The 141,791-nt window shown below is 47.5% G+C and overlaps 4 protein-coding genes across 5 annotated transcripts in view; 1 reads left to right on the top strand and 3 right to left on the bottom strand.

Annotated features, from left to right (window-relative positions):
* Positions 1-26,081, bottom strand: part of C1QTNF12 (C1q and TNF related 12) — a 28,228-nt gene extending 2,147 nt beyond the window's left edge. The window contains exons 1-11 of one of the 2 annotated variants that reach the window (XM_035557798.1): positions 25,768-26,081; positions 25,095-25,207; positions 24,115-24,430; positions 23,161-23,420; positions 11,155-11,274; positions 9,909-10,020; positions 9,471-9,652; positions 5,541-5,649; positions 4,934-5,024; positions 866-944; positions 1-264 (exon numbers count right to left, since the gene is read on the bottom strand). The exon at positions 1-264 is cut by the window's left edge and continues 2,147 nt beyond it. In XM_035557798.1, coding sequence (XP_035413691.1) covers positions 166-264; positions 866-944; positions 4,934-5,024; positions 5,541-5,649; positions 9,471-9,652; positions 9,909-10,020; positions 11,155-11,274; positions 23,161-23,331 — 963 coding nt within the window. In that variant the 5' untranslated portion in view covers positions 23,332-23,420; positions 24,115-24,430; positions 25,095-25,207; positions 25,768-26,081 and the 3' untranslated portion in view covers positions 1-165. Of the gene's footprint in view, positions 265-865; positions 945-4,933; positions 5,025-5,540; positions 5,650-9,470; positions 9,653-9,908; positions 10,021-11,154; positions 11,275-23,160; positions 23,421-23,736; positions 24,540-25,094; positions 25,208-25,767 lie in introns of those variants that run through there. The other variant, XM_050714956.1, reaches the window with a different exon arrangement.
* Positions 26,082-27,505: 1,424 nt separating this feature from the next.
* UBE2J2 (ubiquitin conjugating enzyme E2 J2) lies at positions 27,506-36,307 on the bottom strand. Its single transcript, XM_035557794.2, has 7 exons — positions 36,083-36,307; positions 34,423-34,553; positions 34,158-34,198; positions 33,188-33,290; positions 32,939-33,077; positions 32,385-32,465; positions 27,506-30,853 (listed from the first exon to the last, which is right to left on the bottom strand). Exons 2-7 carry the CDS (start codon positions 34,551-34,553, stop codon positions 30,569-30,571), a joined length of 780 nt encoding a protein of 259 aa, XP_035413687.1. The 5' UTR covers positions 36,083-36,307; the 3' UTR covers positions 27,506-30,568.
* A 12,564-nt stretch (positions 36,308-48,871) lies between these two features.
* SCNN1D (sodium channel epithelial 1 subunit delta) lies at positions 48,872-65,115 on the top strand. The gene is made up of 13 exons (XM_035557577.1): positions 48,872-49,040; positions 55,513-55,847; positions 56,664-56,916; positions 58,352-58,545; positions 59,688-59,791; positions 60,209-60,372; positions 60,883-60,981; positions 61,565-61,682; positions 61,845-61,923; positions 62,250-62,307; positions 63,080-63,135; positions 63,445-63,520; positions 63,773-65,115. Exons 2-13 carry the CDS (start codon positions 55,528-55,530, stop codon positions 64,184-64,186), a joined length of 1,935 nt encoding a protein of 644 aa, XP_035413470.1. The 5' UTR covers positions 48,872-49,040; positions 55,513-55,527; the 3' UTR covers positions 64,187-65,115.
* A 4,162-nt stretch (positions 65,116-69,277) lies between these two features.
* On the bottom strand, positions 69,278-128,970 carry ACAP3 (ArfGAP with coiled-coil, ankyrin repeat and PH domains 3). The gene is made up of 24 exons (XM_035557698.2): positions 128,643-128,970; positions 111,737-111,794; positions 108,152-108,271; positions 107,587-107,640; positions 98,129-98,187; positions 96,244-96,427; positions 94,989-95,033; positions 94,454-94,549; positions 94,026-94,100; positions 93,545-93,556; positions 85,174-85,286; positions 82,446-82,497; positions 81,907-82,007; positions 81,387-81,498; positions 80,834-81,042; positions 79,842-79,911; positions 79,637-79,731; positions 78,848-79,062; positions 78,033-78,137; positions 74,653-74,745; positions 74,267-74,487; positions 73,994-74,103; positions 73,646-73,756; positions 69,278-73,547 (listed from the first exon to the last, which is right to left on the bottom strand). Exons 1-24 carry the CDS (start codon positions 128,822-128,824, stop codon positions 73,400-73,402), a joined length of 2,640 nt encoding a protein of 879 aa, XP_035413591.1. The 5' UTR covers positions 128,825-128,970; the 3' UTR covers positions 69,278-73,399.
* Positions 128,971-141,791: the final 12,821 nt, after the last annotated feature.

Here is a 141,791-nt window from a genome sequence, read left to right as displayed (position 1 = left end):
AAAGCAAGCTGAAGTATCTGCAAAAGGAAAGGCTCTTTGCTCGTTTAAAGTTGCCAACAGTTACATGAAGCAGTTTTCAAGAGTCTAAGTAACGGTTTCTTCAGTCAAATATATACTGCAAGGCTCTCGCTTGTATCCTTCCCTGACCCAGCGCTGCAGACGATATTATGCGCCCATTAGCATGCCCATGAAATCCGATCCATTCTGAATGGTGATGGGAGCTCCAGCACTGTTGTCCACAAATATGGAGGTGTACTGGCCAGCCTGCAGAGAGAACGAGAGGGAAAATCTGACATTTCATCCCAGTGTAAAAGGAGAAAAGCATTTCAGTGCCATGAACTAAGCCTAGAAGTTTCCTGCTGTTTTCTGTGGCTCCTGGGAACAGGATCTGGCCCGACATCTTCACTGCAGCACTAAGGCTTTGACTTGGAAGAAACCTGCTGCAGTGAAACTGTTTTAAGCTCGTTACTTAACTAGACCCTTACTGCACCAGTGTCTTCTTCAGTGATCACAGTCACATGGCCATCTGCACTTCAGATTTGCTTTTATGAAATGGGAAATATGACTGCCACCTTGACAATACAGGAGGAGATTTAAGAAAGAAAAACATTTGTTTTCATTGTCATTTCTTAGAGAGAAGGCTACCTCCATGACTTAAGATCAGAATGTGCAACATGTGTTCTTTGCTCCTGTTCCTGTCACAGATTCTCTAAACGACATACCTGGGGTGACTGTAACTTCATTAACCTTAAAAAGAAGGTTAATAGCTTTCCCACCTCCTGGTGAGAATTCAGCCTTGCCAGTGAATAACTCCACATCCTGCCCAGCAAACTGTAACTGTGCCTCCCAGTCTGCAAAGACCTACCTGCAGCTGCAGTAAGCCATGAACGTAGACCGTGAAGATTTTGCTGTTACTTTCCAAACCAGCAATGACTTCCAAAGACCTAAACAGTAGCAAAAGAAAAATAAACAGGTTAAGCACCTGAGGCAGTCACAACACAGCTGTATGTGGAACAGCAATGGTCTCACAGCCTCCCTAGAAAGAGGACCTGGTGTGCCAGTGTCCATCTGTACTAAACAGGTGGCCTTGGATCTAGCTGAAATCAGCCTTGGAAGAAGAACAGCAGAACTCTGCCCTCACTGCAGTAACTTATGGAAGACCCACAGAGTACACAGGGTTGTGGATGCAAAATTCAGCTGCAGGCAGAAAGAGGGAGCCACCTCCTCTCACTAAGGCCTTTCTCAACACCCTGTGGTCTCTAACTCTCACCCTGGAACAGAAGCTGAACATGTCCTTTAGATCCATCTACGTGCCAGTTATCCCACAGTCTGTTGACCACCACAACAGTTTATACTCTTGTTATTCTGCAAAGAGCTAGCTATATATTACAGTTCATTTTCAAGGTGTGAAAGGCCTATTTCACCATAACAATACATGCAGTCAGTCTGTGCAAGAAAAAAAAACATACTCTGCAGCTGAAAGCTATTTTTGGGAGGCCATATAGATCAGGGATCACATACAAGCTAAAAAAAAATCGTGTGATTCAATTTAAGTTTGTGGGAGAGCTCCAGATCACCCCCCATCACTGTTCTTTTCTAATATCATAATGTTATTCCCATCTTATTCCTTGCAGCAGTAACACGTAGGACAGCCACTCTGTGGCATCATCAGTTTCTGGAGAACCATTACTCAAAGCAATATGAAAGCACAAAGCTCCATGCCTGGCTGGCTTTTCCAAAATCTGCCTAGCCAGTGCTAGCAGATCCAGTTGTTTTTCCAAGCAAACCAACCCCCCTCCCTCCCTTTTTTCCATGAAGGGGCGGTGACGAAACCTAGCAAGTGCAAACGTGCTGTTTCCAGCCCCCTTGCAAGGAAATAATGTGCACAAAAGGTAGGGGCAATTTGGCCCTGAGAGAGCAAGCCACTTGGCACCACCTTGATTGAAGAGCTCAGTCTGTGTGTCATATCCTGCCAAAAGCCTAACTTGGGTGGGAACTTCCCACCATTAATCTCTTCTACTCCAACTGTCTCCGTGCCTCTCAGTTTCCATCTCTCTCAGCCGAAAGCCCTCAGGGCTCTTTCAGCTCCCTAAAATGAATGACTGTGTACGTAGACATCCCCAGGAAATTCCACAAGTACGGGTAGCAGCTCAGCCTGTGCCAGCAGAGTGTCTGTCCAGACAGGTTCCCATCCCTCCACCCATCCTCCTTCCATCCCACAGACCAGTCACACTCTCACCCACTATAGGAGGGAGAGATGTCTCCCATAGAGCCGGTGCTGGTCCCACTTTATTCCCACTGCTGTCCAGCTCACTCAGCTCAGGACAGCCTTGCAGGACAACCGACAGTAAATTGCAAGCTTGGACAATTGATGAAAACTGAGTCAGACTTCAGAGAGCTTCATCTAAACCATTAACAGCTGGGTCAGTTCTGACTAAGAAAAAAAGTTTTTATTGTTGTTGCTGTTTGGAGAATGTAGCTATAAATTCTTCACGTGGCAAGTTAATCCCAAAAACATCCCAATAAACATGCCTAGGCTGTATGTGACAAAGAGGTTGTTCACATATCCCAGATAGTACCCGAAGACCTTGCTAGGAGCTTTCAGCTAAACGACCTGCAATGTGAAAGTCCTGGTAGCTTCCACGATCCACACAGAAGCTTCCTGTTAGGTAATTCTCGTGCCTGCATTTACCAGAACAAGTAAACAAGACTAAAGTCATGTTGCAATCAGAGGCTGACATCCATTCTTAAGTAATGTTACTGGTTGACTGAATGGACAACAGAGAGGAGAAAGAGACACTGTCCTTGCAAACAGAAGTGAGCCTTAGAGAGGAAAAAAAAACCACACTTTGTTCTTTCTCAGATGCCTTAATTAAATCAGCTGGGAATTTGTGGAATCATTAAAACTCACCACTGGCACCTTCGTTTATTTTTCAAAATGATTTATCTGTCTTTCCCTCTTGAAAGGGCACAGAGTGACAATGATTTCCTAAGTGCTTCAGGCTCTAAAACAGCAGTGCTTTAAAGCAAACAAGTCCCAAGCCAAGATGCAACGGCCTCATAGGTTCTATAAATCAGATTTATATTTGTAAGTAGTTAGATATGGGTTTAAGAATTATTCTAAAAATAATTTTTGGATGAGCACATAAGGAGAGCCTTTTCCATTAGCACGCTCTCCACAGATGGCTAAAGAATGACAATCAAATTTTACCTGTATTCAGGTCATTACTTTCAGTTACCTCACTTCGCTTGTTCTACCTCTAAAACCGTGGAGAAATCAGAAGCCCTGTGACACTTGAGAATGGAATTTAGATTTTCTATATGATTTTGTAAGTGAAGATTTGTGAGAGCTACTGGCAAAAAGGGCAGTAACATTCTGCCCTATTGTTCCTACCTGTTCCACCCCTGAGAATAAAAGCCTGGAGTCTCCCAAAATCACTCGGTGTCATCAGACATTCCAGATGTCAAGATCAGGCCCATGTCCATTCTTAACAAGATCTAAAGGACTCCTCACAAGTGCAAGACTGCAACCAGTCTGTCACTGCCTCAGCTAAGTGCTGCAATCATAAAAGACTGTTATAAAACAGTCTACAAGGCTGAATAGGTGCCAGGTGCTCTAGTCAACAAGCTCCTTGACTTCCCATCAGGTCAATGGGCACGCAGCTCCTTGTTACCCTAGTTACTAATGGCTACTCTGACGCCAATCAAGTCTTTTCCACAGGCCAAAGAAACCTAAGAGAGCTGGTATTTATTGTATGAGGCTTCATGTCAAATTCATCCTCCAGTAAAGCCTCTAAACTGAAATGCCTGTGGAGAGGTCAGTCCTATTTACAGCGCTTTGAGTCATGGAACGGGGAAGGTGAGGGCTGAAGTAGCCAGTCCAGCAGCAAACTTAAGGTTTTGTGGGTTTTAAGCTGCACCTGTGGAGTCATTTTATGGATGTATTTCAGTGGTGCTTTTGCAAGGGTGTTGCTACAGCTGCACTGGAAGAGCTGCAGGCAGGGCAGACCTTCTGCAAGCCCTGTAGAGGCGATTTTCCTCCAGTGACAAAGATCCAGCCACAGATCCAGGCAGTGACCACTCTACCCAAGCAGCACTGCCCTCTGCTGGGTGCATTTCAGCCCAGCCCAGGGGTTCACCAGCCGCCTTCCTCCAAGCAAAGCACGCCAAGCTCAACATCCTCAGCAAGCTGGCCCCCTGAGCACCTATGTGCTACAGCTGAAAGGATGACAAAGCCAGCAAACAGCAGCCAACAGCATGCTTATGGCATGGCCCTTTGCATGAGGAGCAGCACTCAATGTTGCCACCGCCTAACAAAAGCCTTTGTTTAGCAGTGGTTTACCAAATGAATCCCAACAGAGGAAGATTCAGCTTGGATGTCTGAGCAAGCTCCACAAGGCAGCTAGGGGCTGCAGGAAGGTATGACAGACCTTTAGGGAAGCTCTGCTCTTTCTGCCTCAGGAACCATCCACCTCTATTTTCCACCTACTCCTTTTTCTCATCACCCCAACACTTCTGTGGCAACACTAGCGAGATGGTGTGCATTCCATTCAGGAGGCAGGTGAAATTGTAAAACTGAGCTAACAACCTCCGGCACAAAAGTGTTTCTCTCACTCCTTGTGTTTATGATGATAGCTGAGCACTCAGCACCTTTAGCTACATCCAGTTTCAGCCCGCTTCACTCACAATTCTCTCAACATATGTAATATTTATTCTGCTATTTAGAGTACCTGACACCATCCACTGAAACGTTAAAAAACAGGAAAAAAAAACACAGAAAGCCTAAGGGCTACATGGAATCCATCTCTTCAGAGAAGTTCTACAAGCATTTTTGATATAAAATTCACTGTTGGTGAACCTGATTTCCACAACTGGTTGAAACATCAGCCCATCTGAGAAAAATAATTGCCCGGATAGCACTGCAGTAACTCACGTGTATCGGTGGCAGAGAGATTCAATGCAGATCAACACTCGGACATTATCTCTGGCTCGGAGCTGGACTTTACTCTTTAATTCACTATGATCTGGCGAAGGCAGAGAAACAAATATAACCACTTTTGGAATACAGCAGAAAATCACTTCCCAGCATTTGGCTCGAAAGAGATTCCAGTAATATTGTGGCTTCTTAGGAAAGCACCCTTCTAGGTGCTTCATCACCAAATGATTAAACAGCCAAACAAATGCATTGGTGACAAGCTAGAGTCCAAAATGTCTTGATTCAGTTCTGTATCATCACACTTATTTTTTCCAATGTCTTTTATGGAAGCCACACACTCTGCACATAAATATACTTGGTGCCTAAGCTCACCATCCCTAAGGAGTGGTGACTTGTTTGGTTTGCATGGAGCAGCCTGCTGTGAAATCACCCAGTCCTAAGGCCAGGGTTTTGGGTCATGGTGTACCAAAGGGAGAGCTCGCTGCAAAGGGCTGCCATTGCACATGCTTCAAATCAGACAAGACCCACCAGAGATCGAGTTCTCCAGGACTCCCTCCTGCATTTCTCAAGCGGTACAGGGAAGGCTTCTGTGAACAGCACTCACCGATGTGGACGTTGGCTGAGAACTGGTAGATCCCAGACACAGGTGCTGTGAAACGTCCCGTTGACAGATTTAATCCTGTCCCCCGGAGAAAAGCTCCTTTGGCCAGAGGCTGTAAAATAAGAGCAGACATTGAGCAAGTCCCCAAGTACAGGTACAGAGGAAATAATCATGGCTCTCCAGCCACTTCAGGTAGAAGTCAGACAGCTCTGACACTATTAAAGAAAAACTGTTCATATTCTTACAGATTCCATATTTAGTTTCATTCTCTTCCAGCCTTGGATTCTACCGATTAGGCAAAAAACCTAGGGAAACAGCATGCAGATTCTCCTTATGGCAAGGGAGCAGTCTTAAGTCAAACTCACAGCAGATTATCTGACTTAGACTAAAATAAACTCTGCAAGAAATGTTTATTGTTAGTTTTGGCCTGTCTAATATGAATTTGGCTAGAGCTGGGGAGAAGCAAGAGTGGCTTCAATGGGCCAAGAAAGCACATTAGTCAGACTCTGCTTCCACCGCAAGGGCATTCTGTGCAGTGTAAATCCATTCCATGGATGCTGTTCTGAGAGATTTGTCCTGCGTTGGTCCTGAGGGACAGAAGAGCAGTTCAAACCTGCCTTTGTGAGACACACACACTGCTATTTCCCTAATACATGCATGAATGCCTAACAGGGCAATCTCAACAGAACTCAATAAGCCAAACTTTGAGTACTTTCCAATGCTAGATAGAGAGAAAGACAGTGCTGGAATTCATAGCGATGTTGCTACAGGTGTTGTTATACTTAAAAAAATAAAAAAAAAAGAAAAAGAAAAGAAAAAACTGCTTAGCTGCTTTCTCTCTGAAAGCAAGTAAAAGACTGCAAACATTTGGGTCAGGTGGTGCCTGTGTAGAGAGTTACTGCATGGTAGAAGGAAATGACTAACCTGCAAAATCCCAAGCAAGGCTCACAGAGTAATTCTCAGTCCCTATTTAGCAAGATCCAGAGCTAGACTTAAATTCCACAGAACCTAACTGGAAATGTTTTACAAACGTATCTACATTTATCAATGTGCACTGATGTGTGCTTGTGAACAGATACACACACACACAAAAAGGAACCAAGTTTCTTCTATGTGTGGAGGCACAGAGGATCTAACAGCTAACCTCGCAGCAAAGACTGTGGAATGAGATTGATTCCACTCTTATGCCATCACTGTGCAATCACTTTCAGTAATGCTATTTTTAATTTACATCACTGGAAGTGCAGATCCAAGCCCTGTATGTTCAAAACTGTTCTGCATTGTTAATTCATTCCTTTCTTGTTACAGCTATTAGCAGAATCAGCAACCTAATTCCAAAACCACTGGATGGGCATGGAAGGCAATTTTAGGCACCAGTAAATTATCACTGATAAAGCATTCCTGTTTCTTCATGCCTTCTGTGGCTTTGTTATTCTTTTGCTCATAGAAATAGACAATGCAAAGGGTTGGTTCTGAGAAGGGAGAGGTTTCTCTGGGCAAAAATATTCCATTAAACCTCATGCCAATTAGAGTTCCCTGTTGCATTTACTGTCTCACAGCAGCATCCTCACCTAGCTGCTTCCAGCACTGCAGGGATTTACATCTGAGAAACTACTTGTACACCAGGTATTTCAATAAGCAGACCAAAAGCAAACAAGTTAGTGTCCATTTTCTACAAACCAAGATCACCTCCTCTTCCTCAGTCCATCTCTTATCCCCATGCCTCCCCCATACACTCCATGGCTTCCTTCCTGGTGGAAAGTAGGAACCATGCACAGAGAACTGAGATGTGAGCTGCCAGCTTAGCTCTTCAGTGACAAAGACTGTGGAAAGCAATGTATTGACTTATCTGTTATTAAATAATGGATAACCCAAGCCTGCACAGCAACAATAATGCATGGGGGATCTCCCAAAGCAGTAATGAAGTTCAGCCACTAAAGGCAGACATTTAACTTGATCTCAAGGCACTAGAGACACCAGGACTCCTCCTGGGATCTTCCAGAATGAACACATGGGCCACCTTAACCTTGAATGATCCAGCTCCAGTGATATTCCTGGGCCCCACATTAATCCCACTTCCATGGCCTGTCAGAGGCTATAGTTACTTCAGTTCTTGCCATTTTCTTTCTACGAAAAAGAGGTAATTTGTCAGAAACTCCAAAGCCTGAGATACAGGAAGCAGAGGTGTGGCGGAAGGAGTACTAAATTTAATTCCAAATACCAAGGACATTGTAAGACAAAGAAGAGAGGGGATGAACACTCTTGGAGGAAATTTAGCATGGGAAGATGAGAAAACCATTATATGCTCTCTGAATACTCAAGGTCAGAGTGACACAGACACCGCATTCAAATGACAAAGAATAGGAGTACCAGTCCCTTTCTTGGCCCACGGTCATTTCCACATATCTCAAAATACTTTGGATAAGTTCCAAAGCCAGGAATTGTATTCATTCCCTATCATCTCACTGGGAAGTATCAAGCCGCTGGCTTCTTCACACCATTAAACTGACAGGGTGGAGGGAGGGGAATTCTCTCTCCCCCTTAGACGGTCTAAAGACAATGTTTTCATCTTTGCAGGAGCAGCCACTGTCTCCCTCCCTGTTAAATTCCCCTATATCAGAACACAAGCTAAAACCAGACACTTCTTGTCCCAAAGCTGAAATGAAAGGCTGGCACCCAGAGGCCTGCCAGCCCTCCCACATCAGCTTCAGGGCCAGAAGCAATTAGAAACAAGCTAGGCATACGATAACAAAGCATGGGAAGCATCAGCCTACGCGCTGATTGCTGAGATGTCTTTATTCACATTTTCCCTCCTAATTAATGAGGCAGCAGATCTCTCTAGCCCTGCCTACACTTCAAGTACAATCTTGCCTCTGTGCCAGCACCCACAGTGCTGTCAAACCAGGCTTCCACAAGTGTATTTGGGAAAGATCCAGGAAAGCACCCTATCCAGAACATAACCACTGCCTCTAGTCCTGCAGCTGTGAAGTCCTAGCAGCAGAACTACTTCATAGAAAAGGATCTGCTGGACAGGATTCTGCAGAGATGGGACTTAGCATAGCTGGGATGAAAGCTCAGCACCTTACTGCATAGACGGTTTTTAGCTATTACTTTGACTAACATCTGTACTTCAGATTCAGGTCTTATTTGCAACTGGTTCAGAAATGGTTAGCAGAAGGTTTAATATCATCAAATTCAAGAGCTTGCTTATAGTGACTTACAGCATCCCATGACGGTGTGCTTGTAATTTTAATATGACTATAATAAAATTATATAGGTAACATTTTTTGTCTCCCATTAGACAATATCTAAAGAATTTTAGCATCGAGACCGACTCATCTAACAAAATGATGGCCCTTACTTGGGCTTACAAATCTATAACCAATGACTGCTGTCTGCTTCTGACATTTTTTTACATCCAAAGATTACTCTGGAATAAAACGGGGTTTGCACCGAAAAAAAGAACACATCCTTCAGATGAATGCCAAATGTGGACAGGTCTTTCTCTATCATTAACTGAAATAGAAACTGACTGTTTAGACCTGTAAGACAGCCCTCTCTTGCACAGACCTGTTAGAACTTCAGTAAGAACTGTCATGAGACTCAGCTGGGATGCAAGACAGAAAGAAAGTCTGCTTCTCTTCCTCTGGCAAGGAAGAAGACAACCCAAAGCTAACTGTCCATCCTACTGCAGCTGAGCTTTAGGACTGAAATCACTGTGTAAGGTCCAACTTATGTCAATTACATAAAAAGGTAGTGCGATATTCACAGCATCCAATCCTGAGATGAGTTTCCGGGATCAGCCTTCCCTTTCAGGAAACACCTTTCTCTACAGAGCCACCTAGCAGCTTCGCAGACTAGGGGATCTATAGCTGATCTACGCACAGTGGCTGTTGTGGAGTTGCACAGGTTCAGTCTCTAATCCCTTCTCACCGACTGGAAGTTCTGAAGTTCTACCAGGGTCTTCTTATCTACGACGACTTGTCCTTTTAGCTTGCAATGGAATGCCTCCTCCACACGTCTGTGGGGTGAAACTTCCTCCAAGGAGAGCAGGAGCGGAGGCAGCTGGCTAGGATGGGCTGAAATAGCAAGGGATGCCCGACGCTCAATGGCTTCTGAGGACAAAAAGAGGAAAAAAAGGCTTAGTTTAAGCACCTGTTCTATGAAGCCATCAGCTGTGTGATTAGATTTCTCCTCTATGCTCTACTCATGAACTTGAACTAAGGAGCATTGAGGAAACACTTTTCCAAACTTCTGATTGTCAGGTAGGGAAATGCTTTAGGGTAAACATTGCAAAGCCAGTTTCTTATTTGCCATGGTGCTTACCAAAAGGAATTGAACACAGAAGCTCAAAGCTCTCACATTCTTTACCTTTTAATATCTCCTTAAACTCCTGCAGAAGGACTTCCCGGGTGACTTCAGCACCAGGTGCTCCTGGAGGTCCCTGAGGGCCAGGAGGTCCTGGGGGCCCAACAAGGCCACGCTAAGGAAGTAACCAAAGAAAAACATGAGAATTAGAACCAGGCAATTGCACTGGCAGACCGAAAATTCTCCCAGCCACGAGCCAGTTCTACAAGGCTGTCAGCCACGTGAGCAACCCCCTCTGATATCAGTTCAACTCCAAGCCTGATGCAGTAAATCTTAAACTGACTCTCGAGCCAGCAGTGAATTCCAGCACTGGGAATTTACTCACGTATTTATGAGGGAGGATAAACTTTGCTCAGGTAAACACTAACTGGTTCTTCAAGCACATATAAACAGTGTGAAGCACAGCAGGCACAAGACTGAGTTTGGTAATAGGAGATAAAGAAGCAGCAAAGTAACTTAAGCTGCTTCTTACTCTGCCTTATTCTGCTAACTCAAACAGCCATCTGGCCACATTTTACATGAACATATATTGCTCAGACATAATGATCACATACATGAACATTTGGTGTGACAGCAGAGCTCTGAAAAAATTAAACTGTTAATTTAAAACACCTGGAAAGGTTAGCTACACACATTAGAGCTTTAAGCTGGTAGCAGGAACATGAAACGGTGTTATCAATGCTGTTTCAATGTGTATTGTTCTCTGGGAGCTCCTACTTTATCAACTAAACAGCAGCAAACCCACATGGAAGCAGCTTATAAGCTCACTGAGAAGTAAAAGGAAGTCATAAAAAACATTCTGTATTGTCTAAGCAGCAGATGAAAAGTGCACACAATCACTCAGCAGGTGATCAGTAATTCACTGATTTGCAATAAATGATTTTTCCATGCCTTGATTAATGTGTCCTTTAAGCTGCTTGCGCTTTATCTAGTTGTAGAAGAAAAATGTTAATTTTATTTCTACTGAGCAGAAAAAACAACAAGAAAGTATCAGCCCAAGAAACAGCTGGTTTAAACAAAAATGAGTGCTGACAATGGAATTCACAGACACTTATCTTACAAAGCATATACACTTATTGTCCCAAGCTTCTCCAAAATACTTTGGAAAATTTAACACAAACAACTGAAAACACAGCACTCCAGGGTGGGAAAGCAAAAGCTGGAGCATACAAAACACCTTGTGTAACAGAGTGGGAAGGGAAGCCATGGTGCACATTTGTTAGCTGATGTCAATCTAGAAATAACCTACTAATTTCTTGTCTTTCCCTTTGCATCTCCTTTTAGAGGTGTTGCCATCATCTGGGCGGTGAACAAAGGAGATCCAGGTCCGCCGTGGATCTGTGATTCGCGGGTCTGGAGATTCTAGGATCTAAAGAGAAACAAAAGCAAGCACTGATGACATTGCATCTCTTTGGCCACTACGTGAACTCAGAGAATAGAAAGTTTCCAGACCAGCCATCTGCTACCTGAACCAAATCCTTGATCCAAATATACTGCATTTGGGAAGAAATTGAAGGCTTAGGGTCCACTGTAAAATTCCATTTTATCCCACTTCTGTAGCAAGCAATTCAATCTGATATTACCCAAAACCATGACACTTTCTCATCATTTACAGGAGCATCACAAAAAAATAAATAAATAAAAATCCTTTCTCGTAACTTAATACGTGACCTCCTGCAGGGTGTCCCAGCTCCCTTTACTGAAGGGATCAGAAAGAGCCAAGAGCTGGGAGCCAGCGTGCCTCGGGGACCTTTCTCAAACTACCGAGGCTCAGCCCCCTGCCAGTCCTAATACATGCCACAGAAAACTTGCACATATGCCAGAGATTGTTCACCGCTGGCATCTGATATTTATCAGTTGGATCTATTGAGAGATAAAGGGAGATTAAAATATACAGGAAACCTTGAAGTGCTCCGTGGCTTTCAAATCAAAGGCTAGTGGGATGACAAATGTGCACACGGGAAAAACAAAACAAAAGCATTTCACAATAAAAATAAAGCCCATGTCTGACCACAAAATAGATGTGCATTTGCAAATTGCCCCTTCCTATGGTCTGCAACTGTATCACAATCATAGAAATCATTTAGAGAAGTTAGACATGACAGTGCCCAGTTCTGGATCCCTTCTGAACAAAGTTTGGACAATAAAGAGGCTCTGTTGTTAGGAATCTGAGTCCACTTCCTACTGGACTCCCTAGTACCCAGTACTCAGCTCTCATACAGGACCAGGAGTAAATAATCAAATGACCGTACCTGTTGTTTTTTCCTTGGGCTGGGAACGAACTCTAAATTAAAAAGGCACCAGAAATCATTGCTTACCAATACCTGCCAAGTTCTTGTCAAGACCAATTAACCATTGACTACGGGGTTCCAGGCTGTCGGCACATCAGCCTCTCAGATGTCCATCACAGTGAGGATAAAAGCACAAGCCTTCCCAAAGTTTCATGAATCGTGCTTAGGTTTTCATACCCATTATGAAAAAGACAGAAGAAAATTGTAACTTTCCAGCAGAAAAGCAATACAAGGTAGGGGTGGGTTGAATAACGATATCAAAAATGATTTCTAGACCATTACAAGTTTAAATAAATCAGGGTTGATCTATCACTGTTCAGGAGGAAGAAAACAAGATAGGTGTGGAAAAAGCATAGAAGCAAAGTCAGTCAAGAGCATACTTCCCAGATCTCAAAGTATTTGTTTGCCCTTGGGTATTAAGCTCCTGCTAATCTCACAGCTGCAGACACAGTTCTGCCACAGCTCAAACATTACTGGTCTACACTCAGTGGCCCTAATAGCAACAGCAACCTCTTTTCAAAACCAACAGGAATAGGACAGAGGATTGAAAATTTTGGCTAGAAATACCAGGGCAAGTCCATTTTGAAGAGAAGAGAGCACAGTCCGTGTGATCTGCTACGAAAAATCTATGCAGAATAAATATGAAATGAAACCTCAGAAGCCTGCTGGAGCTCCAGCTGGAGGTCATGAGGAATGTTGGTGCTCCTAAGCTGATGCAGAGCCTGGAAAGCTCTCTCTGGCACGCAGCCAGGCACATGAGCATTGTACAAGGCACTTGTCTGTAGATTTGGAGCTGATGTGATCACAACTATTTATTTCAAACAGCTTGGGTCACCAGATCATTTACAAAGCAGCAGAGTGTGAACAGCTCCACAGCAGTCACAGATGCATTGTGAGCTGAGCAAGGGTATTTTTTAAACATCTCAGAAACTCTAGGAACCCAACTCTGTCTTCTCTATTCAGATAATCTTGGGTGATTTACTGCTCAGACATGACCCACAGAGAGATCAATTCCTATTGAATTGCTCCGTGTGCGAAGTCCAGTTATCCACCCTACAAATAGATGGCTGCCAACAAGAATAGCTGGCATCTGTGCGCTAAGCCAAAGCAAGGGTATCCCAAATCATTTTGCCATATTGATCATGCATTCCACTGAAATTAATCAGTTATGGTTAAACACTCCCCAACGTGCTCAGATTTAGTGTGCGTCTCAAACAAGAGCACACCAAATTACTGACACAATCCAGTTCATTATTTCTACACACAAATTAGTCTTCAACAGCCTTTTAATGCTTATAACCACATTTATAATCAGGTGCTGATCATGTTTTGTCAAGGCATTCCATAAAGTTGTTTTAGCTAAATTATTTGTCATGTTTACTTACAGCACACAGGACTTTTCGCTGTTCCAGTAACTTTCCAAAAGTCCATTGGAACTTAATGGAAATGGAGCACCACAGAAAATTCCAGTTATTCTAAAGTTAGTCACACATCTCTAAAACATGATTATTTTGTCACAGTTTCCTCCTCATGCTTTGCAAAAATCTGCAGTTGAGCAAAGACAGGCTGAGAAGGTCCTTTGAGGCAAACCTCTCTATCTTTCCCAACATGCAAACCTCAAGTCCACAGACAAGTGTTCGCAAACCTTGAAATATCCTTAGAACAGCACAGGAGGTACAACTTACTTCTACAACAAAGATGATTTATATTTACCAGAGGTTCACAGAAATTTAAAGGTTTCTGATAGGAGTTGCCAATTTTTTCTACCTCACAGCATCTGAAAGCACACGCATGCGGCGTCATCATACAGGTGAATTCACACCTACGGGGGGCTGGGTTTATGAGCACTTAAGTTTAAAAAGCTCATAAATATATAAGCAGGTAAAAGCCTACCTGTGCTGTTTGCCCAAAGGAAGCAGATGCATTTTTCCCCCCAGCGACTGGGACTGACAGGTCTGTGGTAAAGCTGCTGTGCATTTCACAAAAGAGAAGGAAGTAACTTATTAATAGCAACACCCAACTCAGGCAGGATGGAGTATTCCCCCAGTGCTCTAACAGGAGCCAGCAAAACAACAGCTGGGTTGCAGAGAAAAGGAAAATAAAATCAGTTTGTTCTTCAAGAAGAGCTAGCTCGTGTGGCAGGAACTCAGAAGTACAATCTCCAGAACAAAGCAAGACCAGAGTCTTAGGAACCAGGATGAGGCGTTTGCTGCTGATGGATACAAGACTATTCAAATATCCCACCAGGCTACAAGACAGGCATAAACCCCCTGTCCAGAGCAAATGGGGAAACATGCCAGCTGGGAGCAGAAGCCAGCAGTCATGGGCAGAGTCTGACCATTAATTGTGAAGACAAACAGATGTCCTCAGCCCTTCTGGAGTTCCAGCTGTGAAGAAACAGCCCAGAGCAGACATCTTGTCAGGGAGAAAAAGAAAGCCAGATGACACATCCCAGAAAAATAAATGAGAAAGAAAGACTCCTGAAGTTAAAAAAAAAAAAAAAAGAAAAAGAAAAAACAAACAAAAAAACAACACCTCTCCAGTGGCCTGCTTAAATTACAAATCCCTCTAGAAGACAGCCATGGCACTCCCCAGTTTCTCCAGCGCAAGGATGATTGACAGTTAAAATGAATGTTCCATCCTTGTGGTATTATTATTTAATTACTATGGCATGCATGAGCAATCCCAGCAATAAGCATGCAAGCCTCTATTTTTCTTGGCAGCGGCAGCCTCCAGCAGCCAGAGAGACCTTGCAGCCAACTCAGGTATCAGTCAGGACTGAGAACAGCCTTGGAATCCCAGCAAAGGGGACTTGTCCCTCCTGGGGTGCTGTTTACAGAGCAAAGCTAACTTGCAGGAGTCAGGAGGAATTCTCATGTTAACTACCCTGGAATCAGGCTCAGTCCTTACCGCTTGAAACGGTGCCTCCAAGAACAACAGAAGCCCTGCCAGCAATTTTTAATGAACTTTCAATCAGGTCTCTTAACGTTGCTTTGGAATCCGAATACAACAGCACCCAGCACTTCGGAACCAGCGTTATGACACCAACATGAGCTTAGCCTCCTCTCTCCTCCCTCTCTCACAATAAAAGAGGAGTTGAGCTGTAATTTAGGCTGCCGTACACAAGCAGAACCTGTGGTTCTTTCTGGCTTTAACTCCCAGAACAGCGTGCACTGCCCAGAAACACACACAGCCTCTGGCTAAGATTCAGCCAGAATGGAAGAAACTACTAGTAGGGATCTACAGTCAAGTAGCAGAGTTCGGATCCTGAGAAATTTCTGAACTGTATCTGAACTTTCCTAAAATTCAAGGATACCGGGATCCAGTCTGCACCTCTGCTAAAAACCAAAGCAAAATGGACTAACGTAGTTTCAGAGTTTGGGTAAATAAAAGAAAACACTACGAGCAAGACTGAGCAAGTCTGTACATCCAAAAAGCATTTCAAAGTGTTGTCAAGAACACGTAACCCTTTTTCAGAGTGGAAAAAGATGGAAAGAAAGCAAGAAAAGTTGATACTTTTGTGAGAGGACAGCATCCTTTCCATCTGCAGTGAGAGATGCACCTCAAGGACATACACCTAACCACTCTGGTTCTGTCTTCATGTCTGACATTACTGCCCTGAAAGTTTGCTCAAAGAATTGTCAATGCAGTTGTTTATCTGTGATGGAATTATATTTAGAAATTCTTTGCTTAATAATTAAGCAGTTGCCAGACACAAAACGGACCTGACTCAGCATTTCAATTATCTTAATCCATAAATCTCTATGTTGTTATGCCTGATTTACACCAGCAAGAGTATTGCCAGCTTCATTATGAAATTAGCAGCAAGTGATTTACTTCAGTAGTGTATTTTATTTGGAACTGGTTAAAAAGTGACAGATCACTTTTTTAAGCATGAAAAAATCCCGTGTCAGCTGCTAATAACTCATGGTTATGCACACTCTTGATTATTAATGAGATGTAAAACCAAGGTCCTGACCACTTGTGGTTTTTACAGATCTCTCAAGAATTTTCCCTAGAGCTGAAGTGTTAGGTTTGGTATCGGAGCCAAATCCCTACTGGAATTCCTATCTAAATTCCCACTGTGTTTGGTCACTGAAAAATTATTCTTCATTTCTCTAAATGGCTATCACAAAAAGCTCCTCCCCTCCATTTAAACACGGACTGCCCTCAGTGCTCACACCCATAATGAATGTAATGAACCTAAGGGAACAGCTCATGGGAGCAAGAGCTGCTCTGGGAGAGATGATGACCGTGTTTGTTTCCCTGTTAGCCGGATGGCAGCGTTCATCCGTGCCACCTCTGAATGCACAAAAGTTCCTTCTTTCCTTAGGGACACCACAAAAAGGTAAGGACCCGAAGAGCGCTGATAGAAGAGGCATAGCACGATGCATCTAGCACATGAAAACACATTTGATGTAGGACTATCTATGCCAATAATGAACTTTAAAAATATCACAAACAGCTAAGAGAAACAAGACCAAATGCTGCGTTATTTCCATGTGTGATGCACAAATCCAGTGTTATTTTACCTGGGCCACAGAGGTGCTGGGAAGGATGATATTTGTTGTACCTTGAAAGGAAACATCTCTTCCTACAGACAGGTCACAGCCTAGTCCCTCCCATGCTCTCACAGGGCTTTAACACTCGTCAGGCCCACAAATGCTCTCCATTACACATGCAGTCACACACTTCAGGCTGTGACTGAATCTCTGTACAGAGCAGGAATGCAATCTGTGCAACGTCATTGAACCAGCTGCTGTTCTCAGCTGGAAGCAAAAGGCCCCAAAGAAATAATTCAGAGAGATTAATAAGCCTGGCAGACCTAGCCCGAGATATCTGACAGAGACAGAAGAATCATTTCAGCCTTCCGCAACTCCAGAAGTCATGTCTCTGATCCAAAAGACAAAAGCTCTGGTGTTCGCACTCAAGATCCAGCCTTCCTTCCATCAGTCTTAGAGGCAGTTTTCAGCTCCCGTCCTAGGCTGAACAGAGTCCTCTGCAAGGAACGGGACATTTCTTGTTTCCCACTGGAACATCTGCCTTGAGAAGAGCAGTTGCACATCACATGAGCTAACAGGCCCAGCTGGGGATGGAGAACCTCAGCACCTGCTTGGAATTACTTTCCTGAGAAAACTTTAAACATATTGAAAGTAAACTCATTAAATTTACCTCTAGAAAAAAAAAATAAAAAGCTTTTAAGATAGCAAGGAACTGGAACAGTTTAAGAGAACTGAACTCACCCTCAGCTTTCTTTTCCTCTCACATCATAAGCAACAGGCTTGGATTATTTACTTTCTAAGCAGCCTTAAACTAGAATGAGCCTCGAGATCATCAGTTTTCTGCCTGAAAACCATGGTCTTACCAGATTTCAAGACACCGGACTTCATTCCAAGGTACTACCTTACTGGGAGACAGCCAAGAAAAGACCAGATTGTAAAAGGAACCTGTACAGAGGGTTGAGAATTCTTCCCCTATGCTTTGGAGTGCCTCAGAGTGGTGCTTTCCAGAGGAAGTAATATTTCAAGGACCCTTTACCTACGTAGCGGGTAACGAAACTAAAAATATTACATCATTTCTTGCAGAAATTCCATTGAAATCCCATTGACCTCAAATCATCCCTGAAATTTCATTAGGACAGCTGAGTCAATAAGTTTTTTCCCCAAATTAAGATCATGCTGTTCTGACACTTAACTGAACCACCTCTACCAGCAGCTCACAGAACAGCTGAAGTTAGCAGGCACATCTACAGGCTGCCTTTTTGAGCTCCCAGGCTCCAAGCAGGTGAACCACAGCAGGTTATCTGGGACAAGGTGCAATCAGGTTTTGCACATCTCCAAGGTTGGAGACTCCACAGCCTCTCTGTGTGTTTTTTTTCCAGTGTTTGATCACCCTCATAATAAAATGCCTTCCCCCCCCCCCCCCCCATGTTTAAGTGGAATTTCCTTTTGCCTTTTTTCCATTGCCTTTTTTTTACCGAGCTCTGGCTCTATCTTTTTTATTCCCCCTACTTAGGTATATATGCATATTGATAAGATTCCTTTGAGCCTCCTCTTCCCCAGGCTGAATATCCCCAGCTCTCTGAGCCTCTCCTCATACAATGGATGCTCTAAACCTTTCACCATCTTCACGGCCCTTTGCTGCCATCACTTTAGCATGTCCAGGACCACAACTGGTACTCTAGATGTCTTCCCAGTGTTCAGGTTTCCCCTCGGAGGACATCCACCTTCCTTAATCTGCTGGCAATGCTCTTCCTAATGCAGCCCAGGAGGCTGTTGACTTTTTTTGCTGCTAATGCACGTTGCTGCTTCATGACCAACCTGTTGTCCACCAGGACCCCCAGGCACTTTTCTGAAAAGTTGCTTTCCAGCCAACTGGCCCCCAAGGCATACCGGTGTGTACTGCACTCCACAAGTGCAGAACTTTGCGCTTCCGTTCACTGAAATTCTTGAGAACCCTCCTGGCCCATCTCTCTGCGCTGTTGAGCTTCCTCTGGCTACTCTCACAACCATTTGGTCCATCAACCCCTCCTCCCAGCTTTGCACTTGCCAAGGGTGCAATCTTCCCTAGTATCCAGGTCATTAATGAAGGTGTCAAACAGCACTGGCCCCAGTATCAACCGCCAGGATACTTAAACCACTACTAACAGGCCTCGAGCCAGACTTCATGGCATTTGTCACAACCCTGTGAGCCATGCAGTTCAGCCAGTTTTCAGTCCACTTATCTAATCTGAACTCCATCAATTTGTCTATGAGAGTATTACAGGGCAGAGCACTGAAAACTGCATTGGCTGAAGGGTACAGTTGATTTCCCTGTATTCCACCCGATAAATGATATTCCAGATGGCCACTCCAGTTACCAGGGTTGCTCACGCATAGTCAGTATGTTACCTGGATGCCAAAAAAAGCAAATACTTACTAGCCTCCATCCCGCAATGCCTAGCCCAGCGCCATTAATATTAACAAGCCACAAGTGTGAAAATTGTCTAGACAGTTTTCAGTGCTACTGATAAAATCCCATGCCAGTTAGTTTAGATGGAAATTGGGCAGCTGGCTGTCCTCAGAGGACATTTAATGAGACAGAAGAGAACAATAGACCAAGCAAGAAAAAAACGACTTCGTCCTGAGCCTTACCTGAGCTAGCTCCATAGAGAGATTTAACTTCTGGAAACAAGAACCTAGCTACAGTCAGGTACAACTTGTCAATCCCTAAGAAGAGGAACCGTTGAGAATAAGGAAATGGATTTTTTCTCCATTTGAAAGCATCAGCACATGTACTGCCATTATTCAGCCTATCCACAAGGTAGCTGGGGCTTAAAAAAATTTTAACACGGTTTGGGCACACAACAGAGCACTGTGACCCTGCAAGCTATCACTTCAAAACCACACCAGATAGGAATCAAACAGCAACTCCTGATCAGGGTCAGCCTTATAACCCCACTGGACCATCTACTCCATCTACTACTGCTGAAGCACTGGTAATTTAATGCCTCATCTTCTTGCAACACAAGACCCACGCCTGGAAAAGGGAAGACAGGCCTGGTAGCTGCAGGTACCCCGCCACTCCCTGTCAAATTAAGAAGATACATTAGAAAAAAAAACTTCTGCATCCATCCCTCATGGTCTTAGTCCATCTGTGTCACAGGAAAACACTCATGTGCTTTGCAAGCACATCTCATTGACAGCGAAGATAAAACTGGAGAGTTTTTAAAAATACTTTTACTATTTCCCTTAGATGTATCAGGTTTATCAGAACTGAGATTTCTGTCTCCCTCTTTTAGGCAGAGGTTTCACCACAAGTCGTGTACTGTCACTGTTAAAGAGGAGCTTTCTCAGCTCTGATTTAAAAACAATACCCAAGATAAATCTGTTCCAAAATGTTCTGGTCAATTTGAAGGAAAACAAACCTACCTTTTTAACAGCATGAGTAAAAATCGCTGCTCTCATGTAATATTTCATTCCCTGCTCCTGCTTTGACAAATCTACCAGCTGGCCACAGAGTCTTCCAAGGTAAACACAGCCTTAATTTTTTACTGTACAAGGCCAAAAAAAATTCCATCTTTCCTGTTATGTAGTGCAGAGAAATGAAATAAGACACTGATGTTGTTCCACGTCCCTGCACAGGGCATCTTTTTACTAAGCAGAACTGCTCAGCAAGGCTCAGAGATCAGTCTGCCACAGACCTTTCAACTTCTCTTTAGCTTAGTAGGTTAGGCAAGGAAAGCTTTGCTGTTACTTTACTAATTTGCCACCCAATTAACAGGAAAGGAGACACTTCAGAAGAAAAAAAATTGCTACATTTGAAAACTGCAGAAAAATAAGGCAGTTCTCTATCCTGCTGTTGAATTTCACCGTCACTACAACTACCTGAAGAGCCCAATTGCCTCTTCAAAGTCTGTCAGTCACTGCTCACCATAAGGTAGGAATTTACTGGTGATTTACAAACCGCTAATTTCTGGCTAGTCATCTTTCACACCTGGAACTTTATTTATAAGGTCATTTAAGCTGTTTTCTGTCAACAGCCAGTTGTTCTGAACCCAAAATGAGGGGCTGGTCACTTTACCTTGACATTGACTAACACATGGGTTTAAGGCAGTACAGCGAAGGGAAGAGAAGAGGATCCTTTTTAAAAATTTTGAAAAGTAACCTGATAAATCCAAGGTTATTAACAGAGATTTAACTGAAGAATTAGTGATCCAATCGCATTACAGAATTAGACATTTTACCTAATGAATATTTATTCCTAGCTGCACCAAGACACCTCTACATGGTACAATTGTATCTCACTGCTGAATTCACACGGTAGAGCTGTAAGAAACTGTCTCAACCAGCAACGTGTGCAGTGGTTGGATAGAGCCTTCCAATAGAGAGGCAAAACCATGCTGATTTCTGAAGTTCTGTATTTTTAAAATTTAGCTTTTAAAGCTTTTGGTGATCCCAAGACCCGCTGTTTTCAATTTTGAGAGTCTAGTCCAGAGGCATACACACAAAGCTCACAGTTTGTTCAGCATGAATGACCCCAGAGACCAGCCTTAAAAATCCAGGTCCTGTTTGCCCTACAGCACTTAGTGAACGCAGACTGGGATGTCTGGCTGTGAACAGCAACTCTCATTTACCCCAGAAACAGCAGTGATTCTTTATTTGCATTTATAATGTATGTAAAAGAATCCCCTAGCTTGGGCAGGTGCTATATAGATTACAGCACGGACACCCACGACATTTAGAAGCATTGCTTAACTGGAGCCTGGGCTTCAACCTTAGAGAGATTCCAAGAAGAAAAGTTCGTGTTGCAAAATGTTGGAGCGCGTATCAAGCAGAGTTCACGAGCATTTACATCAACGATTTGGTTTGGTCCCATCCTTATTAAGCAGAATCTGCCTTCACTGAACTCTCCAGCTCCTCCAGCAGCCAAACCTTTGTCATGGATATTTTAAAGCAAAATATTTCAACACAGAAACTACAGCTTTCAAACACTGTCTGTTTTAATGAATGCCCACTAGCCTCTGAATGGGTGCCGCGTTTCTTCTAGCAGTAATGGATGTGTGACTGTATCAGAATAAACCAGGACCGGTTTCTGCTGGCTTTTGCAATCAGAAAATATTCTGATTGTGGTCCAATACATTTCACATCAAGAGAAATTAATTCCAAAACAGGCTGAAATGTAGTTGCTCCAGCTATCTATCTGGCACAAGGAGGACGAAGCAGTTCTAGAGAAAGTGAAAGAAAGTGATTGAATATAAGCACCTCAAGAATTTAGCATGTATACAACCTGTCCTGACGAAGCCCTGCAATAAACAAAAATAAGCTGCAGAAATGCTGCTTGCAGTCCCCTAATGATCATTTTAAGTGCAGCAGCCAGCTTTTTTATACGGAGGACTGTTTCCCAGACTTGCCCAACCTTAACCAATTACTCTCACAATAGCACTGAATAGGATATTTAGAATGTCAGCCCAATTGTTCTAACGTGCCCCCTCTGCCATGCCCCAATTTTTGACAGGTTGTTCCTCTATTGCTATAGTGACTGCCATCCCTAATGCATGTGATCAAAGTCATGTTTTAGAGGTCACCTCCATTTGAAACAAGGGACATTTTTGTGTGAGTGGGAGAGAGTGGGAAAGGGCCGTGTGATAGCGGACACTCCCTCCTTTCTCAGCGCTGTAGTCTCCCGTTTCATCCTGCTCCTACTCCCAGGACCTGCTTTTAATTTCCTGAACTCCTATGCAAATTTTGATCGTAAAAGATTCTGAGGTCTCTGACTAGAAATTGCATCTTTCAGCCTGGGGTGATTCCCTCAAACACATAGCTGCAAGGATCCTGCCCTTCAGAACTCACTCACTAAGCCTAGCAATTCGTCAGCTGCAGCCATTCATTTTTCATACACAGCCTTACACTTGTCATTTATGCACGATTAGCCCCATCCTGAATCCTTTCCTGAAACAGCCAAAATCGTCTTAAACAGATCATGTGAATAGACCAAATATTTTCTCGTCTGTAATTTTAAATCACCAATCTCTCTGGTGGAACGCATGGTGCAGAAGAAACTCAGATATGCCCAGGTGTTTGAATTGTTGGATTTGCCTAAGCCAGTTTTCATACAATGTTCCAGAGAGCAGATTTGTTTGCAAGAGATGTATTAATATTCCAGTACCGTTATTGTACTGAGATAGCCCTTTTTTTTTTTTTTTTTTTTTTTTTTTTTTTTAATGCTCATGCCTTCATACCAAATCAGCTACCAGGGGACTGGAACTTCAGTCATGCATATTCTAAAATTATCTTTATAAATTGTATTCCAGTCATTGCTTCAGTAAGCTAGGAAATAAATCATGCAAAGGCAAAAGAGAGAACTCTCTTTGAAAAATCAAAGATATTTTGGTGAGACTGCTTCAATCAATGAAAAAAGGAACCAGCATCACATTACTGCCAAAAAAGAGTTGCACCAAGCACTGACAACAGAAAAACACCTACCTTGGGATGCCCGTGCAGTTCTTCACTGTTTGACAGGGTAGCATTGAAGGGCTCTGTATACTGATTAGGTTCTTTCTTCATCTTTCTCTCTTTCTTTGCTGCCATAACTCTGAAGAGGCAAAACTGCTGACAAAGTAAAGTTGCCACAAATACCCAGGTGCACCCCTTCATTTTGAAGAGGGAGTGGCCAAGTCAAGGAGGGCACTCTCCAAGCTCAAAAACCTTCACCACCAATAATAGGAATAGACACAGACTTCTCTCTAAAAAATAAATAAATAAATAAAAAGGTTAGAACTATTGAAGATGATCCTCTGGTCTATGCAATGTCAAACGAGCTGCATGCATGGGTGTGCTGGTGGCTGGAGAGATCTCTATTCAAGCAGGACGCATTGAAATGGTACAGATAAACTTGTCTGAAAATCTGGATTCACTCGAAGAAAGAGGTAAATCCATTCAGCCTCTTGAAGCTTACGTAAATACAAGGGGCTCTGGAAAGTCCTGCCACCCACCTTGAAGTGTCATTCCCCCCACCCACCCACCCAATAAGTCTTCAGACTCGATTAAAATGCACTCAACTATGAAACCCAGAGAAGTCAAATTGCTCAGGGCAACAGTTGCTCAGGCCGGAGCTGACAACACAAACTCATTAGGGGGGAGTGTTAGGTTGTTCCTCTTCAACAGATTTCACTTTCTGTCATTTAAAGTGTTGTGCTCAGTTCAAAGCAGGCTCAAATACGGTCCATCCATCCTCCCTTGAAGGATACCTCCCTTTTCTCAGTGACAAGTCCTCATCCTTTCCTTTCAAGACGCTGCAAAACCGTAACCCAAGGTTGCTACAGCCACTGCTCTTCTGACGAGGCTGAAAGCATCACAGCTCAGCCTTCTAAGGAGAAAAGCAATTTTTCATATATCATAAAAGTTAAAACAGGGAGAAATAAAAAACTGTGGATGTACCTAGGTCCATTAGGAGCAGAAAAAGTTTTCCCAACACTAGTTTCTCTCCCTCTTTAGTTGGGTTTATCTTCACTTTTCTTTAATGAGACGATGAGCAGCAAGTCCCGATGTCGCAAACAGCTGTCAGGATGTAGAAACTTGTCTTTTCCATCCTCGTCTCCCCTCACACCAGGCAAGATTTCAGGTACCTCTTAGTGTAGATAACGCCTGATTTTTCTCGCTGCTCCTTTCCCCAGCTGAAAGCTGGCAAAACCCTCCTCAGCTTTTGCTTTACCTCAGCAAATAAGTACTTCTTTCCTGAACGAGTTTCCATCAACTTGAAGAAAGGGGAAAAAAAAAAAAGAAAAAAAAGGAGGAGGGATCACATTCTAATGAGCTGTCAAGCCTATTCTCTTCACATTCCTATTAGACTCACTGATAAGTGGAGCTGGCCTGTGTGCCAGGCAGATTTAAATCAATGCCCGTTCCCTCCTCCCTCCCCTCAGCCCTATTCTGTACCTCCCCTTCATTATCTCAGAGAAATCACCATTTTTCTGGGAAGTTTGTAAAACTGTACACGAGTGTGTGGTAGTGCTAAAAATATGTGGCTTGGAATATGCACTCAGCATCGCAACACACATCCATACATCAGACCTCTTGCTTTCTGCTCGGGTTAGCTGCTTCACACGTTTTCCCCCAGCTCTCATTAGAGGCTGGCTCAGTGGGGGCTTTCTGATTTATTTACTGGAGGGCGGGCTCATTATTAAAAAGAACAGAAAACCAAAGGATACAAATCTCCTACAAACATTGCGTAAGAGAGATGTTAAAGCATTTGGACAGTCTGCTAATCTTTGCCAGTTGCCTACCACCAGGAACAAATCTTCCAATTCTCTCTACAAAATGTATCTGAGCTTGTACCACAAAAAAGTCCAAGAACGATAAAAATTTGAAGTCCCTTACGCTGTTAAAGCGAGCCTGTTGCTTGCTGACTATCTCCTTACCATGTTTTCTGTAATCCAGGTAATGCCAGTACAGTATTTCATTGGACTTTAAAGGCAGGCAGGGTGGATCGAGAGCATCAACTCTGCTATCTCTGTTACCTGTTTCAGGGAAACTGAGGCACGAACAATCAGAGTACAAAATCAAGAACTCTTAAAAGTCAAGATTTTTTTAAAGCACCTTTTCAGGGAGAGAAATGGAGTTTGGGAAAGTGAGAGCAAAAAGGGAATTGCAGAGAAGCTAAATAGTTAACAGCATATCTCCCCTCCCCCAACCAGCTCACATTCCATTAAAACTACGTGGCAGACTTTATTTGTTAATAATATTTAACTTTCTTTGGCGCCTTCTCATACTTAAGCCTCTTTTTTCAGGTTAGTTGTAGACAAGCCATGAATTTGTAAAAGTGCACTTGATGACACATTAATAGGACAATCTGTCATATTGCAGCTAAACAGCCTGACAGATCCACACACCATGGCAAGAAATGACATTCAAGGCTGGAATGGGGTAATCGCTTTTTCGGTCTGCTGGTACAGGCTGCATCTGTCTGCCTGCAACATCCCCTTTCTCATCCCAAGAGCCAAATGCCAAGACTACATCCTCAGGTTTGGGGGAAGTGAATCCTAACATTATCAAGCACAAGGCAAAGTGGTCCACAGGGACAAATTAACTCACCAGTTCCTGCCTGTATAATTTTCTCCATTTAGGGCTGCAACAAGTGTCAGCACAGTTGTTACCTCTCCTCCAACCTTCACTACAGCTTTTGTATTATTTGTAGAAAATTGCACACCTTGCTGCTTGTTCTTTCATCTCGGCTGCAACAGTTCCAAAGCACCTGAGTCTTACCCATGCGTGAACACCTGGAACAGTATTCAAATCTGTTTGCAAAAAATAATAAATAAAATAGGCTGATGTTGCGCTTAATAGCGAACCAAAGATCTCAAACGGACTGAAAGTAGTTTCCTCTCTGACCCACTGCAACAATAGCTGGAATAGTTAAGAATGAAACAACACCAATTCTACATGAGGAAAGATTAGAAATAAGGAAAGTATTACAAGAAGCCACATGACGTCTGCATGCAACAACCCAAGTACAATTTGTAAACACCGTATGAACTGTGTGTAAAGCTGGAAAGGAAACTGAATAGTCAGGCAAGAAACTTGTGACTAGAGCTTTCAATCTCTACTTATGCAATTTGCCTTTTACTCAAAATAGTTCCACCTTCCCTAACTATGCTAAGAATAATATCCAAAAGGCAAAAGCTGGGATTTTCCCTGGACTGCCCATTGTAGATAAGAAACAATGCCTACGCCTTGGTGCAGAGATTTTTTTTTAAGGCAATGCAGTCGTAGGCACATTACCATTCATCGACACACACAACTGCTTGATAAGCAGATAAAGTCTAGAGTACTCCTATGATAGATCCCTTAGATATAAACTTGGCTTCCCAATGCTAACCTGTTATAAACTCAAGCTGTCGATTGGGGGTAATATACAGCAGCTGTTTGAACAAACCTAAATACAATGGCAGACAAAAGAGCAGTTTGGATTGAAAGACCAAGAGCTTATGGTCACTTCAGTTGCCTTCTGCAAAAATACTCGTGCTGAGCTGACTGGATGCTGTTTCAGTTCTTCATTTGGATCTTTCATGCCCACCCCACCAAGCACACTTGGTCTCAGCCATCCAGCTGCCTCTTACTCAAGACGAAGATGGAATTACTGCCCCATCTTGTGGCAAAGCCATGGAAATGACAAGTGGCTAGAAGACGAGTCAGCAGTACTCAACGTTTCTTGTGAGTTCTTCAGAGTGACCAACTGTGAAATAAAGTTGCTGGTGCAAGGCATTTTCCACACATAAAAGGATCCTAATAAACCCTAACAAATCGTGCTCACTTGTTGCCCAGAAAACATGCCCCACAAAAGTCTTTTTTGATAACATAAAACATGAGTGCTTTACTTTCAATAGCCTCCCTTCTGTGTGTGTCTGCCTGTGTGCAGGTGATCTTTCCACTGAAAACATGATTTTTCTACTTTAAAAAGAAAGAACTAGCTTCTGCGGGGCAACAATATAAAAAACAGTGGAACAACATTTCAAAGAGTAGCTCCTACACACCTCAGAGTAGCTTCTGAAAACAGGTACAGCATTTCAGTGACAGCTGTGTTGTATTATAGGCTAAATATCTATCTGCATAGGAACTGCACTACAAAACACAAGAGCAAAAAGACGTTGCTACTTGTAGGTCTTTTTGTACATGTTTTACTACAGATACAAGGGGTTCCAAAAACTAATGTGAGGAAAAGAATCTGGAGGTAGGGTAGAAGCAGTTTTACCACAGTCTCTACTTCCTATTCCGTATCTATCCAGTTAGATTCTTCAAATGATCCCTTTGCCAAAAACAGTCCCACAGAAACTTCACATTTTGTCATGAATGTTTATTATGAACAAACAACTTTACAATGCAGTCATTTCTACTCCTCAGTACATGCTTGAAGTGAGGTAATTTCTGTGACCTTGGAATCTTGAGGGGGGAAAAAAGTTAAGACTACACACAAATCCAGGATTTTTAGTCATGAGATCTTTAAAGGCTACCATTGAGATGTCTTACGATTCAAGTTGCAAAAAATCCCTATCGTCTGTGTAGAACAATCTTACAGAAATCTATGAAATTGCAGCATGAAAGTGAAGGGCCAGACATTTGTTCTGGTGTCATATACTGAGGGACAGCTTTTAGTTTCATTATATTAAGTAATGCACTGCTTCAGGGCATGATAACATTTTTGCATGGCAAAGAATGGTCTACTCCATCTACTGACTTTGGTAACAAAAAGATCAGATACCGCATACTATTATAAACGCTTTAAAAAAAAAACACAAAACATCATAAACTACACAAAAGGGAATAAATCTTCTGTTACCAAAGGCAAGGAGCAAGGACATGTATTGAAATCTTGTAAAGCCATAGGTGCAAGGGGTCAGTCAGCTACTGGGTGCCATTTGTTGAAAGCCAGGAACTGTCAAGTCTCTCTCTGAATCCAGGGTACTGAAGAGAAGCTGCATTTGGAAGGTAAGGTTTGGGTTTTATATAGTTGTTTTTAAATACAGCCAATTCTCATAAAAAATGCAGCATCTCCAGGGTTTGACCAAAGTTTTTGTTTCCAATTGTGGCACTTATTAAAGAGACCCACCTTCAGATGCTCAGGTGTAGTTTAAGGCCAACTTCTTGCCGCATAATAAGCTGTGTTGTAAGAAATCAACATCTCTCATTTTACTAGTTCTTTTACCTTGGCTAAGTACATTTCACAAAAGATGCAAAGACACCATGCCCGAGGTCTCCTTGCCTTTGTCTTCAGTTATGTGGACAAAAGACCTTCCATAAGATAAACATAGATAACCATTTATAAGCTTTTGTCTGTAGGCGACGTCAACGGTTAAAAAAAGGCATTGTGAGAACACAAACATGTTTGACTAATACTAAGATCTATGAGACAGAACAGCCTCAGCTAAAGGTCCGTATGCTTTGAGAAAAAAAAAATCACTCCAACAAGCCATCTTGAAAGTCCTATCACTACAGGAAAGACATGACATTCCCCCTTCCTTCACAGCACACCCCCAGACTGACAAAACATTATTGTTTCTACAGACACATACAATTGGTGCTTCTCTTTTAACAAGAGCTGATTAAGCACATACAAGAGGCAAATTAGTTATAAATAAGATTTGGTAAAACCACAAAATCAAAGATTTATAAATACATTTTAAAAATCAACCTTTTCCACATTCCATCCTCTCCTTCCCTTCCTTACCTCAGTAAGATCTGCTTTAAGATTTTTTTAGTATAAAGCTGTTCTGCTAGCTTTGATAATTCCTACCTATTGCAGAGAATTGGTCACATTTATCGATGCTCTAAGCTGCATGGCTCATGGGTTTACCATATGTTTTTGCTTACAGTTCAAGATACCAAGGAGAAGCAGAGAGAGAACAAGTCTGAAAGGGAAAATGAAAGTTTCAAAAATTCTTAAAATACATGAGGTAATATTTATTGGGCTCTTCACAATATCTAGAAGACTACATGGTTAGAGGCAGAGCTTTTTACCCTATCACCTTTGACAGTTCGTTGTACCATGAACAGTGAGTGCACTCTTCCCAGATGACTAGACATCGCTGCCAATTTTTAAAGGCACAGTATGTTTGCCTCTAATAAACCAAAGCACTTAGATAAAACTAAGCAGGAAAAAAAAAAGGCAAACTGAGTTGAAAAAGTAACTTCAGACTTTCAAACTACATTTGCAGCTTCAGTGTTTACGCACAACCCTGTATTCTCATGAACAAACATCAATATTGCAATCATCTGAAGGGGAACAGAGAGGAACTTGGATCTACAAGCCAAAAGCTTCTAGAAACTCAGATAAATTAGTAGGGTTTGGGCTTTGTGGGTTTTTTTGTTTGTTTTGCCTTTTTTTGGCCAATTTTCAAGTAAGCAAGCAGAACTAATGTGAAGGGTTTACTCCAGCTACTGACACTTCAGACTAATTCAGCTGGTGCTGAAGAAGCTCATTTGTTATTCAGACACATTTGACTTTGTAACTTCACAAGGGCTAGGTTTACTTCATTTACCCAGGAATTCCAGAGATTTTCTCAATACACAATCAGCTCTCCAATGGTCTGTGCATTTTTATTATTTTTTTCAACAGTGGCACCTTGTGATCAAAACAAAGTATTACAGTTTTAAAATCTCCCAGAATGGAAATCCCTAAGTGAACAAATACAAAACAGTACTGGATATCTGTATTCCCACTAAAGACTGATTCAAACACTTTTTCTGGCTATTCATTCCTAAAGTCTGACAACTGCACTTCTTGTAGCCCAAATAAAACCTTCAATTACATTGTGATAATTTAGACAACAAATTTAACACACATGGTGTTATTTTCCCACTCATCTAATCACTACTGACTAGATATGCAATGATGTCCGTTCTATTAAAAAAAAAAAAAAAGAAACCAGCCATCTTCTGGAGTCAATGTTCACATTAACCAAATCCTTACCAAGTCCATGTTTTCTCCACTTGACTCATTTTGCATCCTGTACAGACTCTTTGCTAACAAAACTAAAATGATATGCATCAAGTGTTAAATTTTAAAAATCGTTCAATGAAGTAAAAAGCCTTATTTGCTTAAGATTTTCAAATCTCAAATAACAGATGGAGAAGTGCTAGAAAAATCAAAGCACTAGAAATGTTAGTGTTTCATCAATAATGCTTTGACTTGACAACAGGATCTGTGAGCAGAACTTCTTTTAGTTTTCTGACTAAGTGAACGTACTCCATTTCCCAAACAGAACCCATGAGCCAACCAAGGTTTTACCTGCAACTTGGTAACACAAATGTTTATCCCAGTGTCAAAAGTCAGATGCCCAAAGAGTCCCACTCACTCTGCAACTACCTCTAATTTGGTCTTGGATTTCTTTTATTCTCCTCATTCTTGCGCTATGCTTCTCAGTACATACTTGACTGTGTAGGCAAAGGCTGCAAAACCAACTATAACAAACAAGTTCGCCAAAGCTCCACCTAAGAGTCCATGGTTACGATTAGCCTGCTGGAGGCCTGGATGATTGGCAGGTGCCAGCGGAACATGCCCGTTAAGAAGGGGTATTCCATTCTGACCATAGTGTGCTTCCCCGTCAGGGACAACATCTGGTAAAGGGAGGGATGGAGGTCTGTTGTTGAGCTCTTCTTGTGCTTTCTGTTTTTGTTTAATCTCCTGGAGGGGGAAAAAAAAAAAAAAAAGTCTGCAAGTTAAACTAGTGAAACTTTTGGGTGTTTTGAACAGATTTCAGAAGCCAAGTTCTTACATAACTTTAAGAAAAGGCTATGGCACATTTCCTTATATTGTAGATCTTTCAAGCTAAATTAACTGCATTACACTTGTACAGTCTCCTCAACTTCCTCCAAAATGACCTACTTCAGTAATTGACGCTAGCTATCATTTGTACAAGTTTATTTTTAGTCCACCTGTACATATGCTAGAAGCTTTTTTCAGAAAAGAGAAATTCTTGCATCAATAGTCTTGCATGTCCAGCTTATTTTGAACACAAGATACTCAAAAATTGAAGAAAAAAATCATAGAGGCTTAGTAAAATTAAGACTAGAAGTATTGTATGTTAACTATCTGCCTGTACTTGGAACAGCAGTTACCTATTAACATCACATTACAAAAAAACCAAAACGATCTTTCTGATGATTTAGGTTCTACCAAAACACAACCTCATGACTTCAGGTATCTCCAACAAAAACACATCTCTCCCCCACTTAAGAAAATGGGGGGAAAAGGGGTCTTTTACATCTTTTCCCTCCTTTTTACAACAGTATGTATTCTTTGTGCAGTAATCAAGACTTGCAGTTTGACAGAATTTGTACCCCACAATACAGTACGCCTGACATAACACATTTTAGACTCAGAATACCAAATGCCGGTGAGCATCAGCATTCTCGTAGTTTAATGCTGGACTCATGAAACAGCCTCTCACAGGACCTGTTCCCTTCATATGGTATCCAGAAAGTTAACTCTCAACGTCTCAACAGGAGGCTGAAAGAACTGAATTCCCTCACTAAGAAGTTACATGAAGGAATCATCTTAAGACAGGAGAGAACAAAGGAGCACCCTTCATTCTTAACAGGTAAGACCTTTTAAAACCAAGAACTATGAGTGGAAATAGTGAATCCAAAAGGTGTGAATGAAGTGCAGTACTTTTTCCTACACACTTCAGTTGTTACCTGTACCTGAAGATATAAACTGATCAATATACCCAGAGGGTTAGTGTTGTACAAGGAAGATACGCATCCTGGTAAGATGTCACTCATTCTCAGAAGTTAAGCAGGAAGAACGTAATGACCTCTGATCTTAAAGTTGTGTTAAAAAAAAATCTAGGACAATGATGGACCAAGTCCAGATATACAAAGGTTAGTCCTACCTCAATTCAACAGAGTACATAATTCTAAAATATTGGGAACACAACCGTATCTGCTGTGTCTGCAGCTCAGTCAAGGTTATGATACCAGTCCTAAATACATTTAATTCTCTACACAATGGATCTCTGTGCAATAGCAAAACGGTTCCATGTCAAGATTCAAGTTTTTAATTTTTACACGTTGTAAAAGTGCCTTTTAAAAGGTTTCCAAGGTTGACAAAAGTAGCCAGGGTCTTGGAAAAGTCCTACACAACTAGTTTACAGATCTACACAGAAGCTGAAAACTACAGAAAAACGAGTTACTGCAGGAATGAATTCCCTTACCTCCACCACTTCAGGGAAGAGCTCACAGAAGACTTTATCTTTTAAATTAAATGCTAAGCTTTGTGCAGCGAGTTGTCTTTTCTGTGGAGGAAACAAGAGTTATCAGCTGTACCATACAAGCAAAGTTAATACACTTTAATGCTGCATCTGGTTACTTCCCACAAGAATGGTGCAAACCGCTAGCCAACTAGTTTCTGACATTTACAACTTTATACCTGTCAGTATTATTCACTATAACAGACGTTTCTAAACTCAACCTGCATTCTCATGCCTTCACTTTACGGGATTAGTGTTCTGTACTGGTGTGCTTGTTTGGCAGATATTTCTAAGGGAAAATTTAAAGCATGCTTTTTAGCACAAAGGACTTCAATTTTTCTTCAAAACCCTCCCCGTCCTCACACTTTCTAAACCTGACTGCCCGCCACGTGTAGTAGACCACAATATATTTCTTTCATAGATATCAAGACATCAGCTATCGCTGTTGTGTTAACTTCAAGGTCACGTTCAACATTCCCTCAACTGGCAGAAGGTACATGACACAATCCGGAGCTTACTGTGAACTCTGAAGTCTCTATGCTGCCCAGTGTGGGGCCCTTCTCCACCATAAAACTAAGAAGGCCCGTCAAGATCGTTGAGACTGACCAAGCTGGATTCCATGTATCAGGGTGGAAATCAGTGATTGAAAGACATAACCTTCAAAAATATAAGACAGAATGTGTTTATTTTTGCCATTAAAATCATTACACGTTACACATATTGCTAAAATGGTGTTAATTGCTTAAGTGTTAGAAGAAAATCCTTACCTTGTATTACACTTAAACCTTCCGTTAGGTGTAATCATATAAATACTAGGAGGTTTAAAAGGAAATTCTCTGGGGAATATTAGTTTCCCATGATAATAGCCACCTGCATTACATAGAGAGATGAATTACTTATTTTGCATGAAGATGAAGTCCTAAGCTACTCAAACTGGGCCAAATACTGCCCTTTACCTTACTCCTTCACCCCCTCTCACTAGAGATCAAGTTTATTATCCTGTGCCTCTAGAACACGGGAATAATGATCCACACCTGCAGTAAATTTACTTTGGAGGCTATTCCCTGACATCCATATCACAATCAGTATTTTCTCTTTTCAGGTCCCTAATATGTTTAAGGAGTATCAGCCCAAGTGTATTTAGTACAATATAAATGCATCAGTTTCCCACAAACACAACTAACTGCAAATGAAGCCCCATGAAGAATCTGACTTTTAAAAGCGTTTTGCAAAAGGCTGCAGAAGACGCTGCGACTACAGCAAATTAATGTAGCTTTTTTGTTCCCCACTTTCTCTAGGAAAATTCATAGAGAATACAAGCCTCAGTTCAGTAAGAGCTGCTTATATGGCAGCAGATAAGTAAGTCATACTCAAAAAAATCCATTTTTGTGTTTTATTTCTTAGGATTTTTTAAAATTATTTTGACTGTCATGACATCTAACGCAACCTATCTGCTCCAAGACCTTAGCAATTACTTAACAGAAACTCATCTCCCTTCAATTTAACATAAACGTGGTTTTGCTATCATCCTCAACAACTGAAAAATGAACAGACAGTTGCACCCCCAACTCTTTTCAACAACCTATCATGCATGTCACAGACAGCTTTGAAACTGTATTTACAGTTTTAGAGCTATTAACTGTAGGTGTACTTTGCCCATTCGAAACAGCCATGCAATTACTCAAACATGCCGATCACAACGTAAACTACAGGCGTGTTTTCACTACGTGCTTTTACCTTCATAGGGAGTCATTTCAGGTCCCCGGACAACATAGTGCCTAAGACAAAAGGAAATCAAAGCAAGGTGAGAGCCATCGTACAATCAGCCATCCATTTCTCTAGAGAAATGAAGACCTGTATCATTTCAGCAAAACATTTTTCACGTGCCACCTCCCAAAACCAAGATTCCCATACAATCTGGAGGAGTAAGGGAGTCAGACTTGACGACCTGGAAAGTCTTGTTCTCTCCACAAGTGTGCGAACAGTTCATTCTAGTTCTTACCATTCAAGGATATTAGATGGGAGGGGTTCTGCACATATATAAGGCACTGGATCTTTCTTAATTCGAAGGTAGTCTTGTTTTAGTCTCTGTGTTGCTGTCGTTGGTGCTCTCTTATTACTGTTGTTGCTCATCTAGTTTTCAAAAAAAATATATAAACACAATCTTAACAGGCGTAGAGCTATTATGCTTCACTGAAGCTCCATATTTCCGGAAAATCTACAGAGTATTTTTAAATATAATTACCATAACTTTTAAGGAGCAGCTTAACCAACTAACGCACTCCCAGAAGACTCCATACATCATCCAAACTGGAAGATACGCCTTCCAGGAGACTGCTGCGTACGTGTATAAGCAGCAAACTGCTATCAAGAGAACAAGCTGTGCTACAGAATACACATGCACTGTTAATAACCATTTCTGCGCTTAGGCTGACCATGCGCTATTAAGATAATTTTTTTTAAAGGGCTCAGTCCTTCGGAGTAATTCATTGCCCAATTTAGTTTGAATATCTATTATGTAAATTTGCTCATGGTTTAAATTCGTTTTCTCTCTTTCTACCACATCCAGTTATTTAAAATAATAACAAACAAGAAAACTCCGTAATTGCATTAATGGCTTTGGGGTGAGGAATTTTAAGTTAAACCTGCTGCCTGCTGAGGATTCAGTTAAATTTACAGAAGGGAACTTCAGAGACAGATTATTCTCTTCCGGACAAAGACCTCATCCAAAATCAGACAAGTCGGTGTGAAGAATGGAAACTCCACGCTGCTTTCAAGACAAAGAAAGCATTACCCCTTACAGGGCATCTACAGAACACACAGCAATTAATAACTGCCATTTAGCTCACTTTCCCTCAGGAAAGTCTAACAAGTTACTTAGTTTTCCACGTGGAAATTCAGATGAAAATGAAAGAAAGATTTTACAAACAGCTTGTATAAAGAGATAAGACAATGCTCACGTGATAGCAGCATTTGACTCCAAAAGTATGTGAAATGCCTTTGGACCTTTCTATTCCTTCACTTCAAGCAGATAACCAAATACATTTCTTGAGAAGTGGTATTTAGGTCACCAGCAATAACTACACGTGGTCAAATATGCAGACCCTCCTCAAAATAACCCCGTTTAACCCATTTTTTGGTAAAATCACTGTACACCATTTAAGCACATGGCAGTTTTTCTTGAAAGAAGTTGCACATGCTTTTAAGTCACATATCTTTAAATCAAAATATTAATTCTTCTCTAAAGAAGTCATGTTTTAAAATAGGATTTCCTTCATGTTTTTTAATTCAAGGAAAAAAAATGTTCTGAAGCCTTGCAATAGAGCCCCTCACTACAGACTGCAAGAAAACACACTGAAACCTTCTAGCCTGACACAGAGTTATCGAGGTTTCGATACCCCTCGGGGACTTATCTAAAAGAATATTTATATTTAAAACGAGAAACTGAACAGGAACATTTACAGCAGCCAGAGATTTCCCCGAGGAAGAGGAGGAGGAGGAAGGGGACAAGCGGAGAACCCCCGGGCTGCCCTCAGCGTGCTTCCCACAGACCCCGCGGCCCAGCTCCGGGCCGGGCAGGGGGCGAGGGCCGGGGGCAGGGGGCGAGGGCCGGGGACAGTGACAGGACAGGGGGCGGCCGGGCCCCCTCAGGCCCTACTCACCTCTCCTCGCTACAGCAGCCCCCTCCAGCGCCCGGACGGCCCAGCGGCCAAGCGAGGGAGGCCGGGAGCGGCTGGGGGGCGGCGAGCAGGGCCGGGCAGGAGGGGCCGGGCAGGGCCGCGACCCCCGCGCCTCCCGCTGCGGCGCGACCGCGGCTCCCAGCCAAGATGGCGGCCCGGCGCAGTGCTGCCGGCCGCTTCCGGGAAGGAGCCGCCCTGCTTCCGGGGCGAAGGGGCGTCACGTCCGGGCGGCTGGCTGGCCTCAGCCCCCCCCCCAGCTCAGGGGGCGGCCCCGTCATGGCGGCTGTGGGGCTGCAGGCAGGGCGGTGCTGGGCTCTGCCTTGCCTTGTCGGTTCTCTCACGGCCCCTCCACAATCAAAAAAGCACCTATAAGCGGTCATGAAGGTTGACTGCAGGGAAAAGAAGTGTGGCAAAAGCACTGCAGTATATTTTGACATGGCCATTCAGCCCCCATAGCTTCACATGAAATTGTATTTGGGAGGAAACTCGGGGTTGCCTCGACGTTTATTCCCTGTTCTAGCTGTGTTGTGCCACACGTCTCCTGAATATTCTTTAAATTCTCAAAATGGATAAATGTGAACTCATTTCTTCCCTGTTAGTTCTGCATGTGTTATGCCACATGTCTCCCAAATCATAGAATCCTAGAATCATGAAGGTTGGAAAAGCCCTCCAAGACCATCTGGTCCAACCGTCCCCTTACCACCACTATCACTCCACTAAACTGTGTCCCTAAGTACCACATCCAACCTTTCCTTAAACACCCCCAGGGACAGTGACTCCACCACCTCCCTGAGCAACCCGTTCCAGTGCCTGACTACTCTTTAATATCTTTACTATTTGAATCTTCTTTAAATCCCTCAAATGTATAAGTGCCAACTCATTAGTGGCCAGTCAGTACACAGCCAATATTTCTGTTCCAAGATTCTACCAATGGCCCCATAAAAATAGAGCAAAACGTTTTATATCATACTTAAGCATGTTGCCTCAATAACGTTTAAGAAGAGCAAAAGAAATGATTCCCTTATAGTTAGGCCAAATGTGATAAAAACTGAATGGGTATTACCTCTTTGTTAATTTAGGATCACACATCCAGGTCATCTCCTGTGTAAACACAAAACTCTTGCTCCACTGTAGTGAATGCAGAGCTCTTCTGGGTCTTCAGCCCCTACTTAGCTCACTGTCCAGCACAACCACACACTGCCCTTCCCTTAGGGGATTCTGTCAGATTTGATGGTTAAAAAAATTAAACATTTTAACAGCAGCGATTTGAATCCAGCTCAAAACTGAGTTTCAGATATATGGAATTGGAATACTTGTAATTCCTATTGTATTTGTTCACGCACAAAAATCTCCATGCAAATAAAAATAACTCAAAAATAAGAAATAACCTATGAATCGTATCTCAATGTAGAGGGATTTTCTGCTCACTCCACTGCTTTTCTTTCAAGGCTTTTGAAATTTGATACTCAGATAATGTTTCTGAAAGAGAATTCATAGGCAAAACCCCATGATTGCAATAAAGGCCAGAATTTTTCCTTATGTTCCAGGAGATGCAGGCATCTTCCACATGGACAGTAACTGGAGTTTCCAGTTCTCTGTACTTGAGAATTTCTCATCTGTATCCAATAGAGGGCAGTGGTAGCCCACACTTTTTTTAAGCTCTTAGTTCTCTTTATTGCGCGAGTAGCATAGGCTGTTTTCTAGAGTTGCACTCTGCATATGGGTGTGTGGAGGTTAGTCAACAGCAAGAAGGAAAATACAAACAAATGGCTGTGATGTCAGTACTGATGGCTGAAAACCAAATTTGGAACCATCTATACATGTTAAACTTCACTTTGTTTCTACAGACTGTTTCTACTTGCAAAATATTATGTCCTCGTGAAATATCTCACTTGAGCATATCTGTCCTTGTTTAGTGGGAATACTTGGTTTTCATTTATTTTCTAAGCATTGAGACAGAGTTGTTGTGCCAAGCGACTGTCATATTAGACCCCAGAGACAGCTACAATCGTGCAGCAAACTGGAATGGTGTATGGACACACAGGGCCACACACAGAGATGTTGCAATTCTTATTATTTAAATGTCAAACATCAAGAACAAATATTTTTTCCACAAGTAGGAAGAGAGACCTTTGGAAGAAAAAAAAAAAAGCCAATCTGAAATCACGAAGGGAAAAACTAACCAAGGAAAAGTATTTTCTGTTTGCTGAGAGGAAACAAAATTTTAATTTCACAGTAGTTTCATTTGAACTGTATAGTATGTTCCGTGATTAGCTCATACTCCATCCACAATAAACAGATTTTTTTTAATACTCAAAGCATTCACATGTCCCACCTATGGCCTTGTCAAAACTTTCTGGGAGTCTTTTAGTTAAGTTTATCAGACTGTATCCTTTTCTTTGAACTTGATTTTGGTACCCTGAAACGCTTCATGAAAAAAACATCTTGCTTCAAATGAGGTAATATTTCATCTGCTTTGTTTTAATTTCTTACACTAGCTCGTTGTTATATCTAATCTGAGCTCACAGTTTACAAATGTGTGAAGGCTTTTGAAGAACAGAAGGAACTCTATTATAAACTATTAAAGATGAAAAACACTGTATAATTGCAAGGTATTATTAGAATACAGTATTAGCCTGAACACATTCAACCTAATAAATTCCCCATGGCAACTCATTCAGTATAATATGTACCTAGCTTTATACCTTCTGACCTGGAGATAATCACCTTCCCTCCTCCCCCCCCCCCCATCTGCCACACCATTTTCTCTTTTTTTAAGTTTTCACTAGAACTCCTACTAAGTCATTTAAGTCTAGAGATGTGAGAAACATGAACCTGAAGACAGTTAGAAAGGCCCCAGGATGCTGGGGGATTTGAAATGTGTTTATTTCTCTGTCATTCTCTCTAATGTTTCCCAGCCCAGAAGTATTTCATACATAAGTCTGTTGTCATTAACATTCCATTCATCTGCCTGGTATGTTATTCTCAACACTAATGATAGCATAGAATGAGACCTCTCTCTCAGAGTAGTTTCATTCTTTCTTCCCAGTTGTTTTCGAAAATGCAAATGAATCACATCCTAGAATTTCTGCAAAGCAGCTTTGGTGCACTGCTGTCATGTCTTGAAGGCATATTTTAAACCTGGGCTGGGAAAGTCAGGTTTAAAATACCGTTCCAAGATTTGGTTTTTAAATCAGTAAGCGCACCAAATAAGTATATACTGCTAAATTAACTTTGAAAGCGATGAAGTTGAGATTGTTGATAGAAAATACCATGTATTTGTATTTTTGTAGAAATACGCTATATTGTGAAGGTTGGAATCAAGCGAGATCGCATGGGCTCTTAAAGGACATGAAAATGTCTTCATATGTTTGTGATAGATTATCTCTTAATACCTACTGATGTCTTCAAGGGCCCAAGTCTAGATGGGTCAGAGGTGGGATGCGTCCAGCCAGGACTATTGGATTTGTAGTTCCTGGTGTTGTAGCAGCCAGGTATGGACTTTCAGAGACTGCTGCAACTTCAGAACAAATTGTTGTTCAAAATATGTTTTTAACTTGTTACCATCTGAATCTTCTGTCAGGGGTCTTTTCTTGTTAGTGTCAATTTGTAGATTAGATTAATGCTATTCCCACTTCCCCCATTGCCATGCATTGACATGGCAACTGATTGAAGTTTCTGAGAGAAAGAACAGACCTCTTGCATTAGTCTTTTAAAATATGGAGCTGTCTGATTTTCTCGCTGCAGAAAAGATTCCTTTTGTTGTAATCAGAAGAAAAGCATTGCAAATTTTCAGGTCAGATAGAAATAACAGGAGTCAGAATTCAGAGTACTGATCTTTGTTCTGTTCATGGGCGCCTTTGGGCATGCAGGCTCTCTAGGCTTCACTTTCTTGTCCTGTCTCACATGGGCAGAGCTATGTTTCCTCACAATAACGTGTGTGTGTGTGTGTGTGTGTGTATGATGGTGGATTTAGAACATTCCCCAGGAAAGTTACAAGGCTGAACAATTTTGAATTGCAGAATTTTGAGGAGCTGCTGTCTTCAGATGATTTCTGAGCAGTTCAATGAGTAATGAAAATAATTACCATACCACCACCACGCTCCCATATCACTTTATACCAATTTTCTGGAAATAGGTGTAAAAGAATCATCTCTAGTAGATGACATTAAACGTAGAATTCAAAGTGCACCCATAAAGCACTGATAAAGCACTTATTTAAAAGTACAAGTAAATGATGAATAAAGCAAACTCTTTTGTGTGAAAAAAGGAAACTTCTGACATTTCTCAATCTCATATAAACATGGAAATTCACAAAAAAAAAAAGAGACACCACACCTAGCTGAAATTGCCATCATCATCTTCTGCCATCAGCTTGGAGCAAATGCTAACAAAGCTCAGCCCAAACCACCATAGACACAATAATGAAGAATGACCATAGAGGATTCTAAAATGTCCTGTTCCTTTCCTTCTTCCAGATCTATTTCTTAAACCACTTTAAGTGCTCCTTTAATATCCACATATACAGTAGAAACTTTCTGCTTTACTAGCTAATCACGTTCCAGAAGAAGAAATACAGCTGTGGGAAGAAAGATTTCAATTCCAATGCTGTTTCATCACTGAGCTGTGTGACCTGAAGCAAATTGCTTCAGTTCTGGTTTTGATTCCTGTCGCCCTGCATCTTGCGTGGTCATTTGCACTAGAACATTAACCTTGTAGGACTGCAGAGATTAAGTCCTTTGCCTCATTTTCTCCTTCAAATGAAAGTACATTGTGCACTACTGCATGCTTGCAGACAAATGAGTACATCACGCAGTCAAATGAGTATTTGGAGGCTGACTTTGGTGGATGAAGAAATAATTTGAAAAAGAAAAGGCACCCAGAGGAACGTAGTGAGGGTTGATTAGTGTTCACATGTACTCAAATGCAATCTTGCCCGGTAAGTGTGACAACACTGTGGCTGCTGAGCCTCTCTCTGTTCAGATTGTCTACGAAGACAGAGAAGGCTTGGAACAACAGCCATGTCTCAATGCTGCTCTGAACTGAGGATGCTGATGAGACAAAAAGTCTAGTGTCCCAGAAAGATGTTTGCTATATCCATGGAGAAGCAGTTTCCCCAAGGCCTGTTACCAACAGATATATTGCAGTGGGGTCAGGAGAGGACCTAGCTGCATAACTCATATGTACTCAGTGGGCAGCTTTTTCCTTTAGATACCACAAGGGTTGACCATTGAACCCACTGCTGCTTCAGAAAACCAAGATAGGTCTCTCTGGTTGAGCAGGGAAAAAGCCAGGAGCCTTTACTTCTGTCCTGAACGCAAAGAACAACCACCCAGGCCCTTTACTGGTTTTGGCCTCTCTATAGCCCATGGAACTGAAAGATCAGTCAGTTATAATGTGCTTTTTTACCTTACACGTGCATGTAATGAGTTCCCTTACTTGTACGACAGTGACACCCCAGATCTATGCATTTCATTTGCTGTCTAAAGCCACTGCTGACACCATGTAAGCATTTTAGATCTACACAGGCAGAGTTTGCTAACCGTGGAGACCTTACTGCCTACCAGCACGAGATGCATTAAAGAAATCATTGCCCAGTGAATCACTGGAAGGGTGTGGTGGCCTCTCATACCTCCCAGGACAGGGGGCCTCAGGGAACAGAAGGTGCTGGGCAGACCCTGGCAGGTTGCTCCATAGCAAAGGGTAGGGCCAAGATTCAGAGCAAGCCAAAGTCACAGGGATCGGTGAAGAAGGCAGCTCAGGAGTGGTATGTCCAAGCAGGAGAGGTGTGGGATTGGGCAGAGAGGCAGGGAGCCTGGACAGACTGCAGAATAAGAGAAAAAATGGGGAAAAACACTCAAGAGCTTTAGAGAAAAGGGGATTGTGGCAACCTTGGTCTGAACGGGCTGCAAGAAAAAGGTCAGGCATGGAGCTGACCTTTTGCAAAGTCACAGGGAAGGAAAGAATAAATCTTTAGGGTGTTGTTAAGGAAGAAGCAGGACCTGAACAATCACCTCGAAGAGTTTATCCCATGAGTAACTGGGCCAGGAAGCCCCAGAGATATCTCCTCAGGGTGGGAGCACTACTTCTGAGCATGGCTATTGTCGGTTGGATCTCATTGCCAAGGATGAGGCAGAGTTGCAGGGGGCTCTGGAATTCTGGGGAACCCATTTTTCACTTATGCCAGGTGAAATCTATGCTCCAGACACTGTCATCTGAAGGGCCTCAGAATTTTGGGTTTGCACTGTTTAAGCACTAATAAATATTGCTGAACTGTACTTAATCTTGACTTTTTAAAAGTGTCTTTCTTCTTTCTTGGGTAATGCAAAAGTCAGTCTTTTTTTTTTTTTGGCTTTCACAAAATAAATTTGGAATTCTGAGCCCTGTTAAAGGCAGAGGATATTTGCTGTTCAATCTAAAGTGAGTCTTCATCACTCCATCAACTCCAACTGCAGTTGTAACTACCCGTGTACAGATGGGAACTATGATATTGAGAAACTAAATCACTATCCCAGGTCATATCTGTAACAAAGCACTAACCTATCATGTTTTGCACAATCTGAGCTTGCATTTAAACCAACAGATATCCTTCACCAAGGATCCATCAGGTCTTTCTTGTAAGAGTACAGGATGTTAATGCAAATGTCTTGGCCATACTCCGTTCAAGTAATTGCATTCTGCCTTCCTGAATTCCCCTCTAATTTCAAGTGCATATGAGATGCCTCACTTCCAGGTCTAAGCTATGACCAACGTAATTTGCATCAAAACATCTTGCTGCTGTCCCATCAAAATGTGGTTCCACTTCATTGATGGAAGAAATTATGTCTGTAGGGGTTTTTGGTTTGGCTTCCTCATTAACTGCTGCCAAGTTGACACTCTTAATCTTTGGTCCAAAGGCAATTTAGAGGTGTTTAGTGTTTATTTGTTTTTATTATTTTAGTTCTTTGTCCTCTGAGGGATCTTATTGCTTTAACTACCGTACTGGCATTTACTGAATGAAGTTGTCCTATTTATTTTAGCTACAGGTAATTCCTTGGTTAAAAATGGGTAACTTTCCTTCAGTGACTGTTTTGTCACTATAGTTAGTGCATTTTGCTTCATAGTATTACAGAAGTATAGTGTATTATCATCTGCTAGACTATCATTTTGTAGAATTGCCAGAATCTTTTGATTCCCTAGGAAACTGATCCCCATCATTTTCTTTTGACAGGGAACTGATAACTTGTCCATAAATAACTTCAACATGGATAATTATCTTGAGTTTCAGATAAGGGCTCTGATGGTTCCTGGGTATCACTAATTCATTATTGATCATGTGGCAATTGTTCTATTACTTTGAAGCTCCATTTTTCTTCTACAAAGAAAGGCTAAATTTATTTATCTGCCTTTAGTGGAAGCATGCATGCTTATTCATTTGGTGAGTGTCACCCATTTTGAGCTGTCTGGATTAAAGGTTCTGCATCAGCAAGTGCCAAATGTGAATCATAATCTTTGTTTTCCATAATAACTGCTGTTATGATAATGATCAACGTTGTTCATTTATAGGTCAGATGAATATTTCCAGGCATCATACATCTGTTGGGTTTTACTTCATTTTCTACAGACTAAATTTGAGAGGCAGCAGGCAATCAGATGGCCTTAGCTGACCCAAATAAAATAACAAGCAATTTAGCCTGAGCACCACTGTTGGAATCCCCGATAAACTTGCTGAACCCAGAGCTTTTTTTCCTTTTGATTTCCTCTCTCCTGCCTGGCTAAGGCCACGAGTGACCTCTTTCCTGATGACTGACATGGAATTATTTGTACTTAGAAAATAATTCTGGCATGTTTCTGAATCAGAATGTGGAAAGGTCAGTCCTCTTCCTTGTTTATTCCCCTGATAAGGGGTTCCATCACCAGGATTCTGTTCCCATTTACCTCCCTATCCTGCGCTTCCCAAATGGTAATTGGCACAGAGCTATCAGTGGCCATATGCGTGGCCTTTTAATGACATCACCTGTAGACACACAGACACACTACGACATACCAGTTTCTCCTTACTGTTCATCACTTTCACTCTGAGCCTTTCACTGCTTCCGCGTGCTCCTCTTTGGCATTTGACATTTGTATGATTACATTGCTCTTTGTATCCAAAGCACAGCATGCCTAGTATTAGAATTAGAATTATGTTATTAAGCTATTACCTTGCAAGATGGATGTATGCCTTCAAAAGCCATTATAATGGCTGTGGTTTCATTACTGCTGAACTTCCTTTAAAGTCAGGTAGCCTGTACAGATAACCATTCTTCAGAGATGGTTTGGAATTTCATAGCAAGTTTTTGTGTCTAAACATTTTTCCTTACTCATTTAAAATAGTAATTTACTCCTACAGGAAGAATTCTGGATGAGCTGCCAGTGTTTTTTTTTCCTCGTTAGACACATAACGAGCCTCATTGAATGTTTTGATTTGCTAAGTTTCTTCAGCAGATATGCCTCTGCCTTGACCTAGAGGAATTGCCTCCAGTGGAATTGGGCCTTTTAACGAGGAAGTGTCCCCTGCTTTGTACAGCTTGCTAAGCAGCACAGACCACCTGGTAAACGTGGTAAAGCCAATTCAGTGTAGATAAACAGCTCACTTATCGATGCAAGCTTTGGTAGATGCTGCAGCGTTGTAAGAAGACATCTCTGAAGAGGAGGGAAGCTCTTTGGAGCTGCTGATATTTGTATACTTAGGATTGTACTTGTATTTGTATACTTAGGATTGGTGCTTAGGATTTATGTCTGCCAGCATAGACTCAGGGCAACTTAAAAATAAGTATACGTAAGGCATTATCAGAAATAAGATAGCAAGGCAGCACAATTTCCTGTAGCACACAGGATAACAGAATGTCATCCCTTCTCACAGTCTACACTAAATATTCATGACAACGTGTTCTAGGGAGTCTTCCCTTGGGGAGTGCTCAGGGCATATTCTGAAGTCTGTGACAGATCAAAGTTAACCTGCCCTTGTTCATCATAACAGCAAAAAATACAATCTTACCCTCTTTGTAGTCCAATATTGTGTTTCATGTGTAACATATATATAGCGTATGATATTCTTGAACAAAGAACTGACCTAACTGCAGTAGCAAAGCAGGGCATAGGGAAGCAGGGAATATCTCGAACAGTGTTTCACAGGTAACTGCTGTTCTATCAAGTCGATGTTTAGACTATTGATGGAACAGAATATGAAGCTGATACTTGCTGCCAAAACCTGCTGGAAGACTCCAGTCAAAAGTGCCAGAGGTAATGAGAAGAATCAGGGTATTTTATCTTAAGACACTTTTCAAAATAAAGTAATAAAAAGGCATTACTTACATCGTTGGCCTCACTGTCAGTCCTTGTGTGATGAGTGAATGATTGTCTGTCAAAGGGGAGAGAGAATTTGAGGAAAAAATTATTACGTAAAGGAGATAAGCCCACATGATGTACATTCACTTCTGTTCTTGATCTGTAGATCTCTGTGCTACAAATGGGTCTAGAAGTGAAGATAATCTCTGGATCTCGATCTTTCTCACTGATGAAGTGAGAAGAAAGTGTATTAAGCAACGAGCACTGCACGGGGCTCATTCAATGAGGCTGGAAGCTAGAGGCCCAGAGATATGGGGTCTGATGCAGGGAGCACCCCTTGCACATTTTCAGAAGATATCTGCAGGACCACTAAATGCACAAAGATTTTGTTGGCCTTTTGTCTAATACAGAAGTAAAGATTCTCTTAAAACACTGGATGAGATCTAGGAATACATCTTTAAAAACATGTTTAAATACTTCAGCATGACTACTACCCATCCTGTTGCAATTAACAAGCAGTATCAAAGCAATAGTCATCCCTGTGCTTACATGGCAGCTTACATCACCAAAGCTTTATACAAACACCAATTAGCGCTCTAAACAATGCTGCCAAGTGTCATTACGTCTGTTTCAGAGGTGAGGCAACCGAAGAGGCAAAAAGATTTGCCCATGACTGCCCAGAGAAGAGAAAAGTTCAAGAGTTTAAGGCTTTCAAATCAGTATTTCTTTGTCATGCTGTGACAGACTCTGCCCTTGTCTGTGGGTGGAGTGACATCTTCATGGCCATTATTTTTTGCAGTCCTGGTAGTTAAAGAAATAAATAACTTCTTGTTGCATTTGTTTTATTATTATTATTATTTTCTAAAAACACGCTGGAGACTGGACAAAACACCCTTGGCAAGCAAGGAGCCTCCACGAGGACTTAATTTTTGAACAAATGGTTGTGAAGCATGTGGGGGCTTCTGCCTTTATGTGGGTTTTGTACAGAGCTGCTGGGGTAAACTCCATGCCAGTTTAGCTCATTTTGGTTACAAAAGACTCCTGGTCTGACTTTTGGGGGCTGTCTGTGGACTTCTCTGGAGGTTTTCTGTTAGCACTGACCAGACAGGTCAGACCAGGAGTATTTGGGCTGTTCAGGTGGACTGTTCGCTCTGCATTACTCACGGTTACGTACGGGCTGTGAGAGTCACGTGGCAGCATTTCTACTCCTTGATTGGCAGGTAAAGCTTTCCTGAGCATGAAAAAAATGAAAAACAAATGATTAATAGCAAATCTTCAGGCTTACCAGTTAAATACAGTGCTTTCCATATGAATAAGCACACCCTAAGCATGACAGCAAACAGAGCCAGGGCACACAGACATTCACAGCTCACCCCATCTTCTGCAAGTCTCAATGAATCAAAAATAAGTCATCTACATAACCTTTACATTAATCTAGCATTTTGTATTGCTTTTGACATCATTGTAAGGTTAGAAAATGATCTGGTTTTTAAAGCTGGGTCTTCTCTTCATCCATAATACCTCCTGGGGGCGTGCCTGAATTCAGAGGGTTGTTACTGAGCTTTTTAAAGTTTTCAGTGCCCGTAGCCTGCTTGTAAAAAGTTTGCACATTTGCCACTGGGGCACCAACTCTATGACATTGCAACAACTCTCAGGCACAGCCAGACCTGTTCTTTAGGAGGCTGAAGGAATCCCTTGGAGGCTGCTCCTGGAAAATACAGTATTTAACCCAAAAGCATCCATCTGCAGAGGCATGACAGCTGCCACAGCCACTTATGTAATAGCTAGTTTCAGTTACTGATTTGCTAATGACTGTTTTGCCCTTGCGCAGATTGTTCCAAGTTTCTTCATTCTCCTCCTTCCTAGCTGCCATACTGTGATGCCTCTTCTTCTTGTCGACATCTCTTCCAGCTCCCAGTAGAAAAGCCTGAATTTGCTGGATGGAATAACCCCCAGGGAACTGCTAACACATTGTATTGCAGCCTCTCTCCTCGGTACCAAGAGGAATAGGGACCGCTGGGGGAGATCTACATTCCCATTCCCAGAAGACAGGAGCCAGAGGTACCATCTGCCACTGTCTCCTGGAGCTTGGACAACTGCTCAGGGAGATTTGGCGTTCAGGTGTGATGGAGATATGGGGTCGGTGATTGCAAGGCGGCTGCATCTCTCATGTCCACAGAACAAGTTCTTACTGATGTCCTACAGCCTCTGCCGGTCCTAATTGCCTCAGCATTCCTGCAGATACTGTGTCTGAGCTGGAGGAGGATAAAAAGTCCACCGGCAAGCAGGATTTCACCAGCCTGTCAACCTTTGAAATGGCTGAGGGGTAGGCAGGTCCCAACAGGTGGAACAGCATCTCTGGAGGCCTGTGACTAAAGAACAAGGAGAGCAGAGAACAGGAAGGAAAAGAAAGAGCAGGTACTCTCCCAGAGGGATGACAGGAGCAGCTACAGACGTCTTACTCAGACAGGTGAGTGAGTGGAAATGAATGCTTGGTCATACTGGAAGCGAGCAGGATTTTGCTACTGAAGCTGCATTTTTGACTGTAAGCGCCTCTGGTGGAGGCTTAATGAAAAGCAGGGTTTACGTGGGGCCTTTTCATAACGAGGGGTGTAATTAGGGAACATTTAAATGGCTGGTGACTAGCAGAACACGCATGTGCTCGCTGCTCTGACTTCTGGGTTTTGTAGGGATGTTCCAGCTAGCTTTAGCCTTGCTAACTCAGGCACTGCTGGTGACAAAACCGGAGCACCGGGGAGCTCAGCACAGGTTAAGGAGCACTCACCTACTGCCTTGAGCAGGTTTGGCAGCCTCTGCAGCACTTGACGCTGCCTTGGCTGGATGCAAACCAGCACAGAAGGGAAGCTGAGGTACACCAATGCTATTCTGTTCCTGCAGGCAGAGCTCCCTGTGGTTTCGAGATATAGATCCCCTCAGCCACTGCTCAAAGCATCACACAGGTAAAACAATGAACGTTGGGGTTCTCTGAAGAGATTTTGGTGAACGGAGAGCTTCAAATGAAATGCCCGGAGGTGAGGAAGGCATCTGAAAAACAGGGTCAGTATGGGAACATTCGGGGCAGGATCAGGAGACATTAAGCAATATTCAAAAGCTCTCCAGGGCAGGGACTGCCATTGTTCTGCCTCTTGCGTAGGGCTGGACAAGCTGTCAGCACTCCCATATCTCTGAGCACTGCTCCTTTATCCAGGAGGGCAGCACAGAACAATTTTGTGTCCAGAAAGGAAGACAACATGCTTCTGACTAGGAAGAGCCAGGAGCAAATGCAGGAGGCAGAGCCTAGTGCATGCCAGCTCAAGCCCATACGTGGCGCAGCCAACCAAGAAAACAAGGAGGAAATGCTGGGAGTTTCCTTCTGCTAGAGTTGCCCACAGGAGTTTGTCCGCCTGTGAGTGGGAGGAGGAATAGACTGGCTCGTCCAGTGGCCATGAAGAAAGCCTTCTGAGGGAGTTTCCACAAAACAGGAGGAGGCAAGTCGCACTGATCCCAGAGTGGGGAAAGCCGGGTTGGTATGCTGTGTCTTCTGCAATGAGGGACAATGTGGGAAGATGGCTTGAGAGAGTACCTGGAGCAGTCCAGGATATCAAACACCACCCATGCAGGAACAAGTGACGTGAGTAAAGCCTGATTCTCTAAAAAAATCAAGTTGAACTTTAGACTTGCAAAGCCTGCTGGAGGCAGGAGGGTGCAGGATCTGCTCCGTCACCCTCCTGCTCCCGGAGGATGCGGGTGCCAGGGGCAGCTTCGCCCAGCTCAGGCCAAGGAGTGGGGCAGGGAAAGCGGTGGGAACCTCTGCAAGACACAGGCGAGTTCAGGAATAAGAACAGAAAGTAATGAAACACTTAAGCGTGAGAGAGCACAATAATATGAAACAAGAGCAGCAAGGGAGAAAGTTAATAACTGAAGGACAGTTTGTGCAGTTAGTGGACAGCAAATTACAGTGAAGTTTACAGCATGGTGTGGCAGCAAGGAAAGCTGCTAGGAGCCGGGGGGGTGGATGGATCATTTCAGTTTGCTGATTTGTTTTATGCCTCTCACCACAAGCAGCTTTCAGCCAACTGGGGAAGTCTCCATGACCACGCTGTTGGAGCGTCCTCTGGTTCCTATGGGAGGACAGCTCCAGATTGGCTTCTCTAAGCTTCAGGGTCACAGGAATGTACCTTGGGAGGTCAGGGGGTGTAATTTCCGTGGTTGGAAGCATTCATACCTGTGTGCTCAGACCTCACTGCAGCTCCTTGCTCTTATAAGTCCAGACGCTGTGGCACCTCTTGTTTTAGGCATTTAAAGTGAGGGTGGACAATGCTATTTGAGCTCTGGAGGGCCAGCCTGACACAGTAGGAAGGACTCAAGCTAGAGATCATCACTATACTTCTCTGTTTAATCTCTGGGACTTTTTTTTTTTAAACAACTCCGGCCTGTAACAGCAAGTCTAGTAAGGGGCAGTGCCCCCCCAAATGCTCTGCATGCTGGCTGCTAGCTGCACTGCTGATCTGCTTGTATCTAACATGGACAATAAGAGGGGTTTACTCTACAGAGAACAAAAATTCCACATGCACCAGCTATCAGGAAATATTCAAAACTGAAAAAGATACTGTCCAAGTGTAGATTTCCTCAAATGCCTAAGTCCATTCCACAAGGAACATCAATTCACTGAATATCTCCCCTGCCCATGTGAAATAGCTGCAGTCTCATCTCTCTGCCTGCAGGACATTCTTTGTACCTCTTGTGTTACTCCAAGCGGGTGCTGATACGGAGATATGCACGTATTCAAGGGCTCCTTCTGTGCGGTCTCATTTTCATTCCTCTTTCAGCAGTCTAAGAGATGGGTGCAGAAACAAGGGTTGGGAGCATGGAGTTGGGCAGTTGCTTTAACACCTTGAACAAAGCCCAACCTGGCAGGGGGGCACACAACACGTGTACTCCTTCCCTCTAACAGCATACAAGCACTGACAGATTTTCTGTCCCACTGAAAGTAACTACAGCATAGTATTTTTCTGCAGCAATAAAGGACTGTGTCACGAGTGTTATTTACAGAATCTATTTCTGGATTTTGGATAGAAACACCATCTTTGAACCAGCCCAAGAGTTTTCTTCCCTTCTCCCCACAGTTCAGGACATGGGATGACAAATGAGTGAGGGCAAACAGAAAGGGCCTCTTGCTCGAGGGACAGCCGTGTCTGCACATCCAGTTCTTCATTTCCTGCAGGAAAATCTCATGGCTGGCTCAGAAGGTACTGTTCCGATGTGCAGCCAGACAATCCCTACACCAAGGCCTGCAGCCATAATGAAGCAACAGAGTTTGCCTTGTGTGTTCATTGTGCAATAATTTCATTGTCAAGGATTTATTGTTGCCTTCTGCTATTACACAATATAAAATGAAGAGAGAAAGAAGGGTGGGGGACGAATAAATGAAGATGACAGAAGTAGGTTTTCAGTGTTCAGAGATTTTTAACGAGAATTTAACGGCTTCATCAATCAGTGACAAGTGGCTCTATTGTAGCTGTTGATTTAAGAGACAAATCGATTTTTTTAAATTTCAAGTTTGCTTTTTACACCCTAAAATACTGGCTTCAAAATTTAAAACATTTTCCAAATGGTTTTGTGAAATTTCTTTAGTACCAAAAAGGGTAAAAACATTAATAGCAGCTGTTGAATTCTTTTAGAACATTCTCTTAAAATTGAGATGAATGTTCTTAATGTTTTGGTTTTCTAAAATAGAACCCGGCACAAAACACTTGTTAAAAATGTAAAGCATTGGCTCAAAGGACCATAAAAGGATTTAAATTAATCAAAATCAGAAGAGTATTTTCTCAGTTTTTCCTGATCCTCATCTCCCTTTTTGAATTGAATTTCACAAGAAATTTCAATGATCTTTTATTTCGCAGCTAAAAGTATTTCACAATTTCCAATGTAACAGAAAACCCATTTACTAGGTGATTTTGAAAGGCAGGCAGAAGCTCTGCTGGTCAGATTTGGAGCTCTAAACATTATCTGTATCCAGAGAATTTGATATTTTATAACAAGCTCCTTGCAAAACCAATGCAGAGCCATCTTCCAGCTGGACAGATGTCAGTATTAATTATGCAAGTAAATCAAGGTGGGTTTTTTTTTTGTTTGTTTTAGCAGATTCAGAATACCAAATAATTTTGCATTACTTATGCTAAAGACTTGTAAAAGTCTTAACTAAGCAGTATTACAAAAGTGTTCTGGTTTAAATCAAGTATCATGGCTGATGCTCAGATTGAGTCCATTCAAGTCCCACCATCCAAAGAGATGAGTTTTTAACAAATATGGGAAAACCCACTACAGGTGAGCAATAGTTTTGGAGAAGCAGGAAGAAATCCAGTGCCACATGCGCCTTACACAGACCAAGTAGCCGATCATTTCGGATTACACCTAGGTATGTAATTCCTGAAGCACACATATAGAAACCCTAATGGCTTCAATTACTAGTGATCATGCAAGCCTCCGGAAACCATGGAAAGAAGGCAGAAAGCTAATTCCTTGATAGGGAAGCTCAGAGCAGGAAGAACCTTCCAGCTCCCATGACTACTCCACTAGATATTTATAGAAATTATGGCTAAAAAAACTGTTCTGGCCATTGAAGAAAAGGAACACCCCCATACCCCCCAGTCATACCAACCTTAACTCAAGTGTAACCTTAATGTTAACTTGTTTGTCCAGTTCATTCACTTCCTATTATTCCCTGGATCATGCTTTGAATAATTCCCATGATTTGTTTTTTAAGACCTGCCCCTTTTGATGTCATCAATTTGATCCATATAGGCTGGACAGCTCCAGCATATCTTCAGTTAGAAAAGGCAGCCAAAGCTTGGGACCGAGACTTGTCTGCTGTCCAGGAAAAAGCTGAAGGCCGAGCTTAGTGCCTACTCTAAAACAGAGTTCCTGCCAAGGTACAGTACAGATGTTTTTGAAATGTGGACTTCGTTGTTTTACTGTGTATTTCCATATAGATGTATGATTGATTTGTAGATGCAGATATATACAAGGTTAAATGTTTGACTACACGATGTGTGTAGGTGTTTAATGTGCTGAGCGTTACGTTGCTGTGATAACAGATGAACATACATCTGTCTGCCATTGCTTTCTCACTTCCACAGGCTCTATAACCTGCAGCCTCTCTCCAGGCACTTACCACAGACAAGACAGACAACCAACCGTTCACTGTTTTGTTAAGTCCTTGACTGCAATTGCTATGGTAAATGAATTAGTGGTAGGCTGGCCTGGGAAACCAGTGGAGAGGGGATGTTCTGTTGCCTGTACACGTGCGTTTTGAAAGACTCGCTCTGTTACTTTGCATTGCCATATACGTTTCCATTTTAGCTACTTTAAGAATGTTTTCAAATGGTATGAACTAGCTAGCCATAGCCTCAAGAGCCAACTCAGAATTTCTAGGAACTGGACTGCCTCTGTTAGCCACGGTTTGAAAACTTACAGATTTTTTTTAGATTCCAAATTATACATAGAAAAAGTGTTTGACAGATTGATCATTCACTTCTGGTAAATATTACCTTTATTTTTTTCTCATTAGAGCAAGGCTAGCTGTAGTAAGATTATTACAGTAACAAATTTCATTTTCCCATTTTCGTCTCAGTTTTCATTTCCATCTTAAACCACTGTAAATATTTGAGGGCTCATCCAATATATTTCTTAAAATACACTATAGACTTGTTTTCATTTATTTTTATCCAAATAAAATGAGAAAGAAAAGGTTGAATAAGATAAAGGTTGAATGCATAATTTAGCCTAAAAATTGAATCTAACAAAAAATGTGTAGCCATTAGTGGTTGCAAGACTACCATGGATTCATTTCTAATTTGCCACAGATAATCCTTTTGACCAAAGAAGTACCGAGATGGAAACCTTCAGCTCTAAGGCTGGCTGATAAAATTTGTAACCAGTGGCTCAAAACTATGGCTCTGCGTAGCCTACATGTCTACGAATAGCAGATCAACCATATCAGCACAATGCAAAAAAACAGTATTTCCTTGTAACAAAAGTGGAATTTCTCATCTCCCACTTCAGTTCTTTATAACGCATTCTTTTAATTGTTCATGGCTTTTATATATATATATATATATATATGTCACTTTGCTTGAGGTTTCTGTATTTGTTCAAAAGTGAATATTTTAAGAAAATTGAAAAATAATTTGTCATGATTAATTTTAACACATACAGCAGATGCATATGCCCTTGATTGAATTGTGTTATTATTGTTAAATGATATCTCAGAAAATACAAACATGGATCTGTCACGGTCTTTGGGGAAAATAACTGGTAATAAGCAGGGTTTCCTTGTCAGATAATACACTTGTGTGCTATTTGTCATAAAGCTGATCTGATGTACACCTTTCTGAAGTGCTATTCACTATTTCATGATTATTCCTAATCTTCTGACATGAAAAGTACACTGAAGAGACTGTCTTAACAGCTTATGTCTCCTTAAGATGGTATTTCATTTGAAGCATCCTAGTACGAGAACCTTTGACAAAAAAACATGTTTCGACAGAGACATGTAGTCTCCGCGGGCACTGAAGGCACTGAAGGTCAGGGCACCAGCGTTTATCAGCAGATCTGGGGTACCCTCACTGGCTCCTCAGGCTGAGACAACCCCAAACACTTCAGACCCTTCACTGAGACCTTGGGTCTTGAGTGTTTGTTTCATTACTGCAGAGCCCACTTTGAACAATGCTTTAGTTATTTGTGTGCTCGTTTCTTGACTTCAAACTGTTAGTGTACTTAACAGATTGTTATTTGGAGTTAAGGTTGGAGTGAAGTGTTGCAATCAGCAAAAACTTCTCTTAATAGCATAATAGGCAGGGTGATTCATAGAGTGCTGTCATGTTGGAAACTCACATATTACAGGACTTGATGTCATGTTCACTAAGTGGAAGTATGTCAACATAAATCCTATGTCCAAGCCGGTACTGAAACCTGGGAAGATTCCATCAGTCCATGCTGACTAAAGCACATGAGCATAAATAACATTCACTTTCATCAGCAGAAATTCTGAGATAATCTAGCGTAGCGTAACAGACTTTTTACTTACCATGAGGAAGCAGATGTGGATTTTGATTTCCAGTTATGCCACTCCTGGATGATGTGGAATTTCTGTTCTTCATTTTCACATCTGTAAATCAGAGATAAGGATAAGACCCCCTTTATAAAGAGATTTGTAGATTCTTGAAAGAAAGTATTTATGTAAGAGATAAGTGGCAAAATTTCTAATAGCGGTAATTAATGTTACTGTGGTCTTCAGAAACAACCCAAGAGCATTTAATTTTAAGTAGGAGCTGCAATGCTTTATCCACACCCCAATTTGGTTAATTCCCTCTGTGGTTTCAACTGAGGAGTTTCCCTCCACTTCCTTTCCTGAAGATCTGATTGTACTCATCTGAACTATGAAATACATACTATATTTCATCTCGGAAGTGGCTGTATTTCAGGAATGACAGACATTAATCCCATTCACTTCCACTCTACAGAATGTCAGACCATGCAATAGTTCAAAACCGATCCTAATTTCTCCCTTCCACACACCTGAAAGCTGGATTTATCCTTTGATTCCCTGACATAAGGATGAAGCCATACTGCTCATTCTGTGACTATTTCAAGCTTCCTAGCCCAGTATGTTTCACCAGAAATTTACTCATATTAATGAATTAGTTGCATGTCTATTAATAAATGGTGGTACAGTGTTCCAGAATTAAGTGTTGGTCCTCAGTATTCTTAGAAAGAAGCAAGCTACACACGCCTTTGGCTGAAGACTTCTCAGCAGCTTGGGTATTAGTCACATTCACTTTGCATATCCACACTAACAGAGATGTCATAGTGTGCGTGATAAAATCACTTGAAGGTACTTAAGCAGCAGCATGCAGAACATTTGATTTTTGCTACTCCCTGGTGTTCACACTCTGTGAAGAGGGATAGAGGCCAGCTCATAGCTATTTTCAGCTTTTGCTAATAACAAACTCATTCAACACCCTGTTTGAATGGGTCCACAGATCAACCGTGGTCTTTCTCACGAGCTAATAAGATTTTTTTCTTTCCTTCTTACTGAACAGAAACAGACTTAAAGGATGGAGCAGGAAGTGGCGAGAGAGGAGGAAGAGAGAAAAGAAGGCTTGATCGAGTTTTATGATTCCTTCAAGGATATGTTTGAGTTCTTCTGCAAGAACACCACAATCCACGGCACCATCCGCCTCGTGTGCTCGGACAGCAACAAGATGAAAACAGCTTTTTGGACTCTGCTTTTACTCGCCAGCTTCGGCATGTTGTACTGGCAATTTGCACTTATGTTCAGCCAGTACTGGGCCTACCCAGTTGTCCTGACCATGTCCATGCATTCAGAGCCCAAGATGTTTCCAGCAATCACTATCTGCAATCTGGACCCATACAGGTAACGTGTTTTTTCCACTTGGCTATAACCCTGTCTTTAGCTACAAGGGTCTAGAAGGTGACGGACTGAAGCCTGGAGGAGCTTTGCTGCCAATCCAAGCAGGGTGGGCAGTAGGAAGGCCCCATGAGCTGCAGAGGGATTTATTTCCAAACTGGTTTTCAGACCAGATCTTGTTTGGAATTGGGCAACAGTACATAGCAGTTTATCTGATGCACTGATTCAGGATCAGGAGAACTCTGCCTTGACACCTGGTTCGAGTGCTAACTGATTTCATGCTCTGATAAAAATAGTCCTTCCCCAAAATACATGGTTACTGCATGTATTTATTCAAGCTAAATCACAGATCACTGGAGCGATGCACACTAATGCTAACTGCCTTTTTTTTTTTGTTCAGACAAAGGACTTTAAGGAAACTTCCATGGAAGTCTTTTCAAGTAGGTTTGTCAAACAAGGCTCATACAGTAGTGGCAACTTATCAAGAGGTTTTAAATTACATAGTGAAGGAATTGTGTAATTTCCTCAGAAACAATTAAGTAATTGGCTGAAAGGAGGGCCTGTTTGTGCAGCTGATGTTGCACGACAGCAAACTCTGAGGTTTTCAGTGGAGGACCCAGCAACTGGAAATGCAGCTGCTGGAGTGCCTAATAAATTAGCTCAATGAAATTAGGCATGCTAAGCACAGCAGCACAATCGCTACCTTTTCTCAGCCAGAGACCAGGAGAATAGCCGTTTGTAGTTACTATGAGGTGCATAAAGTGCTTTTGTCTCAGAGAAACATGGATAGTCACACATAGCAAATATTTCCGGTCCTCACAGATTTGAACTGGTCAGTGAACACTTGGTTCAGCTGGATCGCATGGCAGAGGAATCTATTGCTTTTCTATATGGCATCAACACAACAGCCAGCATGTTCCGCATGAATGAGAAAAACATCCGCATGAGAGACTTGTCAAGCACAGGCAACCTCAGCAGATCCAGCTTCAAACTGAGCCAAAACTTCTCACTACTGAGAACATCTGAGCTCAACAATAAGACAGGAAAGAGGCAGTCCCATGTGGGCTTCAGGCTGGTAAGTGTGTCTTTTGAAGATATGAACCCGTTCCCAGACAGGGCAGATTTTGAGGGAACCCAAGGCCAGCAGGGCAGGGACATCTCTTATAGGGCCCCATCGCACCCTACCTGAGCAAGGAGAGCACAAAGATGATGGCCAGCTTCAAGCAAAATCCAGGTCATGGCTGAGATCCCAGTGATGAGGCAGGTTTGAGGTCAGGAGGCTTGTCCACAGGCCAGGGTCTGGGTCGACAGGGCCCATGGTGAGGCAGGGACGTAGCTGTGGCCTCGCTGGAGACCAGCAGTCCTACAACATCCCCCAAAGAAGATCTGAAGGCCCCAAGCTGAGCTTAAATGGGCTCCTGGCCCCAGGTGGAGGCCCCAGGTGAGGCTGCTCAGGGCCATTAAAGCCTATAGGGACACTCAGGGCCCTGACAGAGATCTCACCAGGTACATTCAACAAGTCAGTGAAAAAAATAGGTAGTTTTAGTGCTGTGTAATGACAGCTTGGAGGATATTTGAGGAGGAGCTCATCCCCATATCATCATCATTTTGTGCTGATTGCTATGGTTCTTGTCAAGGGAAGCAATAAAAACTTCAGTGGCCTTACACAACTCACCCACCTGTAAAGTCCCTCTGGCAGTAATGAATTTGGTAGAGAAAGGCAGCAATAGGCTGTGGGAATCATTGTACCCCTTTCTAAAATTATACAAAACATCTACACTTAGCAGGTGAACCCAGAAATAACAGAGAATGAAGAGCCCATCTAAAACAACAAGAATTTCCTCAGTGTCTAAATGCTGTGGTACTGGGGTACTAGAATTGTCACAGATAAGACAAGAGATGACAATAAATAATCAAGACAATGAATACCACAAATGGGTATTTGTTACTTTGGAGAATAACGTGAGTGCTTCAACTCCTTCATCTCATGAACAGAATTAGCATAGACCTAAGAGCAACAGCTCTGAGAGAGAAATTGATGTGGCTTGAAAGGCCAGCAATTTTTGTCTGATGATTATCGCCCTGCCCTCTCCTGAGGTCCTTCACCAAGCACACTTTCACCAGAACCTGTGGGTGTTCACCTGTCTAAGGTCTGAGTAAGAACAAAGAAAGCGTCTCAGGACTTGGTCCATGATTCATGGCTTGTAAAGTATTCCTACCACCCCTCTCCTTCTTTCTTCCAACGTACTTGAATTTGCTTCTCTGCTCTCATCTCCTGTCTCTTTTCCCCACTGATACCACCGAGATGAAGAAGCACACCTAATCTAGTCTCAGGGAAAGAAGGTGCTTATCACATAGCTAAAGTGCTCAGACACTTCATTTTCTGGAAAAATATAGGTTCCCCACCTCCTTGTATGTGCTATTTCCTTTGCCCCCTGATCTCTGTCACCCTCAAGCTGTCATGGCCTAGTTATGCATGCTAGTTAGGCTGCTCTCTTCTTTTTTCCCAGTGCAATGCCACAGGTGGGAACTGCTTTTACAAGGCCTACTCATCTGGGATGGATGCAATTCTTGAATGGTACAGGTTTCACTACATCAATATCATGTCCCAGCTGCCGGTTATAATCAACATCTCTGATCACGAGGAACAAATAGAAGATATGGTCTACTCCTGCCAGTATGATGGGGAGCCCTGCAGGCCCAGGTATGTTGCTTCCTGAGGTGCTGATTGGGATTTCAGCAAAACTCAGGGACTTGAAACTGGGCCTGTAGGGTGAGGCATCGCATCTCGTGGCAAACTGCCAGACTCAGCTCTTGGTGGAGACCTGACTCAAAGAGAGCCACCTCTCGTGATCAAAGCACAGAGCTAGGAACCTAGAAACTGGCGTTCCCCCATGAGTTACCTCTGTGATTTGCAGTGAGTGTATTAGGCTGTCAAAAAAGCCTAAGGGAAATTCAGCAGGAACTGAGACTTCACTGGTACAAGGATGTGCTGACTGTATTGGGTGATAAATAATGAATGATTGCCTGCATGGGTGGAAAGGAGCATAAAAGCGAGGCCTGTTTTTACTAGAAAAATGAAAAGTGAGGAGATAAGGCTCTCACTGCTCTTACCATGTGGCTTGGCCCTTGAGCACAAGGATTGCTCTTAACCTTTATGCCAGAAGGACTCAGGTAATGCCAACAGGGTCAGATGGTCTTTCTGCACCCTTTTGTGCCTTGAGGCAAAGTGGGCCTGCTGCCCAGCACAAAAGAAAAGTTATAGTTTCTAATTCCTTCATGCCTATGGTTGACTTGGCCCGGGAAGTTCATCAAGACCCTAAGTGGTGTAATTTTTAAGTATACAAGGAAAGAGAAGCTCCTTCTCTTAGCGATTGGATGCCCCATCCCTGGGAGTGTTTCAGGCGAGGTTGGATGGGGCTTTGAGCAACCTGGTCTGGTGGGAGGTGTCCCTGCCCATGGCAGGGGGGGTTGGAATTAGATGATCTTTAAAGTCCCTTCCCACCCAAACCGTTCTGTGATTCTATGATCAGAACACAGAATTGGTCTCATGCTTCAGCCTGCCTGGATTCTGGGACAGGCAGGAAACAACTGAATGTGGTTGGTAGACGGAAACACAAGTCAGAACTCTGAATTTGACTCCTGTATTTGCCACTCTGGCTGTAACCTGCAAGCAGTGAATCTCTGAGCAGATAATTTTTTCCTTGTTTCTGGTGAATTAGCAACTCTTTCCCATAGGCGCCCAGGTACCTACACCCCCCCCCCCCATACACAAAACACATGCTTTGTAGAAGTAAAGGTGTTACACTTGTAATTAAAACCTATCAAAATCTCTCTTGGTTTCAGTGACTATGTTCACTTTCACCACCCAGTCTTTGGAAGCTGCTATACTTTTAACAGCAAGGGAACGGACTCCTTTTGGACAGCAACAAAACCAGGAATTCCTTATGGTATGTTATTTGACAAAGGGTGGGAAGAAGAGGTAACGTGAATGTAACTTGGCTATGGATTAAATATCTGTCTTCTAAAAATATAGCCCTCTCTTCTAGTCTGGTAGCACAAATTATGTGCTGTATTTTCTTGCTTCACTAGCCACATGTATATCAGCTAGTATCATAACCGTATCAGCTAGTTACATAACCATAGCAAGCAGAATACTGTTCCAGGTTTCAGGCAGAATATTATTGCAGTTTTGGAGTAGGCTGGTGCAATATCTACCCGACCATTCACTAGGTCTCTAAGGAAAACCAGTGCCTCTTCTGTGAACTAAGAGCAATTTCATCAGTGCTGAGAATTCAAGACATGCTGACGTTCCTATTTCAACCCCAAATAAGTTGTTGTAAGCTTCCCTTTTCTGTGGCTTACAGGACTTTCCCTTATCCTGAGAGCAGAGCAGAAGGATCACATCCCACTCCTGTCTACAGTAGCAGGTGTGAAAGTGATGATACACAACCACAATCAGACACCATTCCTTGAGCACGAAGGCTTTGACATCAGACCGGGCATTGCAACCATCATAGGCATTCAGCAGGTTAGTCGCTTGCTCAAGAGCATTATTTCTTTTCCTTCCGATGGCAGAAAGTTGCGAGGAGCCGAACTCTGACTGACTCACACAATGGGCTTGTGAGGCTCTGGTGTTCACTTCTCGACTCTGCATGCAAGCCCATTTTCTCTCTTCACTGTGCTCAGGTTCCCATAGGTAAAACAAAATTATTTCAACTGTACAAGTGACCTTTTGGTCCTCGGTACATTGGGGTCTGATTTGTTTTTACACTGAGGCTCCTACACCTCAGTGTACCTCCACGCGGGACCACGTGTGTCTATAAGGATGAGAACAAACATCCAAAAGTGATTGGGCTATGTTGATGTGATGAGTTACTGCTTGTCAGCTGAGCCATACTGACTGACCAAATATATATGTATATATAACCATACTTTCTGTCCTTTATGTATATGGTGCTCCATACAGTTAAGTTTATATGGTAATGGCTAGGGCCAATTAAAGCTTCTAATCACTCAGGCCTCTTTTCTGTGTCCACAGGATGAGGTGAATCGCCTGGGTGGCAATTATGGGAAATGCACGACTGATGGCAGTGATGTGAATGTTAAACTCCTGTACAACAACTCCTACACCCTGCAGGTATTGTCAGAGTGGCTGGCTGAGGCCCCAGCTTATTCAGAGTGGATAAATAGCAAAAAATCCATACCTTACTCTCCAGAGACCTTTTAGAAATCAGTAGGATCGCTGCTGGAGATAACAGCGATTTATGCCATCCAAAAGTAGCTCACAAACATGGTGTTAGAACTGGGAATGTGTTTCACTGAGCAGGAGATACTGGGGCTCTCCCCTCTTTGTGGCACAAGGGAGAAGAGGCAGTGAGCCAGCCAAGGCTGTTCTGGCAGGACATTCTTCTACCATCAGGCTTTTGGTTTTGTAAGTAGTTGCTCCTGGATCTCGATGCTTGGGCTGTTTAAATGAGATGTTACTGGACATAATCACAAAGTGATCTGTCTCACTGAGTTCAATGATGTTCTCAGAAGGAAAGTCGTGGAGTGAAAAATGAAGACCTTTTGCCTCAGCTTGCTCTAGTAATGGCTGGCATCTTTTTGCAATCATGAAATCTGTACGTCTCCTTCTAGCAGCTGCACACTATGGTCTGAAGCTTTGGGCACTTGGGAATTTCTGTCTTATCCAAGCTTTTATGTCTTTTTTTTTTTTCCAGGCTTGTCTGCATTCCTGCTTTCAGCACATAATGGTTCGAAAATGTGGCTGTGGCTATTACTACTACCCACTGCCTCCTGGTGCTGAGTACTGTAACTACAACAAGCAACCTGCGTGGGGTAAGAGCAAAACATTTCTGTCCTGTCCTTGCCAGCAGGGCACGCCTCTTCTGGCACAGTCACTGGTTACACTGCTCCTTAGATTGCTGCCCTTCTACTTTGTAGATGCCTTCCATTTCCTGAGGAAGTGTCTGAGTGTGTTTCTCTCATTTTTTCCACCAGGTCACTGCTTTTACCAGCTTTACAACAGGCTCAGAAATCATCACCTGAATTGTTTTGACCAGTGCCCCAAGCCTTGCCGGTAGGTCACAAGAGCAGAGAACAATAAGTGCCAGCATTCAAAACAGAAAGAGATCATTTTAAAGCAAAATATCAAATACTTTGGTTTTGACCACATCAAAGAGGAGTTCCAGGATTTTCAAACTGTTTCTAGTTTTCTTCCCAATTCAAACAGTTCTCAGCCAACCTCTGGTTTTATTTTCTAAGCTGATTTACAAAGTTTTTTCCAAGGTTCTCAAGAGCAGCCCCTAGCAGTTCTGCTTTGGGCAAGCAGTTGGCTTGTTGAACTCCTTCACTTTTCAATGCCAAGAGTTGTAGTGATTATAAACTCCATTTTTATCTTAACAGGGAATCACTGTACAAGGTGTCTGCTGGGACAGCTAAATGGCCATCAGCAAAGTCTCAGGTAATCCATACAGACAATGGCTGAGTTTAGAGGTGAAACTGTATCTAGTATGTTTGTGGGAACATTAAGGATGAAAACAAAGACCTGGGCAGCAGCAATGGAAGAGGCAAATAAAGTAAAGTAGTCCAAAACCTGAGCACAGTGTAATGCCTCCATAGTTGAGATGCCAGGCTAAAATTCTGGAGAGGCAAATTCAGCTCCAGTTCTGATCCAAATTTCCTTGTGACCTGAAACAATTCACCTCACTGCCTGAGTTCCCACCTCCAAAATGGTGATAAGGACTTTCTGCTTCCAGTGGGTGTTGTAGTATAGTCACTCACACATTGCTGTTTGTGAGATCCTGCGGGCTGCAACGGAAACTCTGTGAGTCAATAGATGACCTCTTGCCATTTCTTATGCTCTAATGCTAAATGGGCTTTCAGGCTGTATGACCAGGTAATTAATTCATGGGAAATAGATTACAATCAGATGTAAGTGCAACAAATACATTGTAAAAAGGAAGTGATTTAGTGGGGTTGCCATTAAAGGCAAAATTTAAGAATCAAAATATTATATACACCTAAAATACCAGTGTGTATCCCCTTTCTGTCTGGCAAATATAAATATCTATTACTTGACAGCTACTACCATATGCCATTAACCAATTAACTACATCCTTTTTTGTTATTAGCAATACCCATTTTACTGCTTATGAAATCTACTTTTACAAAATATTAAACCTACCAAAATTCAGAAGACGGGATTGTCAATAACATACATATGTCTGTTGCAGGACTGGGTCCGCCAAGCTCTAAGGCATCAGAATGGATATAACTCTACTAGCAACAGGTTAGTTACTGAGAAAAGGTATTCTTGTTAAAACTATGGATTATCTTCATCCTTAGAAAACTCTGGAAAGGGAGGACAAGAGAGAAATGCACAGGTTCCTCCGATAAATTTCCCATCTTTCCTCTAAACACTGTAAGACAGTCACTTCTGTAACCTTTTTCTAACCTAGTTTTTCAAGCTCATATTAAACTCAGAAGTAAAGCTTGAGCAAGTGGGGAAACTTACAATTAGCCCACTAATTAACTTAGCCCACTAACTAACTTAGTTAGGTGTGGGCACCTTGCTAACTGCTCTTTTTCTCCAACGCAGGAAGGACATCGCCAAGGTGACAATCTTCTACAAGCATCTCTACTATCAGTCTGTGAACGAGTCTCCTTTACTCTCAGTAGGTTGAACTAGATCAGCTCAAAACATTTTTACCTCTCATTAATTATGGTGTGCTGTGTATGGTTGGAGGGAGGATTATTTACAGCCCCCAGGATGGGGTGGGATTTCTTCCTGAGGAATAAACTTGAAAATTTAATAGTTTACACAGTCACACAAAACAACTCCCCAGATGACAAATAGCTGACGGATCTGCTGGTAACATGCAATAATTTCATGTTTGGTAAATGCAGTCTTTTGATTCTTTCCACAGGATAATTTGCTTCTGTCCAGCATGGGAAGCCAATGGAGTCTCTGGTTTGGATCCTCAGTGTTGTCTGTAGTGGAAATGTTTGAGCTGCTCATAGATACACTGGTCTTGTCTCTCCTCTTCTGCTACCAGAGGGTCAGGTCAAGGAAGACGTTAGAAGTAGCTCGCACTCCTTCCATCCCTAACATGAGCTTGACCCTAGAAAACTACCGTGTTGTGCAAGAAGAAGCTGGAAAAGGGGCTGATTCTGCTCATACTCACCCTTCTGGAGTGACTATTGCCATGGACAGCAACAGTGACCTGCATCTTCACCCACTCTCCAGCAAGGTGGAAATGCCAGAGAGCCACCCAGATGTGGTGCTTAATGGATTTAGATATATGAAGGACAGCTCTTTGGAAACGGAGCTAAATCACTAAGGCTTGTGTGCCCAGAGGAGTGGGAGACGTGGAGCTCCCCCAGTGCTCGGGTGTCATCAGAAAGGCTGCAAACAGAAATGCTCTGGATCCACCATCTGTGAGCACCTAAACACCACACTGGGAGCTTAGGAATCCTCCAGCTGCTACGGGTTCGTTATTAAACCATCCCTGTGTCCTGGATACGGGCATCATGCGATGTTCTTTTGTTCTTAATACTATCTGGAGAGGGGAGAACTCTACTTCTGCTCTCTGGGCAGTCATCCTGTCCTCGTAAAAGCCTGTTCATAGCTTCTAACTTTTAAACCCTTATGAGGAAATCAGCCTGTGGCATTAGACAGGCCCATCTGCATTTCACAAATATACTCAAGAGAAAAGTCAGCCTGCCTTCTAATGGAGAGATTTCCAGTGGAGGCAAATGAATGTGCACTCCTATCAGCCAGCAGTGCCTTGAGGATGGCAGAGGATGCAGTAAAAAGAGCCTGCTCTGATCACAGCTTTGCATTCAAGACACCTCTATCCTTGTCCTACTGCTGTTGCATCTTGAGCACCATGCACAGAATGCTTTTAGACTGAGCCCAGATTATTTCAAGCGAGACTCACTGTCTTAGAGGAGAGGAATTAGAAGAAACGGGGTCGATGACTTTTCTGTCACAGAAGAAGCATCTGAATTATTTAGAAGATCAAAACAATGCTGCATTTTTACTGCAGCCAATTTATAAACAGAGCTGTTTTAATGTTAATATTTGACAGTAACTTATGTGTACATAAAATAACATATTTATTTTTGATGATGACATTTGCACAGAAGCGTTTTAGTCTGTTATAATCTTGTTGTGACTTTCTGCAGAAGACAATAATTGACAAGAAATCAACGAGCTTTGTTTTGTAACCTTTTTTTTTACATAATAAAGTGTTCTGAATACAAACCATGACTGGAGATTTAGTTTGATTTTGTTTTTGCTGCTCTGAAGTGTGACAGTCTTTCGTTGTGCCACAGCGCAGTGTCCTGTGACTGGGGCCAGCAGGCTTGGTGCTGGCTTTCTGGAGAAGCCAGGGCAAACATGAGGGGATTTACTCGTTCTCTTCAGCTTCTCTTCTGGCAGCCAAACCTCCCAGCTCCTGTTTGGGGCCGGTACAACAGCAGCCCCACTGTCCTGGAACAAAACACGCACTCGCTGAAGGGCACTACCAGGTAATAATAGCTCTCCGTGGCAGCTGATGCAAGGCCCAGCCCAAAGCCCCGGGGAAGGCAAAGGGTTCAGGTGTCCCAGCCGTGGCTCTGTGACCAAACCTCCCTTGATGCAGGAAAGGTTTCAGATTTACCCTGCAATTCCAGAGATAATTAGGCACCCGCATCCCATTAGTGACATCTGTGCTCGTACATTTGCTGCCCGATGTTCTAGGACAATTTCTGCCACAGTTTCTGAGCTCATTTTTACCTGGAGATGAACCCCCGTAGCCGCAGGGGACAAGATAAGGGAGAGATCCAGAGATCCCAGGCATTCACCTCCAGCGGTGCGGCCGCCTGGAGGCTCTCACAGAGATCTCCTGTGCCTCTGGCTGCCGGCGGACACGGCCTGCGGGAGTATGGCCCAGGGCTGCTTGGAGCCACATAGCTCCGAGGCACGGCACCTGTCATCGGCGCAGCGATGCAGAAAGCGTTTCTGCAGCCGTGTCCTTGCTGCAGGACGAGAGGACGGGACGGGTCCCTCCGTGGGTGAGGGACCCTTTCCCCTCACTGGTGTCCCACCCAGCTCCTGGGTGGGCACTGCGGGACGTGAGGGTGGTCTCGTTCAGCATATGGAAAGTGCAGGCCCAAAGGGCCTTGAGAACAACTCCCTTCAGGCTGCTAATGTGGGCTGTTACCACCATCCAGGCTGTAACCAGGGCCTGTTGATTTTCAGACACAGCAATGCTCAGGAAAGGCCCAGTTTTGTGCCTGCCACGCATCCAACTTGGCCAACCTGGGCCTTCTGATTCCTTCCGCTCCCCCACCACCTCCCTAAGCAAAGCGGATTCCTGTGTGCTCCCTTTCTGGGGAAGGAAAGCTCTTTTGCTTGAATTAAGAGGAGAAAATTGTCACTGTAAAGGCTCACTAAGACTCCTCTCTCCTAGCACACGGCAACACTCAAGATCTAACTCCAATTATATGAATCCTGCTGCTGGGTGAAGTATTAGCCCTGGATTTTTGAAGACACTTAAGCATTTAATCCACAGTCAGTAAAGAAGGAGAAAGGCAGTCTTCTGTAGCTCTGGACTTCTGTAATTGCATTTCAGTCTTCAGCGTATTTATCCTTGTGAGGCTTGTATCCTCATACAGCGTCCACTTTAGACATGAAATAGAAATGCAGTAAGAAAAAAGGATGGCAAAGGGAGAGAGCAAATGGCAGGCAGTGGGCCAAGCCTTTCCGAAACCCTTATAATTTTGCTGCAAGACCATGCAGCTCTCCTTCCATAAGTGCCTTAAATGACTGTAGTGCTCCTGGATTCAAGGTATCCTTCCTATTTAAGTCCTTCATCGAATTCATGAGCCTACCGTGATCCATTAATTTCTATTTATAGGGATCTGTTTCTCCCTCCACAGGAAAAAAAGAGGTTTTTACATCGCTTCTTTATTCCGTACCTGTTTTCCATGCTAAGTATGATAGAAATCATGAGGCCAGGCCACTCTTTCTTTTATTTTTATTTTTATTTTTCTGCCACAGGCACATGAGATGAGAGAAACCCAGGGAGAAGGATTGCAGTGATACAGGGGAACAAGCGGTCCATGTGCAGAACACGGAGATTTTTCATCTAGTGCAAGGTCTCCTTTTACAGGGCAGTCAGCAGCAGAGCTCGTAACACAGCGAGCAGCGACTGACTCAGGTACTCTGAAGAAACATGAATGAGGGGTGATGTGAGCCTGTCACCTTCCCCGTCTTCTTCCCAAGCACCCTGAAATCACATTATCACAAGACAGCGTCGCAGAAACCCAACAAAAAGCAGAGCAGTTACGCGGCATTCTCTTCACTGACATAAGATTCAAGCTGTGGGTTGCAGTGGAAAAAGAAAACAGGTTAAAAGAGTTGGTGTTCTAGGTCCAGTTAATACGGGCAACAAGGCAAGAAACCGTACATAAATAAATAAAGCCAGAGAAAGAGGAGGGAAAGAGTTCATCTAGATTTTTATTAACAGTGTTTCAAGAGACAATAGAAGAGAAGGGAGGAAAAAAAGGCAGACACCACAGCAACAGTTTTAAAATTGTACAAAGGTAATAACATACAGAATATCTGGTTCCATAGTTACAGTCAGTACAGGCTGTGTAGGGAAAGGGGCAATTATAAAACGTGTTACAAAGTTGTACTGAAAGCAGGCAAGTGAAGGAGGTTAATAGGTTATAGCGTATTTACAGCAAGTGCCAGCCCCTGGTGCAGCAGCCCAGCCATTCGGCGTGTATCGGAGCCATGTTAATCAACCACACGTAGCAGCTTTTACTTGGCTGAAGAACTTTCTCTCCGTGCTGTTTAGATAGGAAGGTACGGGAGCCTTGGCCAGCAAGAGGCTGGTTGGGCTGTCTCGTCCCGAAGGCTTCCAGCCCAGGCTGTGTCGCCCTGCCGTAAGAAAGGCTCACTCGCCCTCTATGATCCAGCAGCCCCAGGCGTCACACCAAGGGCTCCCAGGATGGGGAATCCACTCTAATATTCCCATGCTGATGGAGGGACGGGATGGGTGGAAGTGACTGAGACAGGTCTACAGCTCCACTGACAACCTGAAGGCAAGCGCCTGGCCGCTTCCAGAGTGTCAGCGAGTGGAGCAGGAGGACACACAAACTGAACGTGCTCCTCCACGGCCGTCACCGTGAGCCAGGATGTTTGTGGAGGGATGCTCCTGCTTCAGCCAGCCTCTCCAGCCATCTCGGCTCCTGCACTAGGAACACACAGGGTCCTCCTCGTGCCCTGGAAACCATCGTGGCTCCCACCTCTGCCCCTCTTTACCTCCCCGTAACTATTTGCCTGCCCTTTCCTCCCACTAACACGTGCTAGGTACGTACCCCAGTCCAATTTCCCTACAAGGCAGAGGAGCCAGCAGGCAGACTGCGATATGAATCACATTCCTATGGAAACAGCACTGTATATTTTGGAATCTCAAAAAAAAAAAAATAAAGTTCTTTCAAACTCCCACTCTCCCTTCTGCTCGGTCCCTCCTTGCCCACCCTTCTCCACACAACAGCACCAAATGCTCTCGCACGCAGGCACACTCACACCGACGTTTGTCATCAGCAAACCAAGTGTTTAATATCACATTGAATCCGTTCACTCTGTTTTGTCTTTGGTTGAAAGCAATAATGCTCGGGCAGTGAGAAGAGAGGAGTAGGGTCAGGGGCAGCCCAGCAGCAGCAGAGGACAGCTGCGTTAGGGCTGCCGGACCGTCAGTTATCAGTGCATTTCTTTGGGAGGTCCTGGTTTTCTCTTGCATAAATAATGGCCATTTGTGCTGGTCTGAGATGTTACTGATCTACTTTATGCTTATCACAGTCTCAGCTTGTCTTTAAACAAAAGGGTTTGACACCAGTTCTTCCAATTCTGTGTTTTTCCTCAAGATTGCTCAGAGTTTCTCAGTACAGAGAGCATCTCTGAGACCGCAACATTAAAAACACCCAAGGCATCCCTTGATGGCACGGGGGGGATCATTTCAACTTGCCAGCAACTTGAAGTTGTCCCATGGGGAATCAGAGACAGGTGCCTCCAAGACTCAAACCCAGACTACCTGTCCAGGCACTCGGTTACAGGGTTTGTGTCAACTTAAAAAAAACTAGTACAGGTATGTGAATATTCACCCAGGTCTCAAAAACTCAAAGGATGACAATCTGCAGGGCTGGGGCAATGGTGTGGGTCCATTTGCGTTTGGACAATGCCTGGCATGTTGCTTTCGAGACAAAGGCAAAGCCTCTCACGTTATCTGTGGTTGCAGCCAAGTTACTGTCACAGTTACAACATATGCACGCTTTGAAAAGAAAGAATGAGAAGAGGAGTTTTGGCATTCAGTATTTCAAACAAGATTGTACAACACAAATACAGCTGTACTCAGAGAGAAAAAAAAAGTGTTCAGATCTAGCCTTCCCTGTAGCCCAGTTGGCCATTTATTTTGCTGAAAACAAATTTTATGTACAACTTCCCCACTCCCCCCTCCAAAGCTCTAGGCACGCACACATACACACCCCAACCTAATAAATCAAACACAAACCAATGAGAAGTGCCTCCTTAGCATTTTTTCCTGGAGAACCTTTTTTGTTTAGAAACTGCAGGATGTACTAAAGTGGTTGATTATATTACAAACTAGAGGCATTTCATGCCTCGTCATCTGTATAATGAAAATAGAAGAGAAAAGGGGGGTGGGGAAGGGGGAAGAGGAGAGCTGCGGGGAAAAAAAAGGCAGGTTTTGAAAAATATTCCCTAACAATGCTACAAAAAAATCCTGACATTAAATACAGACAAACTGTATTGAATAAAAATTGCACTAGTCCTCTGGGCGCATCAATAATAAATTAAATACTTAACAATTCCACTGATTAAAAAAGACAGCACAAAATCCATAACAAAAGAACATAAAACCCCCCAATACTGTATGTAGGAAAAGTGCACAAAGTTGCTTTATACATTGAATCTAAATAAAGTACCAATACACGTTAAATAAATTGTCTTGCAAGACACTGCTTTTTGCATCAGTATTTACACACGCTTTAACTTCATGTACTTCAGCAGTAAGTCTGAGCTTCACTGGACCTAACTGTACCCGGTTCTTGTTTTGTTCTCATGAGTCACTCATGCCGACTGTGAAATAAAATGACCCAAAGTGGAAGCCACGTCTCCAGTCCTCCTTGGCTTACAGAAAGGATCAGGCCTATTCCTAACTTCTCCTAAGAAGCCGGAAAACCAACTGGGGTGTTTTAAGTTGCTGTGCACGTGGAAAACGTTGCTAGATGACAATCATGCTGAAGTTCCTTAACAGAATAGGACCGTGGTGGTGGTGAGACATCTGTTCCACTTCCACGATCTCTGAAGTACCCTGGAAGATGCCTGGAAGATTCAGTGTGGCCTTCTGGAAAAGGCCACAACTTGAGGGGAACCACATCAGCTCTGACAAACATCTCATCAGATGCAGTAAGCATAAAACGGGCTGGGATTTTCAAGAGAATTCATTACAGAGGGTCTCCCAGTTCCTGACCCAGGCAGAAAAGACGGTTCTTGTCTGCATACTGGTCCCTGTCCTGTACTGAGCACTCAAGCACTGATCTGGATGCCACGCGGTGATCTAACCATGAGCACGGTGCTGCCCTGCGGAAGGGCTCAGCCAGCCACTGGCTGCAGAGCAAGCAGGCTGAGCTCACGAGGGTGTCCAGCAAGGCAGTGACACAAGTGAAAGGCACCACTGCTCCGAGGGGGAGCCCCCGTAAACTTGGGGTGACTTGGACCAGGAAGAAAACCAGCGCAAAGGAAAGATGAAGCTCCAGGAGAATGTGAAGTAGCAACGTTCTGTAATCCTGCACAAAACCACTGATGGGCAGCGATGCTGGCTCTACCCTCACGGGTATCAGGCAGAAAGAGATTTAACCCTGGGCATATTAAATGCGAGCTGAGGGAGATGATGTAGCAGCACTGCAGCAACAGCACACGTCCACCTGCATTTGGCATCACCCCCAGGGGCACATGCCCGAGTCAGCCACGATCGGAGCGTGGTCCCTGCTCCCGGAGAAATCCCCCTCTGAACAAAGGATACAGACATCCCAGCGGTTTATGCCGCGCTGCTTTGTCCTGCATGCAGTTCTGCATCACTCCTGAGGGTGTCACGGCTGATCAGAACACGGCCCAGACCCAGCGAACACTTGGCAGAGGGCAGGTAAGGGCACATCCTACAGCCCCAACTCACGGAGGGCAGAGGGAGCATTGCCTGGTTAAGGATGAAAGTTTCAGACCAGGCATTGAGCAGCTGAGAAAGGAGAAAGCCAGTCTGCGTGCTGGGTGCAGGTACAGAGCCTGGTCCTCGAGGCAGGAGGGGTGGAATGATGGAGAAGATGCAGCGAAAGGCATTGCCAGGGGTAAAAAGGCTGAGGGGGCCAAGCTCATTAATTCTTTAAAGATTGGTGGAAGGAGATTGTTTATGGCTTAGGGACGAAAGAAAGGCCCTGGGACCGGATTCTGCGCCGCCACTGAGCTGCAGCAGTTCCAACACGGTCACTGGGACTATTTCGGGCTCACAACAGACAACTGGAACTGAGCTCAGAACTTGGCACCGGGCATCCCGCAGCTTCAGGAGAGAACGGGAATGAGAAAGCCACAAGAGAAAGATGGAATTCAAGCCCCAGACTGCAGAGACAGAAAATGGTGATCTGTCTGCAGCAGGATGTGGGGCAGCACTTCCCGAGGGAAGCAGGGACACTCCCTTGAACCGAGGGGACAACTACCAGAGCCTAAGGGGAGCTTCTTTTTCGTTCCACTTGCAGACACACGGGCGCACTCTGAGCACTGCTGGACCAGTCTGAGGGCACCATCTCAAGCGAGGAGCTGGGCTCTTCTGGTATCTGAGGATAGAAATAAACCTGCAAAGGTTTGACCCCCCAAGGGCTGCAGCAAGACACCAGCCAGTTTACAAAGAAAGGAAGTCAAAAGAGTGGATGAAAAATAGTATGATTGTGTATCACTGCTGATGTAACGCAGGAGGACGGGGAACTCTGCCTGGTATTTGTGTTCCTCATGAGATCCTGACCCCTTCAGGATCCCAGCACTATCTGTAAGGCACAGTGGCCCAACCCCAGAGCCAGCAGCTGAGGTGCCCAGGCAGACTGAATACCAGCTGTGGGCTGCCGCCCACGAGTCCTGAAAAATTCTGATGCCAACAGCAGTTTGAGGGCGTTCTGAAGCGGCTCTTGCAGGAGCACATCTCAGCTTGGCATCCAAGTTCCCAGCCAGAGGAGGATCTGGCGGAGGTACCCATGCTCGGTAAGCCCTCCTGAGATAGGAGCACCTGGCTGCACCATCTCTGCAGGGCTACTGTAGCATGACCCCCGTAACAGACCATAAACACCAGCAACAAAGTGCTCTGAGTAGAAACACATTCCCCCACTCCGGCAAAGAATAATACCAGGAAAAGGAAAGAAAGAAAAGAAGATTCTGCTGGTCCTTGGAACTGGGAAACGCAGAAGTCCCCGGGCCAGCTGCTGAGATGCCCTGCTCACATGCTTCAGCATGCGGGGTGAGCACAGGGGATACACATGCAGGTAGAAGTCTCCTTCACAGAGACACTGAGTCAGAAATACGGTGACCGGGAAACAAACCAAACCAAATTGCATCGTGCGGCCAGCCAGCTTGGCAGTGGCAGTTGGACTTGGCTTTTCTTCCCTGACAGAAAAGCCCATCGCCAGCGACAAGCTTCTCCCAGCCTCAAAAAAGTTAGCATTGCTGCTTCATACCATGGGCAGAGCGCATCCCGGCCCAGGAAGCAGGTGAGCTATGGCTTTGACCAGCTAACCACCAAGGCCAAAAAATGGGGAGCGTGGCTGGTAATAGTCCTGAGAGCAAGTGAGGTGGGTAGCCATGGCTCTCAATTCTACCCCTTCTGCTGTGCAGCGAAGCACCTGCCCCACGAAACAGCCTGTTGCCGACTTAGAGGTCGCATTTGAGTTTTCTAAACTGGCCCCAGCAGCTCCCAGATGCTGCAGAGTCCCAGGAGAGAGCAGGCTGCTGGTCGCACTGCCAGGAGAGGGCTCCCCGTCAGAATCCCTTCCAAACTGTTCAGACGAGAATTCAGCGCGTGGTGACTGCACCGAAACAGAGACACGAGAGGTTCGTCTGACCCTATTGTTGGCGGGCTTCTCCTGGTGATAGAGGGTTTCCTTTTCTTCTTTCTTTTTTTCTTTTTTTTTTGTTTTGTTTTGTTTTGTTTAATGCTAAACTCTTCTCCCATACTTTTCACACACTCGAGTTCACACGCCATGGTCTGTGGTTATGCCCTAAGAATCTCCTACACGAAAATCAACCATCCAGTAGTCAAGCATGAGAACTTTATGCTAGCAGGAAAGATCCCTTTTCCTTCCTGCACGCATCTCAACCTATATGCGCAGGCATCAAAAACAGACCAATCTGCAAGAAACACCAATATACCAAGGATGGGGCTCTCGGGGCTTCCAGAAATCCGGCCCCACTTCAAGACTGCAAAGGGGAGGTGGGGGAGTTGTCACTAACACTCATCTATGTTAAGGCTGATGAACTCTTGTATACACTTCCTGTACTGGAGCTCAGTAGGGCTGTTGCTGGGATATTGACCTGGTTGTCCAAAGGGGCCCTCTGCTTCTCGCATTTCCTCATTCATTCGAGCCAAACGCAGCCTAGAGCAAAACAGAAAGCAAAGAGAGAGTGGTTTTGCTTACTTTCTGCTATTTACAGGCAGCGTTCCCACCTGCAGGAGGGTCCGTGCTGCACTTACAAGGTAACGATGTCTGCGTTGGCCGCCTGGACTGCGATACTTAGCGGGTCCTGCCCGTCGCTGTCCACTGCATGCTGGTTCGCCCCTCGCTTGAGGAACAAGCAGACCTGGCTGCAGAAGGGAAAGAAACGGCCGTCAGCAGAAATCCCACCTCCACGCTGGAGTGGGCACAGAGCACAGTCCCCCCACATACAGTCACAGCTCTTGCACGGGCAGATTCCCCTCTGAACCTCTGTTTGGGATGGAAATCCACCCCAAACCCAGCTCCCCTGCCTACCCCATGACTTTGTAGCAACCCTGAAGCTCCAGCCCAGGGTGATGGAGCAAGCCGGCATGCAAAGGACTTACCCAGTGTGCCCCAGGTACGTGGCATGGTGCAAGGGAGCCCGGCCTCGGCTGTCTCTTTGGTTAACATCTGCCCCGTTCTGCAGCAGGAATTCACAGGCTATCAAGGAGCCCTGGCAAAGTAAAGTGGAATTTTATTTGTAAATTCAGCCCGCAGTACCGAGAGGATGCACGAGCACGTACCAGCCTGTGAGCTGCCTACTGTCAGCGTACTCCAAACTGGAGTCAAGGCCTCCCATTCCCAAACATAGCCCCCCAGCCACAAGCACAACATACCCCCATCACGGCTTGAATCAGAGGAGTTTTGTTTTCATCTTCATCGTTCACCCAGTTGACTTCAGCACCATGAGCCAGGGCTTCTGCCATGAGTGGCAGGTTTCGGGCTTGTGCCGCCTTGTAGACCAACAAGCCAGGATGCAGCTCCCGCAGGTCCTCCAAATCTGATGCCTCCTGCTCAATCTCTGCTTCACCACTCGACTCCTCCGACACCTCGCACTCTGAGAGGGAGAAAGGGGTGGAGAAACATGACCCAAAAGCTTGGCATTTCCAATTTGCTGTGTTTCCTGTTGCTTTTGGCACCAAACAGTCCCGGCCATCCCTCCTGCCTCAGGTCTAGCTGCTCCCCACACCACTTCCATCACCAGCCTCTGCACGACACCCACCTTCCTCCGTCACGCTGTCCACCACGGAGCCAAACACCAGGATATCCGTGCTGCCGTCCGTGCTTCCCCCAAGCCCGCTGTCACTGCTCAGACCTGCAGGGCCAACAGAAGACAAACCAAGGCCATTTTAACACCCGGGCACTCCGGTACCAGGCACAGCTGAGACCACAGGGGAAAAGGGCTGCGCAGAACGTCACACACACATTGCACCGGGCGCTGCTGGCAAGGGAGAGGGGACTGCTACCCCACTTAGCCCCACTCAGTAAAACTGCCCAAGTTAAAACTGCAAAGCCTTATGGTGTCCGTGTCCCCACGCTGCCCTTCATGCAGGGATACTCCAACATTGCCATGGCACTTTGGGCTGTTGAGGACAGCACTTGCTGCAATCCATGAGGGTCGCCGTGACGTAGACTGGAGCAGAGCAGCAGCAGAGACAGCTTTGCAGCAGGTTACGCAGTGTCGTTAGCAAATAGAGACACCCCTCTGCTTTTACCACTAAGAATCTTAATTTCCACTCTTATCTGAGCTTTCTCCAAAGCTTTTCAGTTGTCACCGGGGCATTTGCAAAATGCATTGCCCTTGTAGTAGATTATTGACCACGAATGGGCCAAATAATATCAAATAATGTTTATCTCAAGCCAAACTCTTAAAGCATCCATTCACTTATTCACCCTTTCTCCACCCTATGGTGCTTCCCACCTTCCCTGGTGAATGTTACAAGGCAGCTGATTGCATACAAGTGGAGTCAGAAGACAGGAGACAACTTGTGCAAGGACACACTGTGTCAGTGGCTGAGCAACTTTGTACCTTCTACCATTTGGATCCAAAGCAATCCAGAAAATGACAGAAGGGAAGGAAAAAGCAGTGTTGGCAGTGCCCCTGCAGAAGGCTTTGGGACATCGCCTTCATCGTGAGGGATGCCCTGTCCCTTGGGAACACTGGCTGGGCTCTACATCCTGCTGCCAGTCACTGCTCCTACCTTTAAGCAAAATCCTTTCAGAAGTATGCCATTTTGGTAAAAACTGGTGGAAAAAAACAGTGAAGAAAAAATAATCTCAGTCAATTCATAACAAACGTTTGGGGCCAGATTCTTATACAATGCATTAGCGTAGATCCACTTTTGTAATCAGATCTACACTTCCACCTTCTGGGTATCCGCCCCCACACAAGAACAGGCTGGTGGCTGAATCTGCAACCTCCAATATTTTGTTAGTGCTCTTTGCATGGTGTCATTATTACACTGATTGACAATTAACTATAGGTTGTTTTTCAAAGTAACTGCTATGTTTTGCATAGAGCGATGAGTAATTTCCTTAGCATGCCTCAGGAAGCTGTGCCTTCTGATCTCCTACTTGTTTAAAAGAAAGAACAAGTGTTTGGAGTGGTGTGTTAATCACTGTCAATCCACCGTTGATTGTCTCATCATGCACTCACGCTCAGGGTACATGAGGCATCCTAATCACCACCAAAAAGGAGCCCAAATTCTCTTATGACATTAAAAAATAAAACGTTCATTAAAAACTAATGGCAATAGCATCATCCAGAGCCAGACTTGGATGCAGACGAGCAGACAGCCTTTACCCTGCAAGTATATTTACTCATGCCATGGACAAACACATGTTCCTGTCCCAGTTAATTACTGGGCAAAAGCTTTCAACATCACTGATCTGTACAAAGCTGCTTGGCAGAACTACACAAGAAACTAGAGACCAGACTCAAGACAGAGCCCCTTGGCCATGGATCAAGCGGCAAAGAAACTCCTGTCACATGAATTTGATGGATTTTTCTGGACTTACGCTTTCTGTAATTCAGATTCATTCACTAAGGAATTTTGGAGACTGTCCAGTTTTGAAACAGCTTTTACAAGTAGTGAATAATCACCAGATTAGGTGTACGGATTGGACTTGGGAACTTCTTGCCTTGGTGAATGCAGCTCTCAGGAAAGGCTTAAAGCAGCACACATCCTGCCTGTCTTTTTTGGATTTGCTCTTGGGAAAATTATTGCTTTCTTTTTGTAGATAGCAAACAATCTTTGCTGAGACCCATGCTTTCCATTATACCAGCACGAGTGAAGAGCGACTCCAATGAGTTACACGGCACTACACTAGATGTACGTGAAAACAAGAAAGGAGGATCTGGCTCATAGCACATGAACGCTGATATGTCAAATTGCCAGTTCTGCTCCCACTGAATCAGTGATAAAGCTCCTATTTTCTTCCACAGGACCCAGATAAGGCTGCTGAACTCTGAAGTTCTACATTCAAACTACTGTTTCTGCTTGACTAATAATGCTGAATTCCTTGAAACTGGGACAGGCTTTAAGGCGCTGATTCGGACAGGCACTAAAGCACCTGTTTCATCGACTTCAAGAGGTAAAATGCACTTGCACAAAAGGCTGCGATTTTCTGCTGGGCTGACACAGGACCTTAAACTATCGTACGAGCTTCTGAACAATGTAAGTGGCTGAGTTGTTTTAAAAAGTTACTATCCCTCATCTGAGTATAACAACAAGCCATGCTCTTGGTCTGTGACAAATGCAGGGCGTTTGAGGTAAACACCTCTTACATCCTATTTGCCATGTGCTGCCCACATGTGCAGGCTTGGATCCTTCGTCTCATCCGAGAGAGCTGTTCCTTTCAGATGCAGCAACTTGACTGCAGGAAACCTCATGATGCTTTTTAGCCTTTCGAAAGCCTGCCCGCCTGTCTTCCCCACATCATTTTTGCGCTCCAGTTTGGCTGCAAGAAAATACATAACTGCCTCTGATGTTTGGTTTGGAACAAGTAAAATTTGGGCGTCTCTTTTGCTGCTGGCTGCCAGAGCGTCACCTTACCTCCGTCCAGGAGGAACGGCGTACCGCTCCCACCGGGACCAATGCCACTGCCACTCCATGGGCCACCTGTTAGCGGATGCTGCATAGAGATGTGGCTGGCACCTAGAGGAAGGTGGACGGAATATGAGGGGAGTTCATCGTCACAAACACAAAAAGAAAAATTGTCCGCAGTAACGCTTGCTAAAAAAAAGGAAAAAAAAAAAGTAAAAGCCGAAACTCAAACCAGAAAAAGACGATGGAATGCACAGTCTGGGAATAAAAGATGTGGGGAAAAAAATCCCATCCACCAGAATGCAAACACCAGGGACTGACTGACAGGATATTAAAATAACAAGTGCAATAAAAAGAGTGATGGGTTGGAGTTGGTGCAAGTAACTCCCCATCACTCTTCTGAGACATTTACCCAATGTGTGTGATTTGGTCAGCCGTCTGCCTCTCCAGTGAGGCCGATACCTTGCCTCAAGTCTGGTGCAATGCACACGCCCTAGAACAGCTGGGAGGTAAGGTGTGCCAGAAGCAGGGACACTTTTTCTTTCTTTGTACTTACTGCGTGGGCCAGAGCCAGCACCAGTGTCGAAGTAGGAGAAGAGAGAGTCCAGTTCATCGGGGCAGAAGAGGGAATCTCGACGGAACTTCCTCTCCAGCGTGGCTGCTGTTTTACAGAGAGATTTTGAAGTGCATAGTTAATAACATGCAGATGAACAAATGCAGAGTTCCACAGCTGTATTTACACGGACTGAACTTGCATACCCCAGAATTTTTCAGTGCCATAACCATGCTCACACACCCCGTCAAAACACAACCACCATAGCTGGTGGTAACACTGCAGACCAAGTCATACCAGAGCTTTTTGAGCAGCCAGAAGCCTTCATAAGCATGGCCTCCATTAGAGATCAGGAAGGTAAAATTAAAAGGACTTGCTTTTTTCTTTTGTTAAAAAGCAGGAAGTTGGAATACAAAGGAAGGCAAAGACAGCTTAGAAGTTGCTAGATCACCCTGATATAAAGGATCATAGAACCATAGCATGGCTTGTTTTGGAAAGGACCTTAAAAATCATCTATTTTCAATCCCCCTGCCATGGGCAGGGTACCTTCCATCAGTTCAGGTTGCCCAAAGCCCCATCCAACCTGGCCTTGAAAGATCTCTTCTGTTAGCCAGAAGAACCTCCTCAAACACATGGAAAGTGTTAGGAAATGGCTCTGAAGATCCGCGTCAAGGTTTGTGCAACAGCATTTTGCTTATACCTCCGGCAGGCTGCAGACCCCAGAGATGCAGGGCCATGTGTTACGGCAGCAGTGCCCATACCTACACGGAGCGGTGGACAGGCCAACACAGCTCTGTCTGGGGCAGGGAAATTCCCACCTGACGACAACATGGCTGGCGATGCGTTGCCTGCTTCGTGGCGGTACTTCCTACGAGCTGTGGGTGCTTTCGTGGCGCTGTTGTGCCTCTGGCACTTCTTCACACACCAGCGTCGAGGTTTCCGCTCGTTCTCTGCCAGAGCCTCCCCATTTGGCAGCTTCTTCAGGAATTTCTTCTCCACGTACTTCACCTTGATCCAGGCTTCCTTGTCCTGCCTAAGAGAAGAACAGCATAAAGCTGTGCAAAGGGTCACAAGATCCGCCTAAAGCAAACAGCCACGAGGGGATAAGGCTGCTATGGGTCATTTTCTCAACCTGGATTTGAGTCCTAAAAGCCAGTGAGGCCTGGATGAAGCAGGCAAGTATTCTAAAACCTAAAAATATTTCAAAATTTTCACAGCATAACTGCAGAACGCAGCACGTGGCTGAGAGTGGAAAGGGATGTTCAGCCCCAGCCCACACCACGTGCTTCAGTTACGTGTATTTGTAAGGTCTCAGCAGGTGTAAACCCAGCAAACCCTGGTCAAAGGATGTTTCACCAGGCTGCTGGCTGGTAACACCACACTGACCTTTCTGAGAGTCAAGCTCAGGCCAGCTGCAGAGGGAACAGGCTGAGGTGTCCAGCCTTGCCCAAGCCATTTGCACCAGGAGGAAGGGAGTTTGGGCCCTCACTGAATGTCAGCCCCACTCAGTCTGGCTTTCCAGAGAGCTCAGGGCAGAGCTGAGGGGTTGGTGTAGGTGGATACCTTCCCACAGGGCTGTAAGGACCAGGGCATGCGCTCAGACTCACCTGGAGCTCCCTGCTGTCGGTTTCTTAAGTCCCAACTCTTCACACTGCGCCTCGTAAATCTGATTCATGGTGCTGTTCCCCAGCTCACACATCAGCTGCAATACAACAGGGAGGGAATGAAATCTTCTGGTGAGGAGTTCTGCCACCAAGAGTCCCTCCACGCCCACCATTTGTCCAACTCTTGGTGTTAAAAGCCAACACTCACTTTCAGTAACTCTGGCTCCCAGGAGTCCAGCGTGAGAGATCGGACTTTGGAGCAGTGAACACCCAGACTCCTGTTTATCCAAAAGGAAGAAAACCAAAATGGTTACATTCCTCAAAACAGATTATGTATCATAAGATGAGCAAAATCAATCCAATTCCCATGCATTCATCTACACAGACATAACCATAGCACAAAAGCTTGATATAAAAATCCCCTGCCACAACATTATTCACATTAAAAGCTATTCTTCTGTTCCGTTTGTCTCTGAATCATTCTATTTCACTCTCCTTGTCTTTACATCCCTAATGAGAGGGGTTTCCCTACTTGAGGTGCACACTACCAGTGTGTCTGATTGCTCACTAGGGCGAGCTACTGATAGGAGCCAAGGTACTGCAGGTCAGTTTGCTGGCAGAGGCATTGCTCGGGGATGTGCGCTCATGGGCGCAGCTATCTGTCATTTTACGCTCAGGAAACAGGTTGAATTGCCACGTATGGAAAGCGAAGAATGAGAGAGAGTGGCAGTTAATTTCTCAGCTCTATAACATAAATCCAGTACAGCAGGAAAAAACAGCCAGGCTTCCTGTTTCAACAACTCATTTTTTCACAAGTGCTAAAACTGGACTGTGTAAATTAATCCTTTTTCTGCCTTCTAAAGCTGTGTGAACTTAATTAGCTGAAGTCTGTGAAATGCTTTGCAAACAAGTGCTAAATATCACTACAGCCAAATTATTCAGGCTGTTTCCTGATGTACTTTGAGCTAGACTCTGCACTTTTGCTACGTGGGCTGCCAACCTCAACTACAGCAGCTGTGTGGGAAGTACAGGGCTTGGATACACACAGAGATGTACCTGCACACAAGTACTGCAGCAAGCAACTATCTTTGAATCCATCGGTACCAACACTATTCAGTTGTAACCCATGCTCCACCGTTTTTCTAGGAGTTTGCAATCTACGCCCCGGCTGGCAGCACAGAGCACACGCGTGCACAGTACCTGTGGATACCAGAGCACTCGATGCACAGCAGGATGCCCAGGTTGATGCTGGCCCAGCGGGGATCTGGCTGACCGCAGTCACAGCACTGGTCGTTCCCAGGGATGCTCTGCACCCTCTGCAAGATGGTCTCCCCTTTCACGTTGCGATCCCGCGAGTCGGTAGCAGAATCAATGCTGCTAGTTGATGGGGAAGCAGTCCGGTCCAGTCTCTGCAGGGAACAAAAAGGGATCTAGGATCTGCAAGGAAGGAATCAGAGCTTTCCATTGCAGAGGCATTGAGAGGACGCATTATCTGAAGGGAAATGAGCTAGTGCTAGTCCAGGAAACTAAAGGATAAAGCCTCATTAGTCTCTTATTGCTACAAGACAGTGCTTCACTCCATCCCTGCTCTGGGAATGTGGCTCGTTATCGTGTTGCCTTTCAGTTAGGACAGCCAGCAGCTTGCTGCCTTGGTCCAAATGTTCGCTGACCCACACTGGACCTGTCACAGCCCAAAAGCCCGCTGCTATGGCCCTGACACACCATTAGGGACCTTCCTTGATGCCTCACTCACTTCAATGTAGTAGCTGTCAGGACTCTCCCGGTATGCAGAAGCAATGCTGGCTTGAACAGCCTGAATCCAGGCCTGACGCAGCTTCTCCGAGTCAGCCTGCAACATGCAGCTCCTGCAAGAGAAAGAAAAGAGTTGGAAGAACAAAAAGAGTGCGTGTTTTGGTCAAAACTGTCCTGCTTCGTCCACAGCATAACCTTTCCAATGGGGGCAGCGCCTTGGTTTGGCAGACACAGTGGAAAAATTAATCCTACAAGCTCACACTGTCAGAGGTGCTCCCACTTCAAAATCTCCAGGCAGCTTTGGAAAGCTGAGCATTGCCAGTTTCACAGTCTACATATACGTTAGGTCTGTGTGTCCCACATATGGCTTATGCTGGTATCTGATAAACTTCACGGGGACTCTGGAGTATCCCAGTCAACACTGAATAACCCAGGGCAGCACCTGCTCAAATTGAATCTCTTGCAGCTCCATGCACACTCCAGCTGCCATAAGGATGACCTAGGGAATCCACCAAACTTACTTGGTAGGTGAGACGACCTCAAAGCAAAACCTCCTCTCTATATCTTCACATGGCTTGACAGTACAGAGCCGCAGGTCTTCCACCACTACTGTGAGGACATCCTGAAAGCGTGAGAACAGGCGGCCTTGTCAGCTCCCTGAATCTGTCAGAATTGGGCTTTTCAGAAAGCTCCTCCCCAAACCCTTCTGGTTACCATATGCTGGGTCCAGAAAGAACCAAGCCAGCCCACCATGGGATAACTCCTGGGCAATAGGAAGGGGCTGCACAGCACCAAAGATTGAGACAACAAGTGCATGCAGAGGCCAGCTGACTGGGGACATCACCTTCCTCCCCTGATCAGGGATATTTAGACCACTGCAAGCACCACCTGCTGCCACTTAGTTCTCAGCACCATCTAACTCTGGAGCGTAACAGTGCCCGAATGGGCTTGCCATCCCTCCAAGCCAACTCCACCCTCCCCACCACAGTGCAGAAGTCCCCAGCGAAGCAGGACACAAGGTGGCCAATCTACCAGGGTCACCTGGGAATGCTTCACTGACCTTTAGCTTTTTCTGGTACACCAGCTGGCTGTTTTGTATGGAGAACCACCTCCTGAAGGAAGACAGACAACACAACGAATGAACGGCAGAGCTTTAGACAGGTGGTTTGTTCTGCGGCAGAACAAGATCTCTGTATTTGAGTCTAATTTATTCAAAGAAGCTGAAAACTAACGTCATAAACTCTTGCTTCTCCAGCGCCCTCCCTCAGAGGATTTACAGCCTTAGGGAATGACTCCTGGCATCGAGATGCTGTGCCCTAGATATGTCAGTGTATATGAAGGAGGAAGGAAGGGAAGGAATAGGGCAGTCCATACTGCTGCCTAAGATGACTGGGGCAAGAAGTCTGTGTGCACATTGGCCCTGGTGCAGGCAGTAAATGCAGTGCCTGTGGGACACATGGCGCTGCTTGGGGCTGGATGGACCTGGCACACTCGGTGTTTATTGAAAAGGCTGCACACCTTGCTGATTATACAGAACATGCCATCCACCAGGCTGAGTTCTCAGTAGCCACAACAGACTACGGGAGGCCAAACTGAATGCCAAAGCTCCTGTTTGCTCTGGCTAGAGTAAGGACACGTGTGTTGGGAGGGAGTCTGCCTCCTTAGGGCCAGCCTTCCACTAAAATATAAGCGAGAGAAGGTCCATGATATCAGGGGTAAGTCCCTGGTGTCTTAATCTCCAGTGCTAAATCCAACCCCCCCAAGCCATTTCCTCATCCCAAAATACAGCTGAAGATTTAGCAACCTGATCGTCATCCCAGAGGGCAATGAAAACCATGGCCACCACCACCAGACCTCAGGAAGAAACATCTGAGTACAAAGAGTCAAAGAGCTTGCAGCAGGCTGTCATTTGAGCCTGTATCACGCTCGTTTTGCAAAGGAACTGGGTTCCCTAGGAAAATGAGATGAGACAGGATTCTCTTTCTTTCGTCATTGCTGAAACATTAAAGAGGGAGATAAAAGGCAACAGCAATAAAGGACTTGACATGTCTGCGGAGAAATGGGAAAATACAGGTAACTGGAGGCCATCCCACCTACGTGGGAGCCCCGTTTGATGAGCTCACGTGGTTCTGCATCTCTGAGCTGCTGTGACAGTAACGATCTGTGCTCCAGGAGCAATGCTGCTGTCACATAAAGCAGAGCGGAAAGCTTCTCATGGTTCTGCTCTCTGCTCCTGCTCTGCCACCCCAGGGCACACGTTGCTGCCTGGTGCTGCCTCCTAACCTCAGCTGAACTGTGGATTTTGTTGTTTTCTGCCTGCCCCCTGCTCATGAGGGGGAGGCAGCACCGGTAAGTGGTAGAGTGACAGCAGGAGGGTGATGAGTAAGCGCCAGGAGCTGTGAGGTGCTGAGACGCCAGAAGATGTGGCTAAGAGTGGGTGGGACAGAGGAGGCTGTGGGGAGGATACAGGCTGTGTATCACTAGGATGTAGGAGGATATGGGGGAGGATAGCTTGGATTTGGCGGCCTGGGAAAACTTGGAGCCCTTGACACCAGCCTTACTTCAGACATCAGGAAAATTTGGAAGCCTCTGAGGATCACGTTCCGTCCAGGGTAAATGCCCGATGGTGTGCCCCTTGAATTCACAGCCAGGTGGAGAAGAGAGCTGCTGGAACCATTCGTCTCTTTCACAAGAGCCAAGCTCTCGATGTACAGGTCGTGACATGAACCTGACACACTTCAGAATGACCTTCTCCTCTGCACAGACACGTGGCGTGCCGTGAAAGCAACCGTGCATGTCTAGGGACAGAGGCTGTAGTCTGCTTATGAAACACCAAGCAGGGAAATCCTAAAAGGCTGCTAAGATTTCCTCTGCAATACCTTCCAGGTAAGCACTGAAATCAAACAGATGATGCACTGGACTGGAGCTGCCGTTGTAGTTTCTGGATCTTCCAACTGCAAGCTTAGTGCTGAAATGTCAGGGGATAGGAGCCTGAGAGGCAAAACCATTCTGCTAAATTTGACTGGACTCTCCTTAGTCCTAGGGCATGCCTCAGAGAGGACTCACTGATCTAGCCGACTCTGAGATCTCCAGTAATTTCAGATCTTTTCTCTGTGCAAACACAGGCAGTTTCTGTGCATCCCACAGACTGTTCGCTGAATCACTCAGTGTTTATTTATTCCAAAGTCTAATGACAGCATATTTCAAGCCTGCTGTGGCATATACTCTGAGTGTATCCCACAGCCAAGTACAGGATCTCATAATATCATATCATTTCTCTGTTAAGTGAGAGGAGGAAATGTGGGCCAAAAAGGCATTGATTTCTTGCATTAGAAACTCACTGGAAGGGTTTAAATCCTGTTGCACAACCAAATATGAGACCCAATGACACTCTCAAGGGACACTAAACACACAAATATCGAACAAGGCAAGAACGTGAAACCTTTGCTTCCACTTTCCCAAGGTCTCTGGCAGCTGTAGAGACTCCTAACTACTGAAGGAGCCATATGAGACTGGCATTGCTGGTGATCTATCAGATGAAATATTTATAAGCAATTAAGAGCAGGGTCAGTGCACAAAAAGCCACCTCAGCTCCCAGCAGTGCAGCTGATGTTCCCACTCTCACGTATCTCCCCCTCCCACAGCTGACAGGTTTGATACTTGTGGCTCTTGAAAACCAGACACGTCCTGCTGTTAGATATTTCTCTGAATTGTTACGAATTTAGCTTTCCGATGGTATTAGCGGTCTTCAGAGTCTTGGCCCAGATCTCATATGAGTTATTACTCACCGATTCCATGTTTTGAACGCATTGCTAGCTCTCTTGAAGAGGTAGCCTTCCATTACCACTCCATTTGGGGCATCGACGTTAAACTCCACCTTTGAGTCATCGTAGGAGAAGTCCTGCAAATAGAAAGAGACAGACTCGTAACGTGGCTGCACCCTGCAGGACCAAGATGGAGACGAGCCTAATGAAAGCACAAAGAGGAAGAAACCACCTATGGCAAGATCCTGACATTCAGGCAGGGCTGTCTCCCACAGCACATCCCTTTGCCTTAGTGGGCTGTAGCCTTGAATAGCAGTCAGGAATTGTCCTCATTGCACTAAGCTTATCTGTCCCTATTGCTTGGAGAAGGCACTATGCGTGCTGTGTTTCCCACTCTGGTAGCTGGCAAGTAGAAAGGCAGGTAGCTTACAGTTGTGAGGATTAAAAGTTCCCAAGGTTCGGGGCAGCCTGCAATGGGAAGTAAGGTGATGGAGGTGCTTTTCACCTGGCCACGCAACTCCGCAGTGCTGCTGCCTTACCTCTACTCTGCAGGGGGCCAGGAACAGAGCAAACCCAACCTTCTCGCACAAGGCAAGCCAGCACGATGGTTTCCAGAGGGTAAGAAAGACTGATCAATTCCGTTTTCATTAGCTATCATCATATGCCATCTCCAATCTGCACTCACACGATTCTCTCCGGTATGCTACCAGCCAGAGCCGATTTGTCAGGGTTGGCACTGATTCACCACAGCCCTCATGGACTCTGACAGCTGGCAAGCAAGACACGGAGCGGAGAGCATAGCAGCTGCTCCCGCAGAACACGGGATTACTCTCCCTGGACAGTGAGCTGCCTCCTTCCCCAGAGAAGCTAGGTCATGAAACCTGACTTTCCCCTAACCTGGGGAGCTAAGGCGCGTTTTTCTTCACCCACCGATTTCCCTCTACTGCTGCATTCCACCCACTTTCCATCCCTTTCTCTCGAGTGCAAATATTTTTCCCTGTGCCGCTCGGTTCCAAGACCCAACAGCACAGCGAAGAGCAGCCCCATTAACCTAAGTGCCTTCGAGCTCCGCAGACGAAGACCCTGGCGATGCTGTGTCGCTTGGCAACGCGCACTTTGCCCTCATTAGGATGAGTTATTTTCACGTTCGGAGATGCCAGCTCGCCCGGGAGGTGTCATCAGAAGAATAATACTGATACAGAAGGAGGGGATGTAATGGGACAGGTCTGAGTCATTCCTCGGAAAGACAGCATGATGCCCAATTAGCACCGGGAACGCGGCTGGAAGGCACCCAATTAAATGAGCCTGCCCTGCCCCAAATTTTCTTGCTGTAAGGGGGTGATTCCCATGGGGGGGTCTCTTCCACAGACGCCTTTCATGTTCATATTGCAAACAAAGGCTAGAGGAAATTTTCCTCTAACCTGTGGCCATTTGAGTGCGTGATTTCCGTAGAGCTCCTCCAAAGTGAGACTTTATAAATTTGGTGAGAATCTGCACGGGTCTACGATAAATCATGCAAATACCCCAAAATAAGGACTTTGTTGGGAAACACACAGCACAAAAACCATTCCAAGGGCTTCCCAGAAATGACACCTGGTAGAAGGGGTAAAACCAGGGGTGAGGGTCTAAACACAACCCCGTGATTTCAGCTGCCCTTACGTAACAGTGCTGCGTGGTGTAAGGAGGATGTTTGCTGATGAGAGCAGGAGGAACAGATGGGCCACGTGCGTCAGAGTAAATCCACTGAAAGTCAGCGGAGTCAAGCCAGGTGTGCATTTAACCTCGTGGAGCCTGCATTGTGTTACACCCCTCTACAGACCGACGGGCTGAAGCAGAGGAGCTGAAGGCACGTGGCAAGTTCCTTGCCTTTGAGAGAACTCTGACCTGCACCAAACCCAGTTTTAGAAGGAATTAACACAAAAACACCAAGCACATACACAGCTCATAGGAGCCAGAGCTATCTGGATGGTGCCCAAACCTAGCACCACGTTGCTAGAAAGATTGACTTGTGCTTGCATTACTTGGATGCTATTTCTCTCCCTTTTCCTCGTTGGTTAGGAAACGTCCCCAGGCCAAATTCTGCACGTGTTTCTGCTGGTGTAATTCCTGAGCAACTCCACTGAGGTCAACACAGCCACTGCAGGGCAGCTGAGGGCAGGATGCCCGCCAGACCCGTAAGCTGGATTTGTAAACTAGGCTCAAATCAAGGGAGAGCTGAGGAATAAGGAGCAGCCTGCCTCTTGTCCCTGGGCATCCCCCGGGCCGATCCTCAGGGGCAGTTTGCTCCACTCCACTGCACTCTGCTGAGGTCTTTGCTACAAGCTTATGTAGTGGTGAAGGACAAACTAAAGGAAAAGGGGAGGAGAAAAGTAAATCCAGCGATTATCCCCAATCAGTATTGGTTTTGCTTTCTCAGCCAGGCAAAGACCGAAAGCAAAAGGTGCAGAAATGGCTCATATAGCCAAGAGGTAAAACCATGGCAGGACTCAGGATGGTTTAAGGTGCCCACCACTCAAATTGCACAAGTGTAATTGTCAAAGTCTCAGCACACTAAAATGAGCTTAAACTATGGCCTTCAACAACAGATTCCTAGGAGATAGTTCGTATAGAGAACATTGCTACCATCGCCGTTGAGAAGAGGACAAATTTCTAGCAGAGGAGCTAAGCATGAGCACACAGATCCCAGCTCAGAAAGCTGCCTGAGATCATTGAAATGCATGGTGGTGTGGCCACAGACAGCTGTGACAACGAATCCTGGCAGACCTGCCATTAATGTCCCTGAGTCTGTTCTATCCATCGACGAAACGATTTTAACCTCGTTAGATCTGGGAAATAAGTCAGTCGCAGCTGAGTGACGCTGTTCCTGCCAAGCACGCTGCCGGCCACGCCATCAGCAAGTCTGTGAGCCCTCCTCGCATGGGATAAGAGCATCAGGGGCTCTCTGGCTCCAGGTAGAACTGGGAAGGAGAAACTTCCCAGCCTCTCAAGCCAAGCAGCTGTGTCTGGGAGCTGCTGGTGAAGGAACGTGTCACCCATTCCACAACAGACAGTAACTTTCTGGATTCAAACCTCACTTTAAAAGGCCTGACAGACAGGGCAAGGGCACACAGGAGAAGCTTTTTCTTGTGCTCCCTTTCCCTTTCCTGCTACATGTGACACTAACACATGATTTTCACAGACCACCTTTTACCAATTTCTTCCCATCATTGCTGCGTACATGGAACAGGAAAGTCTGCTCTCAATGAGTTTGGACCCGTTTATTCAGTCTGCAATTAGCACCTCATTGTCTCTGCTGTATGAAAAATGCTCGACATGGAAAAGGCTTCCTAGGATTGGGGTCTGAATGGCTTGGGTTACAACTGTGCATGCAATTAGGAACAGCAGCGACACGTTGGATCACACATTGGTTAAATAAATCCCTTGTCTTCCAAAATAGGAAACCGAATCTCTGCCATCATCTGCTTCCCCGTGTCTTCCACTTCCAGTAAATCACACCGGCCTGGCCTCTCCAGCCCCGTCACCCTGAGGTTGCACACACGGCTGCCCGGGACCTGATATTCTTTTAGAAAGGATGCCACAATGGTTTCCATGGGAGCATGCCGACTGCTGCCGAAGCGACAATGAAGTAACAAATTCCAAGAGACACGTCCATAGGGATGTGAAAAAGGAATTAAGGGGGACACTCGAACCAGAAAACGAAAGGAAAAACCCAACACAAGCACAGACACAAACGGATCCAGGAAAGAAAAACAGAAAACCCTATTTAGAGGGCATCTCTTGCCCCCCCCCGGTTACAAACTCCCCTGTCCATCTGCACGCAGCATGCACGGGACTGCCCGCACCGCAGAGGCCAGCCAAGCTCTGCCACTTGCTCCTGTGAAGCCAGCACTTCACGCAGAGAGATGCCTGGCCAAACTAAATACAGCTTCAGTGAGCAGCCTTACCACGAGGGATGAAGATGCCCCTCATCCCCCTGGATATTTTTGGCAGGGGGACGTTTGCCAGGCAAGGAGCCCTGCCTCAGAGGCACCTGCTGCTGTAGGGCGGTCTTGTTTCTGCCCACCTGGCACAGGTTTGTTCCTGTCCCAAAGGGCACAACACCTAGCTGAGAACAGAGGGAACCTTTCCTTGAAACACTGACTCCCTTACAGTTCTTTAAAATATGTTTCTTATGGCAGTGGCCTTCCCTGGGGAGCCGCAGCATTAGCGCCTCACTGTACCACTTCAACGTGGACATCGTGACTGCACTTCTCTGTATGTTTTGACTTTTAGTGATACAAAAACGCTCAAAACTAGGCAATCATGACCAGTGGATCATCCCAGTACAGTTTAAGATATTCAGAGAAACACGGCTTACTACCAGAACTCCACGTGAGTTTATTTCCAATCAATAGCATTTAAGATAGCAGACAGCACACGCGATAAATGCTCGCCTTCAGAGAAGACAAAAGGCTTTACCCCAAAGTGCTTTCCTTCACTTGTTAAGTAACCAGCGATGCTCGCCATTTACCATTACGTACACCCGAGCACAGAAAAGAGCTTCTCCCGAGGTAAGCGAGAAGCTGCGTGACTAGCTTGGCTCCGATTCTGAGCAGAAGATAATACAGAGGAATATTCACATTCCCCAAGGAGGCACACACCCCCTTCGACACAAACCCTGGTGCACGCACATTCTGTTCTCTTCTGGTGCCTGACTGTATTTCAAGCCTCTCTCTATCTGGCTATTTTTACCCCTGTGTATATACTGTACAGCCCAAGGCACCCTCCGAAGCAGATGGAATTTGAAGGAGGGCTCCCCCACATGCATTCCCATTCTGCACAGCTTTTGTTCATTCCAGCAAAATCCCATTTACAGACCTTTTGTTTCTCGAGTTCCCTAATGCCAAATGATCCCCCTGCTCTGTAGCTTGCCAGCAGATGATGCTCAGGGATCCATGCCCTGCCCTTTCCCATCCCACAAACAAAACCAACCACATTTGCTCTCCTGCAGTAATAAAGCTGTGCTTGCTTTTGGGGCGCATCAGCGAGCACGGTCCTACAGGCACCGTCCTTGCTCCCCCAAGGCAAAGTGCCCCCTAAACTTTCTCCCCAAGAACCAACCCTGTAGGAACCATCTCCTTACCAGGAGGTATTCAAGCCTGCTGAAAATCTTCATGATGCCAGCTGCCACGGAGGTTCTGCAGGGAGCAGCTCTGTCCTCTCTCTCTCTCTCTCTCTCTGTTCTCTCTCTACAGTAGCATCTCTGCTAAGCACCGTGGGCTGGCAGGGAAGGAGGGATTTCTTTTTCAGCCCCTTCTCCTTTACCCCTCCTACTCCTTTTTGGGAGGCTGCAAGCCCTGCCGCTGGCTCCTGTCAAAGCAAGGGGCACCAGGCGAAGGAAGCTTGCTGGCCCCTGGGGAGCACCTGCTTGCCCCCTCCCCATGCCTCCTATTCACAGTCAATCAGCTTAGAGCGAGGGCTAATTACCATACAGCTGTCAGGGAGGCACAGGAGGGAGTGGGAGAAGCCAGGCAGCACAGAGCGGGCTTGACAGGGAGATGCTCACCGACTGTCCCCTGACCTTAACGCGCTCATCTGCCTTCAGCAGGGTCTGCTCCTGGGAAAAGGCCACCCTTTGGCCAGCAATTCCACCCCTGCTCCGCTGCAGCCGTGAACTCGGGGCGTTGAAGTGCCATATGGCCCCCGGGTTGTTATTTACCAGCTGGGCTAAATGAGGCAGAGAGCTCTGCCTTGGCACTCCTTCCTCCCTTGCCATGCAAACAGGCAGCAGAAGCACAATTGTCTTCTCCACTCCTCTGGACCAAAGCAAAGCAGCTTCTGTACAGCCCTGTATTCTTCCACTTCCAGAGACCGGCAGTTTTGTTTAAGTGTTACCATTTCCTTCCCCATTTCCCATTGGAAAAAACTTCCCAGGGTTGTGCTCCAGTGGTGAGTGTTTCGCCTAAGCGGTCCAACCTGGACCAGCCCACGTGCCTTTGTGCATCCATCTGAAGCAACTGAGCCCACGTGCAAACAAATGCATTACGTGTGTGGTTTAAGACAGTTCATCTCAATGCACAAGAAATTTGGGAAGCAACAAGACTCTCTCTGCAGCCTTTGCACAAATGTCTTCCATAAAGCACTCCTTTCACACAAGCAGCCCACCCACACAGGAGGGAGGCACCCCCACCCTTCACATTAAGCCTCTCTTCTCTTTGCACAACAGAAGGATAACTCCAATATTTATTGTAGTCCATAAAAATAGACTCATCCTCTCGCTAGTTTCATTGGCACCCTTTTTGTACAAGGGAGCGTTATTTTGATATGCAGTGCGAAGCTGCAAATGGAGCTCTTTAAGGCTTTGGAGCTGGAAAGGCAGAGAGGGCAGCAGTTAAAATGACAGCTAGAAGTGATAGCTGCCCTAGGAATCGACACAAAAGGAGGCAGATGCTCCATGCAGGAAGGTGGGGGAGAGGGAGGCATAAGAAAAGGCACCTGAATTCTGGTATCAAAGAAAATAGTCGAGATTGATGCTGAGTTTCCCTCCTATCTTTTTTTTTAATTATTAAAAGAATAAAAGAGACCACTTTGTTAGGAACTTGGCTCTTAGAAGGCTGCCCTAAGGTAAACCAATGAGAAAGACCCTGCCGTCAGATCCCAAGGAGCACTCCAAACTGTATTTTTTACACTGGATTCCCTCCCTTTCTGCTGTACCATGGCAGGCTGTTCAGGAAGCCACTGGTTTGATTAAATAAAGAGGTTCCCCCCACTCCTCTATAGTTAAGTGCTACTAAATCCCTTTTTTTTTTTTTTCCCCAAAGACCAGAGGATATCCCTGGGTTTGGACGGGCTGAGCAGGAAGACATGCATTCAGACGTGTGCTGTGCTCCCTTTGGAGATGGCGAGATGCTCAGCAGACGCAGAGTGCCATGCTCCGCGGTGAGGAGCGACACCAGCGCAGCCAAAAAGCAGCCTCAAAAGTCCAGGCAGGAAGCTTTAAACCCTAAACTGCAAGTAGGGGTGTTCAGCTCGCTTGCAAGCCTATGCACACAGGGAGCCACAGTTCTCTGCGTACGTATCTTGATGAAAAATAATTGCTCCTTCTCCCTCTTGGAGCCTGACCCCCGCTTCGTTCCCTGCTAGCCCATTCAAAGCCATGCAGTGGAAAGAGATTTAACTGAAATGCACGGCACTGGAGAGACCGTCTGCAGTCCCTTGAATGAAGTCATCACTCCTGCAGAGTCCCCAGGGGAACGGAGAGTTCACAGATGGGTTTTCCCCTCCCTCGGAGCACTTAACCGCAGGGAGCACACGCGCAGGACGATTCACAGGGAATGCCTGTCATTAACATTCAAATCCAGTTACGTTTCCATTTCATGCATTATGACATTTTTGAGGGAGCATTAGAAGGAAAAAAATGGCCAGTTGCCTTCCTCCTGTTGAGAAGTATCGATCCACGCAAGTACCTGCCCTATACATGCATCGTTCCAGTAACAAGCCAGGTTTTAATTCATCCTGTCAGCTATCTACGGGCAGCTTGCTTCTTCCTCCATTCTTTGGCTTTGCTCTAGCTCTCTAGCTCTTATTTCACTGCTAAAGGAATCTTTGAGAGTTAAAACCCTGGTAGAGCTTAAGCTCCAGGTCTGAAAATGACAACAAGCCATCAATGCCTCGGCAAGCATTTTTGTATTCCCCGAGGATGGCTTGGCTTCCCCGGCATTGCTGCTGTCATCTCCTGTGGGACAGCTTTTAAACAGACTCGAATGGAAAAGCTGCTGCAGCCCATCTCTCCCTGCAGAGGTGATGTTACATGATGCTGTCTAATGGACCAGAGAGCGCACACGGGAGAAAGCAAATGCACAGCACTGAAAGCATCGCACACTGGTAATCCACCCACCAGGACAAGTCAAGCCCTTCCTACCCACACAGGACACAACGGCCTCCTGCACAGTGGTCTGTGGGCTGGGGACCATAATTTTGTATTTTTACAAACGTGTATGTGTTGAAAGTCCACCACTGACCTCAGTTAGAAGCCCGTACAGCCAATTCTCCTCCCGCCAGACCCATGGTCTTCAAAGGCTCCTAAGCACCAAAAATATTGCCAAAAATATGCCAGCCAAGCACTGCTGCCAGTGCTCTGAGTGAAGACTGACCATCACAGAGAACAGAGGAAACTGAAATCTTATTTCAGCACAGGATTGAAAACAACTTTGATGAGAATGAAACCAAATTCACTTGAAACTGGACTTTAAAATCACATTTCTAGTGTTTATGTTACAGCACAAAACTTGTTGCAAGGTTTCTTTTTTTTTTTTTTTTTCTCGTTTCAAAGGCAGGACTTTGTAAATATCCAGGGTGACAAAGTGCTAATTCTGAAAAATGAAGGTGCTGGAAGAAGGAAATATGTGGTACTCACCTGCAGGAGGGTCTGCACGGGCAGGTCAGCAATCCATTAAGAGAAGGAAAATAAGAAAATTAATGTTACTACAAGGATTTGGGATCATTGCCTAGATGAATGGTCTGGAAAATCAGAGCCCACATTAGCCAAAACTACCTCTCTTCTGAAAGCTACGACTTGCCTGATAATAGATCCTAGTAGCTCGCCAGATCATGGTGGTTATCCCCAATTATAGCAGGTGAATCACCTAGCAAGCAGTTCGGAGCAGACTTGCGTACAAGTTCACTGCAGCATGCTCCTCTCCCAGAAGCAGTGCCGAGTCCTGCCCCCTCTCTCCCACAACCCTCCACATCACTTCGGTGCAGCGTGAGCTTCGCTGTGAATGAAGAAAGGGCCCTGCAGCAAGCCCTGTCCGTGCGTGCCAAGGGAATGCAGCCACGCATTCACCTCTTGGGTGATTTAGGAGGGACTCTGGCCAGGACTCAGCCGCAGGACTCACCCTCTGCTGTATCAGCGCGTGCTTATGCTCCATCTCCCTCTTCTCCACTGCAGAATCAATCACCAGCTGGTCGAGCTAAAGGTGGGGGGGAGAACACCAGGCAGTCAGGAAGGAGATTTATAAGCTGATGAATCCATTTCTGCTTCCCTGCTCTAGCGTTACACCTACCCTCCCCATGTTGTAAGTCCCCACGAGAGGAGAAAACTGTGTTGGGCTTCGTTTGGGTGCGCACTGCGAGTAACTGCAGCTGTCGGCTGCTAACTGTAGTGCTCAGCCCAGGGCGCAGCTCAAACAAGCACACGGCTTAGCGTGATGCTCTGACCACGCTCCCTGATTACCAGGTCCAGTAGCTGAATGGGAATGAGGACATCCTCTCAGGGCAGAGGGGAGGAAATAGACTGAGTCAGCCACAATTCCCTGTCTCTCACCTCTGTGGCAAGCTTCTTCATGTAGGGGTCCAGTTCATGGAGAAGACTGTAGCCCTGCTGGAAGAAGGTGTACTGGGCGTGCATGAAGGACAGCATCTGGAGAGAGGAACAAAAGCAAGGTCAGAACAGGCTCTGGAACAGCGTGAAGAGTCTTTATCCTTTATTTTCTGTTTAAAAAGCCCCTCAAGGCACAGCTCTAACACTTTCCTAAAGCAGCCTGCCCATTAGGTGACTCTCCCTCTTTCTTCCTCTCACAAATCGTTCCACAAGGCCACGCTTCCACATGCTCTGAGCACAAAGCACTAAAAGCAGCATCCTTCCCCCCCTGAAAGTCCCCTCCAGTTCTGGCCTGGGGAATTCTGCTCTGCTCCTTCACTCTCCCCTCTTGTTAGCATACCTGCAGCCCCCAAAACTGCCCCAGACAGCATCTCCATGGCAGACCAAGGAGATGCGACGCTGACCCGTGCAACCTGGAATGGAGAGGGCTGCCTTTCCCTGAGACACTGAGAGAAGCCACAGAAAACAGAGTCCTTACCGCATCCAGGATTTCAAACTTCTTCTTGGCCTGCAGGACGTTGATCTGTGAAGGGATCAAGATAAGACTCTCAGCATCAGCAGCATTAGGCAGTCCAACACGGGGATTTAAGCAGGAACAACTTGTTGCAATACCCCTAGCAGCAAACCCAACTATTCAAGTACCGTTACAGAAAATTAGCTCCTGAAAAGACAGTTCTTGCAAGTTCCAGGTGGAATAAAAAGTAAAAGAGCAGAGACGTTTTCTGATGGAGGCTCCTACTGACTGAGGTTACTGCTAGACCCACGGCTGTACACAGGCTGAAACCAGTGACCCCAGAGTGCAATTTGGTATCACATGGAGATGTTTAATCTACCAGGACATTGCTTTTATTTCCCTTAGCAGGCTGAGAGGTAGCGCTGTAGTATCATGGGCTTTTCCAATAACTATCGTGGAACCAGCCATGAAATTGTGGTGGGCCTATGTTCTCTGTGTGCACACCCTTTCCACACCCATTTTTCAGACAAAAGTGCCTGGCTGACTGTCAGAGCGTATGTGCCATCAGGCACTGCCTCATGATCAGACAGAGCATGTTGGCAGATGGTCTCTGGTTGGTGCTGCAGGAGTGACAGCTAGTGGAGACACACATGGATCAATATTAACACAGCTTGGCTGCTTAAAACGCCCACTGCCTGGAAGGACAGACCTGACACGAAGCCTGTGAACGATACAGAGAAAATCCTTCACCATTTCAGATGCAGCAAGTCTCCCACTGGGAAGAGGAATTTGGTCTAAGGCAGTATGTTTAATTTTTCTTACTGACAAGCGATTGAGTTTTCCCTTCCCATCTATGCTGTAGCATTTTTAGGAAGGAGAACACACACCTGTGGAGTCAGGTCAGTGCCATGCAAAGGCAGAAACATATATAAACGCATTTCAGCACTGACTCGTAGCATAACATAGGTTGGAAGAGACCTCCAGAAGTTATCTGCACCCCGTTCATAGACAACTACACCCGTGCCCTGCAACTGGAGCAAACCTTGACAGCTTCACACTCCCTCACACACCAGTCCCATAGACTCCCTGGCCCCTGAGGACAGAGTGCAAAACGTCCCATGAATTAGCAACCCCAAACCCTTCTGAATGCAGAGGTAAGGCCCCTTTTGTCCCCTGCCACCTGTCAATTTCTTCATTCCCTACAGCAGATTTAGCAGTTTGCCTGTGAGGTCTTGTTCTGCACTGAGAGGCGCAGACGGAGCCACGGGCAGACACCAACCTGCAACACGTAGTCCAGGGCCAGGTGCCGAAAGCACTTTCTGGTTATGGTCAGGGTGCCCGTTGCCTCCTCCACTTCGTGGGGCTTGTGCCGAGGTGCCTGGGCATTCTTTACCAGCGAAATCTCCATGTCTTCTCGTACCTTGTCAAACTGCTTCTTGGTTTCCTTGAACTTCCGGACGTCACTGGAACCCAAAGAAGTGGAGATGGTGGGAATCATTGTTACAGAGCAGCCAGAGCACTGCTGGGACAGCAGAGCAGGGAGAGGTGAGGCCAGGTTCACTGCGATCACTCAGAGATCTTGCTTCAAGAGTCATTGGCATGTTAACCCACCCCACCAAGTGCCACTGTGTCCAGCTGGACTGACTCCAGACTAATTCTGGACAGTCTTCAGAGAACTCAGCAAGGAAAGACACTGGGCTTTCCATGCTGCCTTCAAATCTTTACGGAAATCCTCCAAGGACAGCATCCAGAAAACCAGGCAAGACCACATCCAGCCCTACAGACAGTCCACGACTGCCCTCGGAATAAGCAGCGAGCAGAACATTTCAGAGCCTGCCTGTAGAAACTTCCTATTTCACGACGTGAAAAAGAATGAACCCAGCTACTTTTCAAATTCAGGACAGGGCATTCAACAAGGGCAACCAGGCCATTCAGGTGCATCTCTGGTCGATTCTGTCTTGTCTGACTAATTCCAGACATTTGACTCTTCCTTTTCCCCTTGTTTACTAGGCTCATTTAATAATATTTGCATATATATCTATATATTATCTATATCTATCTATTATTTATATATCTATACATTGTTATATACAATATGCAAATATTATTAAACAATATTTCATATTTATGGATCACCACGCAAGGGAACAGTTCCCATTGTTCCTTTATTCCCATCAAAATGGTCCCAGGTGTCAAAATTATTTCCCCAACCAAGGGCAGGAGCAGTGCGGAGATCCAGGCACCAGGGCCTGCAAGTGCAGAGGCTCAGGGGTACAAGTGGGGAAAAAGTTGCAAAGATGCAAAAAGGATGACAGCCCCAAACTGAAGGTGAAATTCCCCCTTCTGAGCGCCAGCCTCAAGCAGATTAAATCTGAGCTCATCAAATGATTATAGAGAAAGTGGGGGCAGGGTGAGTGCTAGGGAAGAAGACGGGGATGGGGAATGGGGGGGTCCGCTGGGGGCCCCCCTGCACCAAACCAGCCAGCTGTGAGGGATTCGGTCAGTTCCCAGTTCCCATGGAAACCAGCTCCTGCTTAGCTGGAGGCCTGGGCTGCCTCTGACCTACATTCAGCTGATTCGGGATCCCGCGCTGCACGTGGCACCTGCCCTGGGGAGAAGATGCTCTCAGAGGAAGCGTTTAACGCAGCGACGGCAAGGAAAGCCTGCTGAGACTCGATCAAAGGTCCCCATCCAAACTGGGAGCACGCACTGGGTTAAGCCACAAGTTAAATGCAGAATTTTCTCTAAGAGAACAGATGCAGAGCTGGCCCTGCTCTGCACAGATCTGAGCTCTGGGAGGTGTTTGACCTCTCGGCTCAGTGAGGGGAAGCAGAGGTGGGCTCCGCAGATGAATTCCGCCAGACTTTGGGATGCTGCTCTGATCTGCAAGTATCCTTCATGTCCTGCTTTAAATAGGACTTGGGAACAGGATAAATACATCTGGTTCGCAACAGAGCAACCAAATTATAACATAGCGAGATGACAGCAACAACCGTCCCACAAACAGGTCCTTTACTCTGCCCATCCGCGTCTCTTCTGCCCCAAGCAGAGCCTTCAGCAGCTGTGCAGAGGTTGTGTTCTCTCCGGTGCACACAGGAGAGGTGCAATAGAAGCTGAAGACCAAGCTAGGACCAAGCTAGGTCCAAGACAGGACACATACTCACTCTTTCACAAAGTTGTGCAGCTGCTGCCGGACAGACCTCTGAGCCTGGTCAAACAGGATCTAAAAAAAAAAAAAAAAAGGGAAAAGTGAGTGTTTGTAGGAGCAGCTGCCTTCAGTCCGTTTTGAAGTCTCTCCCAAGTCCCAGATTTCTGAATTTGCCAGAGGAGGGCACTGTCACCCCAAGGCTACGCTGCCCTGGGAAGAAGACAGGAACAACCTCTGAAGGTCCATCAAACCACATGCTGACAAACCTGGGTAAGAAGTCCAAGTATAAGAAGTCCAAGTATAAAAAGGGTTAGTTCCTACAAATCTTTTAAACTTCGTCTGTCCCTCACAAAAAAAAAAAAAACGAGACCATTTCTCTACACCCTCTGCCCATACCGTCTCCAGCCCTGCCCACCTTCAAGGGATGTTTCCCCCATTAGAAGCCACAACAGTGGGGTCTGCTCCGCTCCCTCCCATCCATCTCTCTGCTGGCCACGATTACAAGTAACTCCCCATTTCAGACAGGGCTCGGGATGCACGGCAGTCTGGCTAATTGGGAACAGAGGGACAGGCTCCCAGACCACACAACAACTCCACCACGGAGGGCACGACATCCCAGGGTTACAGGGAGAAGCCTTTGGCCAGGCTGCAGCTAGCAAGAGTGGCCCACAAAGAAGGGACAGGGACCCCGTTTCATTCCCCCGCCAGGAGCACAAGACCTGGGCCCTGGCCCAAACCTGAACGAAGCCCTGAAACGTCAGTGCTGGGGCCTGGCATTACAGCTGCTTGGCATGAGTAACCCTGCCTCGGTTGCTCCAACTTAGCATCGTGTCCTGGGCAGCCAGCTGAACCTAGGACACACAGCGATGATTGTGCCTTTGTTCTGAAAGGAACAGCACTTCCCGACCCAGCATTTGGCCTTGCTTCCTCTCCTTAAATGACCGAAGCCCTAACGCCCTCCGCCCCTCGGAGACATCAGGAGGATGGTTCTGTCCATCCTCATTCTGTACTGTGAGAAACTGTGATGGTTTCCTTGGGGAAGGGCTTTTTTTCCTGCCTTCACCCACTGCAGCACGGTCCATGCTCTCAGCCTGAGCAGTGCTCTGCCCATGACACCAGGACCTTACAAAAACACACAGATTTATTCCTTCGTACACGGATGCCCTCCCACCTAACATCTCCCATCAGGAGACGAGCAAGGCATGCTTTCGACGCGGTCCAGGTGCACCACTCCAACAGAAAGCACGGCACTGCGAGGTCTCAGCGCCTGCAGAGCCTCACGCAGATTCATTCCGTGTAGCGCTGCAGCCAAGGACAAAGCAAGAAACGCGCCAGGACTAGCTGAGCATAAACAGCCAGGAACGGCCTCTAAATGCGAACAGATGCAAAGCAAGGGGGAAAGAAAGAAAACCCGAAGACCACCCAGTTTTGCGTTTTCACCAGTGTAAATTATTCCCTCCTCTTGGCATCCATTTGCCCTCCCAGAAAGCGCTCCAAGAGCCCTTGGCCTGCAACGTTTCCCATGGAGCAGCTTCCCCGAGTGCCGTTCGTGCATCCACAACGCTTCCCTCTAACCCGTGACACCGCACAGGAGCGGGCAAACTGCAGGAAAGCCACCTGGCCTCCAGCGCACCTCCAGCTGGAGAGCTGCCGTCACTGGTTTCCACCAGGGTGACCAGGGAAAGAAGCATCCTGCGATACCAGCACCACTCTTATCGCTTCCTTAATTTCACCAGGGGAATATTTGCAAGCAGGTCCCTCCATCTGATTTCCAATGCAAAATAGACGGGGCTTTAAGACCTAGAATTTCAAATATAAAACCATTCCTTGGCTGATTCTCCTTTCCCAGACATACTTGGAACAAATCATTTGGGTTAAGATTTTCCAGACCAAAAACCACCCCACCCTCTCTCGCAGCTTCCACCAAGACACGAGAAGTCCAGCCTGTGACTCACGCACATCTGGGCTCGGGGAGGGTCAGCACGGAAGAGGGGAGTTAACCCAGCTCTCACCCAGCAGCAAGGGGCCGCGTCTTGCATTGCACTCCCCCAGCGTGAGCTTCTGAGGCAAGGGGATAAGAAATCCCGTATTTGCAGAGGGAGGAGGAATTTCCTACCCCCCAAAATGACAGTAAGCTCAGTGAGCCAGGCTTGCGTTCCTGCAACTGCAAACCCAAATCAAGATACAGAAGATGAGACACCCAAAGGGATGCTATTGCTATTTAATCCACTTTAATCCCAGCAGAGCCCACGAGAGAAGAGGAGCTCCCACCAGGCTCCAAGGCAAAGCAGGAGCTAAAAAGAACATGGGAGCACCTGCCCAGGGGCTGCTTCTCTCAGCACATACACCCCTGAAGCAGGACATCACAGCTGCACGAGGGAATGGGGCTTCAGCAGAGAATAAAGCAATGCATTTATGGTGAGAATCGCCAAAGAGAAGCATAAGCAGCAGGTCCAAGGCTAAGCCGGGAAGCCAGCCCATACATCAGGATCAGGCCCAGCAGTTACCAGACAGGTCCGTGGTGACGAGGCAGCATCACAGCAGAAATTTATGCTGTGAGTTGGGATGAAGATCACCAGGGTCCACAGCTAGGTATGGGCATGCTGAGAACCTGCATTCCTGCAGAAGAGCTCAAACCAGAGGGTGAAAACCCAGGGCTGAATTTATATGGAGCAGCTGGGGCTATGGGCAGAGGGTGTGGGAGAAGGCTCCAGGTGAGGCTGGGCAGGGCCATCAAGGCCTGTTAGAGCACTGAGAGCCACATCCCCAGATGAGATCAGGATCCTGAAGAGAACCGGCTATTTTCCTGCAAAAACCGGCCCTGGGTGATTAGATGGAGGGTGTGGAGCTTCCTTTGCAGCTGCCTGACACAGGGACAAAGGCGGCTCTCTCCTCCAGCTCCACCAATTCACCAGCCCAGCAGCAGGGGTAATGAACTGGGTGAGTCACGTTCTGCATCTCTCTCCCTCGTGGCCGGTCTGGAGGCCTCCTTCTGACACCAGCACTCCACAAACAGTCTGGGGCCTGATCCGTGTTTCAGTTCACCAGGTGCTGGCTGGCTGGTGGCCTGGGAATCAGAGCCTGATCCTTTTGCTTGGTCTCAGGGATGCTGACCCAGAAGTGTCCCGCAAAACAGGAGCACTGCAGTGTGCAAGAGAGGGTGGCAGCCGTGGCCAGGCTGGCAGAGCTCAGGAGGTTGTGTAGGGGGCTGTGGTTGTCGTCTGTCTCTGAGCATCTCCTGGGGAGCGAACGTGACCCTATGCCACAGAAGCTGATCACCCATTATCTTTACAACAGCCTCCAACCACCCGGATTTGGTGCTGCTCCTATTGACTCCAGTGGGAATAGCTTAAAGAGGTTGCATGCTCTGCTGCTGGGGGAACATCCTCTTCTCTTCCACCACCTAGCCTGCTGAAGAACTGCACAGAGGTTTTCCAGGACCCAGGTGCTTACTTGGCCTGTCCTGAGTCCAGGGTGTGCCTGAGAGAGCTTTGCAAAAAGCACGTAAACACCACTGCAGCTGCCTGAATAAAGCTCAGTGACGACATGTACGTTTTCCCCTGATTTCATATTCCCATAGTTTAATTCTCTTTCATTGCAGCTCTAGCAGCTGAATGTAGTAACCTACGGGGCAGGAGGGCCAGGCAGATTTTGAGCATCCTCTGTCTGCCAAGGGATGCTTGAGTGACTTTCATCCCTGTCTGGCTGTGTGACTTGGTGCTATGCCTCCTGAGCGATGGCACGCCAGATAAATGCCACCCATGAAGAGCTTCCACCTGTGATGCCTCTGTAATCCAGCTCACTTGAGGACTTGTGCTCTGGAAAACAAGCCACCAACACTACCTGTGGGATGTCAACACAGCCTGAGCCCAACTTCTGAACCGAGCTAAAGCTGAGTCTCTCTCACAAAAAGCTTAAAAGTTCCAAGTTTGTGCTTCAAGTTTGTGTTTCAATTCAAAGGAAGTTTGTTTCTGCCTTTCACATATTGTCAAAGCTGCTTCTCCCTTCTCCGAGCTAGAAAGTGGAGGTCCTAAGATACTGCAGAAACTTACAAAAACTTAACTTTCTGAAAGCCAGGATCCAGCGCTGGTACGGAGCTTCACGGGGTTGCAGGTCACTAGGTTTTAGGACTAGTGCAATGTCACTGTGCTGGGGACACGACGGCACCTACTGCGAAGCCCCGAGATGACAAAAAGCACCTCCCCTTGCCAGAGATTCTGCATCCACAAATGACATCCCTTACTGGGGTACCTTGGTGCACCCGGACCCTTCCCAAGTGTTAGCAGAAAGTGCAGGCGGTGTTCTCCCAGCCCCGGGCAGCCCGGGAGCTCTCTGCTTTCACTTTCCTCTTCCTTCCCCCAAACTCCACCGCTACCCTCCACCCACCTCTGCCTCCCTGACTCATCGCAGCCTGGGTGGCTTTTCTTCTCATCGGCAGGAAACGCCTCCTGGCTCGCCCAGCACAGCCAAACCCCCCCCTGCAAGCTGCTCCTGCTCCTGCTGGAGGATCCCCGCGCCGTGGCTGCGGCGGTTTGGGGCAGGCAGGGATGCTCAGGTCTCAGTGAGGCTGCCTGGAGCAGTACCGGTGAGGGCAGCGTTCACATTGCATCTTCTGAGCCAGAAAATACCTGGTGCTGCTGAAGCTGCGCTTAAGGGGCTCAGCCGGAGCCATCTCACAACATTTTCACCCGCCTCCTTTTGCTTTTCTTGTCTTGCTGATCAGACAGAGAGAGGGAACCGCGCGGGAAGGAGCAGAAAGAAAGCGCAGACAGGGAGGGCTGTCAGAAAGCAGGCGTGGAGGCAGGCTGGCAGAGCCCCGCTGCCAGAGAGATTACAGGGAGGGAGGCTTTGTAGGTGGGGGCTGCTCGAGGATTTTCTGTGTTTTGATTTTTACTGACTTTTCTCAGTGAAAAGTTCATTTTTTTCCCCTAACTATTTTTCCACCTTTTTTAACCAGCCCTAGTAGCAAGACACAACCCCTTCCCCGCACACGGCTCCCGTGTCCTACACGGTCTGGTTATCCAGCAGCGGGCCATGTAAGTGCAGTTAGCCGCATTATTTCATGCCTCTGATATTAATACTACTTTGGAATGTGGAATATTAACACCGAATGCTCCGAGATGCTTTTGCAAGGCCTTGAAATGGCCCAAGAGGCTTCATGGAATGAAACTGCTCTTGTGAATGGAAATGTCACTGGGAGTATCCCTTTCGGGAGGCTCCTTCCACGTTTGCCTGCAACCCTGGCAGCGATTCCCTCAGTAAATCTTTCTCACTGGTTCTGGTGACTCAGGCCCTTCCCCTGGGCTTGGGCTGCCCCTAGGAATTCCCTAGGACAAGCTAGTCCAGAGGAATCCAGTGAACATCTCCTCCCTTCCCCACAGGCTACAGAGGGCTGCCCTGAGTACAAAAGACTCCACAAAAACTCCTAAGTGAAGAAGAAGAGAATAAACCGATGGCATCACGGGAGTCCCACGTTCCCGAAATAGAAAGGAATTTTTCCGGTGTAAATAGCCAGGTGACCCTCAGGAAGGAAACGTGCCCCCAGAAGGAAGGCAAAACAACACCCGGGGACACCTGCCACAGTTCCTTTCTGCCCCGAGGTGCTTTCAACCCAAGCACGTGAGTAGGAAATCCTCCAACTCACCAGCACACAGCCCCCTGCTCCTTCCTCCAGGTAACAGCAATCAGTAATTAGTAGTAAAAACCCTCGCGCCATCCCATTTCACATCGGATTTCACCTCCCCAGGGAAAGCCATTCCGACAGGGCTGACCTGATGTGCCACGTGCCGAGGCTGCGCTGCGGACCCCGATATTTCCTTCCGAGGCACGTGCAGGGCAGTGGGCTGCTGGCAAAGCTCCCTCCCTCGGGCAGAGACGCACTTCGGTGCAGCCCCACACTCTTGCCCATGCATAACCTGCAGCCTCCCCTTCCTCAGCTCCTCCAGGTGGGTGCTGACAGCTTTGAACTACCCGCACGTTGGGTATCTCTGATCTCTTTTAATCCGGCCAGCAAGCACCAATCCACTCCAAGTCTATGGTTTAACAGATTTTGGCAATGGGGTGAAAACCCCCATGGGTTTCTGCACTGCTGTAAATACAAACACCCGCTCCTGGCCTCAAAATGGAAGTCCAGTGGCGCAGAATTATAAGGTATTGCTCTGGACCTGGTGGCAATTTCATGCTGCTTTACCTACGGGGAGATCTTGTTACACTCAGGTACTTAATTACATTCATCAAACTCTGCAAAAAGAGGGAAAGCTGTTTTCTCACAGGTAATAGGCTGGCAGATCGCTAAAGCTTTTCAACCCGTTTTGTGTTTTGGGGAAGGGTGATAAGGAAGAAGGAGGCAAGCACACAAACACACAGGTTTTGGAGCTGCGAGCACAGCATCTGTCTGTAGACAAGCAAGAAGCTTTTCCAGCACAGAAGAGCTTGGCAAGGCACAGTCAGAATTTATTGACTGCGGTGTGGTATGTAGTGAGGAGGAGGGCTCACGTGGGAGACCTCAGGCCCTCGAGCAAAATTCCAGTTCATGCCGCTCAGGCTCCTGAAAAAGGACAGGGTTCGCTCCGGCGAGCCGCGCGGGAATGGTGCTGCGAGGCTCTGGCACCCCCGTCTGCCACCCACTGCTCAAACATCTCACCGAGGTAGCTGGGAACGTGTTCCCTGTCACAGATCGTGCACCTCCAGCCCACGTGGGGAAGCTCTCCTGGCGGGGTGGTGTGCTCCCGCATCCTTCAGCAGCTCGGCTGGGCCCCGTGCTGCAAGGACCGTGCTTGGCGGCGAGCGCAGGGGAGTTTCTGCACCGTGTCAGCTCCTCTCGTGTGGCTGAGCACAACCTGAATCCCAGCACCTCTAATCTCAGGATTAAACCTGTCCTCTTCACCCTCCGTCTGCCTGCTTTCCTTGCCTTCACACCTTTTTATTTTTGGGGCAAAAAATCCACTACCTGAGGCGTTGCTTCACCTTCGACAATCCTGATATTTCCCTGGCACGCGTTAGCAGAGCCTCTGTGTGTCCTCCCAGCAGCTCCTCCGGGGCAGGCAAGCACCTGAAATGCTTTTTGCACGTATGGAAACTGAGGCCCAAAGGTACCACAGCCCAGCTGAGCTTTCTAATTCCTGCACGTGCCTCGACGTGGCTAAGAGCACAAAGAGGCACAGGACACCGACTCCAGCTCCTCTGAACTCAACTCGCTCTTTTGTCGTTTGTCTCCAAAGGCTGCTTTGATGTTTTTCCTCTTTGTGCATTAAAAGGACGGTGGAAATGCTCTGTGTGTTCATCTGCTGCACTCAAGAGGGTTTTATGCTTGGATTTTGCTGAACTAGAAGCAGGATATCTCCTGGCCCAGTGCTCTAGCAATAAAATTATAGAACAAGCTTTTTTTTCAACCGATTTTTTGGGACATTTTCCCTTCTTTTTAACTTGTTCCAGCTGTACGTACTGCCCTGGCCACATGCCTAGATTAAGCACTGACAACTGCTTCATAGCTGAGCTCCTCAGACACGGATGAGCCAAGATACACACACACACGCACACGCACGCACACACACACACACAGAGGAGACGGCAGAAGGCACTAAAAATAACTCTGCTAATTGAGCAGCCGTCGGCCGAGAGGGCGGAAGATGCAGCAGTCACTCCAAAGCCATTTCCTGGAGAGGGACTGACACTGCCGAGCAGCCAGGGGAGGAGGATGCTCCCCAAAGGCCGGGGGGAGGGAGGGCTGAAGCACGTTTCCCCTTATCCCTGCAGCTGGTGGCAGGGAAATATCGCCTTTTACAGCCCCTGACTCACTTGCAGCGGGGAGCTCACCCCTGCGGACCAGGGTGGGGGGCATGGGAAGGTTTACACCGCATCAGCTGGGGATTTGGCAGCCCCGGGAAGAGTCCTTCTGCTTCTTAGTTGGCTGAGGCAAGAGCAATCCCCGAAGTGCCACTCTTGGCAGCGAGCAGGGATCCAGGGGAAGCCGTGCAGCTGGCGCAGGGGAGCCTGCAGGCAGCGGTCGGCATCCAGAGCCTGCTGGCTGGGGCTGCTGCCTCCAGCCTGGGCTGCGCACACCCCCCAGCCAGCCCCCGGCAGTGCAGCTGCAAAATGATCCCGGGAACGGAGGGGCAAGTGCCGGGGGGCTCACGTCCTCCCTGGTGGAAAGGCCTTACCTCTTCAGAGGGAAATTTAGCAGCATCAGAGAAGCAGGGTTTGACTTCTTCTGCTTGGACATAATCACCCCTTTTTGCTGACGCTCACCCTGGTTTATTCGACCTCCCCTCCCCACCAGCACTGCAGGACAGCTGTTTGTTCCCAACTGCTGACGGTCCTCAGAGAGCCACGTGTGCAGCACCTCTTTTTCCCCGTCATTTTTCACTAGGAGACAGTCTTCCCACCTGCTTCATGAAATAATTACGTGGACTTGATGCAGCTTCTCCTCCAGCTGCGCGGGGTTAGCCTGCATCCCAAACGCAAGCACCGTGCCTAATGCCCTGCGACAGGGCTATCGTGGCGTGCAAGTGGGTCAGTCCAGTGCTGGCACCCTGAAGCTTCCTTCGCTTTAAAGCACGTGTGCTTCAAATTCTGACCGAGTTACAGCCTTAAACACTGTGGTTCTGGCATGGAGCCACCACGGATGAAGAACCTTCCTCTTCCACGAGGCTTACAGATGCCACGGCTGGATGTCTGGGGGGGCAGATTCTAGCTCAGCCATTGTCTGGACGTTTCCTTCCTTTCGGTTTACCGTGGCATTAATATGTCCTGTGCTATCCTTAAGCACAGAGCTGCACCCAGCTCCCCAGGCCTGCTCACGGCACCAGCTAACAAAGCAGTCCTTCAGCTCCAACCCATTCACAGCCTTGCCGGTGTCCAAGTGACACAGAGCTGAACGGGAGGCTCCAGAGCGTGTTCCACACCTGCGGCAAGCAGGCTGTACGTGCAAGCTGTTCGTAGCTGAAGTCCTGAGTTACCAGAGCCCCTCAGGACCCTGCCACATTACAAATTCTTGTGCTATCCACAAAGAACAAGTCATCTGCACTGCAGGACTTTGTGAGCTCTCACTTTCCTTCGATGAAGGGGGCTCCAGCCTCATCTCTCTATATACTGGTTGCCCATCCTTGATCTGAAATGAACCAAAAGGCAGCCGTGCAAAGCTGCACGTGTCCTCTCATTAAGTGGCACCTGCTCTGCAAGCCCGTGGAAATCCAGTTTCCTAGAGCACAGGATGTGCCAGTGTTGATCACCCATGAGCTCTACCAGGCTCACAGCTCATCCCATTCAACACTGCTGCAAGAGACAACATCTCCCGGCCCTTCGCAGCTCTCTTGGCTACCCAACGTGCAGGGCAGGGACCCTGACAGACACTGCCTTCACGGATCCCACCTTTGTGCAGAGCCAAGTAAGCCAACCCCAGGAGACAGCTAATCAGGGCCTGGGGTGAGAGGTTGCCATCAGCACACAAAGAGATAAGAGGAAGCGGTGACTTACCATGTGGTAGTTGATCATTTCCTGCAGACTGTCTCCAAATTTGTCGAGGCACTCCTGCAAAAGAAAGGTAAAGAGAACTGGCAGTGAATAGGAGCAGCTGCCCTGCATCCCCAGGGGCTCAGTGGGCTGTGAGGGACTCGCTTGAAGCCACTGAAGAGCCACTCTGTCACTTGGCAAGGTGTTCCAATAACCATCTGGCATGGAAGCCACAGGCTCCCCGTCCTTTCCAGGTTAGCGCTCAAACCACCACGCCAGTTGTTTCTTCCACAGGCTGGTTACCTGTGCTTCCTAAATAACCGATGCTTACTGACCCAGATTGCAATTACTTTGCCAGCACTGCGGCTTCTTAAAAGTTCAGCTCTCCCTGCAGATGATGAATGTCACTCTGATCCTCAGCACTGCACTACCAGAGGGTCTCTGCTTTCCTCCAAATACAAAATCTCATGCTAAATGGCTATTTAAATAGTACAGAGGTCTTGGACATACAGTCCATGCACAGCACCCCGAAGCTCAATGCTCCCCGGCCCTCGCTGTGTCCCATCCTCCGTCCCGCAGGACGACTTACCGAAATCATTTCATCCTTCTTGCACTGCTGCGACAAGTCCCGGACTCCGCTGACAAAGTGCTTGTTTGTGGTGATGTAGGCCTTGCCTGCTTCAATCATCCCACTGCATAGCTTCACCAGCTGCACGAGGAGAGAGCAGAGAGGCAGATGACACAAACTGCAGCCAGGCTGGGCTTCGTCTGCACCAGCACCGTGGCGCAAGACCTTCAGGACAGGATGCTGCTCAGGTTACTGCTGTGGCTACACGAGCTACCCCGACTGCACGGGGCAGAAATGGGGATGCACACCTCATTTCTCAGGGTACGTCGTGCTGTCAGACAGCCCTGAAAGGGGCCGTGTTCTCAGGAACATGGTGTTGACAGCAGTAAGCAAGCCACGCGCTCCAGTTCCCATCACCACCCGTGTTATGACCCCAGTGAAGCTCCCTGGAACAAAATGGGGCAGCTTCCTCATTTTGGAAGAGGCTTGCTGCAGCACGGGCATACATCTCCAGGGAGCCCTGATTAACTTGTGATAATTTAACAGCTGCCGGGAACATTCCCAGACATCCTGGCCACAGCAAACTGCCTCTGCAGGCCTGGAACTGGCTGGAAAGGCTGCAGCATCCTGGCCTTTGGCATATCATTCACCCAAAGCTCCTTGTAAAAGGTTAAGTGAAACAAGAGACACCTATAAACCAAAGGCCCAGGAGACTTGCAACTTAAGGATGGCCACAGAGCATTTCTTTAAATCATCACGGTTCCAGACTTTTTAACTTAGTGAAAAACTTTAGCTACTGACAACGACCAACACTTGGAACTGAAGCTTTCCATTCTCACAGTCCAGGAGCTTTTAGGGATGTTAATCTTAGTAGGGATCAATGGCTTTAGAAATCTCCCCCTGCCAGCCAGCCTCCCCCCAGGCTGGCAGTGAGGAGCGCTCAAGTTCGCCTCGCTGGCAACGGGTGAACTGATGTGGGCTCGGCGCTCTTTTTATGCAGCCACCAGGCTCTGGGGTGTGTGCTGAGTCACGTTTATACACGTGCATCGCAGAACAAGCCTGTTTGCCTCTCCCTGCAGTTCTGCGAGGATTTAACTGAATATACAAAGCCACACAGGGTACGGCTGTGTACACGCAGGGTGTGCAGACCTCGCCCTTTCACACTCGCAGGCTCCCCTGTCCACGCAGTTTGACAGAAGAGCACTGGCAGCCAGCAGACTCGCACTATCCCATCCAAGCCCAGAGGAGGAGGGCGAATAGACACAGCTCCTGTCACATCTGGAGCCCAGATGGACACTAGGGGTTTGGACAGATCCTCTGGAAAGGAAATCCAGCTTATTCTGCAACGTGGCGGTTTCTACAATACCTCTGTGCAACCGCTTGTGGCCAAGGCTGCGTTACTGGTAGCTGAAGGCCATTCAGCACAAGCACACTTTGCAATCGCATTTCCTAGCCCCCGAAAAACTCCTGGAACATCAGAGAGCTTGGGCAGCGTTGGTAGGAAGCGCGTCTGTGACAGTGGTAGGAAAACCTGAAGTCACTCTAGCTGAGGGAAGAAAGCAGCCGTGTCTGGACGTTATTGGAAATCTCCCTTTCTGCCTGTGGCTGCAAAGTAACGAAATCTCAAAAAAAAAAAAAAAAAAAAAGCACAGGAAGTTCAGAAAGTGCAGTAAAAAAATCTTAAGAGTCGGATTTTTAATTTCTCCCTGCGCTGATCAGCATTCTGTTCCCTCAGCCTCCCAAGGGGAGCAGTGATGGCTTTGCAGATGGGAGAAAACGAAGGAAATCTCTTTGAAACAGCACCCAGCCCAGATACTTGGTGTTCCCCTTGATGAGTCAGTTACGCTGCCCTTTACCTGCATTTTAAACAGGTGCTAAAAGGCCGATCATTTATAAACTACCTGCTAGAGGCCCAGTAGAAGGCAGAGACGCAGGGTAGGTCCCTGCAGTTCGCTGCTCTCCCGCGGTACCACCGAGCAGCATCCCCGCCAAGCCCCACGGGGGCTGCCCCGGGCACGCACCCAGCGGGTGCGCAGGAGGGGACCTGGGCCGGCCAGGGCTGATTTATTATCAGTGGGGATGGCCGAATCTTGTCCAAAGTCACTTCCAGAGAAACGAATTTGAACTCCAGCGGCTTTTCAGATACAAACTCCAGCCTCACTCGCCCTGCTCCCAGGCCTTCTGCCTGCTTGCCTTGCAGCAGACAGGGGAACGACGCGAACGACCAGAAGGGCACGTCCACCCACTTTGCACGACCACAATATCACCGTAGCTGCTGTCAGGGGAAGACCAAAATCGCACGTGTCTGTTGCTTTAACGCAGCCCTCACCCAAAGGAGCTCAAATCGATCGGCAGCAAAGCACCGAGCAGCCCAGAGGGGAGAGCCCCGCGCAGCTCCTGTGCCCGCAGCCTGCTCTCCTCGCCCCAGGCTGGTCCCCGGCACCCCAACTGCCCGACCTCGGGGGCGCTGACAGCAGTCGTGCTTCAATCAGAGCACGTTGTGCTCCCCCGTGCTTCGTCCTGAGAGCCTCAGGCTTGTCACAGAGGGAAACAGACAGCCTAAATCCCTTTGCAGCCTTCACCAGCGAGACTAGTTAGCTCGTGCCTATTTCTAACAGCTGAAGTAGTAAATAGGTTTTATAGGAAACGGGTTTGCCTAGGGCTTGTGACTTCAACAAAGCCCATTTTTCTATCAGACACGGGATTTTTCTCCCTTGCTAGCTTTGGGAAATCTCACAGAGAAAAAGCCAACAGCTCTTCTGGCTCCTCCTCTTCATTTCTCTGTTCTCATTGAGAAACAACTTGGCCGATGTCTCAGATGTCAGGATGAGCTGGGGCAGAGGAGCCACCAAAAAGCCTCCGACTCCGATCCACGCCACCTCAGCACTCCCTGCCCTGCTGTCCCCTCGTCCTCAAGGCTTAGAAGCGAGGGACACCCTTTGCCCAGCTCCCTGCAACATCTGCGGGATCCACCCTCACTGTGTCCCTCGCCATGAACGCCAATCCCAGCAGCCAGAAGATGAACGCCGAGCACACCCCACCTTCCGAGAATCTGTAATTAACATTTCAGTGCAATGCCCTTTTGTTATCTGCAAGCCATAATTACAGATGCACAGTTACACAGCAACAAGCCAGCACTGGGGCACGACGGGCTAGAAAAGGAGGCAGGGAAAGGAGGGTAATAACGCTGTCAAGGAGGGCGACGAGGCCAGGAAGCAAGGATGGGATTTCGGAGGCCAGGATTAAGGTCTAATCACACCCTGCAAGGTGCAGCGATATTGCAATAAAATGAAGGGCTGGGCTCTACAGTAACAGCTCCCACTACAAGACAAGGCCATTTTTTTTCTCTGTTAATAGCAGGGAAGGCCACCAAGCAGCATCGGGAGCCCAAGTCTGGACCTCCTGTCCCGACAGCTTTGGCTATCACGAAGGAGCCCTGACAGGCGCCAGTCAGTAGAGGGAGACATGGTCCTGTGCACAAGCTCAGTGTATTTCACATCAGTTTCCTGGCAGCCTGTGTTGGGCTCCCTTTTCAGAGGCTGGTGGGGCCACATTCCCAAGCAGGAACCCATCAGCGCCACTTCAAACCAACGTGCTCCATCTTACCTTGTCAAGCTTCGCTTCTATCTCCACCACATCTGTTTCCACTTCATCGATGGTCGCCCTGCAACGAGAGCAGCAAAAAGAAATAATTAATTGGTTGCTTGTAATGACTGGGAGAGAAGCCAAGGCGTCCCAGAAAAGGAAAGATCCGAGGGCCTGACGTATGTGTGTTGGTGGGTGACGGGAGGAGGGGTTCACACGTCCCACTTCGGTTTTTCCTGCTGCTCCATAAGCTCGGGACTTACTTCTAGGAAGCAGGATCCCACCTGGCGGAGAACGAATTCCTCGGGGCTGACCAAAGGGATGGAGATGATGCTATCTTCTGCCAGCGCCACGGGGCCATTCAGGTGTGCTGCAATAGTCTTGTTCCGATTCTGCAGGCACTGTTAATTGGCAGGCCCAAACTGCTTGCCTCCCTACCACCGAAATGGATTTTCTGGGCTACGATTGTGCCTGAAGTGCGGCCACCCGGCGAGTTTTGTCCCTTGAGCCTCAGGAGCCACCACTCGAGCAGAAACCCCTCTCGGCCCTGCTGTCATGGAACACCCCAAGTCCCTCTCCCACACACGTGGCTCTCTGGTCGCGTCCGGATAGATCTGCCCCGCGATTATCCGCTCGGTTTTCTCTCCGCGTCGCTGGACAGATGTGACAGTAAGAGGCTGGTGGGATCCAGCTGCAAAGGTCACCGGGCCTCCCCCCCCGAGTGAAAGGCGAACATGACATCAGCCATTTACAAAAACCATTCCCAGCCTGAGCCGTGCGCTGTGAAACGAGTTTCTTTGAGGCCGGCATCCCGCGCTGCGAACCCCCGAGCGCTCCCTCGCAGAGCTGCTCGCTGCTGAGCTGCGCCGAGGCTTGGACAGCTCTTGCTTTAACCGCACACCTGGCAATGCGGCGAGCCTCACACCGCCCCCGTGCACCAAGGATACACGAGCCAAATTCCACCGCAAGCAGCTTCTGAAGCTTGTGGGCTCGGAATTTGAAATGTTGGCTCCTGAAATCTTACGCTCAGGCTTTGAAAAAACCCGGCGCTGAGCATTTGCCAGGTGAAAGAAGAGAGAGGGGAGGGAGGTGATTGAGAGCCGCGTGAATCGACGCTGCTAGCGCAGCGAAAGGATAGGATGCTCGCGCACCAAAGGGAACAGCAAAAGTCCTGAGGAGCCGCTGGAGTATACAGGAACCCCGCGCCTGGTGGTGCCTGCAGTCAGTAAGGGAGTGAGGAAGGCAGTGACTGTCCTCACTAAGGGATGTGCTTCCAAGAGAAAGGAGAATAAATTTGAGAAGAAAGCCCCAGAGGTCACAAAGCTGGGGGGAAAAAAAGCCGAAGTGGAAACTCCAAGCTGAGGGAGGGTTCAGGCCAGCAGCACGGCACCTGCACGTCCCTTACCAAGCTTACAGCTGACCAGACCCGCACAGCACACTCCGTAACATCCATCCCAAGCGTTCCTCAACAGGAAACGTTTCTAATACCTTCCACAGGTGAGCGCAGTCCCCATCTGTCAGCTCCGAGGCAGCCAACGTTTCCTACAGTCCCGAGAAATCCGGGTGGGACCGAGGAGCGAGCCTGCCCTCGCGCAGGACCGGAGCGGGGCAGAAGGCCAGGTGTTGTCAGCTCCTCCCCTAGCACCCATGAGATCTTTGGCATTTTCAGATAAAGAGCACGTGAGAGAGCAGCTCTTCTACCCACGAGCACCCTCCAGGGCTTCATGTGGCTTGTGAGCAGCTAGCTGACTGGGACGTCTCGCATCACGCGCTGATCAGTGACAGCAAAGGCCCGCTGATGTCACACGGCCACGGGCGCTGCGCTCCCTGCATGCCTCGCGTGGCACGCACGTGATAACACATGAGGGCAGAGCCTCCCTTCTTTCCACAAGGGAGGCTGAAGCGGAAAGCAGGGAGGTGTGCTGCTCCTAAATTACCCGCGACGTACTTCAGTGAGAACACCGAAGCCCTGCCAAAGCCGCGCGAGGAAAGGACGTGGCTCTGCTCCCCGCATCCAAGAGCCCTGGATTCATCTCGCCGAGTGATGCTCGCTACGTCTCAGCCCAAGCCAAGCATCAAATCCAGCGGAAGCACACGAGGTTATTAATCACCGCTGCATATTACAGAAGACAGCTTGGGATCTGCTTTCGTTCAAAAATACCGGATGCAAGAAACGCGGCTGCTGCCTACGATCGGCTCCTCTGCTTCCTGCTGCGCCGTGAGACGTACTTACAAAGCCCGCTACCTGCTGAGCACTTCACGGAGCATTCGTTACACCTTCCCCAGCCCCAGCCACGGGGCTCTGAAGCTGCACTGATACAGCGGGGCTGTCCGGGAGCTGCCCCCTGGCCTTCTGCTGTACCTCTGAGGAAGCTGGCAAGAAAAAAGCGCAGAGCAGGTGAGACAGCAAGAAACTGCAGGTTGAAAACGGCCCTTTGCAGCTGCAGGGCTCGCGGGTGCGCTTGTGCAAAGGGAGGGAACTGCTTGCTGTGGCTTTACAAGTGTAATTTTCTGTGATAGCAGCAGAAACACCAAGTAAAGTGCATCTGTTTCATTTCCTCCACTTCGTTTTTTTAAGCACGAGCTCTGTCTTGGGATGACAGCACAATGCCAGCCTTTGCTGTCTGCAACCACCTCTCCGTTCCACCGGGGACGCTCAGGAAAGAAGTTAACGTGCCAAGCACATTATGGAAAATCACGAATGCAGACCCACCTCCAGGCCACGGCATTGCCCCTGCTGTCTGCCCGACCAGTCCCAAAAGGGACTTCGCAAACTACCAGAAGGGTCAGACAACGGATCGGTGCCATCAGAGCATGCTTCAGCTCCACAGAAATGTCATGGTCTGCTCCCCTCCTGGGTCGCGGCTCACCTCATCTGGCAGCCCTCTCTTCTATTTCCCAGTCGTTTTGTACACAGTTGGTCCCCAGGCCACTGGGCAGCAAGGGACTGGCCCAAAAAAAAATAATTAAGAAACTGATCTTAATGTAAAGCCCCTTTAATGGTTCAGAAAAGGGTATTTTAGTATGTGTATGCAGACTGAAAAAGTAAGCGGGGGAAAAAAACAAAGCCTCTGCTTTTCCCCAGCACTTCTCCCGAGCTCCTCCCTGAGCAGCTCCCCGGGAGCAGCCTCCAGACCCCGGGCAGGGAGCTGAACGCCCACCCTCGCATCAGCTGGACCAAAAATGAAACCCTGGTGGCTCATTCCGAGAGCACAGCCTCCCTCGTGCCCTCCCCGCGCCCAGGGCTCTGGCCACAATCGATCTGCTACCAGCTCTTTGAAAGCACGGCCAAAAAAGAAGCTCCTTTCTCTCTAACAATGCGGTGCCCGGGCTTTATTGCAACACACATGGTTGCCCTATAGGAACGGCAGCTTGGCTGTGCCAGGGGCAAAGCTTTAGAAAGAAATGGAATAATTAAAGAGCTCCTTTCAGGGTTTTTTTTTTTTTTCCCCCCCCTTTCAGCTATTTTTGTTCTCTGGGTTTGGAAGTCGAGTGCCTTCATGCATCACCCTCTTACTGCCAGATTCAATTTTTCCACTTGGTTTCTTCTTGCTTCTTATAGCTGGACATAATAACCAGCAAAAAAGAGAGGGAAAGAGAGAGAGAGAGAGACAGACGGGTTTTCTGGGGTTGCTTTTCTTTCCAGGAAAGCAACAGCAGCCATTGTTCAATCTGCAGACATCAGCTAGAAGCTAATACAGCGAGGCAGCCTAGCAGCATGTTCCCTGCCAGAAGGTGGAGAGAGCATCTGTAATTTACTCCCCATTTTTATCGTGCCCTAAGAAAAGGAGTTGATATATTTGGCCTCTGTGTGGGGGAGGAAGACATTTTGGGTCTGGAATCCACTAAGGTATGAACACAGTTGGCTGTGGCTGGGAGAGCATGAAACTCGAGCTTTGTATCTGCTGTGCAGACTTGACATAAAAGGTCCCGAGTGGCTGATTTCAAGGACAGTGATCTCAGGGTCTGTTCAGCTCCAGGACTCTGACGGAGTTCCAGATGCATCACAGGAGGCAAGGGGGAACAGTTGGCCATCCTTCCAGTTACGTGGTGGGAACGAAGACCTTGGAGAGATGAATTGTGAGGCAGAGCTGTGGTTAGGCGTGGTGCAGCCACACATTCACATTAGATAAGCTGTTACGTGCAAGACAAAGGGATCTCAGTCCTCAACCAAGAGCCCAGTTCCTAGCCTGCAGTATCTTCTCCGTTACGCCTCGTCTCCTTGGCCGGGGACTTTTCTTTGTGAGAGACCAGGGAGCAAAATCTTCACAAGTGACAGGTCTGGCTCCCTTGCACGCAAACTCACCACAGTCCCTGCCCAGGACCACGTGCACTCACACCAGACACCTTCGTTGTGATCTGCGCTATTCCAGCACGCTGCAAGCACGCTGGAGATGAGCTAAAGCAGTGGTAACAGAGCCTTCCTGACAGGCCTGGCACGGTGCCCCGTGGAAGGACAAAGCCTGGGCAAAGACGTAATATCAGATCCTTGACCACCTGATTTCCCATCCTTTGAGGTCACAACGTGCCTAAGTCCGCCCCTGGGCTTCTGGGGTTCCAAGTGTCCTCACCCTGCTCACAGACACGGTGCCAGAGCCCATCGGTCATGCCTTCCTGGAGAAATAATAGGGTTCAGCACAACTGCTTTCCGACTTAAACTCACCCAGTTCCACCAGCGTGTCAGGGATAAAAGGCTCTTCAGTTACACACGCAAGCCGAGAACCTGGCCTAACTCCACGGGGATGAGCAATGCCACCTCAGCAGCCTCCCTCGCTGCCGAGCTCCACCGCTCCGTCCCAGGGAACGCGGGAGGGCGATGAAGAGGCAGGGTGAGTGGCTGGCACTCCGCGCTTCCACGTCCACAGCACGCCTGGCTTCCCACACAAGCAGAGGACCCCAGGCTCGGCAGCAGCCGGAGCGTTGTGTGCGCTCAGGGACGCTCAGATTTGGGCTCGCTCGCTCACCCAGCTGGAAACCGAGTGACTCGAACAGAGGGAGCTGAATCCCTTCGCCCACCCCCCAAAAAAAGCAACGTCCCCATTACTGGGCAGCTAAAAGCTGTGCAGTCGTCTCTTGGCCGCGTGCCCTCCGCGCTTCCCGATGCTGCGCTCTTCCTGCTAATGCTTTTCCAGGCCCTGGGCTATTTCCGTCATGCGGGAAGAGAAAACAACCCGCCACCTCCTCTGCTAGCTGTTGAGCGCAAAGCGCAGCCCTTCCAGCTGCGGGGACGAGGCTCGAGTTTCCTCGCTCGGAGAAAGCAGCGATTCCCCACCGTCCTGAGGGGTTTCCACTGGGAATTTTTCTTTGTGCTTTAGAGAAGCCGTTCGGAAGCGTGATTTGTATGCGACAAAAATCTTCCCAGAAGCATTTGGACATCCCCTGGGGAAAGGGATGCAAAATGATAATAATAATAGTAATAACAAACCTATACGGCTAGAGAACGGGGCCCGTGGCAAGAAGCCATCTGCCTTTCCCCTCCTGTGGTCCTGCCACTGCTCAGCAGACAGCCCAAGCACCGGGAGAATTATCGCCCGCGTCCAAGAAGGGAGCTGGGATTTTTAAGCTGTGCTCGGATGCAGTTAGAACAGGGCTGGCGGGGGATGAGGGACAAAAGCGGGGGGGAAACGACATCTGGAGAGAGGGACATTGGCTCCGATAGGTGAGCCACAGGCCCCCTGGAGTTAGGTTATCCTTACTCACCATTTGCTTCTGACGCTGCTTACAAATAGGCTTATAGAGGGGATGGTTTGTGATGACGGGAGCAATCAGCAGGCCTGACGACCCTGTTCTTATTATTAGCTGCCACCTAAGCCAGCCCTTGGCTTCCCCATTGCTAAATTGACACACGTCTGCCTCGCGGTGACACTGCGAGCACCCAGTGACTCCCTCGTGTTTGGGAAGCTCGGGGGATCCTCGGGTGAGGCGCTGGCTGCAGCACCACGCAGGCACGTGGTGGATCAACAAAGCTCGGGATTAAATAAACCCGCATTGCTAAGCGGTGGAGGCATGACGTGATCAGCTCGCATTTCCCTGCGAGGCCTGTCTGCGTTTTTGACACTTCTTTTTCTTCGTGGTGGAACAACAGTCACAGTTTCCTCGGCCACGGTTTTGCTGGCTTTTGTCAGCTCTGACACAACCACGCGTGCGCTAACTGAAGGCAAGGACACCAGCAATCCAGCACCAAAGCCGGCATTAAAAGCAATAAAATGACTTAAAAGGGCCCCGTTACCTCTGGCAACTACGTGAAGAAGAGATCCAAAAGAACACAAAATGTAATTGCGAATTATTAGCTGCTGTAACAGCAACTGCTTCTACTCGCAGCTGTCAGAGCTTCTCACAAAGTCGACTTAATTACAACCCTTCTCTTCCCTTGGGAAGTGCGTTTGGTTTTCCTCACTTTGCTGGCAGGGAAACTGAGGCAGAAGAAAATAAGGACAAGATTTTTTTTCAGCACTGAGGCTCAGGCAAACACAGCGCATGCAGTGAGCAGATTGCAGGTGGTTACATGAAGTAGCGGGCTCCTTTGTCCCCGAGGCACGTTTTGTTACAAAGGCTGGCTCACCCGCTGTCTGTAGAAAGCTGAATTTTTATACCAACGCTAACTCAGGCCGATCTGTGACTCGTATACGTGATCCATCTCCCTGCTACACGGTGTCCCCCCTCCTTTACAAGCCCTCTGTGCTGCCGTGAGTAACGCCCTCCCTCAAAGCTGCATCCCTTGACCGCTTCTTCAGCATCAAAGCTCTCCTGCCCGCGACGAGTCGCACACGAAGCAGCCGCCCTGTGCCCAAAGCAGCGCTCTCATACCCCGATCACGTCTGATCCGCGTGCCGAGTGGGCCACGAGGGCTCGGTAATTCCTAGAAACCCACCTCGCCTGCGTGTGTGTGCACAACAAAAAGGACTCTCGAGACAGGGAACATAGCTAATGTAGTTCTAAATCAGGCTGCTGCGGGCCCTACGCCGTGTGTCACCCGGTGATGCTCAACACAGGCTCTCCAGAGCTCGGACAGGCAAGGGGAACTCCTCGATGCTCTTCCCGATGGCCCCAGCATCATTGGAGGGCCCTTATCACTGACTCCACGCCCCGATATCGCTATTCAGAGGCCGAGAAACGAATCCTTCCCTCCCTCACGGGAGTGTTTGGAGGATTAATTGCATCGCGGTGGCAAAATGCTCAGAGCCAGGAGCTGCAGGTGTGCAGAGCAGCTATTATTATTTATTAAATCTGACTGGGTTCTCCCTGAAATGCAGGGAAAGCGGTGTTTGCCTTGATGGGATTAGCTCTGCCCGTACCTAGACGAGGACGGCTGGCACAGCCACAAGCCTTTCTCCCTCGACTGCTTCTTCCAGGACCATCAGCAGCCTGGCAGGGTCACCAACAGCTGCCAAGCTTCCCTCCAGAGGAGCACTGACTTTCTTCTAGAGTTTAAAATAAGCTGAGCGTGTGCCTCCAAGGAAAGGAGGCCTGCAGGAGAAGATGGGATTTTGAGTTCCACCTCCACATCCTTGTCTTCTTGCAAGCCTAATTTCTGGAGGTTTAAACTGAGATGAGGTAAAAGCCACGCACTTCTTACTGGTGGGCACTCCTTGGATTTATTTATTTTTTGCAAGAAGGGAAGTGCTGCATTCGTTGCATGGTGAAATGCTGCTGCGGGTGACCCTGCAGCGAGTGCGTCGGTCTTGCTTCCTTTTGCTGGCCGTTACCTTAAGATGCAGAAAAGAAAAAATAACGAACCTGACAAAGACGGACAGCAGAGCTGGCCAAGCTCTAACACCAAGTTATTATTAGCCTCTTTAAATACCTCTCGGAAAGCTTCCGTGCTTCTGTGCCCTCTGGTACCCACTGCTCTTCCGCCTTTCTTCCAAAAAAGAATACTTTGCATCTCTCCGTCAGTGGGAGCAGACAGCACCATGGCAACAGCTCCACGGTGACTGTATCCATAGGAACCCTGCAACTGCACGGCTTCCAGCGCAAAATGCAAGCTCCTTTTGCACGGCTTTGTGCATTTGCTCCTGGAAATAGCGTGGGACCGGTTGCGAGATAGCTAAGAGGAGCCGAAGTTTCTCAGGGAACTGAGCAGAGTATGCAGGAAATGTGGGAGAGGCAAGGACCACGGAGCACTGAGAGTGGGTAGTGGCATTAAATGGCAGCGCAGCGTCCTACCTCTGCTGGAGCGGGGGCTGGAGAGGGAGGAGAGTCTAGGTGAGGTGCTTCGTCTAGGTGAGATGATGCTTCTGGGTGAGGTGCTGCTTCTAGGTGAGATGCTTCCTCTAGGCGAGACGTTTCCTCTAGGTGAGGTGCTTCCTCTAGGTGAGGGATCGACGAGCACGATGCTGCCGGAGCACCTCCCAGAGGGGTCTCTGCAGGGGCTGCAGAGCGGCCCTGGGTGAGATCGAATGCTCCAGCAGTGCCAGCCCGTCCTGAGCCAACAGCTCTCCGCAGACATAAACGGAGCCTCATATGCTGCACACGTACCTTACGGCTTAGCCGGGAACATCGAGGCACGGAAAGGGGGCTCATCTTGCTGAACCCCACAAGGCAAACGAGCACAGTGTCTGCTGAGTGCCAGGCCCAGTCTCAAACTGGACTCCCGTGGGAAGTCAGCCCAGACCTGGGACGGGGATGGATGAGAGTGAAGCCAAAAGGGCCAGGAGGAACAGGAGGAAACAGCTTTGTCTACAGGACAGCGCGGTTACTGCCACACCCAGCACCAGCACACAAAGGACTCTGCCCTCCCCCAGTTACACACACAGCAGTGGGGTGCCTGGAGCCAAGGAGCGATAATTTGGGATTAAGTTGCACCTGAGGCTTTAGAGGCTCAGCGGCTGATGGCCGGGCTGGCGAGCGCTGCTGCCATCTGCTTCTCCTTGCTTCTTCTCTGTTAGCTCTCCAAACCAGCCCTCGGCCCCAGCTGGGCACATGTGGGCCAGGCACAGCCCTGTTGTGCTCTGCATTTCAAAATCAGCAGCCACACGGCTTTCCAGCTCCGTTGCATACCAATTTCTAATCAAACCAGCCTCTTCCACCAACCCTGCGCGTGCCAATCCTCAGCTCTTGCTCTTCCACACCTGCAGTCATCCTCTTCTAAACACCTGGCTCTGATGAGGGGGAGCCCAGGAGGAGCAGCCTGGGTAACTGAAAGCTCTGCGTGCATCTGAGAGTCAGACCCAATGTGTTACCCTCCGGTTTCTGCCTGGTTTTCAGATGGTGGAAAGGAGCTGATGTGCACGGCTCGGTCTCAGCACACGGACAGCGCTGTCCTCGGCTGTCTCACCAGTCCCTCTTTCCTTCCAGAGAGGAACCAACACGGCTGATGTCCAGTCCCTCAGCCCTCAGAGTCTATTTTCTTTCCTTCTGCAAGATCAGGAGAAACTCTTGACAAAACTCTGCTGGGTGGAAGACCAATGACTTCAGAAATGCTTAACTTCTATTTCAGAGCAGCAACTTCCAAAGGAAAATGTTCATTTCCTGCAGATCAACGGTAAAACTGCGTTCAGCAGCAGGATGGAGGCAGTGCAGATCCCATCTTTCTCATCCTTGGGGGGGGGGGTTCTGTTTCTCCTGGTGGTGGTTTGGATCCGGAGAAAGTGACATTAAGGGAAATGCTCCTCCATCAGCCCCTGAGCCTGCTGCTACTGCTCTTACCCATCTTTATCAAGCTTCTGAGCAGCCTCATTTGCTTCCTGGGGTGCTTCAGATGCTTGGGCAACGCAGCTTGTTCCCTGGTCCCCTTGATATTCATCCCCTTGTCCCTCCCTGCAACCTCCCTGCCTCTGTGCGCAGCGGGGAGGGAGCTCCCGCCGGCCCTGCTGGCTGCAGCACTCGCCCGAAGGCCACGTAAATGTCGATCTGGTGCTGTGCCACGTGCACCACCGCTGCCCTTACAGCGCCACAGAGAGGTCTTCCTGCAGCGGGAGCCGCGTGCCTGGGAAGATCATAACATGAGGGTGGGTGTGAGGAGGCTGGGGAGAGAGCTGTCCGCGGACTGGGAGCAGGAGCCGGGGAGCCGGCGCTCCTGGGTCGCATCCTTACCTCCGGCAGTGACTCAGCCCTCTCAGGAGAACTAACTCGCTCCCTCCCTTGCTTTCCCCGTTTGGAAAATGGAGCTGCTTCCACAAAGCTGCACAAGGAACTTCCCTTAATGACAGCTGCGCTCAAAGACCTTCAGATCAAAGATGCTGTGAACAGATCACTGATAACATTTGCCGGAGATTTATTAACACACCCCCAGCAACGACAAGTCAATAGCCTTTCCAAGCATAAATGCTTGCTACAGTGCAAACGCTGACCTAGATTTTGAGTAATTACGCTGGAAACAGGCACATGTGATGCTTTTGCTCTCTGCCTTTTAAGTCAGCAGCATTCACGTGAGAATTGACAGCTACCTTCAGCTTCAGAGCTGTCCCCTTCCCCCTGCCACTCTGTGTTTCGTAGTGTTAGCAAGGCTAGACCAAAAATCGTTCTCTCTTACTCCACCCCAAACTGACGTCCGTCCGCTGCTCGAGTGAAAGCAGGTCGTTTGCTCCATGCAGAGTGAGGTCTGAGACACCCGACAGCACTTCAGTTTCCACCTAGGAAAGGGCAGCGTTGCTTGCAAGGTATAGGGGGAGTGTGGGGTTCACTGCACGGGGTGGCAAAGACCAGTCTCGTGGTGTCAATAGAGACCTGTCCCCAGGTAAAAGAGAAACTCCCGTGGCACATCAGTTCGATTCTCAGTGGAGAAGAGGAGAAAAGAGCTCCTTCCTGCCCCTTATGGGGCTACAGAAAATAATCTGGGTCCCCCGTGCTCCCTAGGCAGCTGGAAGCCTCAGGCAGAGTTACTGAGGGTCCTGAACCTTGCTGACTCACGAAGCTGGACCGGCAATATTTTCAGGGAGGGAGGGGAAGTGGGATGTGCGTGCATGTCGCCGTGCTCCCTGCAACCAGCAATTGCATGAGAGTCAGCCCAGGCTGAAGCCGAAACAAAAGCGTCTCTTAAAGAAAATGACCCCCCAGGGTCCTTGGAGGCACGCACGCAGATGTCCTGAGCCTCGTCGCCCCGGCGGCAGCACCACGCGCACGCGGACCTCCACGCAGCGCTGGGACTAACGCAGGAGGAATGGGAAGGTCACGGAGACGGGAGCTGCTCCCTCCAAACCAAGAACTAGAAGCTTTGCAGGAATTAACTCTTATTTTATTGTGGTTTTAGCTCTAAAAAAAACCTTTCTCCTTTGCTTTAAAAGGCAAGAGCCGCCCTTCAGAGCAGGAGCTGTGGTTACTCACCCCGCACACCCACAGGGGTGTGGGACGGGAAGGAGCTGCGGTGCCACACGTGAGCATCTTCCCCCCTTTTGCTCTGCCCACTCTCCTCTGCCGCCCTTTTGCATTGAACCCCTGCAGCTTGGGGAATTTATCACCAGTGGCAAACAGTAAGCTTCCCAGGTACAACTTGTGACAGACTAGGTACAAAACCCTGCTCGAACACACACCAGGAACATCTTACTGGCTTGAGGGAGTCACAGCGAGCATGGAGGTGTGAGATTCAGTGCGTGGACTCACCGACGTGCTGGCCTGTGAGTACCGCTGCCTCCCTTACGTGCTTGTCTTCTTCCACAGCTCCTGAGAAACCAGGGTTCACAGCTCTGGTCTGCCCCAAAAGGGAGCCAAGCGGCAACAGCTGTCCACCGAGCAAGCCACCGAGGTGGGGTGACATCAGGGCCTCCACTGACAGAGGCTTGGAGGCAAAATGTGACCCAGCTCCGATTTAAAGGTCATGCATATGCAAAGCCCTCAGGCAGAGGCTTGATTTTAGAGCTGTCTCTCACCCCCACCAAACTCAATGGGAGTTCAGGCGGATGCCGAGTGCTGAGCACATGCTCTGCCCAACTCGGTAAGCTGGAGCAGTTTGCAGGAGTGAAGAAATGCCTTTGTGGAGCCAGTTGTGCTGGTACAGCCAGTAGGTCGAACCAGATCCGGAGATATGCCCGGCAAGGAGTTAAACTGGGGAGGAAATGCTCCAGGCAGCTCTGCTTGAACCCGGGGGTGCCTTGCTGTCCCCAACGGGGAGATGAAAGGGCTGGGGTGCCTCTAAGCTGGGTATGTGAGCGCTCACAGCTTCTTGTAGGCTGGCATTAAAGAGCGGTTTGGTGCAGAGCACGGGAGGTGTGCACACCAGCAAACCACCACAAATGCCAGGCACTACGCAAGGGTCTTCGTCCCAGCCGAGCAGCCCAGGCTGGCCGAGACCACGTGAGGAAAAGGCTTGCTGCCAGAGACACGGGGGGTCAAGGTGCAGGTTGCTAACCTGCTCTAAATAAAAATACGTCCAGTGTGCTTTATCATATGTCCACACACGTGCTTTAAAATACGCCCGCATGGCGTATCTTCAGATAAGAAACACAAAATCCTTTTTCTTTGCCCATGGCTACCGGGCTTTCGCTGGAACCAGCCCTTGGTTTCCTTGAGCCCCGTGCAATCGCGTGAAGGTAAAACTTGAATATCAGAAATGAATTGCCAATGCCCAGCTCTCAGCAACACAACGGACGAGTGCCGTGGCGTGAGGGGTGAATTTGGGCAGCAGGTGAAAGCAGATGAGTTGGGCGAGGCACGAGGCACGGCGGCATCACCCCACCCACAACCACCATCCTCACCGGTCAGCCAGCGGGGCCGGACAGATGTACGACCGGCACACGTACTGGTAGGAGGTGGGTGATGAATTGCAGAACCCACTGTTAAATGTCTACCTCTTAAATTTAGACATTGGATCACACGTTAAATGTTTGCCCGCGCAAACGATCAATTAGAGGCTGAAAACGAAGGTTAGACACCTTGTCACTGATCTGTGCGATGTTCGTAAGACCAGAGAGGAAAAACTTCTGATATCAGCAGGGATTAAACAAGTTTTTGGTTAGAAAAACAAATCTGTTCTACGCAAAATAATGCAGCCTTGCACCTTGCTGGTGACTGCCTGGGTGGCAGGTAGACTCAGGGCTCACGATTTGCTAGAATTTCACAGAAAAATTGTTTTGGGAAAAAAACACACCACCACCGACAGATGTTAGGTGGATGCTGCTACGCTGCGCGAGCCTTCTGCCTCGACCCAGAAATAGCTGGCCTGCAGATGTGTGCAAGATTTTGTTTAGTCTATCACGGTTATTGCTGCGGAGCAAACTCGGTGTTGCTCCTCAATATCCACGCTCCCACCCACAGGCACGGCCACATGCGCGCACACGCAGCCTGGCAGGAGATGCCGAGCCTGCTCGCCTCACACCTGGGGCCGCAAAGCCACGGGGAGGGCCGGCGAGCCAGGGGAAGGGCAAGGCAGCAGGAGAGAGGGGCTTTGGGCTGCTCTCAGGGTCAGGGTCCCAGCTGACAGGGGACAGCTTCAGGCCTTGCTCCCCGTTCCCCGTTCTGCTGGACCACGCTCCTGGCTCTGCAGCCTCCTTGCCCCTCGCCAGGCTCGGAAGCGCTTGATAAGAGAGAGAAAGAGGGACTGTGGCAAGAGAGCCGCACAGAGGAACTCAAACACTGCGATTCGCCAGCGGCAGGTGTCCCTTCGCTGCAGTGGCAGTGACAGATATCCCCCTGAACCCCAAGCGCGAGCACCACGCACACTTTGGCCCTTGTTCCGACCAAGCCCAGGGCAGAGGAGCACACAGGAGCTATTCTCCCCCCGCTCCCCGCGATGTCCCCAGCCCGCGCCGAGGCTGAGCCTCGCCGGCCTGCTCCTCGCCCAGGCCTCGCTTTGCGCCGCCCGGCGCCGTTTGTGCGAGGCCACGTCCCCTCCTGAGCCCCAAATCACCCCAAAGCGCCCATATTTCAAATCAGGGCTTGGATGCCAGCACAGCCACAAGGGCACGCGCCACAGCCCCGCGGCAGACAGGGCTCCAGCCAAACCCACCCTCGTGCCAGGGTCGCCGTCCCCGAATCCCCCCCCCAGCCGCAGCAGGAGCGGTGTCCCATTCTCGGAGAGCATCGACCGCTTTCGGCGGATAATCCCTTCATTAGCGCGGCCTCCCACATGATCCCATTGAGAGGTTTGCCCACGCAGCACGGTTTAAAACAAGCCGTGCCACAGGTCCCGGGGTGAGGGGCAGGCTGCCGTTGCGAGGCGCCTTTGTGTTAGCTGATGAGCTCCCTTCCGCGGCTGCTGAAGCAGGCTGCGCCCCTGCCCCTTCGCACGGCACCAATTCGCTCGACGCACGACAGCGTGCTGGATGGAGAGGCCACGAAGGTCTCAGCCCACCTTGTAAGAGCACATACGCCTTAAAACCACTGCTGGATGACAGCTGCTTTTCCAGACACGTTGGGACCGATGCGTGAAGACAGACAAGAAAACTATTGCTCTGCTTATCCAGCGGTTTTGGGTCTCGGGGATACACGTGCAGCCCCAAAGCATTAGGAACTGAACCCTCATCGCCGCCTCCATCGCCAGAGAAATCGGGGCAACTGCAGGAATGGACTGAAGGGGTCCGGTGCTTTCTGCCATTAATGCCCTGCAGAGCACGAAGGGCTCCACAAAATCAAACTGTTATGGGGCACAGCGTGAGCTCTTAGGGCCGAAAAGCGAAACCTGCCCTTTGTGCTAGGGTAACTGCTGTTCTTCCCCCTTGCTCACTCTCCGTGCGTACGTATTTACGTGTGCCTGCCTTTTTAACTGCAAAGAGCGAACGGTTCTCGGAGGACAATGTCTGGAAAGGTTTCCTCCTATTGCCAGAAGAAACAAATGTCTTACACGAGAGATATTGGCCGGGGGGTGTGGGGTTGCTTTTGGACTGGGTTCTGAATATCTTTTCGCTCCCCTCCTCCCACTCCCTTTTTCTTCTCTGATTCACAAGGAAACCACAAAGCAAACTCAGGACTGAATGAGACTTGTTTTTGTGAATGTTCTGGCTTTCTTTTAGGACATTCACTTCCACCCCCACTTGCCCAAACCCTCTCATTTATACCAGCCCAATAAATTCAGCAAGCTTCCACCAGCGTAAACACAACCAGAACCTGGCCTGGAGTTTAAGGACCACTGCAGGACCCCCGGGAGCCACACCGATACCCGACGGCAAATCCGAACCCTCTCCTTTGGTCCGATGCTGCTTAACTTGGTTTAACTTCACCTTCTCAAATTCTTTAAACACCCTGACCTCGATGTGAGGACAGAGACATGACCACGAGCCTGGAGTCCGTCGGTGCTGTTCACACCCTAATTAATTCCCTAACCAGCAAAGATTGTAGGAAGAACTCTGTCAGTCCTCATTTACAAGGTGTGATCATTCGGCGTTGCAATAATCAGCAGGAAAGGCTGAAGAAACGTCTGAAAAGCTCTGGATATAGCTGATGTGTTACCAAACGCCTCCTTTCCCTGCGAAGCAGGTTCTCCTGCTCAGGGCCGCGTAGGAGTGATCGCACATCAAAGCCTGCCGGCTGCGTTGCTTATGCAATCAGTAGGGCCAAGAGTTAACGCGCTGCACCGCCGCCTTCCTGAAGTCTTACATTAAACGTAGAGCTGCCTGGGAGTTTTCTGGAGAAAAACATCTTTTCTGAAAGAACACCTTAGCATTACAAAGTGCTGATTTATCAGAGTGAAGCATTTCACGGGCCAGTGTTGAGACCGGGAATAGCCCATCCTGGAGGGAAGAGATGGACTGATCTCTTCTGCCTCCACTCCTTTGCAATCCAGCTCTTTTGTCTCTGAAGTTCCACAGCATGATCTGAACCCAGCTGGAAATGGAGAGACGGTTTTCAAACGAAAAAAAAAAGACTTTGGAATTTCATATCACAGGAATTTCTTTGATCAATTTTTCAGCCCATTCCAGTTCTGAAATAAAAATTGGGGAAAAATTGCAGAAAGTCCTGCAGACCTGCACTCCTAGCTCCTCGCGGGGCTCCAAAGAAAGCCCAGCCCTGCCTCGAGAACTGGCTCTGCATTGCGAACCCGTCTCACAAACGGGGCTAGCGACTGATTCCTGTAACAGGAGCTGGCAAGCACAAGAAAGATTTCACACCCTTCCTCCCATGAATGGGGAAGAAGCATTCAATTAGGAACCCTGCCTATTCCTTAATCATTCCCTTTGTGTGCGTGGTTATTAATATCTTTACATGACTAGTCAAGCCAAGGGCTATGTTTTTCTGTACGCATCTTGGCTACTAGTTAATGCTTACAAAACACACACAGATGACACACCCACTGCAAAGTGAGGGAAGAGAAGGACACTCTTGTTGGCATTACTTGCAGTAGCAACTCTATTCTCCAAGCATATTGAAACCCCTACATATTTGAGGTTATACAATGTCACAGAAAAGAGGCTGTCATACCTCCAGTGAATTTAAGTAGGTAAAGCAGGTAAAGAGCAAGAGAAGACAACCGGGGCATGGGAGAAGTAATGTGACCCAAGGAAGTCAAACCAAAAGCACAATGCCCAAACCAATGACAGAATTAATCCTCCTGATCCCTCAGCACTCGGCACTGCCTGCCAGATACTTCAAAATCTCTGTAAAGAAATAAAAGGTGAACAACAAAAGCAAGCTGGAAGTAATATGTCTTGCCACGAGACCGGAATTTGGGAAGGAAGCCAGATGTTCTCAAGCCTGCAGCTGGTACATAATGGACCCAACAATGAGCTTGCACACACAGGGTGGCAAAATGATTCAGGCAACAGCGAGAAGAAACCCATTCCCTGCCTACCTTGCACCTACCACATCTGGATTTGGGCTTGTAATAAGGAAACAGGAGAAAAGGTGGAGAAATGGTGGGAGGAACTGTCAGCCCCTCCATACAGTCAGAGGACAGCAATGCATTAGCCTGGCTGTGGAAAGGAGATTGCGTTAAACTAGACGCTTGCACGTCCTTGCTGACCACTCTTCTCCGCCCATACAGTAACAGCCGGAGCCAAACCCCTCCAGCCGGTGTTGGCACTAATCCTGCACCCAGGGGTGGCACACCTTGACCCACCTCTGCTCCCACTTCGCTGAGCACCAGGGATGAAAGCACGCCGTCCCTTCGGACAGGCAGCCCGGGGCTGCTGGCAGGAGGCAGCTGCTGGGTATCCGCCTGCAGACCCAACCCTCGCGGGCGTCCGACGGTGATCTGCCAGGCCAAGGGTGCTGTTCAGACAGACACGGCGTGCTTTGCATGGCGAGTGGTAGAGAGGAAAGGGTCTGTGGCCTCTGAGAGCAGGCAGGCTGTGTTCAGAGACCGCGACCTAGGGACAGCTCATGGAAGAGCCTACGAAGATCCCCACGTGGAAGCCTTCCCCGCTCCAGCTCAAAAGGCAGGGAGCCCAACGGGTCTGACACGTAGGGGTACATCACGGTGAGAATGTGGGGTCGTGGATGAGATGTCCTGGCCAGAGGCAGGCCAAGGAGACAGAGTTCACGTGGGGAGGAGTGCCTGGCTTTCATTTGAGGCTGAGTCAAGGCCAAGCCACAGCCCTGGATTCTCGATCCCTGAGATCACACAGGGCTGACTTGGAAAACAACCGACAAAAACCTCGTCAAACCTGGTGACTGTGACACAGCGACTGACCAAAAAGGCACTTCGTTCGGCCTTCCATCCAACCCCGAACCAAAGGGGCTCGAATCCGGCACTTCATACCCCGAACCATCTCACCTCACCAGCTAATGCTCCACCGGGGCTTTAGTCTCCACCTCAGACACCGCGATGAGCCAACGGCGCTACGAAAACACCACACGTTCCTGGAGGATATGCAGTAATAACACTCGGTATCCTGGTTTCTGTGTTCTTTATCTTTGCATTTTTAAGGCTCCCTTTGTGCGGTGACTCGTTTATTCTCAGATCTGCTGCAGAAGGGAAGGTTCGCGCTGCTTGTTTGCCAAGTCTTCGCTGTGGCCTTTGCTCTATTTCGCGGAGGGTTTCTGCACATTCAGACCATCTAAAATAAAAATCATCTGGACCGAGAAAGGGATGGCTGCTCTTTGTGTTTGACGGCACAGACCCGGGTCTGTGCTCTTGCTGAATGAGGACAATGGCTGCAATGAGTTCAGCCTGCTCTGGGGCTCGCTGCCCTCTCCGCTTGAGCAAGGCAGCCAGCCTCTGGCCCACCACCACGGGGTAGTTCTGCTCCTTCCCGAAGCTCTGCCGTCAGCCTGCAAACCTCCACGAAACCCAAGACCTGTTGCTGCTAATCTCCATTTCCCTTTCTGCTCGCAAGTGACAAAGCAGAACGCTGCTCCTGCCTCGCATTCCTCCGAGCCCACAGGAAACCATAAATCAGAAGGAAAGCATAACATCCAGAGAGAACTTGCAAAAGGCCAGACACTAGGATGGGCCGAGGGGCTGGAGAAAGGGAGCGGGGAACCTGTCAAAGCGGCCCCAAAGCGAGCACTAACCCACATCTCTACCTTGGCTGCTCCAAGTCACGGGACTGAGGGGAAATTGAGGGTCAGGGCACCTAAAGTTCTTCCCCTCCTTCAAGGAAACGTACATACGTCCGTATCTATATTCTCCATTGCTTTCCAACCCCTCTGTTGCCTCTTCTGTAATTGCATAATAATAAATAAAAACCTTTTACCAGGAGAGGGCTAAACCCTGCCAAGTGTCACCCTGAAGGGGAGCCGTGGGCTGGGAGAAAAGGCTGAGAAGAGCCGGTGTTTGGAGGGCAGTGAGCGGGTAGCACTCGGTCTGGGAGGCACTACTTGCTTTATCTGCCGGTGCTTGCAGTCTGGGGAGGTCCAGAATGACTGTGCAAAGCCACTGCGACCTGCAGGGACATGAGCACGATGGTTGTTGGCCTCCAAGAAGCCCAACTCTGCTGGGAGCAGGACCACACTGCTGCTGTTTGCCCCTCAGGGCAAGAAGAGACTCTCCTGGCAGTGAAACAAGAAAAAAAAACCCTGCTAAGCACAGTGAAACAATGCAGCCCTGGTGTCCTTCGCTCGCTTGTTGTGGGACTTTGGATGACACAGGAAACTGTGGTTGGTTCGGTTTAGTTTTGCAAAGAGCCTGCTACAGCTCTGCATCCTCACTGAGCGACCTGGTCGGCAGCCAGGTCATGGGAAGCAAATTGCCTGGGAAGTGTCCCCGGCTTCGTGATAGGACCCGCTCTATTTTCCTCCCACCAGCCCGCGGTTGTGGTTGAGGCTGACGCGCCTTGAAGGCTGAACGCAGCAAGGATCTGCTTCATTTAAAGGTGACTCGTGGTTCTGGCCAAAAAGGCTGAGACTGCCTCTGGCCCAGATAAATCTATTTATAGGAAGTGTGATGCTAATTCCATGCTCCAGCCTGATCCACTTGTACTCACGGGAGCAGCAGTGCTGTCTGCTACCTGTTCCTTTAACCATTTCTGTGCAGCCTGCAGCTATTTTGCTCTCAGATCACCAGCTCCTGCCACACGCTAACTGTACTCTTCCTCTTGCTTCCCTCTTTGGTGAACCAGAGGGGTTCATTTCCTGCAGCCCTGCAGATCTTCCTGTGGAAATTGCTGGCTCAGGCTGAGGTTTAAGCTGTGCCTTGAACAAGTGAGAGAAACCTAGGTAAAAACAGATTATGCAAGCCACTCACATTTAAGTCATTTTAAACGAACTGAATTGCTTTTATTACCTTATCTGAGGCTCGTGGTATGTTTTGTAAATAGCAATTTGTTTGCTGTCACTCTTGTGAACTGAGGAGTGTAGAGGGGATTTTGTTCATCGTTAAAATGCATCTGTCTTCGGGATAAACTGTACCAATTGCTTAATGGAGAAAATGGCAAGAGAAGGGCTGTGTTTAGCGGGTTGAGTCTCCTATTTTTGTTCCAGGATAATGGAATAAGCTGTATTTCTAATCTTGAGTAAAATCTCTCTGCAGATGGCTCTAAGCATGATGCAGATGTGGAAGGCCATGGCAATGCTTTTTGATCCCGGGAGCAGGAGAGAGTTTTCTGCACTAAAAAACAGAGGTAGGGCAGCAGAAGCTGTGCTGATGTAAGTGAAACTGAAATGCTTACGAGATGCAGGGTCCTCGTCTCTCTCCTCCTTGCGTTACTCTCACTTGGTTTACCCAAAGGCTCCACTGAAAAAATTCTTTGCCTTTTTGGGCTCGACGTCTGCTGGAACACTTGAACTTGTCATCAAATCTACCAGCTCCAGCTCCTTTCTGCTGAAGAACTACAAGAAGCCGACTCGACTCCGAGCTCCTTGCTGCACGATGGGGTTTGTTGTACCCCTTTGCTAAAAGCGAGCTCCTGCAGCCAGCACGTGCCACCAGCCTGCTGGTCCGCGGAGAAGAGGAGCCCGAGGTGGTCTCAGCCCAGCTTTCAAATGCTACAAGAACCTCCAAGCAGATAAACAATTAAAACATGGGAAGTGCATTGAGACACGAAAAACAGCTTGCTCAGATCTGGTTTTCACTGGGATGTGAGCACAAATGACCGGCTGGTAGGGGGGGATGTCGGGGCAGGCAGTGCTCATGCAGACAGTTCCCATCAGAGTCAGATGGGGAGCACAGACAACAACAGCTCACTGTAAGCATTTTTCAGTCCTGCACTTGAAAACCATACCGTCACAGCATCCCAAATTCCCGATTTTGCTTGCTGGTGAACATAAATATTACTTGCAAATAAACACAGTGGAGAGCCAGAGCTGAGCCCTCACTTAAAGCTTTTGCTATTAGTCTAAACTTCTTTGTACAGTCTTCTCTGCAGTTTTCTTGCTACAAACCTCCTGCAAAGAAAAAAAAAAGATCTAGTGAAGATGGTGATGTACATTTACATGTGCTCAGTCGTGACCCTTTACGCATGGCTATGTTCAGGGCAACTGCAGCAGAGAATGGCTTCATTCTCGTGTGGGGAATGGGATGGCTTTAACGTGAGAAAACTGCCAGCCCTCAGCTAGTTCTGCCTCCCCGTGAGTAGCTGGCATTATACACAGGTGGAAAAACGATCAAATATTCGTTGATTACGTTCATTTTGATTTGGGGAGGATTTAATTTCTGACTCATCTGGTATTCCCTGAAAATCTTGGCATTGATATTAAGAGTGCTGTCTCATCTCAAGCGAGCGTGACACTTCTGTTCTGGCTTGGAGCGCGGTGCGGAATTTTTCACGAACATTTCGAGCTTGGTTCGCTCCCCGATCTTGGAAGGTTTGCTCTGTCTGGTAAGCGGGGTGGTGGGTGGCTCACAGCCCATATTTCTAGGTGCTGCTCCCAGCACTGATAGGCAGGATTTGGGATGGATAGAGTGTGGCTCTGCATGACCTCTGGCAGGTTGCAAAGGACCTAAGGATAACAAGTTTGGTCCCACCAGTATAAACAATTCGTCTCTCAGTAACACAAATTGTTCGTGCTGAACAAGCGCTGCACAACTGTCTTTCAGTTTATGTCTTTATTTCTAAACCAAAGGGGAATTTGTACCTGAATTACTTCCCAGCTTGGGCGTTTGGTGGTGGCTGGGGGTCTGTTTGATGCTCTTGAGTGCAGGGTGTTAAAGAAGGGCAACGGGTCATTACCCAACATACGGCACCGAACCCACCAGTATTTTCTGTTGCTTGCCTTTGACATGCTAATATGCAAGAGAAATGATGAATGCGTCGCTTTCCTGCACTTCTGCTGCCAACCCTCTGTTGTTGAAGCCCTCCTTTGATTTACATTTATGTAAGATGTTTTCCTGGTATTCGGTGTTTTATTTTGTTGTCTTTTCAAGGAGGCTAGATGTGGATATCCAATCCCTTCAGTTTCTAGCACGTCTTCTCATGGGCGACGAGGTTCTGTGCCCACGCTTAGCTTAGCTCTAGCTTTGGTAACAATGCTCATAATGTTTTGCACATGTTTTGCACAACTATAGAAGCATCCCATTCTTCATCTGAAACATGCCAAATGTCAGTTTACGGCTCTTACCTTTCTGCAGAGCGGCTGGAGGTGTATGTTTAGACAGTTTTGAAGCAAGATGAATAAGACTTCACATTTTGGTTGCACAGTGCTCTGCAAACTTGAAATTAGTACATTAATATTTAGCCAAAACTGGCATTGTCTGTCTTCAAGAGCCAGACAATGACAGACGTGGTTTTTATGCACTCTGCTACATATACACAAGGACACGCTTCTTCCAGTATTGCTTCTCCTTTACGTTCAAATTACCAAAATGCCTCTTAGTATTTAGGAAGGTATCTGAGTTTATTGAGTACTTTTCCATTCACTGAATCACTGCTTTCTGGCAGCTGGTCTGAGCTCCTCGAGAACCAAGGCACTAAGCAACACGGTCTATTGGACCTGCTCTGAGAAGGGCATTAGATTAGATGACCTCCAGAGGTCTCTTCCAACCTAAATTACTCTAGGATTTAATGGCTTAAAGATGAAATCTTTCCTTAGCTCCTTTAATGCACTCCTTATGTAATGTATCTCATGATAATAGGTTTCCCCCTCAGCTTCCTTCTCTTTTGTAACCCACAGCCAAATGTTCGAGGAGACAACAGCACCTCGAGCATCTGGGTCTCTCACTCGAGCATCTGGATTTTCCCCGTCGAGCCGTGCCCCATCTGCAGATGAGAAGGCAGACACGAAGCAGAGAGGAAACGCAGTGCAGGCGGCAGTTTGCTGCTCACCACTCGTCGTTCCACCCCGGGGGGGAAATACTGGCTGCCGTTGCAGCAGGCCATTTCCTACTTCTGCCCATAGTACTTGAGCCGCTTCTGAAATGTTGAAACCAAAGGGAAGCGGCCCTGCAATGTCACAGCACCTTCTTACAATCCTGCTAGTTTGGGGCGTGGAAGGGAAAACCCCATCAGAAAACGGACCTGGGGAGGACGAGGTCAGGAAACAGTCCTGAACCAGACTGCCTCCCTGGGGCAGTGCCTCTTGTCTACGCTGCCCTTTTGGGGGTTTCAGCCCAGCAGCATGCAGATGTCTGCGCAACCTCTGGTAAAACCCACGAGGAACAGCTACTTCTCCGGGGTTCCACAGGCTGACAGTAAATCAAAAAAAAAAAGCCACCATCCTACAGGCAAAGGGGGTTCTCTGCTTGCCAAAGCAGTCGGGACATCTCTCGTTCAACGTTGTCCCTGTCCCCTTCGGTCCATTAGAAGTCGTTGCGCAGCTGATGCTGAGCTGAGCACCTCCAAGTGATGGACTCGCCGCGTGGAACGAGCAGCCCCGAGCACTGTGCTGATGAATTGGCAAAGCAACTGATGATGATGTGTTCAGCAGGAGAGAACATCTGGCTGCCAGGGCAGCTCAGTTAACTTGGTTTATTATCGTACACCTCCGTCCTGAGCCTCTGTAGGTTACAAAGGAAGCTGTATGGCTGTATCGAGACAGGTAAGTACCTTCCCCTCATCCCCTCTTACAAAAACAAACACGAGAATTACTTCCAGCTCAGACCTGGCACATTCTGTCGCACAACTTGCCAACTTCCACTCTGAAGCGAGGCATCGGAACTGCATTAAGCTCATGCTACAAAATTCTGTTTGTCTCCGGAGAACCTGAGCACTCCCTGGCCAGTTTCCACCAAGCACGACAGGTGCACGTCCCAAGGATGACTAGAGGCCATGTAAGAGGCAGCCAAGCAGACGCAAAGGTCATTTTTAGTGCCCACTTCGAACTCTCTCTGCAGCATCCTCCCTCCTTCTTAATTAGTCACTGAAGAGCTCTCACCAGGCATGAATGGAAGAAGAAATACCCCAAACATGGAAGAATCCACAGGTGGAAGCCGCTCTGTGGTAGTTACCTGAGGATCTCTGTTTCGAAGCTTTGTTATTCTTGCTGATCAGAGCTCAGCACCATTTCTGCTGATAGCTAGTAATTCTTCTGGCCGGCAGACTGGAGGATCTCTACCCTTCTGTTCTGAATATTTGTTTTGCAGAAGATGTCAGCTGCAAAACTGGTGAATGTTCTTTTTCTTCAGCATGCACTAGATCGTAGCACCATGTCTCTAATACACTTTAAGAAAACTACAGGAAGAGAGACAATTCTCTGCACTGCAATCTGCATGGGCAGCTGCCCTCCTGCAGTCCAGTGCTCTCCAGGCCTCTGAGAGCGTCACGCGGCACTTCTGTTCCTGGAACGTCACCCAGATAAAGCATGCAAGCAAGGACTTTGAGAGCTGGAGAAGGGAATATCCAGAAGCTCCTCAGGGGCAAGCAGGCTGAGGCAGCAGACGCCACACCACGCCGGCAGGCCAACCGGACCGTGCAGGCAGATGGCTTCTCCTCAACACGCATTTCTGGCTCTTGCTTTGTGCTGACCTGGCCAGCTGTGTTTGTCAAGAGCAGGAAGCGGGAGAGGTAACTTGCCTTATTGGAGCCTCTCGAGCTAGTTCATCCATCTGGCAAGCTCCACGAACAGGACCCGAGTGAGACGCATGCCCAGGACCAGGCACGCTGATGTCCAAGCGTCGTCCACCCTCAAGATTTCGTCAGGTCGGTCATTTGCACTTCCCCGTGAGGGATGGCTTCTGTCCTCACACTTCGATTCAGCTTGCTGAGTGACTTCAGAGCAGCAGTGCCTTGTATGCCCATCAGGAAACATTTCCAACTGCATGGATTAAGCTTTTGCAGCGACAATATGGAAACTGCAGCGCGATGACTGCATACGGGAATATTCCTTCCTGAGCCGAAGAAAGAAGCACTATGCGGGCATGCCTCTCCCCGGGATAGCACCTTAGCTTTCTTTTAAAAGCAAAATGGATTTATCAAAAAACTGCTATAAATGAGTCTGCCTTCTCCCAGAACGAACCCAGCGGCATCCGATTCCCACCAGGGCCGGACGAGGTCCCGCAGGCTTCGCTGAGACTTCCCCTGGTCGGCAGCTCAGCTCAGCCCCCCAGCAGGCATCTCCTTCAGCACTGAACGCTCCTTGTTCCTTTTCTCTCCCCCTCCCCCGGGCCTTGGCTCGTCACGGGGCTCCCCAACCTCTCCGCTCCCTTTGTCCCTGCCTGAAAGGCTTTTCCTGTGCTGCTGCCTGCCAAAGGCACCAGAGGTCTCGCCCTGGCTGGCAGCAGAAGTGCTGGGGGCACCGAGGGAGGGTCCTCAGCCCCTGGAGAGCTGGGTGCTGCTTGCGCCCTCCCGGCAGTGCCAAACGTTTCCTGACAGCAGGACTTTCACCGGCTGCAGATTGCTTATCAGCTCCCCATGCAGAGTCCCACATCCACCGTGTTTCAGCTAACAAATCACCCTTGCAGGGAGAATTTTGTTGTCCTGGTGCGTACCCGATGCTGTCTTGGGCCATGCCCTGGAGATAAGATAGTTACAAGGAGGAAATTCCCCAGCCCACACAAAAAACCCAAGTGTTGGGGGTGGAGGGAACCACCGGGCAGGAAATGGGGACCAATGCTGCTTGGAGCAAAAATTAATAGGTTCTCTGTGCTGGATCATGTGGTCCTGGCAAGGGAGAACAAAGTTGGCATTGTAGGGTCCAGGCCTCAGCAGCAGAAAAAGGATTGAGGCACAAAGTCAAGGGTCAGAACAACAGCGTGCAGCCCTGTGGGACTCACAGATACCCGTCCTCCGTCCTTTCCCACTGTGGAGACTGAAAATCTAGCTGGAAACCTCAAACCCTCCTTGGTTTCATCTTACACATCTCGTCTCGACCCACGGAGCTCAGAACTGCAGGTAGAGAAGTGTGGAGCACAAGAAGCATGGGGAGAGGCCAGGCACCTTTTCAAAGGGCACTTCCCCAACTCCCATCTCCCCTGGGTGAGACAGAAACTGCCATTTTACTGACACTTTCCCGGTTTATTTTTAAGCCAACCTTCACTCCCAGCAGCTTCCCCCTCCCTGAGTGCAGCCAGCTCTCTCCAGCTCCACCCCGGGATGCTCTGGTGTCTGCACTTCAGCACAGCCTGCACGCCTGTGCACTGTAGCGCACGAAAGCCCATTTTTCCCACTGCCTTGGGGGAAACGGGTACGTCCGTGTTACCGACCCGTGCAGAGAGCGGGGAAGTACCAGCGTCTGCTTTTCTGCAATCAATTCCGGTGACATTACGGAATGCACAACATCAGCCATTAACCTCCTTCTGCAGAGGGTAGGGGTTTGCTTGCCCCCACCTCCACACGTCCCGGCGGCGCTGGCGCCTCTGACCCAGGCTGCAATATTAAAGCAGGAATAATTGCGGTGAACACAAGCGAAGATTAAAGATGAGCCCAGAGGCTACAGCAGCTTGGGTTCTGAGAGGAGCCTCTTCCCAGCCATCACCACACACGATATATCGGCTTAGAGCCGGCCAGTGTCTCGGTGCTGTCGACTTGTCTGCCGCCGTCCCGTGGCTTCCTTGTGCGTTATCTCTGCATTCGGATGAGTCAGTGGGACATCAAGAGCCAGCATTAGTCCCAGCTCCTCAGCTCCGCCTGGCCGAACTGGTTTCATGACGCCCTGTGAGCACTTCAGGCAGGTGTCGCTCTCCAAATTCAGCTTGCTGCCTTCTCCCCTCCGGCGTCGGGCTCCGAACCAAGGGCAGCCTGCAGCCCGTGCAAGGAGGGGAGCTGGGAAGGGTGTGGGAAGGGGAAGGGGAAAGGGAAGGGGAAGGGGAAGGGGCCTCCTGCTGTGTCAGCGCTGTCCCTGCGGCCGTTTCCTACATCCTGGGGCGAGGTCGCGGGGTGGGGACAAATCCACATTTCCTGCCAAAATCTGGGTTTAGCGGGGAGGACAAAGGGGCGATGTTCTGAAAAGAAACCGAGCTGTGGGAAACTGCATTGTTTCGGGGATGCTGGAAGGGAGAGGGAACAGCAACGGGCAGGCTTCGACAGCCACGTCCTGCAAGGAGTTACGGGGAATCCTACCTTACCCCGGCCCTGCAACCGCAGCAGGACCGCGGTGATGTTCCGGGGGTGTTCTTCTCACGTGCGCGGGCATAAAGGGCCTCAAAGCAAGCCACGAGGGTGTACGCTCGCATAACTTTTCTTTGTCCTAGGAGCTCTGATAGATCCCCTTCAGCTGCTCCCTGTGCCCATGGAGATGCGCTTTCCTGCAGCTATATATATCTGTAAGATCTGCATATGTAGGGAACTGGATTTTCGGCCCGACGTTCGGCGATTCAGCAGACAGAACCATATGTCTGTCTGCTCTGTGTGGTGTTAAATAAAGACTGGCACAGCTGCTCGGATGCTGACAAAGGACTGCAAGCTATATATTTGTCTCTGCGTGGATCTGAATGCACGTACGTGTCGGCCATTCGGCTAAATTTTACCCCCGTAAAATATCCTCGTATCAAGGCACCCAACCCCTGGAAACGCTGCACGTGCACGTGTGCACTCACACACGTGTTCACGCGTGCTGTTGCTATTAATAAAGGGTATGGAACTTATTCAGCCTCGCTGTAGTGTGATGAGGCAGAGCGGGTATGCAGAGGAGGGATTATCTCACTCCCTGATATTATATAATCTGTTTAGACTGTGCCGCTTTGTGCTTATTTAAGGAATGAATGAGCACTCCGCTCCGGGATGTGCCACCCATGAACCCTGACATCACGCCTTTAATCCCCTGTAACGAATATGCTGCTTTGCCTCCGCGCCATTCCCCCGCTCACAGACCACGCTACGTCCAGCGAAGTCCTGCAGCAGAACAATTACTCTCAGGGACCACGCGTGGGGGTTATTCCCCAGTAAACCGAGTGATGGCTAACTGCAGCGGAGCACCGGAATGCTCTCGGCCTCCCTACAGGGAGCTGGCACATAAGCAAAGCACGCTTCCCCTGCAAACATCTTCGCAGATAAGGTAAAGCAAGACAAGAATGCAATTTTGGGGGCACGCTGCTGTAGATGTACACGCTGCGGTCAGCTAACCTTGTGTCCAGTTGGGATGGGCTGTGAGAACACATCCAACCTTTCCAGCGTTTTTTTTTCCTTTCTCCCTTCTTAGACATCAAGGGCTCTGAGCTGAATTCCCTCCTCTGCAAGCTGAGAGGCCAAAGGAGACCGCAAGATGCAAAAATAACAAGTCCTGCAGGTGGGTTGCTGTAAAACAAACCCTCCCCGGTAAGCCTCACCGTGCACCCCGCCAAGCAACAAGACTGGAGCGCTTTGCCACGAGGTTGGAGCAGGGGCCTTGACTTCTTCGTTTGGGAGCCGTGGCTCAGAGGAGCGATCGGCTCCTGCAGCAACATGTGCGGCTTACTCACTGCTTCTCTGACCTGCGCCGGTGTTGGCTCACCTGGTTTGTCAGGGCAGACGCCTGCATGCCTGGGCTCTGCTCATACGCACGGGACTAGCGGCAGAGCCAGTTTCCCCACCACCTGGCTGCCATTGCAAAATAGATCGGGGATTATCAGTTCCGAGTGGCCCTCAAGTGCACGAACAGACACAAAAAGAGCCTTCGCTGGGCCTTCTGAAGGAGCACGGGCTCCAGCAGACCCTTCCCTTTTTCTGATGCTGTAGTAGAAGCAGGAACCCTTTTCCCTCTGTGCCAGCAGCCCGCACAATGGGCAGAACATCACGCACGACGCTTTTCCCATGGCCGGCCACGACGGGAGCTGTGCCTGCAGTTGTGGGCAGCTCCTCCTGGGCCGAGGGCCAGCCTGGCCTGCAGCTAGGAATGGACGCAGTGGGGCTGCAGGAAATCAGCCTCCGCCCTCCCAGTCCACAGGAATAATTATTCAGCATCCCAGCCCTGCTCCCAGCCCTCTGGGGTCCTCCAGGGAGCGGGGCTGGCAGCTTACGCTCCAGCTGCTGTGCGCACAATTCACCTCCACGCAGATACACATCTCCTGGGGCTGTGGTTGAGCCGTGGCCTCCATCCCCTTGGCCTGGGACCGAGCCACAGTTCCCCAGTGCTCCGACACACGGGGAGTGCTGTAGCTCAAACTCCTGGACTTGTTTCCAAGATCTTAACAGAGCAGGCTCGGCAGTGCCTCAAAGAAGAGGAAGAAGCAATTAGAGAGCTACTGGCAGGTAAAAACCCCAACCTTCTGTGCTGGCCAGGATGCCTGCTTCCCCCTCTCCCTCCAAGTCTGCAGTTGGTGGTCAAAGAGCTCATGCTTCCTCTTCCTTCCCGCACAGGAGAAGTTTGCACGGCGTGGAGTCAGCACCGAGCTGAATCTGCCTTCTTTTTTTCCTGCTTTTTCTCCACCCCGTTTTGAAACAAGCTTTACAGAAGACAGGAACCACGTTCATTACGGGAGGAGCTAGCAACCTGTGCACGCACCAAACACTTGGGGAACAGCAGCCAAGAATCTCTACAGATGTCTGAAATCAGAACACAGCCCTGTGAGGTACAGGAGAGCTGCAAGCAAGCAGGAACTCTTGCTCCAGGGATATATGATTCCAGGGATATCCAACCTGTCCCCAAAATTCAACCAAACGTGGACTGCAGGGCTGTTTCTAGGGCTCTTTTCTTTATCCCAGCTAACTGGACTCCCAAAGCCAGCAGCAGTCTGCTTTTTTAAGCAAAGCCAGTGCTGGGAAGCCAGAAAACCTCACGGTTGCATTGGCTTTCCTGCTGCAAAAAAATTAATACTGTGGCTGAAATTTCAGTGTTATGAAACCAGGTTTTAAAGAGACCGCCGCCGTCTCAGAAGAGCTTGGGATTGCAAAGCTCTTGGGCTTGATTTTCATTCTTCCTTCCCCATCTCTGCTCTTCCACTGCCCCTGGAGAACGGGGCAGTTTAGGAGGCCTAGCGTCGAGGCATTACGCGGTTAGCCATTTCAGGCACCTCGACGTGCAGCAACTAACGCTATCTTACTCTACAAAGGCTACAGGAAGACGCAAGCTGGCGGGGAAACCGGCCCCATCAACAGCTCCATGTATCTGCACGAGGGTGGGCAGACTCTACACCATTGCTTCCCATCACCTCCAGCTTCTTTCTCAGCTTCCTGAGCTTCAGCGGTGTGCGTGGCAAAGGACGCGGAGCTGTCCCTAGGCTGCGCAGCTCGCTGGCTGTGCAGTTACACTCGTTTCAACAGGAGCCTGCTGAGAGCCCGCGTGAACGAGGCTACCCCAAGCAGTGGTTCGCTGAACTCTTACCCTGTGTGTGCTCACGTGGCCACGCGGCAGTCCTTCGAGGACCGGGACTGGAAGCCGGAGACGCTGCGTGGTGCCAAGGCGACCAGCAAAGCTCAGCTACTGAGGCATGTGGCACGCCCCGAGGAAGAAGGGACGGCTCTCCCACAGATCATCTCAACAGCACAGATTAGCTAGCATCAGCATCTCTCCGCCGCATTACCTCTGGGTCTAATTACCC

This window comes from Cygnus atratus, chromosome 21 (assembly GCF_013377495.2).
Source record: "Cygnus atratus isolate AKBS03 ecotype Queensland, Australia chromosome 21, CAtr_DNAZoo_HiC_assembly, whole genome shotgun sequence".
Classification (NCBI taxonomy): domain Eukaryota; kingdom Metazoa; phylum Chordata; class Aves; order Anseriformes; family Anatidae; genus Cygnus; species Cygnus atratus.
This window is presented reverse-complemented; position numbering and strand designations above follow the sequence as displayed.

What these genes read in the sequence shown, in the direction of transcription:
- UBE2J2 (XM_035557794.2), bottom strand. Translation starts at nt 34,553, where the DNA reads ATGAGCAACAACAGTAATAAGAGAGCACCAACGACAGCAACACAGAGA. An exon ending in CCATCTAATATCCTTGAATG is followed by an intron (nt 34,199 to 34,422) that starts GTAAGAACTAGA and finishes CTTTTGTCTTAG; the next exon opens with GCACTATGTTGTCCGGGGAC. An exon ending in TGAAATGACTCCCTATGAAG is followed by an intron (nt 33,291 to 34,157) that starts GTAAAAGCACGT and finishes TATGTAATGCAG; the next exon opens with GTGGCTATTATCATGGGAAA.
- SCNN1D (XM_035557577.1), top strand. Translation starts at nt 55,528, where the DNA reads ATGGAGCAGGAAGTGGCGAGAGAGGAGGAAGAGAGAAAAGAAGGCTTG. An exon ending in ACAACTCCTACACCCTGCAG is followed by an intron (nt 60,982 to 61,564) that starts GTATTGTCAGAG and finishes TTTTTTTTCCAG; the next exon opens with GCTTGTCTGCATTCCTGCTT. An exon ending in CAACAAGCAACCTGCGTGGG is followed by an intron (nt 61,683 to 61,844) that starts GTAAGAGCAAAA and finishes TTTTTCCACCAG; the next exon opens with GTCACTGCTTTTACCAGCTT.
- ACAP3 (XM_035557698.2), bottom strand. Translation starts at nt 128,824, where the DNA reads ATGCAAAGCACGCCGTGTCTGTCTGAACAGCACCCTTGGCCTGGCAGA. An exon ending in AGAAGGATGAAATGATTTCG is followed by an intron (nt 107,641 to 108,151) that starts GTAAGTCGTCCT and finishes TTTCTTTTGCAG; the next exon opens with GAGTGCCTCGACAAATTTGG. An exon ending in ACGTACCTGGGGCACACTGG is followed by an intron (nt 73,757 to 73,993) that starts GTAAGTCCTTTG and finishes TCCCTTCTGCAG; the next exon opens with CCAGGTCTGCTTGTTCCTCA.